The following is a 142,807-nucleotide window of genomic DNA, read 5'->3' as shown; positions in this document are numbered from 1 at the left end:
GGCCAAAGAAGCTGTGACTAAACCTTTGGCACATGGGGGAACTTCAGAGACGTTCACTGTTGTCGGAGAAAGGGGGCAATTTGAAAGGCTGTTAAGAACCAGAAGTGCATTGGAGGCATCTGGTAGTTCAAATCTCTATGGCTTTTCATGGGTGAGTCCTGTTGGAGGAGGTGGGGGGCTGGATAGAGATGAGAATAGAGTTCTGCTAGCTGGAATAGTGCAGTACCCATGTGCAAGGTCCAGTCCATGTCCTCCTTTTGGTTCCCCCATTTATTTGGAGTGGTAGTGTGTCAGAACACCCCCCCCTACCAAAACCTCTGCTGTGACATTCCCCTTATGGCTTTGCCCCTTCTGATCAAGATTTGCCTTGATAAACAAAATAAGTCAGTCAGAGAAAGACAGGTACTATACAATTTCACTCATTTGTGGAAATTATGATATAAAACATATGAGGAAAGAGAAGGAAAAACAGGCAAACTAAGAAACAAACTCTTAGAGAACAACCTGTTGGTAATCAGAGAGGAGGTGTTGCGGGGGATGGTTTCAACAGGTAATGGGGATTGAGTCGTATTCTTGCAATGAGTTCCAGGGGTTGCATGGAAGTACTGAATCGAGATTATACACCTGAAATGAACAGAACAGTGTGTGTGAGTTAATTGTACTATAAATTAAAACTTCAGGAAAGTTTCCTTGGAGGAATTTCAAATCAACAGTCAAGTTCTTTGTATTTAGTGGTTTTGTGTTTCAGTGCCAGCAAAGCCTTTTCTGGTTGGCATATCCCATGTTGGTTGAACGTGTATGACAGTTGTAAACTACTCAAGTGAGCCTTGAGGAACAGAGAGGGTTAAAAGAGAGAAAGCCAGGTGCTTTCTGTCCAGTGCCGTTTCCTCCTGCATCTCTTCCTTTCTGTTTCCTTGTAGCGTCCACACAGAAGTCTGCCAACACTGCTTATCTTAGAACTGGCAGATATGGCCTGCAATGACCCAAGGCCCTAACCCTATCCCTAGTTCGGGTTTTTAGGCTTCCATTCTGAGGGGCCTGGTCCCCAAGCCCCCCGGATTAAGGACCCCAGAGTGACACCCCAGGAATTTGCACTCCACACAGATGGAAACCTTGCCATTTGGAGCTGCACCGAACCCTCAGAGCGGGAGAAACCTGCATGTCCCCTAAAGCCACCCCTACCATCAGCGGCCCCCCAGCAACAAACTCTGATTCTTCAGGGTCACCAGACGAATGTCCTAAATTCAACCCCAAGGGGAGCCCGCCTCAGCGCTGTCAAATCGGGCCTGCCATGTCCCTAGGCCCTGAACCTAGCCCTAGGTGAGGTGTACAGGCTTCCATGCCCAGAGGCCTGTCCCCCAAGCCCACTGATGGGCACCTCTGAGACTCATGGTGGCATAGATTAAGGATGCCTCAGTGACACCCCAGGACTGCACCCGCCACACAGGAGGAAACCGTGCCCTTTGGAGTCCTGCCGAATCCTCAGAGTGGAAGAAACATTCATGCCCCTCTGAGGACACCCCCAGCATCTGTTGCCTCCCTGGACACAAACTTTGAGTCTGACATGCTGCCTAATGCCCACTCTGACATCAGCCCACTGGGGAGCCCGCCTCAGCACAGGCAGATCGAGACTGCCTTGCCCCTAGGCCCTTACTGTAACTCTAGTTTCTGTTTTCAGGCTTCTATCCCCAGAAGCCTGGCCCCCAAACTCCCCAGATTCCTGCAACAACCCAGGAATCCGACTGACATGTGGGGGGATAGCATGCTGTTTTGGAGCTCTGCAGTTCCCTCAGAGAGGGAGAAAACTGCATGCCCTTCTAAAGCCACCCCCACCATCAGCGGTTCCCCTGGCCAGAAACCATGATTCTGCCACACTGTCGGATGCATTCCCTCAACTCAACCCCAAGGGGAGGCTGCATCATTGGACACAGATCAGGCCTGCCATGCCCCAAGGCCATAACTCTAACCCTAAGTTGTGTTTTCAGGTTTCCTTCCCTGGGGGGTCTGTCCCCCAAGCACTCTAGATTGGGAAACCTGGAGCCACACCATTGGAGTTCCCCTGCCACGCAGCAAGAAACCAGTCCATTTGGAGCTGTGCAGAATCCTCAGAGCTGGAGAAACCTGCATGCCCCCATGAGGATTCCCCCATGTTCTGCAGGCCCCGGCTACAAACCTGGAGCCTGATGCACCACCTGACCGCCATCCTCAACTCAGCTCCTGGGAGAACCTACCTCTGGACTAGCAGTTCGGGCCTGCCACACCCCTAGCTCAGCTCTCCTCAGGGACCCCTGTCAGCTCTAGGCAGACCTGGAAGTCCCCTGCCTGCGCCAAAGCTCTGAGATCCCCCTGTCTTCTCAATTTACACTGGCCCAAGGCTTTCATGAGAAAGGGAGAAGGCTACCTCCTGAATTTTTAACACCTCCTTTCCTCTGCTGCCACATTTCTCTCCACTAACCTTTGTACTTGGGAAAACTGGAAGGAATATATCAGTGGAACATGGACATGCTCTGAGATCTGAATCTGTCACTGCAGCTTTCTGAGGACTCCTTATGCAATCAGAAATTAGTGTATCCTACCACAGTGTATTTGAAAATGATCATCTACAGAATAGGAGAGCGAGAATGGCTCCATTTTTGCCTCCTCTTCATGAAGCAGAACATGGTCTTTTCTTCATTGACTTCAATTCCAATTCGTTTCCGTGCAGTGTTCATTCCTTTGCTTTGAGGTAGGATTTCGTGCTTCCTCACCTGCATAGAACACCCAGTGCTCATCAAAACAAGTACCTTCCCTAATAGCCATCACCCTTTAACCCTTCCCCCCACACCCCTGCCCTCTAGCAACCCTCGGTTTGTGCTCTATGGTTGAGTCTGTTTCCTCATTGGCCTATCTTCCTCCCCTCACTATGTTCATCTGTTTTCTTTGTGAAATTCCATAGAAGTCAAATCATAGGCTATTGGTCTTTTCTTGCTGATTTTGCTTAGCTAAATCCACTCTAGATCCAACCACATACTTGCAAATGGTAAGATTTCATTCTTTTTGAACCTGGCTCCCAGTCCATTATATATATATATATATATATATCACTCATCAGTGAATGGACATTGGGACTCCCTCTTTCGTTTCGCTATGGTTGATAATGCTGCTGTAAATATCATGGTGCTTGTACCCCATTGAATGTGCATTTTTGCGCCCTTTAGGGAAATACCTAGGAGGGCAATGGCTGGATCCTAGGGTTGTTCAGTTCTTAGCTTTTAGAGGAACCATGATACTCTTTTCAAGAGTGGCTGCAACAACCCGCATGCCCACTGACAGTGCAGGATGGTTCTGCTTTAAGCAGAACATTTCCCACCAGCAATTTCCTAAGAGAGAAAAGGAAAACCTGTGGGATAATATGACGCACCCAGTGTTAGGCAAGCAGCCACAGAAACTCACCCCAGGGTTCCTGATGCCAAGCCCCATGAAGCCATCAGAATGCCTCTATCCAGGGGAATTCCCAAATCTCCTCTTGTGACTTTACCACCCATGAAACTGCAGAGATAATACAGCATGTCCAACTATCTAGATAGTCCAGCAAGTGAAACTAGAAAGTCAAGCTTCCCTTTTAAATCGTCCAAGGCTCCTTGGAATCCTTTTGAATTTTCCCTCTGCCCTCATTGGAACTCTTCCGATAAAAAAGATGAATCCAAGGAGATACATCACCCTGGACAAAGGAGAAGCCATCATCCATCTAACCACAAACAGCCACCTAACTCTAGATGCTGGCCATTCTACCACAGCCTAGGACCACTGGAATAAACACTGTTAGATGAAGGAAAACATTCTATGTTCCAAACACACACCCAGTCAATCTCATCTTCCCTTTTGAAACCAGGAGATTGCCTAGGAAAGAGATGTTCCAAATAGCTTTGTAAGCCAGAAATAAACAGAGAAAAGGAGATTCCTTACTAGATGCTCCCTGCAGGGAAACTCAGGAACTCTGGCACCCACTCTACATTACTGACAGCTGCTTCAGTGTGACTTTGTGACTCCACTGGAGACAAGAGAAAACCCAGGACATTTGGGGTGAAAGAGAAGTTTTATCTCCCATCCAGGCATGGATGTGACATTATGCCCCACGGGCCTGCTGTTTTCTCTGAACGTTGATGTCCTGGGACAAGCTGCATGACTGAGTCAGATGCTGATTCCCAAACTTCAGGTCTCCTGGAGCCAGAGTGAAGAAGGGTTGTCAGGTGGGGATAAGCAGACATCTCCCACCTAAAGCCTGCACACCTGCTCCGATTCCTGGGAGAAGGAGAGACACATGCTTGTTTCTTAAGTGGTCATTAACTTCCTCCTAAAGCTGACCAATGTCCTTGTCTTTTCAGAGAAGCAAATATAATCTTCCAAACAAGCAATCGACTCCTCGGTTCCAAATGCACCATGAGTCGGGTTTGGTTTCTGCCCCGGCTCCAGACCCCCACTGGGAAGACCCTCCTGAACCATCCTGACAACACATTAACAGCATACCTGGGGCAACGGGGCACAATGCTGAGTGTAGGCCCAGCTCCAGGGGTTGTTACCACCTCTCTTGAGCCTGGGGAAACAGTCTTCAGTTCACCACTCCCTCCTGTAAAAACAAGCTGCAGCACCTCACCACTGCCCTCAGAGCCAGCAGGCTGCACGGACTCCTCTTCTGATGTGCTTCCCACTGCAGCTCTCCACTGCCTCCAGCGGTGGCAAGCAGCATTGACATGCCTTCCACGGTTTCTTGCACCACAGCTCACCACTCCCTCCAGGGGCATGAATCGGCACTGCTGGGCCTTCCACAGACTAACACCTCCACATGTCTGAATCCACACTGGTATTGTCCCTCCAGATTGTGGACCTGTGGGCCACACCCCGGGAATCCGCCTGCCACCCAGGAGGAAATTGTGCCATTCGAAGCTGCACAGAACTTTAAAAATGGAACAAACCCACATGCCTCCCTGAGGACACCCCCAACCTTGACAGCCCCCCTGGTCACAAACTCACAGCCTGACTTGCTTCCTGACCCCCGTGCTTGACTCAGCCCCCTGGGTTCCTGCTTCAGCGCCAGGAGATCGAGCCTGGATACCCCTAAGCACTAACCCAAACCCTTGGTTGTGTTTTCATGCTTCTTTGCCCAGAGACCTGGCCAACAAGCCCTCCAGATTAGGAACACCTGAGCTGCACCTTAAGGACTCTGCCTGCCATCCGGGAGGAAACCGTTCCATTCAGAGCTGCCCAGGACCCTCAGACCGGGAGAAACCCATATCCATTCCTGAGGCCACCCTCACCACAGACGGCCCACATAACAACAAAACCCAGAGCCTGACGTGTCACTTGGCCCCATTCTTGACTCAGCCCCCTGGAGATCCTGCCTCAGCACCGGAAGATTGGGTCTGCCATGCCCCTAGGCCCTAACCCTAACCCTTCGTTGGCTTTTCAGGCCATACCCCAGGACTCTGGCTACCACCCAGGAGGGAACCATGCTGATTGGAGCTGCACAAAACCCTAAGAGCAGGAGAAAACTGCATGCCCCCCTAAAGCTACCCCAACCATCAGTGGCCCCCGGCCATAAAGTCCTATTCTGCCGTGGTGCTGGACAAATGCTCTCAAATCGGTCCTGAGGAGAGCCCACCTCAGGGCCAGCAGATCAGGCCTGTAATGCCCCTAGGCCCTAACCCTAACCCTAATTTGGGTTTTCAGGCTTCCATTCTGAAGGACCTGGCTCCCAAGCTACACTCCAGCACTCTGCCAGCCATGTGGTTGGAAAACCTTGCCATTTGATGCTCCACCAAATGCTCAGATGGGGAGAAAACTGTCAGCGGCCCCCCTGGCAGTAAAGCCAGATTCTGCCACACAACTGGACACATGTCCTCAACTCAGCCCTGACAGGAGCCTGCCTCAGTGCCAGCAGATCAGTCGTTCCATGTCCCTAGGCCTTAAACCTAACCCTAGGTAGTTTGTACAGGCTTCCATGCCCAGACAGCTGGCTCCCAAGCCCGCCAAATTGGGGACACCTGAGACTCTCACCAGTACCACACAGAAGAAGGGAAATAATTAAGATCAGAGCAGAGATCAATGAATTAGAAACTAGAGCTACAATAGAATACATCAATGAAACTAGAAGCTGGTTCTTTGAAAGAATCAATAAAATTGATAAACCACTGGCCACAGTAATCCAAAAGAAAAGAGAGAGGACCCAAATTAATAAAATTATGAACAAAAAGGAGAGATCATGACTAACAGGAAGGAAATAGAAACAATCATCAGAAATTATTATCAACAGTTACATGCCAATAAGTTAAGCAACCTAGAAGAAATGGATGCATTCCTGGAAACCTATATCTTTCCAAATTGAAACAGAAAGAAATTGGCAACCTGACTACACCAATGTCTAGCAACGAGATTGAAGCACTGATCAAAAACCTCCCAAAAAACAAGAGCCCAGGACCTGATGGATTCCCTGGGGAATTCTACCAAACATTCAAAAAAGAAATAACACCTATTCTCCTGAAGCTGTTTCAAAAGATAGAAATGGAAGGAAAACTTCCAGACTCTTTCTATGAAGCCAGAATTACCCTGATTCCCAAATCAGGCAAAGACCCCATCAAAAAGGAGAATCTCAGACCAATATCCCTGATGAATATGGATGTCAAGATCCTCAACAAGATCCTAGCTAATAGGATCCAACAGTACGTTAAAAAGATTATCCACCATTATGAGGTGGGATTTATCCCTGGAATGCAAGTGTGGTTCAACATTCGCAAATCAATCAATGTGATGGAACAAATCAGTAAGAGAAGAGAGAAGAACCACATGGTCCTCTCAATCGATGCAGAAAAACCATTCGACAGGATACAGCATCCTTTCCTGATTAAAACACTTCAGAGTATAGGGACAGAAGGAACGTTCCTCAACTTCATAAAATGTATCTATGAAAAAGCCACAGTGAATATCATTCTCATAGGGAAAAGCTGACAGCATTCCCTTTGAGATCAGGAACATGACAAGGATGCCCACTCTCACCACTCTTGTTCAACATAGTACTAGAATTCCTAGCAACAGCAATCAGACAACAACAACAACAAAATATAAAAGTATTCAGATTGACAAAGAAGAAGTCAATATCTCTCTTTGCAGATGATATGATACTTTATATGGAAAACCCAGAAGACTCCACCCCTCAAGCAACTAGAACTCATACAGCAATTCAGTAATGTGGCAGGATATAAAATCAATGTACAGAAATCAGTTGCTTTCTTATACACCAACAATGAAAATATAGAAAGGGAAATTAGAGAATTGATTCCATTTACTGTGGCACCAAGAACCATAAGATACATTGAAATAAACCTAACCAAAGAGGTAAAGGATTTGTATTCAAGAACTACAGAACACTCCTGAAAGAAATTGAAGAAACAAAAATATGGAAAAGCATTCCATCTCATGGATCAGAAGGATAAACATTGTTAAAATGTCTATACTGCCCAGAGCAATCTACACTTTCAATGCCATCCCAATCAAAATTCCACTGGCATTTTTCAAAGTGCTAGAACAAACAATTCTAAAATTTGTATGGAACCAGAAAAGACCCCAAATTACTAAGGAAATGTTAAAAAAGAAAAACAAGCTGGGGCATCACATTGCCTGATTTCAAGCTTTACTACAAAGCTGTGATTATCAAGACAGCATGGTACTGGCACAAAAACAGACACATAGACCAGTGGAACAGAGTAGAGAGCCCAGATATGGACCTGCAACTCTATGTTCAAATTATCTTCAACAAAGAAGGAAAAAATATACAGTGGAAAAAGTCTCTTCAATTAATGGTGCTGGGAAAAGTAGACAGTTATGTATAGAAGAATGAAACTTGACCATTCTTACACCATACACAAAGATAAACTCGAAATGGAAAAAAGACCTCCATGTGAGGCAAGAATCAAAATCGTAGAGGAGAACATAGGCAGTGACCTCTTTGACATCAGACACAGCAAGTTCTTTCAAGATATGTCTCCAAAGAAAAAAGGGAAAAAAGGCGAACATGAACTTTTGGGGCTTCATCAAGATCAAAAGCTTCTGCACAGCAAAGGAAACAGTCCACAAAACAAAAAGGCAACCCATGGAATGGGAGAAGATATTTGCAAATGACACTACAGACAAAGGGCTGATATCCAGGATCTATAAAGAACTCCTCAAACTCAACACACACAAAACAGATAATCATGTCAAAAAAATGGGCAGAAGGCATGAACAGACACTTCTCCAAAGAAGACATACAAATGGCTAACAGACACATGAAAAAATGTTCATAATCACTAACCATCAAGGAAATTCAAATAAAAAACACATTGAGATACCACCTTACACCAGTTAGAATGGCCAAAATTAATAAGATAGGGAGAAACAAGTGTTGGAGAGGATGTGGAGAAATGGGAACCCTCTTACACTTTTGGTGGGAATGCAAGTTGATGCAGCTGCTTTAGAAAACAGTGTGGAGATTCCTCAAAAAATTAAAAATAGAACTTCCCTATGACCCTGCAATTGCACTATTGGGTATTTACCCCAAATATACAGATGTAGTGAAAAGAAAGGCCATCTATACCCTAATGTTCATAGCAGCAATAGCCACTATCACAAAACTGTGGAAAGAGCCAATATGCCTTTCAACAGATGAAGGAATAAAGAAGATAGGGTCCATATATACAGTGGAATATCATGCTTCCATCAGAAAGGATGAATACCCAACTTTTGTATCAACATGGATGGGACTAGAAGAGATTATGCTGAGTGAAATAAGTCAAGTAGAGAAAGTCAATTATCATATGGTTTCACAACTTATGGAGCATAAGGAATAACATGAAGGACATTAGGAGAAGGAAAGGAAAATTGAAGTGGGGGAAATCGGAGGAGGAGACAAAGCATGAGAGACTGGACTCTGAGAAACAAACTGAGGGTTTTGGAAGGGAGCGGGTAGGGGAATGGCTGAGCCAGGTGGTAGGTATTAAGGAGGACACACGTAGCATGGAGCACTGGGTTTGGTGTATAAACAATGAATCTTGGAACACTGACAAAATAAAATTAAATTTTAAAATAAGATGAATGCTCTGAATATATCTCTGAAAAAAGATAATGCCAGCATTTTTCACTGGGCAGGAACAAATAATCCTAAAATTTGTATTCAAACAGAAAAGACCTAGAATGCCCAAAAGAGTGTTGAGAAAGAAAACCAAAGCTGGAGGCATCACAATTCCAGACATCAAGCTATATTACAAATCTATAATTATCAAGACACTAAAGTACTGGTACAAAAAAAGACACATAGATCAATGGAACAGAATAAAATTCCAGAAATGGACCCTTGACTCAACAGTCAACTAATCTCTGAAGGGATATCCAATGGGAAAAAGACAGTCTCTTCAACAAATGGTGTTGGGAGAATTGGACAGTCACATGCAGAAACATGAAATTGGATGCCAAGAAAGGGGAATCCTCTTCACTGTTGGTGGGAATGAAAACTGGTGCAGCCACTCCAAGAAAAGGTATGGAGGTTTCTCAAAAATTTAAAAATAGAATTACACTACAACCCAACAGTTGCCCTACTAGGTAGTTATCCAATGAATACAAACATACTGAATTGATGGGGCACATGCACCCCAATGTTTATAGCAGCAATGTTCACAACAGTCAGTAAATGGAAAGATCCCCAATGTCCATCAATAGATGAATGGATAAAGGTGTGTTATATAAAAACAATGGAATATTACTCAAGCATAAAAAAAATGTAATCTTGCCATTTGCAATGATGTGAGGAACTAGAGGATATTATGGTAAGCAAAACAAGTCAGAGAAAGACAAATGCCATATAATCTTACTCATATGTGGAATTTAAGAAACAAAAAAGATGAACATAGGGAAAGAGAAGGACAAATAAAATATAATAAAATAAGATAAAAATAGGGAGGCAATCCATAACAGACTCTGAACTCTAGGAAACAAACTGAGGGTTGCCGGAAGAGACGTTGGTGGGGAATGAGGTAATTAGGTGATGGGCATTAAGGAGGGTACTTGAGGTAATGAGTACTGGGTGTTATATGCAACTGATGAATCACTAAAATCTACCCTTGAAACTAATAATACACTATATGTTAACTAACTTGAATTGAAAATTAAAAATTTAAATAATAGGGGCACCTGGGTGGCTCAGTGGGTTAAGCCGCTGCCTTCGGCTCAGGTCATGATCCCAGGGTCCTGGGATCCAGTCCCGCGTCAGGTTCGCTGCTCAGCAGGAAGCCTGCTTCCCTTCCTCTCTCTCTGCCTGCCTCTCTGCCTACTTGTGATCTCTCTCTGTCAAATAAGTAAATGAAATCTTTTAAAAAAATTTTTAAATAATAATAATTCCTATCTGAACATTCTGGAAGTATTGTCTGCTGTGATTTTCTTATGTGCTTTTTATTTTGACAGTTTTGGCCTTTGTATACACTACAAAACACAAAGGAATCTATGAAAAATATGAAAGCATCTTTGATATGCTTCAGAATTCAAGCAAGGCAAGTCTATTTCTCATTTTTAAGTTTTTATTTATTCAGGGACTGATTTCTCTTTGATCATGCTAATTTCTCCAAGATCTTGATTTGATTGGCTGGATTCAATTCTCTACTTTCTAGCCTTAAGATTCTAAACCAGAGCAAGACCTAATCACTGAAAACGTAACTTCATTACCTGACATAAATATTTTGTTCAAAATCCCTATCCCTCAGTTTCCTCCACAGAAATCAACTTAATCCACATGAATCTCCCTTTCAATCTACTTAATGGGGGGCTCTGCACACCACAGTAAGGATTTGTACTTCAAAGCGATCAAAAAGACATTCAAATGTTAAATGTTCTATGAAGTAATGTTCATCAGAGGACATTCTTTGTCATGTAACAGTTCCGCAAATGTAGATCCACTCCTTGTTTGGTAGCTAGGAGTCAGGATAATTGGGTGAGGCAAATGACGTGCATTGATGGTTGGCGCCACCCTGGTTTGCAGGAAAGCCTGACTCCATTATTTTGTCCATTTGCTGTCTTTGGGGTCCGAGCAATTGCTTGCACTACTAGTGCTGTTATTAATCCTGTGAGGACCTAGTGGAGGCTGCTAAGGGCCCTTCTGGTGCTTCAAGGGTCCAGGCTGCTGTGAGGAGGCATGGGCACATCACTTGAGGCCTCCACAGCTGCAGCACCACTGGGTTGCCATGGCTGACCATGAGGCTGCCTCTGCAGGGGTCAGGATCAGTTCCTGCTGGCCTCCATGCCTGAACCACACACTAGCCTGGTCACTTCAATGCCAGACCACCCTGCCCCCATGCTCATCCTAACACCTGCCTGCCCTGTCCCCACAGTTACTTCCACGCTGGACAGCCCCAACCCCACCATCACCTCCACACCTGAGTCCCCAACAGACATGACCTCCTGCTCCAACCACCTTGTCCCACCAATGCCCCTGAGCCAAGGAGTCAGACTCTGGGACCAACCCCTTTGTAGTGCTCACCTGTTGCATTTTGTACTGTGGCCTCAAGTTCAATTAATTTGTATTTTTAATTAATTCATTTATTTATTTATTTGTCAGAGAGAGCGCACAAGCAGGCAGAGTGGCGGGCAGAGGTGGTGAGAGAAGCAAGCTCCCTGCTGAGCAAGGAGCCTGATGTGGGACTTGATCCAAGGACCCTGGGATCATGACCTGAGCCAAAGGCAGTGGCTTAACTGACTGAGCCACACAGGCATCCCTCAATTTGTATTTTTTCTTGTAACGGGAACCCTGTAAAAGTGGGTTATCTCTCTGTATTGAAAGACTTGTCTGCCTGCTTTTGCCATATTGATACCAATGTGGAACTTCCTTATTTCTTCAGCCTGCGGTTTCCAGAGACTGCAGTGTACACACAGCATTTACACACACTGTGGCAGGTAATGGGTGGCTGCAATTCTAGCCACACACTTCCACAACTGAACCCATGTTGAAACACACACATTTTCTTGTGGTTTATCTCTGCTGCCTCAGACCCTGTTTCGCTGGGATTGTCATTCTCAAGGGCCCCAGCTTTTTGACAGATCTCAGCTCAAATTTTTCCCCTTATATTGCCCAAGGTTGTATCATTTAATAGCCTTTAAAACGTCAACATTTGTGTCACTGAGATCGGCAAAGTCCAGCTTCAGCTTCATACTTTCTTTATCAGTGCCTTCCTTGGTTTGCCCCTGGAATTTGTATTCCTATTTTTCCAAGATCAACTATGCAATGAAAAGGATATTTCTAACTTGAAGGCAGTATTTATATATATATTTTTTTTAAGTGGAATAGTGTTTCCTCATATATGAACTTCTAAATTATCCTCTGTAGTGAAATTTATTGTTGCTATGGTTTCTGGTGTGGATGTCAGGATTACTAAGGCCCTCTATACACCACATTTTTTTAAAGTTACTAATTTTATTAAATCTTCAAATTTAAGTTAAAAAATTTTAAATTCTATTTAAATTTTATTTATTTCTAGTTAACCTTAGGGTGTATATAATATATATATATATATATATATATATATATATATATATATTATATATACTACACACCCTTTATGTGTAAGTTTGTCTATGAATGGAGCAGAGCATCACCAGTGTCTTCCCGAGGCGGGGGCATCAACATTTTGAGTAACTTGGCACTTTGTCCAGGAGGAGGCACACATCTACCGCCAGTGGGTCCTGACAATCCTGTGCTGCACTCGTCAGCCAGCAGGGGGCACACAAACCTACCATTTCTGAGCTGCAGGAGCTCCTGTGCCTTTACCTCAGCTTCCTTTCCTCTGGACAGTGACTTCAGAGGCAGAGTCCTGGTTTGGAGAGGATGTGGGCAGATTCTGAGGCGAATGCTCCTGTCCTCACTCCAGCTGCTGAGGAGGGGTCTCCTGAGGAAGGGTCTCCAGGAAGATTTCCCAGAGTAGCCAGCACAGAACCTTCCTACCTGGTTCATTCCCACGTGGTTTGTTCTCGACGTTTTCAGATTGTACATGGACAAAACTTATTTTACAACAGGATCTGTTTGCTGGGCTAAGTCATGCTGTGGTGTTTGTTGTGGACTCAAAGTTAATTTGTGAGAGAAATTCCTACACAGATTCAGAGCGAGGGAAACATGTATATAATAACCACAAAAGGACTGTACAACTGTCAGGAGCATCCAGTGCAGTGAGATGGGCATACAGAAGGAGCCTGGACAAGACATACAGAATTCTCAGGTGAAAGGGAAAAAGGTGACAATGGTGCACTTATTTCCATTTATTTTAATAGTTCAATTTTCATGTAATATGGAAGTATGTTTAAATATTGAAAAGGTAAAGAGGTGTATAAAAGTGCACTATTTTAAAATTTAATATTTTTAGTTTGTCAAAATTGGAATTTATTATCATTCTACTTTTCTGGCTATAAATTAGGCAAATGCCTGTGTACCTAAAAAATATACTTTTATGCTTGTTTTCAAGTGAGAATATTGTCTTATATGACATTTTCTCATAACACAGTGACATTGTTCAATGTTTTTAAATATTAGTTAATTAGAACATCCTTTGTGGGACTCTAATGTGACAAATATTGTTGAAAATGATATGAAGTCCAGCCAACACCACATTTTGTATAATATTATAATTTTAAAAATCTTGGATCAGTTTTACAAGATCCAATGATGCAATGGTGATTTTCAAAATACCCACCATTGCATCTTGCTAAAGACCATTTAAGATGAAACATTTTAAAACTTAAATTTCAGAATAATAAAGAACAAAGAAAATGGCTGCTTTTTAAAATCTGATGTATTCACTGCAAACAAATTATCTCCTATTACAAATGCAAAATCTGAAGGAAGTTTAATATTGTATCTCTATTCAAAAACTGAATTAAGGATATCTATAATCTTATTTTTTTAAGATTATTTATTTATTTATTTGACAGGCAGACATTACAAGCAGGCATAGAGGCAGGCAGAGAGGGAGAGGGAAGCAGGCTCTCTGCTGAGCAGAGAGCCCGATGCGGGGATCGATCCCAGGACTCTGGGATCATGACCTGAGCCGAAGGCAGAGGTTTTAACCCACTGAGCCACCCAGGTGCCCCTATAATCTTATTTTTGATATAAGCCATTTTCCCATAAAAATTGATTATTTTATCCATAGCTTCTCCATTATCCATTGTTTTAAATTTCCTGTTTATTTTCTAAATCAGGAAGCATATTTATATGACTCATGAAAGGATTATGTTTTTCTCAAAAATTTCAAAGATAGTTTTTCTCTTTGGCTGTAAGCAAGATTTGACTTCTCTTTGGCTGTAAGCAAGGTTTGAGGTCTTGCATATCATGAAGATGTTTCTTTGGAAAGCTTTCTTAACCATTTCCACTTGACCCTGTATCATTCCATTATGAAAATGAAAAAAAAGAAGGTACATCAAGATGCTTCTGATTTCAGCATAGTATATTTCATAATTTGACTTTATATTACATACTCTAATAATAAATATCATTTTATATCATTATATACAAATTACATATCTATAACACATTATTACTATTTGCTAATTGGCATTATTTTGTATGGAGTGGAGGCTGATTCCATTTGATCTTGTTGCACACTTGGAAATCCTATGTGTGTTTAAAGCACCTTTTAACATAGACATGAACATATTCCATCTACTCATCGAATTCTTAAAACATCTTATCTGTTGTACAATATTTAAAGGATATCATACTTTATATCACAAGGGTAGAAATTTTGTCAAGATTATGAGCTGAACAAGGCACAGATTTGGCACAATCATGTTCAGTGGAGGACTAATTGCTTCTCCCTCCTTGTACATCTACCATAGTCACTCCTGTATAATTACTGTGACCAACAGCATTTTTATGTCAACATTATCTTTTTATCATTTACTAATATTTACCTAAGATACAGGATATTTTTTTCATTTCAGTACAATCAGTAAATTTTGTAGTGGTGATTATGTTTTTTTAATTAATTTATTTTTTTAATAAACATATAATGTATTTTTATCCCCAGGGGTACAAGTCTATGAATCGCCAGGTTTACACATTTCACAGCACTCATCATAGCACGTACCATCCCCAATGTCCATATCCCCACCACCCTCTCCCGTGCCCCCTCCCCCCCCAGCAACCCTCAGTCTGTTTTTTGAGATTGAGTCTTTTATGGTTTGTCTCCCTCCCAATCCCATCTTCTTTCTTTTTTTCTTTTCCTACCCCCAACCCCCCCACATTGCATCTCCACTTCCTCATATCAGGGAGATCATATGATAGTTGTCTTTCTCCGATTGGCTTATTTTGCTAAGTATAATACCCTCTAGTTCCATCCACGTCGTCGCAAATGGCAAGATTTCATTTCTTTTGATGGCTGCATAGTATTCCATTGTCCTTCTTTATCCATTCATCTGTTGATGGACATCTAGGTTCTTTCCATAGTTTGGCTATTGTGGACATTGATGCTATAAACATTCGGGTGCACGTGCCCCTTCAGAGCACCACATTTGTTTATTTAGGATATATACCCAGTAGTGCAATCACTGGGTCATAGGGTAGCTCTATTTTCAGTTTTTTGAGGAACCTCCACACTGTTTTCCACAGTGGTTGCACCAGCTTGCATTCCCACCAACAGTGTAGGAGGGTTCCCCTCTCTCCGCATCCTCGCCAGCATCTGTCATTTCTTGACTTGTTAATTTTAGCCATCCTGACTGGTGTGAGGTGGTATCTCATTGTGGTTTTGATTTGTATTTCCCTGATGCCAAGTGATGTGGAGCATTTTTTTCATGTGTCTGTTGGCCATCTGGATGTCTTCTTTGCAGAAATGTCTGTTCGTGTCCTCTGCCCATTTCTTGATTGGATTGTTTGTTCTTTGGGTGTTGAGTTTGCTAAGCTCTTTATAGATTTTGGATACTAGCCCTTTATCTGTTATGTCATTTGCAAATATCTTCTCCCATTCTGTCTGTTGTCTTTTGGTTTTGTTAACTGTTTCCTTTGCTGTGCAAAAGCTTTTGATCTTGATGAAATCCCAATAGCTCATTTTTGCCCTTGCTTCCATTGTCTTTGGCAATGTTCCTAGGAAGAAGTTGCTGCAGTTGAGGTCAAAGATGTTGCTGCCTGTGTTCTCCTCAAGGATTTTGATGGATTCCTTTCTCACATTGAGGTCCTTCATCCATTTTGAGTCTATTTTTGTGTGTGGTGTAAGGAAATGATCCAATTTCATTTTTCTGCATGTGACTGTCCAATTTTCCCAACACCATTTGTTGAAGAGGCTGTCTTTTTCCATTGGACATTCCTTCCTGCTTTGTCAAAGATTAGTTGACCATAGAGTTGAGGGTCTATTTCTGTTCCATTCTGTTCCATTGATCTATGTGTCTGTTTTTGTGCCAGTACCATACTGTCTTGATGATGACAGCTTTGTAATAGAGCTTGAAGTCTGGAATTGTAAGGCCACCAACTTTGGCTTTCTTTTTCAATATTCCTTTGGCTATTCCAGGTCTTTTCTGGTTCCAATGATTATGTTTTTAACATGAAAGTATTTGGTATCTGGTATCTTTGCTCATGATGAGCTACTTCTCTTGTTTCTTGGTAAGAAATAGTATTTGATTTTCATATATCAGGTGTATCTCAGCTTTGTACAGTATTCTTTGATCATTCTGTATATGCCTTGAATTGTATTAAGTTGATAAATACAGATCACTTTTTATCTTTACCTCTATCTAACACCATGGAAGTTTTACTAATTTGGGAGGCATTCCAGGATTTGAGCTTGAAGTAATTCTGTTTCCCTTTTTAAAGGGTAACTTATTTCTAGCATGAAATAAAACAACAACATAAAAATATTGGCAAGATAGAGGTTCCTGGGTACCTCAGGGGATTAAACAAGTGACTCTTGATTACAGCTCAGATCATGATCTCAGGTTGGTGAGATTGAGCCTGGCATTGGGCTCTGTGCTTGGCATGTGTCTACTTAAGATTCTCTGTCCCTCTTCTCCGTCCCTCCCATACTCATTCTATTTATCAAAAATAATTTTTAATAAAAATATTGGCACGAGAGTAGGTCATTTCTGGCTCTCTGATTTTTTCAATTTCTGCCATGACCCAGGATACTCTGAAAAGTTTTTAAATTCTTTTGATTAGAAAACAACAACATGGTGGGAATCAAGTTGGTGCAGCTGCTTTGGAAAACAGTGTGGAGATTCCTCAAAATATTAAAAATAGAGCATCCCTAAGACCTGCAATTGCACTACTGGGTATTTACCCCAAAGATACAGACATAATGAAAAGGAGGGACATCTGTACCCCAATGTTCATAGCAGCAGTGGCCACGATTGCCAAACTGTGGAAAGAGCCAAGATGCCCTTCAGCAGGAGGATAAATGGATGAATGGATAAAGAAGGTATGGTCCATATAGTCTATGGAGTATTATGCCTCCATCAGAAAGGATGAATAAACAAACTTTTGTATCAACATGGATGGGACTAAAGGAGATTATGCTGAGTGAAATTAAGTCAAGCAGAAAGAGTCAATTATCATATGGTTTCACTTACTTGTGGAGCATAAGGAATAACATGGAGGACACTGCAAGAAGGAGAGAAGGGAGTTGGGGGAAATTAGAGGGAGAGATGAACCATGAGAAACTGTGGACTCTGAGAAACAAAACTGAGGGTTTTGGAGGGTGGGAGGTTGGGGGAGCCTGCTGGTGGGTATTATGGAGGGCACGTGTTGCATGGAGCACTGGGGGTGGTGCATAAACAATGAATCTTGGAACACTGAAGAAACAAAATAAGAAAACAACAACATGAAATATTTAATCTTTATGGTCACAAATTCTATTCTCATTCTTTTTTTTTTTTTTTTTTTTTTTTTTGGTCAGAGAGAGAGAGAGAAGGAGAACACAAGCAGGCAGAGCGGCAGGAAGAGAGAGAAGCAGGCTTCCCACTGAGCAAGGAGCCCGATGCGGGACTCTATCCCAGGACCCTGGGATCATGACCTGAGCCGAGGGCAGTGGCTTAACCAACTGAGCCACCCAGGCTCCCTATTCTCATTATTCTAATCTAAGTATGTGAATTGTAAATATTTGATTTTTCCTATCAGTGCAAAAATGTACACATGGAAACAAAGCAAAAACAAGAACTCTATACTAAATGAACAATGGACAATGAGTCATCACTCAAATTGCTTTTTTATAATTGGCCTTTTGAATATATTCAGTCATGAAGTGAAAAACACAGCTGTCTGAAATCTGAGCTATATATATCATGAGAGGCTTTTTAGAGAATGAACCCAGGACTCAGCCATACCCATAAAACAAGAGTAAGGGGGGAAAAAACTTCTCAAATATCATGACATGTAATAAATAACTATGTATATGTATTATTAATTTAACATAAAGTATATGAAATAGGTATTATTATAAATTATGTATTATCCTGGGTTACTTACTTCTTTGTGGTATATTTTTTTAAAAAGCAATAAAATTAGGGAACAAGGGAGGCAGAGTCAAGATGGTGGAGGTGTAGCAGGCTGAGATGACCTCAGGTGGCAGGAGTTCAGCTAGATAGTTATCAGACCATTCCAAACACCTACAAATCCAACGGAGATTGAAGAGAAGAAGAGCAGCAATTCTAGAAATAGAAAATTGACCACTTTCTGAAAGGTAGGACATACGGAGAAGTGAATCCAAAGCCATAGGAAGATAAACCATGGAGGGGAGGGGCCAGCTCCTGGCAAGCGATGGACCAATGGAACACAAAATTCAAACTTTTAAAAGTCTGCTCCACTGAGGGTCATCGCTCCAGAGGATATGCAGGGGTGGAGCCCTCATGGGGACAGTGTACTCTCAGGTCCTGCAGGGTCACAGAAGGATTGGGGGTGTCTGAGTGTAGCAGAGCTTGCAGATAGCAGAGCAGGGGAGCCAGCTACAGAGAGAGAGAGAAGGAGTGAGATCTCAGCTTTAGGTTACCTTAAACTATGACCCATGGCACAGTCAAACCATTGCTCTTTGATCAGGGACCCTGAAAGTGACAGATCTGGAGAGACCAACCTTCATCCACTGAAAGAGCAGTATGGCAGGAATCTGCTGGGTTTGAAGACTCCAAACATGGCTGTGTGCCAGAGACAGAAACACTCAGTCACAGGCCAGGTAGGTGCAGAGTGTGGCCAGAGATCAGGGAGATGGGAATGATTGAGTGCATTTCTCTGAGGGTGCACTGAGAAGTGAGGCCTCGAGCTCTCAGCTACTCAGGGCTGGAGATTGGGAGGCCCCCATTTTCATTCCGATCTTCCAGAGCTCTACAGAAAGTGTTCAGGGAACAAAAAGTCCTGAGAGCGACCCCAAGCAGATTACCTAGCCCAACCCCTGGCAAGGGCAGTGCAATTCCACCTGGGACAAACGTTTGAGAATCACTATAACAGGCACCTCCCCCAGAAAATCAGCAAGAACATTCAGCCAAGACCAAGCTCACGGATCAAGGAGAACAGCGGAATTCCAGAGGAGGGGAAAGCAAAGCATGGAATTCATGGCTTTCTCCACATGATTCTTTAGTCTTGCAAAGTTAATTAAATTTTTTAATTTTATTTTTTCTTATTCTAATTTTTTAACTTTTCCTCTTTCCTCTTTTAACATTTTTAAAATAGTTTATCTTAACAATATGTTTCTTTTAAAAAACTCTTTAAACCTTCATTCTTATAGTCATATTTCATACTTCGTTGTATCTAATTTTATTTTTTGTATACATATAGGGGTTTTTCCCTCTAAAAAATATTGGGATACAATTTCTTCTAATAGATCAAAATATACCCTAAATCCAGTAAAGGGTTTTGTTCTAGTCTCCAGCCTGAGCAAATTCTCTCCACTTTCTTTTTCCAACAACTTATCTCATCAATTCCTTTTTTAGAATTTTCTTGATTTTCATCTTTACATTCATATGCCACCCTTTCATTGTGTTTACCCTTATTTTTGTATATATATAAGTTTTTCTTTCTTTAAAATTTTGGGAGGTAGTTTCTTCTAAGAGACCAAAATACACCTAAAATCAAGTGGGTGTAGAACAGAGCCATATATATATTTGTGTGTATATATATATATTTTTTCATTAGCATACATTTTTCTGGGGTCTTTGCCACCCTTTTAGTATTTTATTCGCACATTCATATATTCTTATCTGGATAAAATGACAAGGCAGAAAAACTCACCACACACACACACAAAAAAAAAAAACAAGAGGCAGGACCGAAGACTAGGGACCTAATCAATACAGACTTTGGTAATGTGTCAGATCTAGGGTTCAGAATGGCGATTCTCAAGGTGCTAGCTGGGCTCAAAAAAGGCATGGAAGATATTAGAGAAACCCTGTCTGGAGAAATAAAAGCCCTTTCTGCAGAAATAAAAGAACTAAAAACTAACCAAGCTGAAATAAAAATAGCTATTAATGAGATGCAATAAAAAATGGAGGCTCTTACTGCTAGGATAAATGAGGCAGAAGAGAGAATCAGTGATATAGAAGATGAAATGACAGAGAATAAAGAAGCTGAGCAAAAGAGAGACAAAAACTACTGGACCATGAGGGCAGAATTCGAGAGATAAGTGATGCCATAGATGAATCAATATTAGAATAATTGGGATTACAGAAGAAGAAGAAAGAGGGGGGGAAGAAGGTATATTGGAGCAAATTATTGTAAGGAATTTCCCTAATATGGCAAAGGGAACAAGCATCAAATTCCAGGAGATACAGAGAAACTCCCTCAAAATCAGTAAGAATAGGTCCACACCCTGTCATCTAATAGTAAAACTGACAAGTCTTAGTGACAGAGAAAATCCTGAAAGCAGCCCGGGACAGGAAGTCTGTAACATACAATGGTAAAAATATTATATTGGCAGCAAACTTATCCACAGAGACCGGGCAGGCCAGAAAGGATGGACATGATATATTCAGGGCAATAAATGAGAAAAACATGCAGCCAAGAATACTACATCCAGCTAGGCTGTCATTGAATATAAAAGGAGACAGACGCCTGGGTGGCTTGGTGGGTTAAGCCTCTGCCTTCAGCTCAGGTCATGATATCAGGGTCCTGGGATCGAGACCCCCATCAGGCTCTCTGCTCATCAGGGAGCCTGTTTCCCCCTCTCTCTCTGCCGATATCTCTGCCTACTTGTGATCTCTCTTTCTGTGTCAAATAATAATTTTAAAAATCTTAAAAAAAAAAATAGAAGGAGAGATAAAAAGCTTCCAGGACAAACAAAAACTAAAAGAATTTGTAAACACCAAAGCAGCCCTAAAGGAAATATTGAACAGGGTCCTCTAAGCAGAGAGAGAGCCCAAAGGTAGTAGACCAGAAAGGAACAGAGACAATATACAGTAACAATCACCTTACAGGCAATACAATGGCACTAAATTCATATCTTTCAATAGTTATCCTGAATGAAAATGGGCTAAATGCCCCAATCAAAAGACACAGGGTATGAGAATGGATAAAAAACCAAAACCCATCAATATGTTGTCTACAAGAAACTCATTTTGGACCCAAAGTCACCTCCAGATTTAAAGTTAGGGGGTGGAAAACAATTTACCATGATAATGGACATCAAAAGAAAGCTGGGGTGGCAATCCTTATATCAGATAAATTAGATTTTCAGCCAAAGACTATAATAAGACATGAGGAAAGACACTATGATACTCAAAGGGTCTGTCCAACAAGAAATCTAACAATTTTAAATATCTATACCCCTAACATAGGAGCAGCCAACTATATAAACCAACTAATAACAAAATCAAAGAAACACATCAACAATAATACAATAATAGTAGGGATTTTTAACACCCCCCTCACTGAAATGGAAAGATCATCCAAGCAAAAGATCAACAAGGAAATCAAGGCTTTAAATGACACATTGGACCATGATGGACATCACTGATATATTCAGAACATTCCATGCCAAAGCAACAGAATACACATTCTTCTCTAGTGCACATGGAACATTCTCCAGAATAGATCACATCCTGGGTCCCAAATCACGTTTCAACTGGCACCAAAATGTTGGGATCATTCCCTGCATATTTTCAGACCACAATGCTCTGAAGCTAGAACTCAATCACAAGAGGAAATTTGGAAAGAACCCAAATACATGGAGACTAAACAGCATCCTTCTGAAAAATGAATGGGTCAACCAGAAAATTAAAGAATAATTGAAAAAATTCATGGAATCAAATGATAATGAAAGCACAATGGTTCAAAATCTGTGGGACACAGCAAAGACAGTCCTGAGAGGAAAATATATAGCAATACAAGCCTTTTTCAAGAAACAAGAAAGGTCTCAAATACACAACCTAACCCTACACCTAAAGGAGCTGGAGAAAGAATAACAAAGAAAGCCTAAACCCAACAGGGGAAGAGAAATAATAAATATCAGAGCTGAAATCAATGAAATAAAAACCAAAAGAACAGTAGAACAAATCAATGAAACTAGGAGCTGGTTCTTTTAAAAAATTAATAAGATTGAAAAAATCCCTGGGCAGACCTGTCAAAAAGAAAAGAGAAAGGATCCAAGTAAATAAAATCATGAATGAAAGAGGAGAGATCACAACCAACACCAAAGAAATACAAACAATTATAAGAACATATTATGAGCAACTCTACGCCAGCAAATTGAACAATCTGGATGAAATGGATGCATTCCTAGAGACATATAAACTACCACAATGGAACCAGGAAGAAATAGAAAACCTGAACAGACCCATAACCAGTAAGTAGATTGAAGCAGTCATCAAAAATATCCCAACAAACAAAGCCCAGTGCCAGACGGCTTCTCAGGGGAATTCTACCAAACATTTAAAGAAAAATTAATTCCTATTCTCTTGAAACTGTTCCAAAAAATAGAAATGGAAGTAAAACTTCCAAAATCATTTTATGAGGCCAGCATCACCTTGATCCCAAAACCAGACAAGGATCCCATCAAAAAAGAGAACTACAGACCAATATCCTTGATGAACACAGATGCAAAAATTCTCACCAAAATACTAGTCACTAAGATCCAACAGTATATTAAAAGGATTGTTCACCACGACCAAGTGGGATTTATTCCTGGCCTGAAGGGTTGGTTCAACATCCACAAATCAATCAATGTGATACAATACATTAATAAAAGAAAGAACAAGAACCATATGATACTCTCAATAGATGCTGAAAAAGCATTTGACAAAGTGCAGCATCCCTTCCTGATTAAAACTCTTCAAAGTGTAGGGATAGAGGGCACATACCTCAATATTATCAAAGCCATCTATGAAAAACCCACCGCAAATATCATTCTCAATGGAGAAAAACTGAGAGCTTTTCCACTAAGGTCAGGAACACGGCAAGGATGTCCATTATCATCACTGCTATTCAACATAGTACTAGAAGTCCTAGCCTCAGGAATCAGACAACAAAAAGAAGTTAAAGGCATCCAAATCGGCAAAGAAGAAGTCAAACTCTCACTCTTTGCTCAGAAAACTACAAAGTACTCATGAAAGAAATGGAGGAAGACACAAAGAAATGGAAAAATGTTCCATGTTCCAGGATTGGAAGAACAAATATTTTGAAAATGTCCATGCTACCTAAAGCAATCCACACATTTAACGCAATCCCAATCAAAATCCCATCCATTTTTTTTTCAAAGAAATGGAACAAATAATCCTAAAATCTGTATGGAACCAGAAAAGACCCTGAATAGCCAGAGGGATGTTGAAAAAAAGCCAAAGTTGGTGGCATCACAATTCCAGACCTCAAGCTCTATTACAAAGCTGTCATCATCAAGACGGTATGGTACTGGCACAAAAAAAACAGACAAATAGATCAATGGATCAGAAGAGAGAGCCCAGAAATAGACCCTCAACTCTATGGTCAACTAATCTTCGACAAAGCAGGAAAGAATGTCCAATGGAAAAAGACAGCCTCTTCAACAAATGGTGTTGGGAAAATTGGACAGCCACATGCAGAAAAATGAAACTGGACCATTTCCTTATACCACACACAAAAATAGACTCAAAATGGATGAAAGACCTCAACGTGAGAAAGGAATCCATCAAAATCCTTAGGAAAACACAGGCAGCAACTTCTTCGACCTCAGCCAAAGCAACTTCTTCCTAGAAACATCACCAAAGGCAAGGGAAGCAAGGGCAAAAATGAACTATTGGGACTTCATCAAGATCAAAACCTTTTGCACAGCAAAGGAGACAGTCAACAGAACCAAAAAACAACTGACAGAATATGAGAAGATATTTGCAAACGACATGTCAGATAAAGGGCTAGTATCCAAAATCTAAAAGAACTTATCAAACTCAACACCCAAAGAACAAACAATCCAATCAAGAAATGGGCAGAGGACATGAACAGACATTTCTGCAAAGAAGACATCCAGATGGGGGCGCCTGGGTTGCTCAGTGGGTTAAAGCCTCTGCCTTTGGCTCAGATCATGATTCCAAAGTCCTGGGATGGAGCCCTACATTGGGCTCTCTGCTCGGCAGGGAGCCTGCTTCCTCCTCTCTCTCTCTCTGCCTGCCTCTCTGCCTACTTGTGATTTCTGTCTGTCAAATAAATAAATAAAGGGAACCAGGTGGTGGGTATTAGAGAGGGCACGGACTGCATGGAGCACTGGGTGTGGTACAAAAACAATGAATACTGTTATGCTGAAGATAAAAAAAAAAAAAGATTAAAAAAAAGAAGAAGACATCCAGATGGCCAACAGACACATGAAAAAGTGTTCCACATCACTCGGTATCAGGGAAATACAAATCAAAACCACAATGAGATACCACCTCACACCAGTCAGAATGGCTAAAATTAATGAATCATGAAAATGACAGTTACTGGTGAGGATTTGAAGAAAGGTGAACCCTCCTACACTATTGGTGGGAATGCAAGCTGGTGCAGCCACTCTGGAAAACAGCATGGTGGTTCCTCAAAAAGTTGAAAATAGAGCTACCCTACAACGCAGCAATTGCACTACTGGGTATTTACCATAAAGATACAAATGTAGTGATCCGAAGGGTCACGTGCACCTGAATGTTTATAGCAGAATGTCCTCAATAGCCGAACCATGGAAAGAAGCGAGATGTCCATCAACAGATGAATGGATAAAGAAGAAGTGGCATATATATATATACAATGCAGCCATCAAAAGAAATGAAGTCTTGCCACTTGCAACAACATGGATGGAACTAGAGGGTATTATGCTGAGGGAAATAAGTCAATCAGAAAAAGACAATTATCATATGATCTCCCTGATGTGAGGAATTTGACAGGCAAAGTGGGGGGTTTGGGGGGTAGGGAAGGAAAAAAAATGAAACAAGATGGGATCGGGAGGGAGACAAACCATAAGAGACTCTTAATCTTACAAAACAAACTGAGAGTTACCAGGGGTTGGGGGGTCAGGAGAGGGTGGTTGGGTTATGGACATTGGGGTGGATATGTGTTATGGTGAGTGTTGTGAAGTGTGTAAGCCTGACGATTCACAGACCTGTACCCCTGTGGCTAATAATACATTATATGTTAATAATTTTTTTAAAAAAACCTAGGGAAAAAGGAAGAGTAATAGTTATTAAAAATAGATCAATTTATGAGCCAAAAAAACAGACTCTTAACTATAAGAAAGAACAAGCAGATGATTACCAGTGGGGAAGTAAGGGGGGGCTTGAAATAGATGAAGGGGATTAAGAGCACACTTATCTTGATGAGCACTGAGTATTGCATAGAATTGTTGAAGCACTATATTCTACACCTGAAACTAATATAATGCTGTACGATAACTACACTAAAATTAAAGGAAAAAAGCAAATATGGGTCAATTTAACTTGTGGAGCACAAGGAATAACATGGAGGACATTAGGAGAAGGAAAGGAAAAGTGATTTGGGGGAAATTGGAAGGGGAGACGAACCATGAGAGACTGTGACTCTGAGAAACAAACTGAGAGTTTTGGGGGGGGGGTTAGGTAAGCCTGGTGATGGGTATTGAGGGTGCGTATTGCATGGAGTACTGGGTGTGATGCATAAACAATGAACCTTGGAACACTGAAAAAATAAAACTAAAAAAAAAAAAAAAGACATCCATTAAAAAAGCAACAAAAAAAAACACAAAAAATTTTAAAAATAAAAAACATATGTTAGAAACAATATGAACGTGTGGTTTTTAGTTTAGTTTTCTCCTCTAAGATTCCATCCCTAGTATATCATTACATTTCATGATCATGCCTCTTTTGGACACTCTTGATATTTAGAATTTTTGAGATGTCCTTTGTTTATGATGACCTTTTTAGAATGTTCTCCAAATGATATTTACCTGATGTTTTGCTTCCAGTTAGCCTGGAATTTTGTGTTTTTAAAGAGAAAGACAACAGAGGACAAATGTTGTTTACACCACTGCATTTTAAAGCCACCTGCTCTGAAGACAACTTATTAGGGTTAATGTTAATCTTGGTCACATGGCTGAGGTAGGGCTTTTCCGTTTTCCCCACTGGAAAGTACTCTTTTCCCCTAGTCCATTCTTTTTTTTTTTTTAAGATTTTATTTATTTATTTGACAGAGAGAGATCACAAGTAGACGGAGAAGCAGGCAGAGAGAGAGAGAGAGGGAAGCAGGCTCCCTGCTGAGCAGAGAGCCTGATGCGGGACTCGATCCCAGGACTCTGAGATCATGACCTGAGCCAAAGGCAGTGGCTTAACCCACTGAGCCACCCAGGTGCCCCCCTAGTCCATTCTTTATATAATGTTTGTAAGGATGTCACTTAGTGCACTCCATAGTAAAGGAGAGGAATGTGTTGCTGTACCTCCCTAAGAGTTAAATATCTATATCAATTATTTGGCTTTATGCCTGAGAGATTTCTACTCTCCCATATTTATGTATCTATTTTTCAGAAAAACAGCTCTAAAATGACTGGCTTGTTTATTACAGTCAGGATTGTTGAGTGGTTGAAGTTGATTAAGTAGAGAGTCCTGGGGACATAAACAGACTTGTCAGTCATTGCAAGGACTTTGGCTTTTCCTCTGGGGGAAATGAAGAGACACTGGAGGATTGTAGGAAGAGGGTCATCCTCTGACTTACTCTGACTGCTGTGCTACAAGTCACCTGAAGTAGCAAGGACAGAAGCAGGAGGTAACTTTATTGAGAGATAATTGGCATATAACATCGTGTAGGTGTAAGGTGTCTAATGTGATGATTGGATACATGTATATGCTATGATATAATTACTATAGTAAGGTTAGTTAACACCTCTGCCACTTCACATAATACCTTTTATTGAGATGAAAACACTTCAGACGTACTTAGTAAATTTCAAGTATGTAATACGGTATTACTAATTAGTCACCATGCTATATGTTAAATTCCCTGAAACTTGGGACACCTGGGTGGCTCAGTGGGGTACAGCCTCTCTGCCTTCGGCTCAGGTTATGACCCCAGGGTCCTGGGATTGAGCCCACATCGGGCTCTCTGCTCAGCAGGGAGCCTGCTTCCCTTCCTCTCTCTCTGCCTGCCTCTCTGCCTACTTGGGATCTCTTTCAAATAAATAAATAAAATCTTTTTAAAAATTCCCTGAAACTTATCCATCTTATAACTGGAAGTTTGAATCCTTTGGTCAACATCTCCCCTTTGCTCCCACCACCAGGTCCCTGGCAGCCACCATTCTGCTCTTTGTTACCATGAGAATGCCTCTTTTATTTTTTACAATATTTATTGAAGTATAACTAACATACACTGTTTTATTAGTTTCAGTTGTACATAATAATGATTCAACAATTATATACATTGCTCATTGTTTATCATGATAAGTGTAGTCTGAATCCCCCTTCATCTATTTCCTCCATCCCCCCTTCTCCTTTGGCATCCATCAGTTTGTTCTCTGTGTTTAAGAGTCTGGTTCTTTTTTTCTTTTTCTTTTTATTTGTTTTGTTTCTTAAAACTCACATATGAGTGAAATCAAATGGTATTTTTCTTTCTCTTTCTGACTTATTTCATTTGTCATTAGACACTCTAGTCCCTCTATATTGTTATATATGGCAAGATGTCATTCTTTTTTGTGACTAATATTCCATTGTTTATTTACACCACTTCTTTATCCATACATATATGGATGGACTCTGTTGTTTCCATATCTTGGCTATTGCAAATAGTGGTGAAATAAACATGGAGGAGCATATATTATTTTAAATTATTTTTTCATAGTCTTTGGTTAAATGCGCAGTAGTGGAAATCCTGGATTATATGGTGATTCTATTTTAAATATTTTGAGGAACCTCTGTACTGTTTTCCACAGTGGCTGCACCAGTTTTCAACAAGAGTTGCTTTTTCTCCACACAGCTGCTGACACTTTTATTTCTTGTCTTTCTGATTGTAGTCATTCTGACAAGTGGAAGGTGATCCCTCACTATGGTTTGGATTTACATTTCCATAGTGATTAGTGATGTTAAGCATCTTTATGTGTCTGTTGGCCATATATGTGTCCTCTTTGGAATAATATCTATTCAGGTCCTCCGTCCATTGTTTTCATTGGATTATTTGGCTTTTTTTGGTGTATAGTCATATAAGTTCTTTATATATTTTGTTTAGTTTTGTTTTTATAGAACTTGTATAATTTTACATAAATTTTCACACAGTTCACTCTTATATTATTTTTAAAGTTTGGAATTCTATTCTTTTCTCTCCCCACACTCCACAAATGGTGGTTTGGTTTCTTGCAGAGGGATTATAAATAGAGGCTGGGTCTTATACTTCATAGTATTGAAGTTCAAATGTCTTGTAGATGCAATTCAGCAATAGAGCATATTGTAAAAATTGCAGGCTTCAAGCCAGATTTCTTGGGTTTCAATCCTTTCTCCTCCACTTATTATTTAATTCTGTAAACTTGAGCCAATACATCAACTCTTTATATCTCAATTTCTACATCAATAGAATGGATTATGATAGAAATACCTCATTGAGTTGTTGTAAGGAGTAAATGATGAATGTAAAACACTTAGAATAGTGCCCATCTCATAGTTAACACTCAATAAATGTTATACATACTCATAGCAATGCCACTTTTTAAGCTACAGGGTTATGTGCTTTAAAAAATGAGGAATTTTATTTTTCCTAATCACAGTGTGGATTTGTATTGATTTCACTGGTACTTTTTTAAAAATGTATTTTCTTATGTTCTTTAGTTCAAGGCTCCCAAAGCCAGTACCCAAATGACTGCACATAAAATTACATAGGGAAGGTATAAAAAAACATAAGATCTCTGGATTTCAGCACAAGTATGCTAGGGCTTAAGGCAAGAATCTGTGTCCTTGTCACTCAGACAGGTACTAAGGCCATAGGCCTAGACCAAAGTCAAGGCCAGAATAAAAGGCCTTGGGGGGGGGGGGGACAATATGGCAGGGAAGTAGGAGGAGGCGCCTTTTCAACCTGTACCCTGAAGTGAGCTGATTACCTACCAAAGAACTCCGATCACCCATGAAATCAGCCTGAGATCAGAATTACACACATCTGGATCTCTACAGGGGCAGAAGATGCCAGTGGGCAGGTAAAGCGGAGTGGGAAAGGCGGACTGATATCAGAAGATAAACAAAAGGGGGAGGGAGCCACCAGAGGTGACCGGTTGGAAAGTAATACCCCTAATACGAGCGAGAGTGCCCTGTGTCTGGGGACCAGCATTAGCTTGGAGACTGGTTGAAAACACTCCAAAAGAGCAAAGGATCACGGGGGGGGGGGGGGGGGGAGGCGGAATCAGGGCGGCTAGGGACAGGGGCTTAAGTCCCCGGTCCCAGGACAGCCTCCCCTGGCGCTGAGCCAGAGAGAGTGCGGTGGAGAAACCAGGTCTTGGTCCCTGAGCCACCAGCGCGCTCGAGATTTCGTGGGTTCTGGCCCCTGTGAGGGGATGGGAGCCACGCCAGACAGCAGAACGTGCGAGCCCTGCTAAGAGCATGAGATGCGCGCGCCCCTCATCCTCCCCTGAGAGAGGTACAAAGGCCCAGCCAGCGCTCTTTGACACGCGCCATTGTTTCAGAGCCTAAGACGCGTGCCCCAGACTCTCCCCTGAGAGAGGTGCGCGAAGGTCCAGTCTGGTGCTTTAGGACCTGCGCCCCGTTCTCAGAGCCTGAGACCCACGCGCGACCCACAGCCTCCCCTGAAAGAGGTGCGCGCAAGCCGGGCGGGCGCTCTTAGACCCAGAAAGACCAGGCACTCCCAGCCCGGGCCAGCGGGAAAATCCCAGTGTGGGATCGCTGCTTGGAACATCTCTGGTGGTCTGGAGCTGCCCAAACAGCTACCGCTGCTTTGGTTTTGGGTACAAGCAGAAGATCCTGCGTCCCCAGGGACCGTGACTAGGAACCTGCTCTGCCAGCCGCCAAGGGGGGATTTATATGGGCTCTGCAACACCCACAGAAGAACAGACTGAGGCTTCTCTCTGAGTGGGAGGTCAGGGTGCAGTTTGCTTTCCTCTAAACCTACAAAAACCATCAAAAGCAGTCAAGGCGAGAGGAAAAAAAAAAAAAGTGAACAAACATAAAAACCTCCAGAGAACAAAAGCCTGAAAAAACCGGTTTCCTCAGAGCCCACCCCCTTGAGGGGGACCAGAGGACTTAACTCAGGGAACATCATTGACTTGAAAACCCACGTGGCAGGCCCCTCCCCCAGAAAACCAACAGAAAAAAAAAAAAAAAAGACTACAAGAGAACCACCACCACTACTTCAGACAACTTTTATTTTTAATTTGTTCCCACTATTCTGGCTCATTTTTTTATATAGATAATTTTGTAACCTATTTACCATCACAGCAAGCTGTCCAATACATCAAATTCCATAATAACCTTCTAACCTGAACTTTTTGATACATACACCTGTGTTTTTCTTTTGCATTTCTATTTTTTGAATTTTTTTAATTTTTAGTTTAGTTTAGTCTAGTTTATTCCTTTTTTATTTTTATTTTCTAATATTCATATAGAGTTAAACTTCAAAGTAATCCCCTTTCCCCAATCAATACTACCCCTATAGGTAAACCAATTTTTAGTCCCCCTTTAGCCTAGGAAAGTTGAGTCCTTTAACAAAGATATCAAGATACATCCAGGAAGAACCAAAACAACCTTCCTCGCCCACACTGAGAATTTATAACCACTCTCCCATCTTTTTCTTCCGCCAGTGTTTCTGTGTTTTTGTGTTTGTCCTGATAACATATAAATCTTACACTTGGGGTTCTTTTCGACAAGGTTCTTCCTTTATTTGCATATATATTTTTTTTTCTCTTGTTATATACTTTATCAGTCTTTTTGTTTGTCTGTTTTTGTTTGTATACCTCATAAATCTTACCTTGGGGTCCATTTGGGCTGAACTTTCTCTTTCATCTTCCCTTTCTTTCCTGTCTCTCTCTCTCTCTTTCTTTTTCTTTTCTTTTTTCTCTCATTTGGGTGAGGAATCCTGATTGCTCAGAAGTGTTCCAGGGTGCACCCAGACTGAACCATGGTCGATACAACCAGCTACATCTGTTCAGTCATCTCTCACCAAAATGACTAGGAAGAGGAATTCCCAACAGAAGAAAAATACAGAGGAGGGACCTTCTGCAGCAGAGCTAATGGCTATCAACATAGACAATATGTCAGAAAGAGAATTCAGGCTAACAATTATCCAGGCAATAGCTAGGTTGGAGAAAGCCATGGATGACCAACCAGAATTGATTAGGGCCAAGCTGAAAGCAACCAGACAGGATGTTCACAATGTTAGGGCAGAGCTAAAAGCTACCAGGGCTGAGGTTCACAATGCTCTCAATGAGTTACAATCTAATCTAAATTCTCTCAAAGCTAGGGTAACTGAGACAGAAGATAGAATTAGTGATCTGGAGGACAAACAGATAGAGAGAAAGGATCAAGAAGAAGCCTGGAACAAACAGCTTAGAAACCATGAAAACAGAATCAGGGGAATAAATGACTCCATGAAACATTCCAATGTCAGAATTATTGGAATCCCTGAAGGGGAGGAGAAAGAAAGAAGCCTAGAAGATATACTGGAATAAGTTCTTCATGAAAATTTTCCCAATCTCACGAATGGAACCAGCGTTCATGTACTAGAGGCAGAACGGTCTCCACCCAAGATTATAGATTCCAGAAAAACATCAAGGCACCTGATAGTCAAATTGAGGAATCAGAATTGTAGGTATAATCTCTTGAAAGCCACTAAGACAAAGAGGCTCCTTACTTACAGAGGAAAGACCATCAGAATAATGTCAGACCTGTCCACAGAGACCTGGCAAGCCAGAAAGGGCTGGCAAGATATATTCAGGCACTAAATGAGAAGAATATGTAGCCAAGAATACTTAATCCAGCAAGACTGACATTCAAAATGGATGGAGAGATAAAGAGTTTCCAAGACCGGCAAGGCTTAAAAGACTATGCAACCACCAAGCCAACACTGCAGGAAATATTAAGGGGGGGTTCTATAAAAGAGGAAAAATCCTAAGAATAGCATTGAACATAAATATAGAGACAATCTACAGAAAGAAAGACTTAAAAGGTAACGGGATGTCAATAAAACGTATCTATCAATAATCACTCTCAATGTGAATGGCCTAAATGTGCCCATAAAACGACACAGGGTTGCAGATTGGATAAAACGACAGGACCCATCCATATGTTGTCTACAAGAGACCCATTTTGAACCTAAAGATACACCCAGACTGAAAGCGAAGGGATGGAGAAGCATCTTTCATGCCAATGGACCTCAAAAGAAGCCTGGGGTAGCGATTCTCATATCAGATAAATTAAATTTTAAACTAAAGACTGTAGTCAGAGATACAGAAGGACACTACATCATTCTTAAAGGGACTATCCACCAAGATGATCTAACAATTGTAAATATCTATGCCCCCAATATGGGAGCAGCCAATTACATAAGAAAACTGTTAATCAAGATAAAGAGTCATATTGATATGAATACATTAATAGTAGGAGACCTTAACACGCCTCTCTCAGAAATAGATCATCAAAGCAGAAAATCAATAAAGAAACAAGAGCATTGAATGACCCTTTGGACCAGATGGACCTCATAGATATATACAGAATATCCCACCCTAAAACAACAGAATACTCATTCTTCTCAAGTGCACATGGAACCTTCTCCAGAATAGACCACATACTGGGTCACAAATCAGGACTCAACCGATACCAAAAGACTGAGATTATTCCCTGCATATTCTCAGATCACAATGCTTTGAAACTGGAGCTCAATCACAAGGAAAAGTTCGGAAGGAACTCAAACACCTGGAAGATGAAGACCACCTTGCTTAAGAATGCTTGGATCAACCAGGAGATCAAAGAAGAACTGAAACAATTCATGCAAACCAATGAGAATGAAGACACTTCAATCCAAAACCTATGGGATATAGCAAAGGCAGTCCTAAGGGGGAAATACATAGCCATCCAAGCCTCCCTCAAAAACATTGAAAAATCCAGAACACACCAGCTGTCTCTACACCTTAAAGAACTGGAGAATCAACAACAAATCAAACCAACTCCACACATTAGAAGGAAAATAATCAAGATTAGAGCTGAGATCAATGAGGTAGAAACCAGAGATACAGTAGAACGTATCAATGAAATTAGAAGCTGGTTTTTTGAAAGAATCAATAAGATCAATAAACCATTGGCCAAACTAATCTAAAAGAAAAGAGAGAAAGCCCAAATTAATAAAATTATGAATGAAAAGGAAGAGATCACAACTAACACCAAGGAAGTAGAAACAATCATCAGAAGTTATTATCAACAGTTATATGCCAAAAGCTAAGCAACCTAGATGAAATGGATGCATTTCTGGAAAACTATAAACTATAAACTCCCAAAATTGAACCAGGAAGAAATTGACAACCTGAATAGACCGATATCTAGTAACGAGATTGAAGCAATGATCAAAAACCTCCCAAAAAACAAGAGCCCAGGACCTGACGGATTCCTAGGGGAATCTACCAAACTTTCAAAGAAGAAATAACACCTATCCTCCTGAAGCTGTTTCAAAAAATTGAAGCAGAAGGAAAACTTCCAGACTCTTTCTATGAAGCCAGCATTACCCTCATCCCCAAACCAGGCAAAGACCCTACCAAAAAGGAGAATTTCAGACCAATATCACTGATGAATATGGATGCTAAGATTCTCAACAAGATCCTAGCAAACAGGATCCAACAGCACATTAAAAAGATTATCCACCATGACCAGGTGGGATTTATTCCTGGGCTACAAGGATAGTTCAACATTCACAAATCAAAGTGATAGAACAAATCAATAAAAGAATAGAGAAGAACCACATGGTCCTCTCAATTGATGCAGAAAAAGCCTTTGACAAAATCCAGCATCCGTTCCTGATTAAAATGCTTCAAAGTATAGGGATAAAGGGAACATTCCTGAACTTCACCAAATCTGTCTATGAAAAACCCACAGAAAATATCATCCTCAATAGGAAAAAGCTTGCAGCCTTCCCATTGAGATCAGGAACACGACAAGGATCCCACTCTCACCACTCTTGTTCAACATAGTATTAGTCCTAGCAACAGCAATCAGACAACAAAGAGAAATAAAAGGTATCCAAATTAGCAATGAAGAAATCAAACTCTCTCTCTTCGCAGATGACATGATTCTTTATATGGAAAACCCAAAAGACTCCACCCCCAAACTACTAGAACTCATACAGCAATTCAGTAATGTGGCAGGATACAAAGCCAATGTACAGAAATCAGTGGCTTTCCTTTACCCTAACAATGAAAATACAGAAAGGGAAATTAGAGAATCGATTCCATTTACTATAGCACCAAGAACCATAAGATACCTGGGAATCAACCTAACCAAAGAGGTAAAGGAACTGTACTCAAGGAACTACAGAACACTTCTGAAAGAAACTGAAGAAGACACAAAAAGATGGAAGACCATTCATGCTCTTGGATCGGAGGAATAAACATTGTTAAACTGTCTATACTGCCTAGAGCAATCTATACTTTTAATGCCATTCCTATCAAAATTCCATCGATATTTTTCAACGAGCTGGAGCAAATAATCCTAAAATTTGTATAGAATCAGAAGAGACCCTGAATCACTAAGGAAATGTTGAAAAACAAAAATAAAACTGGGGGCATCACGTTACCTGATTTCAAGCTTTACTACAAAGCTGTGATCACCAAGACAGCATGGTACTGGCATAAAAACAGACACATAGACCAGTGGAACAGAATAGAGAGCCCAGATATGGACCCTCAACTCTATGGTCAGTTAATCTTCGACAAAACAGGAAAAAATATACAGTGGAAAAAAGACAGTCTCTTCAATAAATGGTGCTGGGAAAACTGGACAGCTATATGTAGAAGAATGAAACTCGACCATTCTCTTACACCGTACACAAAGATAAACTCAAAGTGGATAAAAGACCTCAACGTGAGACAGGAATCCATCAGAATCCTAGAGGAGAACAAAGGAGTAATCTCTTCGATATCAGCCACAGCAACTTCTTTCAAGATATGTCTTCAAAGGCAAAGGAAACAAAAGCCTAAAATAAACTTTTGGGACTTCATCAAAATCAAAAGCTTCTGCACAGTAAAGGAAACAGTCCACAAAACAAAGAGGCAACCCACGGAATGGGAGAAGATATTTGCAAATGACAGTACAGACAAAAGATTGATATCCAGGATCTATAAAGAACTCCTCAAACTTGGGGTGCCTGGGTGGCTCAGTGGGTTAAGCCTCTGCCTTCGGCTCAGGTCATGATCTCAGGGTCATGGGATCGAGCCCCGCATCAGGCTCTCTGCTCAGCGGAGAGCCTGCTTCCCCCTCTCTGCCTGCCTCTCTGCCTACTTGGGATCTTTCTCTCCACTAAATAAATAAATAAAAATCTTTAAAAAAAAAAAAAAAAGAACTCCTCAAACTCAACATACACAAAACAGATAATCATATCAAAAAATGGGCAGAAGATATGAACAGACACTTCTCCAATGAAGACATACAAATAGCTATCAGACACATGAAAAAATGTTCATCATCACTAGCCATCAGGGAGATTCAAATTAAAACCACATTGAGATATCACCTTACACCAGTTAGAATGGCCAAAATTAGCAAGACAGGAAACAACATGTGTTGGAGGGGATGTGGAGAAAGGGGAACCCTCTTACACTGTTGGTGGGAATGCAAGTTGTTGAGCCTCTTTGGAGAACAGTGTGGAGATTCCTCAAGAAATTAAAAATAGAACTTCCCTATGACCCTGCAATTGCACTACTGGGTATTTACCCCAAAGATACAGATGTAGTGAAAAGAAGGGCCATCTGTACCCCAATGTTTATAGAAGCAATGGCCACGGTTGCCAAACTGTGGAAAGAACCAAGATGCCCTTCAACGGACGAATGGATAAGGAAGATGTGGTCCATATACACTATGGAATGTTATGCCTCCATCAGAAAGGATGAATACCCAACTTTTGTAGCAACATGGACGGGACTGGAAGAGATTATGCTGAGTGAAATAAGTCAAGCAGAGAGAGTCAATTATCATATGGTTTCACTTATTTGTGGAGCATAACAAATAGCATGGAGGACATGGGGAGTTAGGAGAAGGGAGTTGGGGGAAATTGGAAGGGGAGGTGAACAATGAGAGACTATGGACTCTGAAAAACAATCTGAAGGGTTTGAAGAGGTGGGGGGGTGGGAGGTTGGGGGAACCAGGTTGTGGGTATTAGAGAGGGCACGGACTGCATGGAGTACTGGGTGTGGTACAAAAACAATGAATACTGTTATGCTGAAAATAAATTTAAAAAATGATTAAATAAAAAAATAAATAAAAGGCCTTGATGTTAAGGATTGTTCTTAAGTCTTCGTGTTACAATAGAAGCCCTATTTAAGGTAATCTAACAGTTTGGCACATTGACTATTCAGTCCTTGATGATTTTAAGTTGAATTTTTGAACTACATGCCTGTAGCTTTGAGCCGTCCAATACAGGAGCCACTAGCCACTTGTGGCTATTTAAATTTAAATTAATTTCTTAAAATTTAAAATATAATAAAATTTAAATAAAATAATATAAAATATATCAGTTTAGTTCCTTAGTTGTGCTAGCCACATCTCAAATGTTCAATAGGCACATGCGGCAAGTGGCTACCATAATGGGGAGTGTAAATATAGAACACTTTCATTATTGCAAAAAGTCCTGTTGGATGGCACTGGGCCTAGAGTGGAGATCAGCAAACCACAGTTGTGGGTCATATCTGTCCTACCACCTGTTTTTGTAAACAAAATTTTACTGGAGCACAGCCACACCTATTCATTTACTTATTGTCCGTGACTACTTTTGGTCAAGAATGCACAGTTGAGAATTTGGGACAGACAGTAAAACCTGCAAAGTTGAAAATATCTGTTATCTGGCCCTTTTTGGGAAAAGCTTGCTGATCCCAAATCTAAAGGGAAACATGAGTTAGAGGAAAGAAGGAGGACTTTTGAGTTAGAGGACTATAGGTTCTGATTATCTTGCTGCTTTCTGGCCATGTAACATTTAGCAAGTTTCTCCAACTGTGTAAAATTTCAGGTGTGTCAGAATTATTATACATATTACATGTGATGACACATGTTAAAGCACCTAGTATAATGGCTGACACATAGTAAGTGCTCAGAAAATATTAGTGCCTCTTGCCCTCATTTAGTTCAACTCCTGCATTTCACAGCTGTATTCATTGATATTTGGAGAGGTAATTTATATTAAGTTTTCACAATTAATCCTGAGGGTTTCACCAAAAACTGAAATTTATGACATCGAACTTTTATTCATTTTTTTCTAATTTTTTAAAAATTAGCTGCTTTCTTTTTTTTGAGATTTTTTAAGATCATTTTTTAAAAGATTTATTTATTTATTTGACATACAGAGATCACAAGTAGGCAGAGAGGCAGGCAGAGAGGGGGGAACACTCTTGCACTGTTGGTGGGAATGTAAATTGGAGCATCCACTCTGGAAAAGATTATGAAGTTTCCTCAAAAACTTAGAAATAAAACTACTCTACAATCAAGAATTGTACTACTAGGTATTTATCCAAAGGATACAAAAATACATATTCAGGATGCAGGGTCCCTGCTGAGCAGAGAGCCCAATGTGGGGCTCAATCCCAGGGACCTGGGATCATGACCTGAGCTGAAGGCAGAGGCTTAACCCACTGAGCCACCCAGGCACCCATCTCTCTAAATTTTTACTTAAATTCTAATTAGTTAACCTATTGTATAATATTTAATGAATATGATTTAATGATTTATGAATTAATGATTATAATTTAATATTTAAATTTAATGAATTTAATGGTTCATCACTTCATACAACACATGGTACTCATCATAAAAAGTAACCTCCTTAATACACATCACCCCTCTAACCCATACCCCATCTATCTCCCTCCATCAACCCTCAGATTGTTCTCTACCCTAAGAGTCTCGTATGGTTCGTTTCCCTCTCTCTTAAGAAACAAACAAACAAACAAAAAAACTACCAATTTCTTCATCTCTTTTGTCTCATAAATTCCACATGAGTGAAATCAAACAGAAATTGTCTTTCTCTGACTAATTTATTTCACTTAGCACAGTACATTCTAGTTCTATCTATGTCATTGCATATGGCAAGATGTCATTTTTTGATGGCTAAATAATATTCACATATATATCCTATATCTTCTTTATCCATTCATCCATCAGTAAACATGTGGGGTCTTTCCATAGTTTGGCTATTTTTGATAATACTTCTATAAATATTGGGGTGCATGTACATCTTTGAATATGTATTTTTGTATCCTTTGGATAAATGCCTAGTAGTACAATACTGGATTGTAGGGTAGTTTTATTTCTAAGTTTTTTTGTTTGTTTGTTTGTTTTAGATTTTATTTATTTTATTTGACAGGCAGAGATTACAAGTAGGCAAAGAGGCAGGCAGAGAGAGAGAGGAGGAAGCAGGCTCCCTGCTGAGCAGAGAGCCAGATGCAGGGCTCCATCCCAGGACTCTGGGATCATGACCTGAGCCAAAGGCAGAGGCTTTAACCCACTGAGCCATCCAGGTGCCCCTATTTCTAAGTTTTTGACGAAACTTCATAATCTTTTCCAGAGTGGATTCTCCGATTTACATTCCCACCAACAGTGCAAGATTGTTCCCCCTTCTCCACATCCTCGCCAACATCTATTGTTTCCTGAGTTGTTAATTTTAGCCATTCTGACAGGTGTGAGGTGGTATCTCATCATCGTTTTGATTTCTGTTTCCCTGATGATGAGTGGTGTTGAGCATATTTTCATCTATCTCTTAGCTATATAGATGTCATCTTTGGAAAAGTGTATATTCATGACTTCTGCCCATTTTTTAAATTTAAATTCAATCAGCCAAGATATAGTACATCATCAGTGTTTGATATAATGTTCAATGATTTATTAGTTGAATATAACACCCAGCGTTCATCATGTCACATGCCCTTTTTAATTCCCATAATACAATTACCCAACCCGCTTACTACCCTCCCTTTTTGCAACCCTCAGTTAGTTTCCAGGATTCAAGAGTCTCATATGGTTTTTCTCCCTCTCTGATTTCTTCCCATTCAGTTTTCCCTCCCTTCCCCTATTGTCCTCTGCACTATTCCTTATTTTTCACATATGAGTGAAAACATGGTAATTGTCATTCTCTTATTGACTTATTTCACCTAGCATAATACCCTCCAGTTCCAACCATGTCAATGTAAATAGTAGATATTCATCCCTTCTGATGGCTGAGTCATATTCCATTGTATATAAGTGCCACATCTTCTTTATCCATTCATCTATTGGAGGACATTTTGGCTCCTTCCACAGTTTGGCTATTATGGACATTGCTGCTATGAACATTGGAGTGCAGGGGCCTCTTCTTTTCACTACATTTCTATCTTTGGGATAAATACCTATTAGTACAATTGCTGGGTCATAAGGTACCTCTATTTTTAACGTCCTGAGGAACCTCCATACTGTTTTCCAGAGTGGCTGTACCACCTTGCATTCCCACAGTGTAAGAGGGTTCCCCTTTCTCCATATCCTTGCCAACACACTTGTTTCCTGTCTTGTTAATTTTTGCCATTCTGACTGGAGTAAAGTGATATCTCATTGTGGTTTTGATTTGTATTTCCCTGATGGCAAGTGATGTAAGCAACTTTCATGTATCAATTGGCCATTTGTATGTCTTCTTTGGAGAAGTGTCTGTTCATGTCTTCTGCTTTTTCATTTCCAGAGCCCCTTTCAGAGAGGGATGTCTCTCTCCCTAGAGCAGATTTCCAAGGGTTCTGATTTTGTGCTCCCAAAATTTGTCACTTTCCAGGAGCCAGCTTAGGAAGCTCCCTCCCCCCTCTGTTTATTTTCTGATATCTTCCTGCAGATTCATGACTCCACCCTTTGTACCTTACAAAAAGCAGTTGCTTTTCTGCTTGTAGAGATGCAGATATATATTCTTACATCTCAGGTTGATTTTATGGATGTTTGATAGCTATCCAGCTAAATTCGGGGGACCAGTTGAAATGGGGTGCCCTACTCTTCCACCATCTTGCATCCCTCCTCCTCCTACATTATACTTAAGTTGTGATAAGTGATTATAAGTGACTTTAAGTGATTCTAGAACAATCTCAGCTTCAACATTCACTGCACCTGTGAACTTGAGCTTGCAGCTTGGCCTCCCTGAGCCTGTTTTCTCATTAGAAAAGTGTGAACTCCACCTACCTCTCATGGTCTCTTGAGCACTCAGTGTCATATTATTATCATCATTGTTGTAGCCCTCAACCCATTCCAACCCCATCACTGAACAGAGACCTGTCCTCTGGGCCCCCATCTGGACCAGCTGTCAACACAGAGAGATAGGGTGTCTAGGCTAGGGTGTCTGGTTGACCAGCACATTTTTATCTCATCCCCAGTGGAATCTTCATCACAGGCTGTAACTACGTTCATGTCAAAGCCTTCATTTCCCCCAAGGAATGCTTCAGGCCATTCCCTACATCATCCACTCAGAACCCTGTTCCATCACACCTCTCCTCTTTCCAGACTTGCACCATTCATGCTACCTTGATGAGCAGTTTCCTACTCTGTGGGTTGTCTTCAGTGCACAGTTTTTTTTTAAAGATTATTTATTTGTTTATTTGACAGAGAGAAAGAGAGAGAGAGAGAGAGGGATCACAAGTAGGCAGAGAGGTAGGCAGAGAGAGAGGGGGAAGCAGGCTCCCCACTGAGCAGAGAGCCCAATGTGGGGCTCAATCCCAGGATCCTGGGACCATGACCCCAGCCAAAGGCAGAGGATCAACCCACTGAGCCACCCAGGTGCTCATAGTGCACAGCTTTTTAAATTTTTGAAAACTCTTCCTGAATAAAAGGAAAGAGGATTAGTGTAAGAATAATGTGGAAGTGTTGACTGAAAGTCCCTTTTATGTGAGAGCCCAAAAGTATCAAACTGCCTGGATGAGGGTTTCTTCTGGGTTCCTTTGAGCACTAAGGTCTTTGTAGGACATGGAAGGGAACTCTCATGTGGGCTATCCAGTGCCCCCCTTCCCATATTAATTGACAGCTCTGTTTTGGTCAATTTTGGTTTCAATGGGGACAGAGTGTAGTTGCCATAGAGGAAACATGTGCAAGTATTTAATTAAGCTCAGTCCAGTATGGGACATTTAAGAAAACTTATTTCTAAAGTAGGAGGCATGATGGCTATTCCACGTAGAAGCTGAGAGACCTGCCCACCAGCCGAGGTCCTGTTTTGGGGTCTTACTGCCTCCCAGGAGCACAAAGCTGACTGAGGAGGAAAATGACAGGCCTATGGGAGATCTCTCAAACATCCTGGTTCTTCTATGGAGAAAGGCATACTCATTTGGAAGCTTTCTCCTGTGTCTTCTTCAGGTGGTGAATTGAGGCACTCTGCAGAGAGGATGGCATGCAGTGAGGATTAGTTCCACAGGATTTGGCAGGCCTGGGGAGGGAAGAGAATGAGGTGTCAGGTGAGTAGTGGGAGCCCTATTTTATTTGAGAGCTTCAGTCCTCCTCAGGTCAAATCTCCCCTCTTGGATGAAACAGATGTCCAGGGACCTACAGAAGAGCATGTGTAAGACCCAAAGAGTAACAGTACTGGGGAGAGGGAGAGTTTTACCTCACTCCAAGGAAGAAGCCTGGTAGGAACTGAGCATCCCAACACTGGGCCATGCAAGTAAAGGTCAACATGCCCCTGGAAGGAAGAGCCTAAAGACTGCACAGTTCCTAGGGCTTAGACCAGGGTCTTCAACCCTGAGAACTGATAAAGGGGAGAGCAGTTCTTGAGGCTCAGGATGACAACTCATCTAGACCTCTCATAGCATACCTTGGCCACATTTATCCAGTGCTCCACCACCATGGCCTTGTCCTAGGCTGTCATGCTTGGGTTGCCAAGGCAAGTGGTGATGACACAATTGGCCACTGCTGAACTGGGAGATGGTGACACAGTCAGACTGAACTGGGTGATGGTGGCCAGGTGCTCACTGCCAGCTTATTCTACTTGGACCTGATGGAACCCAGTCACTGATGGGACAATGTCTTCTTGAACAGCTCCTAAAGAACAGGGGGAGGTTCACTCACCCAGCCATTTCACTAGCAAGACTAAGGTCCTAGACAGGGATCCCAGGTCAGAGTTGGAGTTCAGGAAGCTAAGAATGTAGCCTGAGCCTGGTTGGAGTCTCCGGATTTCATTCCATTCTTTTTCACTGAGGGAACCCAGTACAGGATGACCCAGAAGTGAATACTGGGACCCAGAAGTGAATACTGGCAGGGAAGGAAGGAGGGCATTTGCACCCTGATCATCCTCACTAACTCCAAGCTCCAGGTGGCAGTTCCAGGTGGCTCCTCACAAAGGGCATCTTCCCCTCCAAGTGTTCATCCCTCTGGTCCTACTCCCCTTTCAGATGCACATTCTCCCATGGTAGCTACAACCACAGTTTTGTCTGTCTGCTCTGTACTTAAGTACACATCAGATGCCTAATAAGTGCTTAGGTGCACACAGTGACCTGTACTCCCCCACCCAAAGGACCAGGGCCCACCCATTTTTCTATCTGTTCTGGCTCGTTTAATCTACACACTAACTCTGCATCAGTTCCTATCAGTGTCTATCTCTACAGTCCACAGCTGGAGAATGAAAACTTGAGTTTAAGGAACTTGATGGGCCGACTTGATGGTTGGTAAGTAATAGAGCTGAGATTTGGACCCAGACCCTAGGAGTCCACATCAGGGAAAGGCAAGTCTAGTGCAGCTGGTAGCAGAAGAAAAGCCTGCCCTGGCCCCACCCTGAGAGCCCAGCTGCTCACCACATCTATGTATGTCAGTTGCTCTGCCACCAGCTTGGGAGGGAAGTCCATAAGGACGGACTTCTCCTCATTCAACTGGTTCTTTGGGGTTACACACCAGTGGCAGGAAGCCTCTGGGGCTGGAGTTGGATCTGTCTGTATTTTTAGAGCTGTAGTTAAAATGCCAGTAAAGCTGATGGTTGAACTGACTGAAGCTCAGGACCTGGCACACATGCAGAAGATGATGTTAGCATTTGTTCTGGTTATGGAACAGCTAATGGAGGTGATGCTGGCTCTAACACTTGAGCTGATGGTTGAAACAGAGCTGGGGTTTTCTCTAGCTCCATAGGGTGCCCTTATTTTGGCTCTACAGCTGGAAGGAGCCCTGGAACTGGCACTGGATAGAGAGAAATGTTCATACACATGACTGACTTTCCATGTGCCTTTCCAAAAGTAGGATAAATGTCATGGCCCTTAAAGGAATGCCCAGCCTATTAACCCCATCCTAGATAGTCTTCCCAGTTTGCAATCCCCCTTACCCTCTGACTCTGTCTCAGTAGGTTCCAGAGGTATCAGAATAAGGGGGGCATGTCTCTTCAAGTACCCGTCATGCAACTCCACATGCACATAGCCCCCCTTTATAAACAGGCACAGTGCAGGGACTGCCAGGTATCCTGCAATTTCTGGTCAGGCCAGGTACCCAAAATGGGAGGAAGGCTGCTGGGAAGAGTCATATGTAGATCAGAGTCAGGTCTGGCCTTTCATTCCACATGGTACTTCCACAGCACCATTCTTTCTGTGTGGATCCCAGAGGATGGTCCCAGCCCACTTCCAAGCCCACTATAGCTGTCCTTGCAGTGAAAGGCTTGGTCATCCAGAAAACCTGTATGAGTCTGCTTTTTCCAGTTAAACTCTTCTCTCCATGGCATGGGCCTAGCTTACTCTATCCTCCATGGAGACCAGTACCAGAACTTAGGTTTGATGCAGATTTCTAAGCTGTCTGTTCACCACACCTTCTGTTCTTAGCCCATTGTGGTAGTCAACAGAGATGGATATGGAGAGGGGCAGAGAAAGATGGGACAATCAAAAGGATGGGTGTTTTAGACACCAACTCAGCCCACACTGTGTTCCACTTCCCAGAGGGCTTGGGATCTCAACCATATCTCTCTTTGACTCATTTCCTTCTTCACAGGAAGCCCCCAAATTAAGTGATCCCATGGAAATCAAGAGGTCTGTGAGATCCATGGTTCTGAAAGTCCCTCCTGCCAAACCCTTGTAGTCTTCCCCCCTGCTCTGTAGAAGTAGCAGGCCCTCCTTCTAGACCAAAAGACCAATCACATTTTTCTTGATCACATATTCTATCATAATGATCCAAATATGGGTGGGCCCACTCATACCTAGAGCAGACCATGAAGATGTCACATCTAATGAACTATGGACACGGATGTTTATAATGTGTAGAGTGACTGTTTGACACTCTGACTAGAATTTGAAACCCAGGCATTGTATCTACTTTATTCATTTAATTATCTTAGTGACTAGTACCCATTACTAGGTACTTGATATATACTATTGAATGAATGATCCCAACCAGTACTTTCCAAATACTGAGTGGACCTTGGGCTGCTCTGCCTGCCCCCAGTGACCCCTAATCTGGTCACATAAAGAAAAAGTACCGGGACCAGCTAAATGGAATCTCAGAAATCCTTTCCAGACAGGTAAACTAGCTGCTTTCCATGCACTTTTGTATGAGCCACAGGCCCATGAGAGTTGAGGTTGAGAGCTTCTTCACTAGAGAAGAGAACTATCAAATATGAAGATGCCCAGCATGTCCAGCAGCCCTTATGACAGAGCCAGGCTCCATGTAAATCCTTACCACATTTTCCCCCATGATTTCCTACAGGTTCATCCTCTCAGCACCCCATTTTTCAGAACAGGAAAGTAAGTGAAGCTCAGAGAGTACAGGGACATTCCCAAGACACAACTCGTAGGCAGAAGCCTCACCTCTGTGCTGTGCATGGTGTAGGCACTCCCCCAATTAATCTGCTGGGCTGTGGTAAACACCTTGTATATGCAGGAAATGGTTATGACTTTTAAGATATTTCTATCCTGGAAGGGTGGTACCAGGGACTTATGAAATTGTCCATTGTGCTTTCCTTGAGCATTAGCATATTGCAGGCCTCACGCAAGGACAGGGTTGATTCCTTTTCACACCAAGTAAGGAGGGGCAATGTAGCAAGTGTCAACATGATGAACTACCAAAAAGTTCAGAGTCTGGTGCTCAGACCAGAGACTCCAATCAGTTCAGGAACTCATGCAAGAGAAGAGATTTGAGTGCCCACACAGAAAAAGGTTCTAGGCTTAAAAGTATGACTGGTTTTAGGGGTGAAATGATAAACCATTGGTAACTTCAAAGCATTATGTTAGCTGCACAACAGTATCATTTCTCTCTATTAATAGCCTTTATTAAGAGCATCCTGGGAGATAGAAGACAAGATGGCAAAGGAATAATGGACCTTGTTTAAACTGTTCTCCTGAATTACGATGGATATTTATCAAACCATTTTGAACACCCATGAAATCAATATATATGAGAATATATATCTGGATCTCTACAAGAGAAAAGTGACTGCTTTTTACAAGGTAAGAAGAGTGGAGTCATGAATCTGCAGGGAGGTATCAGAAGATAAACAGAAGGAGGGGGAGGAGCTGCCATAAACTGGCTCCTGGAAAGTGATATAACATGGGAGCCCAAAATTGGAACCCTTAGGAATCTGCTCTAGGAAGAGACCCAAATTAATATAATCATGAATGAAAGGGAAGAGATCATGACTAACACCAAGGAAATAGAAACAATTATTAGAAATTGTTACTAGCAGCTATATGCCAACAAATTAAGCAAACTAGAAGAAATGGACACATTCCTGGAAACTTAAAAATTACCAAGACGGAAACAGGAAGAAATAGAAAATCTGAACAGACCAATAACCAGGAAGGAAATTGAAGGAGTAATCAAAAACCAAATGATTTACGATCTGAGAATTTTGAAGGGGTGGGGGGTGGGAGGTTGGGGGCACCAGGTGGTGGGTATTGTAGAGGGCACGGATTGCATGGAGCACTGGGTGTGGTGCAAAAATAATGAATATTGTTATGCTGGAAAAATAAAAAAATTAAAAAAAAAACCAAATGATTTCCTTCAGATGTAGAAATTAAGAAATGAAAGAGATGAACACTGGGGAAGGGAAGGAAAAATAAAATAAACAGAGAGGGAGAGAAATCATTAGAGACTTTTTTCATCATAATTTTATTTTATTTTTTAATATCAGAAATTTTTTAGTTAAATTCAATTTAGTTAGCATATAGTGTATATTAGTTCCAGTGATAGAATTTAGTGATTTCTCAGTTGCATATAACACCCAGTGCTCATTACATCAAGTGCCCTCCTTAATGCCCATCACCCAGTTACCCCATTCCCCAGCCACCTCCCCTCCAGCAACCCTCAATTTGTTTTCTAGAGTTAAGAGTCTCTTATAACCTGCTTTCCTCTTTGTTTTCATCTTATTTTAATTTTTCTTCCTTTCCCTTATGCTCATCTCTTTTGTTTCTTAAATTCCACATGAGTGAAATCATATGGTATTTGTCTTTCTCTGAATGACTTATTTCACTTAACATAATACCCTCGGTTCCATCTATGTCATCACCAATAGCAAAATTTCACTCTTTTTATTGCCCGAGTAATATCCCATTATATATATATAATACATCTGTATCCATTCATCAGTCAATGGACATTGGGTCTCTTTCCATAATTTGACTACTGTTGATAGTGCTGCTATAAACATTGGGGTGCATGTGCCTCTTCAAATGAGTGTTTTTGTATTCTTTGGAGAAATACCTCTTGGTGCAATTGCTGGGTCATAGAGTAGCTCTATTTTTAACTTTTGAGGAACATCCATACTATTTTCCAGAGTGGCTGCATCAGTTTGCATTCCCACCAACCGTGTAAGAGAGTTCCCATTTCTCTGCATTCTTGACAACAACTATTGTTTCCTGAGTTGTTAATTTTAGCCATTCTGACTGGTGTGAAGTGGTATCTCATTGTGGTTTTGATTTGTATTTCCTTGATGCTGAGTGATGTGGAGCACTTTTTCATGTGTCTGTTGGCTATTTGGATGTCTTCTTTGCAGAAATGTCTGTTCATGTCTTCTGCCCATTTCTTGATTGGATTATTTGTTCTTTGGGTATTGAGTTTGATAACTTCTTTATAGATTTTGGATACTAGCCTTTTATCTAATATGTCATTTGCAAATATCTTCTCCTATTCTGTCAGTTGTCTTTTGGTTCTGTTGACTGTTTCCTTTGCTGTGCAAAAGCCTTTTTATCTCGATGGAATTCTAATAGCTCATTTTTGGTTTTGTTTCTATTGCCTCTGGAAATGTGCCTGGCAAGAAGTTGCTGCGGCCAGTCACAGAGGTTGCTGCCTGCATTTTTCTCTAGGATTTTGATGGATTCCTGTCTCACATTTAGGTCTTTCTTCCATTTTGTGTTTATTTTTTTTATATTTTTTTTATTTCAATCATTTTTTAAATTTATTTTCAGCATAACAGTATTCATTGTTTTTGTACCACACCCAGTACTCCATGCAGTCCGTGCCCTCTCTAATACCCACAACCTGGTTCCCCCAACCTCCCACCCCCCCACCTCTTCAAACCCTTCAGATTGTTTTTCAGAGTCCATAATCTCTCATTGTTCACCTCCCCTTCCAATTTCCCCCAACTCCCTTCTCCTAACTCCCCATGTCCTCCATGCTATTTGTTATGCTCCACAAATAAGTGAAACCATATGATAATTGACTCTCTCTGCTTGACTTATTTCACTCAGCATAATCTCTTCCAGTCCCGTCCATGTTGCTACAAAAGTTGGGTATTCATCCTTTCTGATGGAGGCATAACATTCCATAGTGTATATGGACCACATCTTCCTTATCCATTCGTCCGTTGAAGGGCATCTTGGTTCTTTCCACAGTTTGGCAACCGTGGCCATTGCTTCTATAAACATTGGGGTACAGATGGCCCTTCTTTTCACTACATCTGTATCTTTGGGGTAAATACCCAGTAGTGCAATTGCAGGGTCATAGGGAAGTTCTATTTTTAATTTCTTGAGGAATCTCCACACTGTTCTCCAAAGAGGCTCAACAACTTGCATTCCCACCAACAGTGTAAGAGGGTTCCCCTTTCTCCACATCCCCTCCAACACATTTTGTGTTTATTTTTGTGTGTGGTGTAAGAAAGTGGTCCAGTTTGATTCTTCTGCGTGTGGCTGTCCAATTTTCCCAACACCATTTGTTGAAGAGCTTTATATATTTTAGATGTTAACCCCTTGTCAGATATTATTTGCAAATATTTGCTTCTATTGTAGATTTCCTTTTCATTGTGTTGATAGTTTCATTTACTGGGCAGAAGCTTTTTAGTTTCAGGTAGTCCCATTTGTTTACTTTTGCTTTTGTTGCCTTTGCTTTTGATATTAAATTCAAAAATCATTGCCAAGGCTGATGTCAAAGAATTTAATGCCTATATTTTCTTCTAGGAGTTTTATGGTTTCCGATCTTATATTCATGTCTTTAATCCACTTTGAGTTGATTTTTGTGTGTGGTGGAATGTAATGGTCCTTTTTCATTCTTTTATATATGATTGCCCAGTTTTTCAAACACCATTTATTGAAGACACTCTCCTTTCACCATTGTATTATCTTAGCTCTTTTGTGGTAAATTAATTGACCATACATGCACTGGTTTATTTCTAGGCTATAGTTATTTTTAATACTATTTTCCTTTTAACTTTTACATTACAGTTAGGTAGTTAACACACCATTATAATTAGAGTTACAATTTTCTATTTCTGGCTATCTATTTTTCGTCTTTACCAGAATGTTACTTTCACATGTTTTTAATGTCTCTAATTAGCTTTTTTTTTTTTTTTTCATTTCAGCTTGAAGAATTCTTTTTAGCATCTTTCAAGGCAGATCTGGTTGGTGGTGAAGTCCTCTAACATTTGTTTGTCTGGAAAAACCTTTATTAGATATATCTGAAACATGACTTTGCCATATAATATATTCTTGACTAGCATTTTTTATCCACTAACACTCTGAATATGTCATTCTACTATCTCCTGCTGAGAAATCATTGATAGCCTAATGGAGGTTCCTTTGTAGGTTGCTTTCTTTGTTCCTGGATGCCTTTAATATTCTTTATCATTGATTTTTTAAGTTCCATTTTAATGTGTCTTGGAAAAGGCCTTTTGGCACTGAGATAATAGGTGTTCTATTAGCTTCATGGACTTGTATGTCCAAGTTTTTGCCCATGCTTTGGAAGTTTTCAGCTTTTATTTCTTTAAATAAACTCCCTTCTACTTCTGGCATATTAATTATTCTTATATTTGCCTTTTTAAAAAAAGATTTTATTTATTTATTTGACAGACACGAGTAGGCAGAGAGGCAGGCAGAGAGAGAGGAGGAAGTAGGCTCCCTGCTGAGCAGAGAGCCCGATGTGGGGCTTGATCCCAGGACCCTGGGATCATGACCTAAGCCGAAGGCAGAGGCTTTAACCCACTGAGCCACCCAGGTGCCCCTATATTTGCCTTTCTGATGGAATCAGAGAACTATCATAGGGTTTCTTCACTTTTTAAAAATATTAGTTCCCTATAGTGTTCTAACTGAATTATTTCTATATTCCTATCATCCAAGTCACTTCTTTTTTCCACCTCGGCTGTCCTGTTACTGCTGCTCTCTTCTGCATTTTTACATTTTATTCATTGAATTTCTCAGCTCTAGAAATTTGTGTGGTTTCTTTTTATAATTCCAGTTTCCTTGGTAAAGAACTCCTTATGTTCATTGATTTTATTCTTTATGTTCATTGAATTGTCTTTCTTAGTGTTCTTGTAGTTCACTGAATTTCTTCCTAACAGCTATTTTGAATTCTTTATCAGCTAGATTGCAATATACCATGTCTTTACATTTAACCATTGGAGAATTATCATTTTCTTTTGGTGATAGTATATTTCCTTTATTTTTCATAGTGTTTATAGGAATGGACTTCGGCTTTCACGTTTGAAGTAGCAGACACTTCCTTATTGGGCTTTTATGTCTTCTTTGGTTCTTACAATTCAACAGGCTATTAGAAACCATTCTTCTGTATTCCAGAAGGTGGTGTTATAGCTCAAGTTTATTATTTCTCCCTTGGCCACATTTCTTGGCCTATTATCTGAACAATCTCTGTGTCTTCTGGAGTTCACTCTGGCAGACCTACTTACAAGCACACAAGGAGCTGAAAGCAGAGTATGGGGAGGTGTGGGTTTAGCACATATTGCTTTTGGAGTACCCACGGCTGGTGGAGGTATCCTTGAGCGGGGTACTACCAAAGGTTTGAGTGGACTTCTCACTGAAGTCCTGAAGTAGATAGCAGGAAATGTTCTTTTAATGCCCTTTGCTATATTTATCTGCTTTATTCCCTTTTTCCTCCTTTTCTAGACATAGTGGTCCTCAAAAATCCTCAGAAATCCAGGGGCTGCTGGAGAGAAATGGATTTCTCCAACACAATTATGATAGCCAATCATAATTGGCTTTCACTTTCACTTTCTATCTATTCGGTGAGATCAGTCACCACTTTCCACTTCTGCTGCCAGAGAAGTGGCTGTTGCTGTTGCCAAAAGCCCACCCCTGTAGTGTTGCCCTGGGAAAGGTGCCTCCTTGGTGAGTTCTTCTCTCATCTGTGTCCAAACTTGTCTTTATCCTGCTCCAATGACATGATGGAATTCCCCTTTAGGCAGACTGAACTTCCATAAATTTTCTCTTGTTTGTGGTTATTTCCCAGTTTTGCAATCTCCAGTTTTGCAATTCCCTCCCCCCAGTTGTAGTGAATGGGGGTGGAGTGGGTTTGCTGACCCCTTTGAATCTGCAGCCTTTACTGAGGTTCTCTTTCTTTATTTTCAGATAGAGAGGTGAACTAGAAACCTCTTGGATTTGATGTAATGCACAGTGGCACATTTGTTCAGTTATGGATATCTAATTGGTTATTTTTAAGGGGGGGAAGAAAAGAGGAATACCTTACACTGCCATAATGATGACTTCACTCCTACAAGTCTGTTCACACTATTTCTAACACTAATCCATTACCACATGGGTAATTCTTAACTTTCCCCCTTGGCTATCTCTCAATTCCCACTCTAACATTGAGTAACCAAACTCCAACCATCTATTTACATGTTTGTTTAATTCCAATGTGCATGTATAACAGTATCAGAATTACTAATATGCATTTCTGTAGAAAATAATTTTGTCAACTCTCTTATATGCAGTTACTTCTGCCATAGTCTTTTAGACTCCATCATTTCCAAAGTCACTTAGGTTGACACATTTTATTCCCCATCCCCTTCAATGAGACTGTCTTACACATTTGTAATACATTTGGATTCTCTTGTCAAGTTCTGACTTCTTTCCTGAAATTCTTTAGACTCATCTAAATAATGTTTCTTTTAATTTACATACATTACAATACATTCTTTGTGTCATAAAGTTCTACAGATTTTGAAAAATGCATAATGCTATGTATCCACCCTAACAGTATCATATATAATAGTTCCACCACCCAAAGAAATACTCTATGCTTCATATAGTTAACCTTCTCTGCCTCCTGCTTCATTCCTAACAACCACTATTCTTTTTTACTGTCTTTATAGTTTTACCTTTGCCAGAATGTCACATAATTAGAAACATGTATTATGTAGCTTTTTTCATATTGGTCTCTTTCACTTAGCAATATATTTAAGGTTCTGTTGTGTATTTTTAAGACTTAACAGCTCATTTCTTTTCATCACCAAATTATATTCCATTGTATAGATAGATGTTAATAAGTTTCTCTATCCAATCACCAATTGAAGTATATCTTGATTGCTTCCAGTTTTTGGTGATTATAAATGATGCTCTTGTTCCTATTGAGTGTTTTTACTCTTTGGTCTTCTCAAATGACAGAGCAAGGAAATCTAGGTTTCTAAACAACACATGTATACATGCATATCTACAGGTATTTCTTTTTTTTAATAAACATATAATGTATTATTAGCCCCAGGGATACAGGTCTGTGAATAGCCAGGTTTACACACTTCACAACACTCACCATAGCACATACCCTCCCCAATGTCCATAACCGCACCACCCTCTCCCAACCCCACTACCCTTGCAACCTTCAGTTTGTTTTGTGAGATTAAGAGTCTCTTATGGTTTGTCTCCCTCCCAGTCCCATCTTCTTTCATTTATTCTTTTCCTACCCCCCAAAACCCCCACGTTGCATCTCCACTTCCTCATATCAAAGAGATCATATGATAGTTGTCTTTCTCCAATTGACTTATTTTGCTAAGCATAATGTCCTCTAGTTCCATCCATGTCGTCGCAAATGGCAAGATTTCATTTCTTTTGATGGCTGCATAGTATTCCGTTGTATATCTATACCACTTCTTCTTTATCCATTCATCTGTTGATGGACATCTAGGTTCTTTCCATAGTTTAGCTATTGTGGACATTGCTGCTATAAACATTCGGGTGCATGTGCCCCTTCGGAGCACCACGCTTGTTTCTTTAGGATATATACCCAGTAGTGCAATCGCTGGGTCATAGGGTAGTTCTATTTTCAGTATTTTGAGGAACCTCCACACTGTTTTCCACAGTGGTTGCACCAGCTTGCATTCCCACCAACAGTGTAGGAGGGTTCCCCTCTCTCTGCATCCTCGCCAGCATCTGTCATTCCTTGACTTGTTAATTTTAGCCATTCTAACTGGTGTGAGGTGGTATCTCATTGTGGTTTTGATTTGTATTTCCCTGATGCTGAGTATGTGGAACACTTTTTCATATGTCTGTTTGCCATCTGGATGTCTTCTTTGCAGAAATGCCTGTTCATGTCCTCTGTCCATTTCTTGATTGGATTATTTGTTCTTTGGGTGTTGAGCTTGATAAGCTATTTATAGATTTTGGACACTACCCCTTTATCTGATATGTCATTTGCAAATATCTTCTCCCATTCTGTCAGTTGTCTTTTGGTTCTGATGACTGTTTCCTTTGCTGTGCAAAAGATTTTGATCTTGATGAAGTCCCAATAGTTTATTTTTGCCCTTGCTTCCCTTTCCTTTGGCAATGTTCCTAGGAAAAATTTGCTGCAGCTGAGGTCAAAGATGTTGCTGCCTGTGTTCTCCTCAAGGATTTTGATGGATTCCTGTCTCACTTTGAGGTTCTTCATCCATCTTGAGTCTATTTTCGTGTGTGGTGTAAGGAAATGGTCCAGTTTCATTTTTCTGCATGTGGCTGTCCAATTTTCCCAACACCATTTGTTGAAGAGGCTGTCTTTTTTCCATTGGACATTCTTTTCTGCTTTGTTGAAGATTAGTTGACCATAGAGTTAAGGGTCTATTTCTGGGCTCTCTCTTCTGATCCATTGATCTATGTGTCTGTTTTTGTACCAGTACCATACCATCTTGATGATGACAGCTTTGTAATAGAGCTTGAAGTCTGGAATTGTGATGCCACCAACTTTGGCTTTCTTTTTCAATATTCCTCTGGCTATTTGAGGTCTTTTTTGGTTCCATATAAATTTTAGGATTATTTGTTCCATTTCTTTGAAAAAAATGGATGGGATTTTGATTGGGATTGCATTAAATGTGTGGATTGCTTTAGGTAGCATGGACATTTTCAAAATATTTGTTCTTCCAATCCTGGAACATGGAACATTTTTCCATTTCTTTGTGTCTTCCTCCATTTCTTTCATGAGTACTTTGTAGTTTTCTGAGTATAGATTCCTTGTCTCTTTGGTTAGTTTTATTCCTAGGTATCTTATGGTTTGGGGTACAATTGTAAATGGGTTTGACTCCTTAATTTCTCTTTCTTCTGTCTTGTTGTTGGTGTATAGAAATGCAACTGATTTCTGTGCATTGATTTTATATTCAGACACTTTACTGAATTCCTGTACAAGTTCTAGCAGATTTGGAGTGGAGTCTTTTGGGTTTTCCACTTATAGTATCATATCATCTGCAAAGAGTGAGAGTTTGACTTCTTCTTTGCCGATTTGGATGCCTTTAACTTCTTTTTGTTGTCTGATTCCTGAGGCTAGGACTTCTAGTACTATGTTGAATAGCAGTGATGATAATGGACATCCTTGCCGTGTTCCTGATCTTAGTGGAAAAGCTCTCAGTTTTTCTCCATTGAGAATGATATTTGCAGTGGGTTTTTCATAGATGGCTTTGATAATATTGAGGTATGTGCCCTCTATCCCTACACTTTGAAGAGTTTTAATCAGGAAGGGATGCTGCACTTTGTCAAATGCTTTTTCAGCATCTATTGAGAGTATCATATGGTTCTTGTTCTTTCTTTTATTAATGTATTGTATCACATTGATTTGTGGATGTTGAACCAACCCTTCAGGCCAGGAATAAATCCCACTTGGTCGTGGTGAACAATCCTTTTAATATACTGTTGGATCTTAGTGACTAGTATTTTGGTGAGAATTTTTGCATCTGTGTTCATCAAGGATATTGGTCTGTAGTTCTCTTTTTTGGTGGGATCCTTGTCTGGTTTTGGGATCAAGGTGATGCTGGCCTCATAAAATGAGTTTGGAAGTTTTACTTCCATTTCTATTTTTTGTGCCATGGATCATGATAAGGTAACCCTGAGTTGAGAGCTCACTCCTTGGCTCCATCTCTGTAGCCAGCTTCCCCACTCTAATACCTGTGAGCTCTGCAACACTCAGACAGCCCCGATCCTTCTGTGATCCCACAGGACCTGAGGCCATGCTGTCCCCATGTGAGCTTCACCCTGGCTTAGCCTCTGGAGCGATGTCCCTCAGTGGCGCAGACTTTTAAAAGTTCTGATTTTGTGCTCCATTGCTCTGCTGCTTTCTGGTAGCCGGCCCCTCCCACCACGGTCTATCTTCCCGTCACTTTGGATTCACTTCTCAGCAGGTCCTACCTTTCAGAAAGTGGTTGATTTTCTGTTTCTAGAATTGCTGCTCTTCTTCTCTTTGATCTACTGTTAGATTTGTAGGTGTTCAGAATGGTTGGATAAGCTATCTAGGTGATCCCCTGGTATCTGATGTCATCACAGCCTCCTACTTCTCTGCCATCTTGACTCCTCCCCTCTACAAGTATTTCTATATGTATCCATTTTTATGCAATAGCTGAGAATTTCTTTTGCTCTGCATCTCCACCAGCATTTGGTGTTCTCACTGTTTTGGATTCTAACCACTCATAAAGATGTAGAGTGGTATAATGTTGTTTTAATTCATACTTCTCTGATGATAAATGATGTGGAACATTTTTTTAAAAATTTTTAAAAATATTTTATTTATTTATTTGGCAGACAGAGATCACAATTAGGCAGAGAGGCAGGCAGAGAGAGGAGGAAGCAGGCTCCCTGCCAAGCAGAGAGCCAGATGCGGGACTCAATCCCAGGACCTGAGATAATGACCTGAGCCGAAGGCAGAGGCCTAACCCACTGAGCCACCCAGGCGCCCCCATTTTTTTTTTTAATTTAAACTCGCATGAGCCAATATATAGTAAGACATAGAACAAAATTTTTTGGAATCTTTAAAAACAATTTCATTTAATATAACTGTTGTATTTAGATTTAAATCTATCATGTTGTGCTTTCTAATTATCCTTTTCCCCCTTTTTAAATTTTTTTTAAAGATTTTATTTATTTATTTGACAGACAGAGATCACAAGTAGGTAGAGAGGCAGGCAGAGAGAGAGAGAGAGGAAAGCAGGCTCCCCACTGAGCAGAGAGCCCGATGTGGTACTCGATCCCAGGACCCTAAGATCATGACCTGAGCCGAAGGCAGCGGCTTAACCCACTGAGCCACCCAGGCGCCCCCCTTTTTAAATTTTTAATCAATGGATTTTTATTACATTTTTGGTCTTCATCTAATTTGGAAATTATGATTTTTGATTTTTTTCTTCAGTTGTTACCCTTGACATTTAAAAATGTTTTTAATTTCTTTTCAGTGCTCCAGAATTCATTGTTTATGCACCACACCCAGTGTTCCATGCAATACGTGCCCTCCATAATACCCACCACCAGGCTCACCCAACCTCCCACCCCTGCCTTCCCTCCAAAACCCTCAGTTTGTTTCTCAGAGTCCATAGTCTCTCATGGTTTGTCTCCTCCTCTAATTTCCCCCAACTCACTCCTCCTTTCCATCTCCCCATGTCCTCCGTGTTATTCCTTAGATGTGGAGCATTTTTATATGTTTATTTGCCATCTATATATCTTCTTCGTTAAGTCTCTATTCCTCTCTCTGCCCGTTTTTAAAATTCAAGTTGTTTTCTTGTTGAATTCTAAGAATTATTCATGTATTTTGGATACAAGTCATTTATCAGATATGTTTTACAAATATTTTCTCTCATTAATTATAATGAAATCCAACTTCTTATATTTTTCCTTCACAGATTATGCTTTTGGTGTTATATCTAGAAATTCATCACCAAACCTGAGATCACCTAGATTTTCTCCTATATTTGCTCATAAAGTTTTATAGTTTTGTGCTTTACATTTAGATACATGATACATTTTGAATTAATTTTTTAAAAGATTTTACTTATCTATTTGACAGACAGAGATCACAAGTAGGCAGAGGCAGGCAGAGAGAAGGGGGAAACCAGGCTCCCCGCTGAGCAGAGAGCCACATCCTGGGCTTGATCCCGGGACCCTGGGTCATGACCTGAGCTGAAGGCAGAGGCTTTAAGCCACTGAGCCACCCAGGCACCCCTGAATTAATTTTTTTTAAGTATCAGATCTTCAAGAGAACGTGAAAACAAGCCATAGACTCAGAGAAAGTATATGCATGAGCTTTGCTTGAATTGTTCATGCAAACCGTTCACACAAACTGTTCACTAAATATTAAAGGTTTAATATTTTAGGTTTAGGTTTAATATTCAGTGAAGGGTTAGGTTTAATATTCAGTGAACAGTTTGTGTGGAAGTAAGTGTCATGGGGAGGGTCAGGGTCATGGTCAGATTCAGGGTCATAGTTTCACAGTGAGTTGTATAAGGGTTAGGGTTAGAGTTAGCATGATTCAGGGAAGTAATGGTCAGGGTGAGAATGAGTCTTGTATCTGTTTCAAGGTCACAGTGATGATCAGAGTCAAGAAGAGTATGAACATGAGGTTTCAGTCACATTCAGGGGATGCCTGGGACAAGTATCAGGGTCTTGATGAGGATCAGTATCTGACTAATGTTAGGATAAAAGTAAGGGTAAGGGCTGCTGTTGAGTTTAGGGAGGGTGAATCTGAGTGTCAGGGTCAGAGTAAGCATTAAGTAAAGGTCAAGATAAATATGAGATTCATCTTTAGAGTGAGGTTTGTGTCAGAGTTAGAGTGATGGTCACAGTCAGGATCAGGTTGATTGTCAGCATCATAGGAAAAGTATGTAGTATCAGTTTAGTGTCACATTGAGGGTAAGAATCCAAGTCAGTGTTTGTGTGAGAATCAGGGCCAGAGTCATGTTAAACATCAGGAACACAGTCATAGTCAGTATTGGGTGTAGGTCAGGGTCATATTCTGTGTAAACTTAAAGGTCAGAGTCAGGATAGGAGTTAAAGTGAGAGTCATTTGACATAATTAGGTCTGCATCATGTTTGGTGTCTGGGTCAAGGTCAGTCAAAAGCTATCCTAGTAAACAGAAAAATTAAAGGGACCCCTTGAAAAACTTTTTCTTTTTACTCCTTTTCCTGCTTCTAATTCTTGCTAGGAACTAACCCCATCTTACACATGCCTTATAGAACAGATATTATATGTAGTCCTTGTAAAGGTCAAGTACTTAATGATTTCTTTGGAATCTTCCAGCATAATAGATAACATCTAAGGCATGACTGGATGCGGTCATCATGAATGTTTTCCAAGAGCACTGACCTATCAAGACCCCTGGCTCCAGGACATAAATGACTTATGGGGAACACCTAAACACTGACCTTTTTCCCTAGATTACTAAAAATATATATGCACCAAACCACCATCCTCATTAAAATCTCCAGACCCCAAGCAAAGATAAGACTTACTCTTCTTTCATTTCTAAGTCTTCTGGACATATCTGTCCATATCTACACTTCCTATATACCTTTAATAAACTCTGCTTTCACTTCTTTTCAGTTTACATTTGATTTCTATCCTGTACAATGCCAATGACCCTTTTGGCTGGTCCTAATGGCTCCCACTCTGAGTCCTCAGATGCAGCCAGCCTGCATCACTAGGGTCAGTTTCAGCATGAGGGTAACCAAGTCAAATTTAGGGTCAGGGTGAGTGTGAAGATGAGGGTTAAGGTGAGGGTCAATGTATAATTCAAGGTCAGGATAGTTGTCAAGTTCAGGGTCAGCCTCAGAGTGAGGGTCATATCAAGGATTAGGTAAGGTTGAAGGCAGGTTGAGGACTAGAGTCAGGGTAAGTGTGAGAGTATCAGGCTTATGGTAAAAGTAAAAACTAATTTACGAAGACATGGAGGGAACTACAGGGTATTATGCTAAGTGAAATAAGTCAATCAGAGAAAGACAATTATCATATGATCTCAGTGATATGAAGAATTTGAGAAACAAGACAGGATCATAGGGAAAGGGAGGGGAAAATGAAACAAGATGAAACCAGAGAGGGAGACAAACCATAAGAGACTCTTAATCTGGGGAAACAAACTGAGGGTTGTTGGAGGGGAGGGGGGTGGGAGGGATGGGGTGGCTGCATGATGGACATTGGAGGGTATATTTACTATGGGGAGTGATTTGAATTGTGTAAAACTGAGGAATCACAGACCTGTACCCCTGAAACAATTAATATGTTATATGTTAAAATAAAAATAAAAATGTAAGCCTGCCTTGGGATGCCTGGGTGGTTCAGTCAGTTAAGTGGTTTTCTTGGGCTTGGATCATGATCCCAGGGTCCTGGGATCAAGAGCCACATTGGGATCCCTACTCAGTGGGGAGACTGCTTCTCCCTCTGCCTGCTGCACCCACTGCTGTCCCTCTCTCTATATATCTGGCAAATAAATAAAATCTTAAAAAAAAAAGATATTTTGTGACTAGCAGCTCCCAAGAGGAAGGAGCATGGAATGTCACATAGAGCAACATGGGGAAGCACTGGGGTTAGTCAGGAAACAGAGTGAAGGCAAATCATAGCTTTATTATGGTTTTCATGGAAAGGGATGGGTCAGAAAGGGTAAGCAAGCTAAGCATTGGCTAGTTTGAAATATTTCAGTGGGTTCTGAGGCATAAGGGCTGTCTCAGGTTATCTGATACCTGGCCCTGGGGTGATTAAGGCAGAGGAATACCCGCCAAGAATCTAAGATCCCTTAGAAAACTCGGTGAAGAGCTTTACTACAAAGCTGTGATCACCAAGACAGCATGGTACTGGCGTAAAAACAGACACATAAACCAATGGAACAGAGTAGAAAGCCAGATATGGCCAAATAATCTTCGACAAAGCAGGAAAAAATATCCAGTGGAAAAAAGACAGTCTCTTCAATAAATGGTGCTGAAAAAATTGGACAGCTATGTGTAGAAGAATGAAACTCAACCATTCTCTTACACCACACACAAAGATAAACTCGAAATGGATAAAAGACCTCAACGTGAGGCAGGAATCCATCAGAATCCTAGAGGAGAACATAGGCAGTAACCTCTTTAACATCAGCCACAGCAACTCCTTTAAGATATGTCTCCAAAGGCAAAGGAAACAAAAACAAAAATGAATTTTTGGGACTTCATCAAGATCAAAAGCTTCTGCACAGCAAAGGAAACAGTCAACAAAACAAAGAGACAACCCATGGAATGGGAGAAGATATTCGTAAATGACAATACTGACAAAGGGTTGATATCCAGGGTCTATAAAGAACTCCTCAAACTCAACACATACAAAACAGATAATCATGGGGTGCCTGGGTGGCTCTGTGGGTTAAGCCTCTGCCTTTGGCTCAGGTCATGATCTCAGGGTCCTGGGATCGAGTCCCACATCAGGCTCTCTGCTCCACAGGGAGCCTGCTTCCTCCTCTCTCTCTCTCTCTCTCTCTGCCTGCCTCTCTGCCTACTTGTGAGCTCTGTCAAATAAATAAATAAAATCTTTAAAAAAAACACAGATAATCATGTCAAAAAATGGGCAGAAGACATAAACAGACACTTCTCCAATGAAGATATACAAATGACTAACAGACAAGTGAAAAATTGTTCATCATCACTAGCTATCAGGGAGATTCAAATCAAAAACCACATCAAGATACCACCTGACACCAGTTAGAATAGCCAAAATTAACAAGACAGTAAACAACGTGTGTTGGAGAGGATGTGGAGAAAGGGGAAACCCTCTTACATTGTTGGTAGGAATGCAAGTTGGTGTAGCCACTTTGGAAACAGTGTGGCAATTCCTTAAGAAATTAAAAATAGAACTTCCCTATGACCCTGCAATTGCACTACTGGGTATTTACCCCAAAGATACAGATGTAGTGAAAAGAAGGACCATCTGTACCCCAATGTTCGTAGCAGCAATGGCCACAGTCGCCAAACTGTGGAAAGAATCAAGATGCCCTTCAACAGACGAATGGATAAGGAAGATGTTGTCCATATACACTATGGAGTATTAAGCCTCCATCAGAAAGGATGAATACCCAACTTTTGTATCAACATGGGTGGGACTGGAAGGGATTATGCTGAGTGAAATAAGTCAAGCAGAGAAAGTCCATTATCATATGGTTTCACTTATTTTTGGAGCATAAGAAATAACACGGAAGGACATGGGGAGATGGAGAGGAGAAGACAGTTGGGAGAAATTGGAGGGGGAGACAAACCAAGAGAGACTATGGACTCTGAAAAATAATCTGAGGATTTTGGAGGGGCTGGTGGTGGGAGGTTGGGTGAGCCTGGTGGTGGGTACTATGGAGGGCATGTACTGCATGGAGCAGTGGGTGTGGTGCATAAACAATGAATTCCGGAACACTGAAAATAAATTTAAAAAATAAATAAAAACTTAAAAAAAAAAAAGAAAAGAAACCGGGTGAAGGAGGTAGTTGGGAGGTATGGACTTTGGATTGGTAAATTTGCATAAGAAAGGCATGCTACAAGGGAAGTCATTTGCTATCTATAGGAGTTAGCTAGCCCAGGAAAGGACAGTCTCTCTCAGGTCTGCAAAACTCTAATTCAAAGTATCATAAAGTACAGAAAATTGTAAAACATGATTAATACAAAGTGTTAGGGATGGCAAGAATTAGGTTCAGGGCCAGGTTCTTATGGTAATATTCAGATTGAAGGTCATGGTGAGAGTAAAGGTCAGAGTACGTGTAGCACCAGGGCAAAAGTCAGGTTCAGAATAAGGTTCAAATAATCAGGGTCAGCATAGGTAAGGATAGAAGCCACATGTAAGTCAGGTTCAGGGTAGGATTCAGAGTCAGAGTCAAAGTCCCAGCCAGGGTAAAGGTCATGGTGAGTATAAAATTGGGAGTAAAGGTCAGGGTTAAAATCAAGGTGAGGGTAGATCAAGGACAAGTTAAGTAGGAAGAGGATAATCAGACTCAGAGATCAGAGTAAGAGTCAGGGTCAGGGTGATGCTCAAGGTCCTGGTCTGGTGAAAGTCACCTTGAAGTTTAAAGGTGAAAACAAGAATCAGATAGTACTTAGGTGAGGACCAAGTTTACGATCCAGCATGATTGTTATGGTCAGAATCAAGGTGGAGTGATAATAAAGGTCAGGGTGATAGTCATTGTCAGGGTCAGTGTGAGGTACAGTTTTAAGATCAGGGTGAAGATGAAAATTAGAATCAATGTCAGGATGAGCTTCAGGATCAGAATCAGGGTGATGGTCACAATAAAGGTCAGCATTTCATAATGGTAAGGGTATGGAAGAGTATAGGGGACAGAGTGAGTGTCAAGTAAAGTTCAGGGTAAGGAGGAGGGTCAGAAGCAGGATCAGGGTCCGATTTTGATATATTGTCATTGTAAGGGTCAATGTGAGAGTCAGTGTCAGTGTCATGGTCAATGTGAGGGATTCCTATATAAGTATGGATGAGAATGTGAGTTGGTAGCAGAGTGAGCACTGGGGTCCAATCATGGTGAGTATCAGTGTCAGAGATATGGTCATTGTCAGAGTCAGTGGATTCTGGGTGAAATTAGTGTCAGAATTGAATTAGGGGAAGTGTCAGGTCAAGGTCAGATTCATGATAAGGGTCAGAATCGTGTCAGGGTGAGAGTGAGGGTGAAGGTTGGGTTTAAAGTATGAATAAAATGAAGCTAAAATTCATAGTTAGGATCAGAGTCAGGGTAATGGTCAACATGAATTGCCATATCTTGGTGAGGATGAGGTTAATGATCAGGGTCAGAGTTATATTCATGGACATAGTGAAAATCAGGGTCATTTGTGTGTCAAGGTGAGGTTTTAGTTAAGTTAACAGATTATGTGAAGTTCAGAGTGTAAGATAAAGGTAAGTATGAGGGTGATGATCACATTAGAGTCAGGTTCAGGAACATGGTAAGGTTTATAAACAGTTATTTCTAGAGTAAGGATCAAGGTATGATTCAGAGTATGATGTCAGGTTCACTGTCAGGAGGAAGGTCAGAATCAGGTAAGTTTAAGGGTGAAGATCAGTGTCAAGCTCAGGGTGAAGGCCAAAACAAATTGCTGGATCATGTTCAAAGTAAGGGTCATGCTCAAGGTCAGGTTGAGAGTCACTGTGAGGATCCGAATGGTAGTTGGTGTCAGAGTGAAGATGAGAAGTCAGGAATATGAGGCAAATATTCAGAGTCATGCTCAGGATGAGAGTCAGGGTCAGTTTCAGCATAAGAATCAGGGTGCAGTGCCAGCCAGGTCTGGGTGAGGAAGGATGAATGTCAGGATCAGTCTGATGGTCTGGTTCAGGTCCAGCATGAGTTTCAGATTCAAGACTCTTTCATGGACATCATGAAGGTATGTGTAAGGGTCATAATAGAGTCAGGGTGAGATCAGGATCAGGGAGGTCATGGTCAAGTCAGGGTAAGTGGAGTATGAACATCAGAGTCAGGGTCAAGTAAGGGTCAAGTGAGGTTAGATTCAGGGACAGGGTAGAGAGTCAAATTGAATGCTAGCGTAGAGATAGCTTCAAAATCAGAATACAGATGAAATTGAAAGTAAAGGTGAAAGTGAGGGTCAGGGTAAACATGACCCAGAGCTTCTAAATGAGAATTAGGATCAGAGTCAGAGTGAGTGTCATGATCAGACATAATGTAAGAGTGAGCATCAGAGTAAGGTTTGGGTGTAGAATAGAGGTAGTGTCAGAATGAGAGTCAGAGTCAAGGTGACAGTGAGTATATACCTCAGGGTTAGAATCATGGTCATGATCAATATCTAGATCAAACTGAGGGTCATGGTGATGAAAAATGTGATGGTCAAGATGAGTATGAGCATCCAATAAGGGTAAGAGAGACCTAGAGGTTCAGTGTCAGTGTGAAATTCAGGGACATGGTGAAGGCTACAGTAGGATCAGCATCAGAGTATGATAAGGATCATAAGAGAGTCACAAGCCCAGTCAACATTAGGTTGAATATCAAGTCAATGTTATAGAGGTGCCTGGGTGGCTCAGTCGTTAGGCACCTGCTCGGGTTAAGCATTCGGCTTGAGTTGTGATCCCGGGGTCCTGGGATTGAGCCCTGCATCAGGCTCCCTACTCAGCTGGAAGCGTGCTTCACCCTCTCCCACTTCCCCTGCTTGTGTTCCCTCTTTCACTGTGTCTCTGTCAAATAAATAAATAAAAATAAAAACTTCAAGTCAATATTATAGTCACAGTGAGTTTGAGGAAGCAGTTCAGGGTCAAGGTGAGGATCAGAGTCATGTAGTGTATGAAGTGAGGGTCAGAATCTAAGTCACACACAGGGTCAGGCATGAGTCAAAGTAAGGTTTAGGGTCATGTGATTATGTGTGTCAGAGTAAAAGTCTACTTCAGAGTTAGTGCCTGGTCAGAATACCAATCTAGAGTCAGAGTAATCAGAATCAGGGTCAATATTAGTTTCTGGTCAAAGACTAAACTCAGTTTCAATTTTGAGGGATGGGGAGTATAGAGTCATTGTTGGGATCTCATCAGGGTCAAAGTCAGTTGAAAGTCATGGGCATGGAGAGTGGGAAGATGAGGTTCAAGGACAGAGTGAAGGTTAGATTCAGAGTTCAATTCAGGGTCAGGATCAAGATGGTCAGGTTGAGTACTAGTTTCAGAGTAATGATCAGCCTGGGGGTCAGTGTTAGGGGGAGCGTGAAGGTCTCAGTGTAAATTTGAATATCAGTATTGGCTTAGATTTAGGTTGAAGGTGGAATAAAAGTCAAGTATATGGTGAAATTGAAGAAAATGGATCAGGTGTACAGTGAAGTTGAAGATGAGGGACTGAGACAGCTAAGCCTGAGGGTCAAAGTCAGTGTTTGGGTGAGGGTCAGTTTAAACATGATTCTTGGTGATAGGATCAGAGAGAAGATGAATGTCATGGTCAGGATTAATGAGTATAGGGATATAGTGGGGTTGAGTCTATTTCATATTCATAGTCAGGGTCTTGGTGAGAGGCAGGTTCAAGTAAGGGAAAGGATCAGGTCAAGGGACAGGGTCAGTGTCTGGGTGAAAGTCAACATCAGGAAAGTTTGATAGTTAAGGTCAGTGTCACGGTCTTGGTGGTAATAGTGTCAGGATCAGCTTCAGGATCAAAATCAGCACATCAGTGTCAGATTGATGATCAGGGTCAGGTGAAGGTCAAGTTAGTGTTGAGTTCAGAATCAAAGTCGGCCTGAATGCCAGAGCCTTAGTAAGGGTCTGTGAAGGTCATGGTCATGGTCACAGGGTCAGCAACATATTGAGAGTTTAGAGTCATGTCATGGTTAGGGTAAGGTCATCATGAAGTTCAATTTCAGGGTACGTATTGCAGGGTAAGGATAAAAACAAGATCCAAGTTGAGAGTCAGGATCAGAATCAGGGTGAAAATTAGGGTCAGGTAATTTCAGGGCTTGTTTAGGCATCAGGATCAATGTGAGGGCAGGGTCCTGGGATCAAGAACAACATCCAACTCTCTGCTATATGGGGAGCCTGCTTCTCCCTCTCCCTCTGCCTGCTCTGCCTCCTTGTGCATGCTTTCTGTCTCTCAAATAAATAAAGTCCTGGGGCGCCTGGGTGGCTCAGTGGGTTAAAGCCTCTGCCTTTGGCTCAGGTCATGGTCCCAGGGTCCTGGGATTGATCCCCACATCGGGCTCTCTGCTCAGCAGGGAGCCTGCTTCCTCCTCTCTCTCTGCCTGTTTCTCTGCCTACTTGTGATCTCTATCTGTCAAATAAATAAATAAAATCTTTTAAAAATAAATAAATAAATAAATAAATAAATAAATAAATAAATAAGGTCCAGAAAAAAAAGAAAAAATTAAATGAGAGAGGTTAGCATGAGGATCAGGGATATTTGGGAGAGTAAGGGTGTCTTTCATGGTCAGGACCAAGGTCAAGTACAACTGGGAATCAGGGTCAGGGTGAGGTTAAGTGTGAAGTTAAAGTTCAAAGCCATCCCCCGGGGTCAGGTGATATTAAAGGTGGGGTTAAATTTCAGGCAGCCCCAGGATCAAGGTCAATGTTAGGGTTAGGATAAAAGCAGGGTTATTGCCGTAATAGTTCACTCTTTTGTTTATAATCTTACTTCCACCATTAATTCATGTAATGCTGTCAAAGCAAAAGAAACATTATTTTTCTTGTTAATTTTGTTTCATTTTTCTGCAGGAATAGTAATGGATTTGGGATACTCATTGGCCCAGTAATCTTAATTGTATTATTATGCACCATCAGATCCTGATGATTCACAGCTCTGAAAAGTCATTCCAAATTTTATGCCTTAAATTTACAACCAGATGCTAAGGTGATAGGAATGTAAGAACATGCAATGCAGTTTTAACAGGTTTCTGTCCTTAAAAAAATAAAAAAAGGATTTGCAACTTCTAAATTTCAAGCTTATGGAATGACTGGAATAGAACTTAAAGGTTGAATTACCCATTCCACCACAGCATACCTGATAATTGACCATCATCCTTTGAGCATTTGAGAAATGGCTAGCTAGCAACCCCCGCAGTTAGAGAGTTTATTTATGGAAAATTTATCATCATTAATTGAGCCAAAATGGCTTCTGGCCATTATTTTCATCTTCATACAGCAACAGAGTAAATCTAATACTTTTTTCATATGGCTCCTCAGTATCTCTCCTCCACTGATGCACAGTAGTGCAGGTCTTTCTGCAAAGGTGATGATGGTATTACCACTGTCCCAACCCCAACTGATCAGGCCCTGGATCCCATTAACAGGCTGAAATTTCCTGAGTGGGAAGGCCCTGGCCTCCACCTGGACCACCAACCTCACCTCAGAGGTGCTCACCACCTGATTCCCAGGACGCCTTCAACTTCTTGATGGGTCCTGACATCCTTACACCCTAAGTTTGGAAGGATGGCTGTGGGTACTGGGCTTGTTCCCTTTGGACCCTGTGATGTTGGAAGGACAATGTTAGGGTTCAAAGCTGACAGCAGAGAAAGAATTCTTGAGACAACTTTGGTGCAAAAAAGGTGATTTTATTAAAGCACAGGGACAGGACCCGTGGTCAGAAAGAACTGCAATGGGGTCAGAAGTGGCCCATTATATGCTTTTAAGTTGGGAGGGGTTTGGGGATAGCACAAGTCTATAAGGAATTTTGGAAGCAAGGTTTCCAGGACCTTGAAGGAGCTAGCTAATGTTGGGGGAAAGTCATTTATTACCAGCTAATAAAACCTCAGTCATGACACCCTTCAGATGCATATTGGTGGGCCATATGCTTGGAGGAAGACTGCCAACATGTATCTTCAGGGATTTAGAGAGAAATTTCTAAAGGAATTTTATATGTTAATGTAGACTTATAGGATGGGGGAAGGAGGGGATAGGGCTAGAATTGCCTTTTGCCCTTCTCAAAGTGTCAACATCGAGGCAGTTGAATGCCTAGGGGAATGCCACTCTCTCTGTTTTAAGGACTTGTCAATGGGCTGTAGGTAGTAAGGAAATATCATAATTTTTCTTCTGCCTTTGTTTCCCACATCACCTGAACTAGACTAATGAGGCCCCCAAACCAAATCCAAAGTCGGAGGTAAGAGTGCACAGATCTGAAGGGAAGACTTGCTAGAGATTGGAATGAGAAAACAACCCCTCTCACCACCAAATCTTTCTGGCTGAAGAGAAAACAGGAAATGACAGGGAATGCTCCTTGCTCTCCTCCTGCCAGCCCAGCAGCACAGGCTTTGGCCAGCCTCTGATTTGTGTGCCCAACCCCCTAGACTGGCTCTTCCTGCCTCTTCCCACCTCTATCCCTCCTCCCCTGCTCACTGGTGCTGGGCACCTCTGTGGCTCTTCACAATGAAGAGGTTTACAGGGTTTAGAGGCAAGAGAAAAGAAGTCTAAGCCAGGGAACAATGCGAAATGGTTGGGGCCTCAGAGGCAGGAAGGAATCTCTGCTTCTCAAACCTGAGAGCTGAGGCTGAGGATTATAGAGCCAAAGGTTTTCCTACCTGAAAAATAAGGGATGTATTGAATGGTTCCCAAGATCCTTTCCAACTCTAAATCACAACATGCTGCAGGGAGGTATTCTGTAATATTAGAGCCCTGAGTTCCTAGAACTTTGTTCAAGCTGGGGCTAAGGGCAAGGAATTGGAAAATTGAGGTCAGTGGCCTCCTGATTCCACCTAGCATAGGGTGAACAAGACTAGAAGTCTTCAACAACTTTCTTCTAGACAAGAATTCCACATGGCCACAATTTCTAGAAAGCTTTTTTATTTCCTTTCCTTCTTTTTTTTTTTTTTAATGACTCCTCCCTGCAGCACTTTCTCTTTAGTCCCTGCCTGTCTGGCCTCTCCTTTAGACTATTTTAATACTGCCCAGTGGCTACTTAAGGCTGCTAACCTCTGCTCTAAAAAAATTAAACACCCGAGAGTATATCTAGGAAGCAGAGCTAAAGGAAAAGGAACCAGCTGCCTCCACAAGTCAGGAACCAACAACTGAAAAAGAACAGAAGAGCCAGGAAGACCAGCAAACCAATTTGGTCTTTATTGAGGTGTCAGGGTAGAATAACACCATGAAGGAGCAGAGCCCGAGCACTTGAAGAACACAGAGGCAGGATTTAAGGGTTTCTTAGAGATGCAGGCCTGGGTATTCGGGCTAGGAGAAAGGCAGTGAGTGATTTAGGTGCTCAAAAGGACTTCAAGAATGCCCTATACTTGGTCAGAAAAGGGGCAGACAGAGTTCTTAGCTCTTGCTCAAGTTCCTGTAGAGCCCTCTCCTGCTCTTGCTGCTCCCCTACCATCTGCTTCCTGTAATAGTTGATGTAGAAGTTCACCCAGTCATCCACCATAGTCACCATGGCTTCTTCAGGTATAGGAGGATTAGGGAAGACCTGCAGAGTGAGGGGAAAGCAAGGGAGAATGTAGTCACCAGTGTGATTCAGAAATAACTCACAAACTCCAACATCCTCCTTTCTCTGATTTCCATCAACTGCACCATTGCTCTCCCAGCTCTAAATTATTCTCCCTTCTCTCCCCTCACCCATCTGCCAAGAGTCTCTGCCTGTCCTTTGAGACAGTGCCTGGGCTTACCTGCTGATTCAGCAGAACATTAAATTCCTTCATTCCTGTAGAAATGAGATCCTTATTGGCCTGAAGAAGAGCCATCTGCCTAAGTTAGAGAAAGATAGAATTTAAGTATCCTTTTTCCTCATTGTTGGGTATTTCCCCCCAATTCCCTCATTCCCCTTAAAGATCTCTGGTGCCTTGCAGGACCACCTCTCCAACACCTTTCAAATCATGCCCTGCTCTGAGATCACATTTCTCCCAGGCTGGCTCACCTGCAGGTCCACCAGTGCTATGTATGTCTCACCCACACTTTCCAGAGTATGTAGGCATACTGAACTAAATAAATGTAGGCAAGGAGTCAAGTATCTGCCTAAGAGGGAAACGCCCTGCATCTAGGTCCTGAAGGAGGGTGATAAGTCAACCAGGGGATGAGACGGAGGGAGACGTTTCCCTGAAGTTAAAAGATAGAAAGGCCAAGAAAGACAGATAAGTGGGGAGACCCAGAAAACCAAACCCAGGACAGATCCTTGCCATCTACCCCACATCGCAGTACCCACGCTCCAAAACTAAAATTCAGGCCAACAAAACTAATATTAACTGACTCCCTGTTACATGGCAGACACTTCTTTTCATTTTAACTCCAGTATACTTAACATTCAGTGTTATATTAGTTTCAGGTGTACAATGTAGGGATTCCACAATCCCATATGTCACCCTGTGCTCATCATGCCAAGTGCATAATCCCCATCACCTGTTTCACCCATCCCCCTACCCACTTTCCCTCTGGTAACCATCAGTTTGTTCTCAATAGTCAAGAGTCTGTTTGTTGGCTGGCCTCTCTCCCTCTCTTCTCTGTCTCTGTCTCTCTTTCCCATGCTTATTTGTTTTCTTTCCTAAATTCCTCATATGAGTGAGAGCATATAGTATCTTTCTCTGACTGACTTATTTGCTTCATTCCACTTATATTCTCTAGCTCCATCCATGTCGCAAATGGCAAGATTTCATTCTCTTTTATGGCTGAATAATATTCCATTATATAAATATAAATATAAATATATACTTCCATGGCAATTATTCTCCAATTCATAGATGATATATTATAGCAGCTACATTAATCATGTGTGTCAGGCACTGTTTCAAGTATGTATTAAGGTATTTATCCTTATAAAAAAATTCTATTGGGCAGAGACTAATTGAAGCCACATTTTGTGACTGAGACACTTGTAGGATGTGGAAAACTGGACTCTACCAGACTGTGCCCCATAAGAAAGGAGACACATTTGGGACGCCTAGATGGTTTAGTTGGTTGAGTGTCCAGCTCTTGGCTTCAGGTCATGTTCTCAGGGTTGTGAGATGAGTCCCCCATTGGGCTTCATACTCAGCAGGAAATCTGCTTAAGATTCTCTCCTTCTGAGTTGAGGGAAATTGGAGGGAGAGATGAACCATGAGAGACTATGGACTCTGAAAAACAATCTGAGGGTTTTGAAGGGGCAGGGGGTGGGAAGTTGGGCCAGCCTGGTGGTGGGTATTGTGGAGGGCATGTATTGCACGGAGCCCTGGGTGTGGTGCATAAACAATGAATTCTAGTACACTGAAAAGTAATTTTAAAAATTTAAAAATTTTTAAAACTGCATGGAGCACTGGGTGTGGTGCAACAACAATGAATACTGTTATGCTGAAAATAAATTTTAAAAAATGTTTAAACAAAAAAAAAGAAAAAAAAAAGATTCTCTCCCTCTGCCCCTCCCCCCACTCTCACTCACTCTTTCTCTCTCTAAAATAAATAAATAAACAAATTTTTTTAAAAAAGAATAGAAACACATTTTTCTTGTTCTCTACCATATCATCAGGTATTTAAATAAGCAGAAATACTTTTTTCTTTTTAAATATTTTCCTAATATCCATTTTTAGTAGATGTTTTTCAAATTTTGAAATCACTAAATGCTAATTGAAGTAAGTGTTTTGAAACAATTGTTTCAAAACAATACAAAAATGTACACTGAAAAAGTTGGTCATTTTTGTTTCCTCCTCCAACAAAGTAGCCAGTATTAAAGATATATTTATTTCCTGCCACATCTTTCTCCATTGAAAAACCAACATTCATAGGTACCTACATACTTATACAGGCTTTGTTGATTTTCTTTTTTGTTTATAACATGTTCTTAACATACAACAAAATTGATTTCCCTTTGTGTACATTCCTGAATTTTATTACATAGATTCATATAACCACTACCACAATTATGACATAGAATATTTCTATCACCCCTAAAACTCCTCTATGCTACCCCTTGTAATGACCCCCACTCCCATACCTAAACCTTGCCAACCACTGGTCTCTTCCCTATCACAACAATTTAGTGTTTTTGAGGATGTCCTATAATGGAATTATACAGTATATAAATTTGAGAGTGGTTTCTTTCACTGAGAATAATGCCCTTAAAGTTCATGCAAGTTGTTGCAAGTAGCAGTAAGTTGTTCTTTTTCATTGCTGAGTATACATCACATGCATACACTATAGTTTGTTTATTCACCCCCGAAGGACATCTGGATTATTTGCAGTTTGGGGCAAGCATGAATAGAGCTTCTATAAATATTTGTGTACAGACTTTTGCATGAATATGTTTTCATTTATCGAAGGTAGAAAATATTTGTTACCACTAGGAGAAAAAATTGTAATACAACCTAACAAGGAACATATATACAGAATTTATGACAAACCCTTATAGATAATAAGACAATCTAGTCTTCTAAATTGCTGAAAGACTAATATAGACATTTCAAAAAGAAGATATACAAATAGCCAATAAGCATATGCAAAGACATTCAACATTATTACTTTTCAGGGAAATACAGATTAGAGCTACAGGGTGATACCACTACATGGCCACTACAATGACTAAAATTCTAAAAAGACAGATTAAATGTTGATGAGTATATGGGATGAATAGAATTATGATACAGTGCTAGTGAGACTATAAAAGTGGGACTTCCAACCACTTTGGAAAACAACCTGGCAATTTTTTAATAAAGTTCAAAATACACTTACCACATGACCCATCAATTTCGCTCTTAGGTAGAGTCCTTGAGAAATAAACATGCATGTCTACAAAAATACTTGCATGCAAATACAAATGTTCACATTATTATTCATAATAATTAAAAAATGGGAAAAACCCAAATGTCCAATAACCACTGAATAGATATACAGATTGTGGTATATTCACTCAATTATATACTACTCAGCAGTAAAAAGGAACAGTCTAATGGTATTCATGACAACATGGATGAATCTCAGAATAATTAGGATGAGCGAAAGAAGACTGACATACAATTAAGAGGAAGAAACAGGGAAATAAAAAAGACATGAAGTAGTGAGGTAGGGGGACTGAAACAGGTGAAGGGAATTAAGAATACATTTATCCTGATGAGCACTGAGTAATATGCGGAATTATTGAGTCATTATTTTGTACAGCTGAAACTTAATATAACATAGTATGTTAACTACACCAAAATTGAATTTTTTTAAAAAAGAAGCCAGACATGAAATATTATATACAATATAATTCTATATCTATGAAATTCTTGAATAGGCAAAAATAATCTATAGTGACAGCAGATCCAAACATGAGTGGAGATTAAAATGCAAAGCTGCCCAAGGGAAATTTTTTGGACAACAGAAATAGATATATCCTGATTATGACAAGCAGTTTCATGCACTGTTAGCAGGAGTGTAAATTGGTAAAGTTTTTTAGAAGGATAATTTGGCAGTACTTGTTCAAATTAAAATATATATATATATATGCTTCAACCCAATGATTCTGCTTTGAACTCTAAAGAATTATTCATACTCAATGCACAGAAAGGCCTGTACAAGGAATTTGCCATAATAATAATGAAAAGGTAGAAAAACTCAAACACTCATTAATATGGGAAGTCATTAAAGAAATAATGGCACATTCATACTGTGGCATGACATGCAGTTATTAAAATAAATGAGGTAGATATTTATGTAGTGATATGAAAAGATACTGAAGATACTGTTAAAAAGGGATGCCTGAGTGGCTCAGTTAAGCACCTGCCTTTGACTCAGTTCATGATCCCAGTGTCCTGGGATCAAGCCCCACATTGGGCTCCTTGCTCAGTAGCAAACCTTTTTCTCCCTCTGCCTGCTGCTCCCCCTGCTTATGCGCTCTCTCTCACTCTCTCTCTCTCTCTGACAAATACATTTTAAAAAATCTTTAAGATAATGTTAACTGAACCATAGTTCGAGCAGACTATCCTGTAGGAGTAGGGATTAAACATAAAACACACACTCTCTCTCTCTCTCTCTCTTTCTCTGGGTATCTGTGTGTCTAGAATAGTAAACAGTGTTCACTTCTGGGGACTGACTTATATTTGTTGGGAAATGGAAAAAGGAATAAATGTCAAGGGAGAACTTGATCTTATCTATCTATATTATTGATTGAATTATTTCACAGAAAGAATGCACCCTTCTATTATTTTTATAATTCTTGCAAAGAATACAAAATTTGAAAGGTAGAAAGAAGATAGTGTTGTCCTAAAATCATTAGCCACAAATTTGAATCCTGCCTCAGTGCCTAGAAGAACTAGGCCTAGCATCTGTTCACTAAATATTTGTTGAATGAATAAATAAATGAATGCTTCTGCCACTTTTCAGCTCTGTGACCTTGGTGAAGTCACTTCACATACATAAGTTTCAGTTTCCTTGTTTGCAAAGAAGGGAAAAAATAATAACTATTTACAAGGGCTATTGAGAAAATAAATTCATTCATTCCACAAATTGATATTTGGAACCTACCTTGCACCAGGAACTGGAACAGGGCACTAGGAATATATTCAGTGCCAAAGACAAAATTCCTGTCTTCCCAGAGTTTATGTTCTAGTGCGAGGAATAAGAGGATGAATGGTAAGGGCAACATCTGAGAGATAGGGCAAGATCCAATCTACAGAGCTTTCTGGGCCATGACAAGAAGTTTGTGTTTCATTTCCAAGTGTGAGGAAAAACCTCCTTCCACAAAAGTAATAGGTAACCACTGAAGTTTAAACAGAGGATCTTTAACTTCATGGAGAGTGGACTGTAAGGGGACAGGAGTGGAAGTGTGGGGATCAATGAGGGTAAAGTCAAGGAGACAAGCAGCTTGGAATATTCTGTCCAGTGTTTGGTATACTGTGGAATGCAGACTACCAAGAGGTTTCACGGGGATAGGAAAAGGGGAACCATCACACATCTCTTTGTCAAGCCATTGATCTGCACACTTCTGAAAGAAGTGCATGACGAGTCCTTGTCCTCACTTATAGTTCAGTTGGAAAGACAGGACATAGGTACCGAATAAAAGCAAATATAAACTGGATCCAGAAAGCATATGCTAAGGGCTAAATAAGTGCTACAGTGAACAAGAGCTGCTATGGTCTCTGAGCAGGAGAAACCAATGTGGATAATTAGTGGTGGGCAGTAAAGCTGAGAGGTTCAGAATTAGTGTGATAATATATACCAATTTGCCCAGAACAGCTCCAGACTGTTTCCCCAATGTAATAGTTAAAAGTGCCTCCTCTAGAGAACACAGGTAGCCACAGCAACTTCTTCCTAGAAACATCACTAAAGGCAAGGGAAGCAAGGGCAAAACTGAACTTGGGACTTCATCAAGATCAAAAGCTTTTGCACAGCAAAGGAAACAGTCAACAAAACCAAAAGACAACTGACAGAATGGGAGAAGATATTCGCAAATGACATATCAGAGAAAGGGCTAGTATCCAAAACCTATAAAGAACTTCTCAAACTCAACACCAAAGAATAAATAATCCACTCAAGAAATGGGCAGAGGATGTGAACAGACATTTCTGCAAAGCAGACATCCAGATGGCCAACAGACACATGAAAAAGTGCTCCACATCACTTGGCATCAGGGAAATACAAATCAAGACCACAATGATACCACCGCACACCAGTCAGAATGGCTGAAATTAACAGTCAGGAAATAACAGATGTTGGCGAGGATGCAGAGAAAGGGGAACCCTCCTACACTGCTGGCAGGAATGCAAGCTGGTGCAGCCACTCTGGAAAACAGCATGAAGGTTCCTCAAAAAGTTAAAAATAGAGCTACCCTATGACCCAGTAATCACACTCCTGGGTATTTACCTTAAAGATACAAATGTAGTGATCCAAGGGGCACGTGCACCTGAATGTTTACAGCAGAATGTCTGCAATAGCCAAACTAGGGAAAGAACTGAAATGTCCATCAACAGATGAATGGATAAAGAAGTGGTACATACATACAATGGAATACTACGCAGCCATCAAAAGAAATGAAATCTTGCCATTTGCAACAACGTGGATGGAACTAGAGGGTATTATGCTGAGGGAAATAAGTCAATCAGAGAAAGACAACTATCATATGATCTCTCTGATATGAGGAATTTGAGAGGTGGGGCAGGAGGTTGTGAGGGGTAGGGAAGGAAGAAATGAAACAAGATGGGATTGGGAGGGAGACAAACCATAACAGACTCTCAATCTCACAAAACAAACTGAGGGTTGCTGGGGGGTGGAGGGGTAGAGATAGGGTGGCTGGGTTATGGACACTGGGGAGGGTACGTGCTATGGTGAGTGCTGTGAAATGTGTAAGCCTGATGATTCACAGACCTGTACCCCTGGAGCAAATAATACATTACATGTTAATAAAAATAATTTTTTAAAAAGTGCCTCCTCTAATGAGATGCTCACAAATTCTGATCTAGATAATAACTTATATGGTGATGCTAGTCATGAGGGCCATTTGCCTCATATGGAGCAAAAAATCCCATATTTGAATACTTGACATTAACTCCAAATAATGGTCAACACTTAAAAGCATGCCCTGGTGCCAAACATAATTTAAAAGCTTTACACATGTGACTCATTTAACCCTCAATCCAAACCTACTGTTGTAGGTCTAGTATTATTGCCATTTTATATGTGAAGAAATAAGAACAGAAAGATAGGAAACTTGCCCAAGATCTCACAGATACTAAGTGAAAGAACGTGGGTTCAAACTAAGGACCTCTGATGGAATTCATTTGTACAGGTTGGCTTCAGAGTTCAATGCATTCAGAGACTAACATTTAAAATATTACACATTTGTTAGTATGAAGTTTCCTCAAAAAGTTCTAAATAGAACTACCCTATGATCCAGCAATTGCACCACTAGGTATTTACCCAAAGAATACAAAAATACTAATTAAAAGGATACATGCACCCCAATATTTAAAGCAGCATTATCTCCAATAGCCAAAAACTATGGAAACAGTCCAAGTGTTTATTGACTGATGAATGGATAAAGAAGATGCAATATATACATACATATTTATTAATTTTTATATATTATACATAAAACACACAGTAGAATATTACTCAGCCATTAAAAAGAATGAAATCTTGCCATCTGCAACTACATGGATGAAGCTAGAGTATTAGGCTAAGGAAATAAATCAGTCAGAGAAAAACAAACGCCTGGAACTTCAGAAACAAAACAAATGAGCATAGGAGAAAAATAGGATATAGAGAGGCAAACCAAGAAACAGACTCTGAACTATAGAGAACAAACTGATTGTTACCAGAGGAGAGGTGGGTAGGGGGATGGTGACGTAGGTGATGGGGATTAAGCAGTGCCCTTGTTGTGATGGGCACTGGGTGTTGTATGGAAGTGTTGAATCACTGAATTGTATACCTGAAACTAACATTACACTTTATGTTAACTAACTGAAATTTAAATAAAAACATAAATAAATAAATAAATAAATAAATAAAGTATTACACATTTGTAACCCTTCAATTTTTCACTCTAACACAAAACTCAAAACTTAAAAAAATAATAATGAAGTGACCCAGGTCTATCTTAGCATCAGAGAGATTCTGTGTAGGTCTCAGATAAGGTGAGGCGGGGTAGAAGGGTGTTCCAGGCTGAGGTCTAGGAGAAGGTGATAGTTTGAGAGAATCAGAAGTTTAAACCAGGGAGTCAGACTGTGGGAGTCCAAGAAAGCCAGGCTAAGAAACCAGGATGTTTTATTTTCGGATAAAATAAAGGGCGCTTTGGTCAATTTCTACTTTGGAATCAGTACATTACCCTAGATGGAAAGAGAAAGGGAGAGAGGGAAAGAGAAAAAGGGATGAGTTAGGGGGACAAAGCGGGGATATAAATTGGGAGAGAGAGAAACAATCTCTTTAGACTCTTACCCCAGTTTCATGGACCCTTTCCACCAATAAACACACAAGAACTTCTTGCCTATTTCTTATTTTCTGAGACTATTAACCGCAATCCCTTGATTTTCTCATTCCTCAGATGTCCTAAGGATCCTTTCAGAAATAATAGTCTTCCAGGAAAAACAAGATGAAAACAGAGAGGGAGGCAAACCATAAGAGACTCTTAGCTCTAGAAACAAACTGAGGGTTGCTGGAGGGGTGGTGGTGACCGGACAGGGTAACTGGGTGATGGGCATTAATCAAGATAGAATGAGCACTGGGTGTTATATGCAACTGATGAATCACTAAATTCTACCTCTGAAACTAATACAGTGCATGTTAACTAAATAGAATTTAAAATTTTTTAAAAAGAAAGAAAAGAAATCCCACTCTTGCAGTCTTGGGTAAGGCCCAGGACCTCAGGGATCATTTAGTCCACCTTCTCACCATGCATTCGTTGGTTTGTTTATTCATTCATTGTATCTTTTAAACACCTAGTATGTGTTAGGTGCTGGGGATAAAATAAGGAGTAATATATAGTCCCTGCTCTCAAAATAAAGGCGGCATCTAAGGCCCCGGGAAGGACATTGACTTGCCCAAAATTTAAAAATCCTGTCGTGGTACTGGGTCTCAAACACAACGGTTCCCCTCTTCCTTCTGCCCCTAGATGAAAGTTGCAGATTCCAGGAATGCAGGGATCTCCAGGACTGGGCAGCTAAAGGGCTCCCATTGCTCCCGAGGTCCAGCAACAAACGCTACAGAGAACAAAAGCAGAGAGCAGCCCTGGCGTGTCCACAGCGGGGCCAAGAAGCCCCAGGAGGAATTGTGGCACCCTGGGCTGGACAAAGGGGGACGCAGAGGCCGGCGGCATCCTCGCGAAGAAAGATTGCACCTCTACAGCCGCCGTAGCCACGCCGGAAATGTAGTTCTGCCACGTTTCGCGTCCAGAGGCCCTGAAGGAAGAGTTCTGAAATGGCGAACGGCGCGAATCTAGAGTCCCAGCTGTGCTCGGAACAGTTCGGTTCCGGGACGGCCCGGGGCTGCCTCGCCGCCGCCGACGGGCGCTTGCAGTGGGAGGCTTGGGGGTGGCGCTGGTGGGGGTTCTCTGGGCCCTTCACAGCAAAACCCCAAGGACGGGATGGCGGCGGAGCGGGTACACCCGGGACTGCTTCACCATCTCTCTCCGGTCTCATGGCCGTGTTCCTGCCGCAGGGCTTCCCCGATAGCGTCAGCCCGGACTATCTGCCCTACCAGCTATGGGATTCCGTTCAGGTCAGCCTGGCCGACTGGGGTAGGGGGCAGCAGAGAGCCACGGGTGAGGGAGACAGTGCGGGCCACCTCGCTCCATTGAGAGCTTGGAGACTGAGGCTCAGAGCGGGACTGCGACATGTTTCAGGTCACACATCTGTGAGAGCTGGTAATAAAACTTAGACCTCCGTGCCCCTGCGCACGGTCCTCACCCCGCCTTTTTTCTTCTCCAGGCCTTTGCTTCCAGCCTCTCAGGCTCCCTGGCCACCCATGCAGTCTTGCTGGGCATAGGGGTGGGAAACGCAAAAGCTTCTGTTTCAGCTGCCACTGCCACCTGGTTGGTGAAAGGTGAGCTGGGCCCCTGGAACCTCACCTGTCGCTGCTGTCAGCCCATCTCACTGGCCTCTTTTTCCTCCAAATGGGAAGTCCAACCCCTTCTGTCCCCTGTCCCAGTGTTCTGGCCTGTAGTTCTGGGCTGTGGTGTGTCTATGTATGGACTCTTTCCTGATTGGATCTAGGAGCCAACTCTAGTCCCTAAACAGTATTTTATTGGTTTTATTCAACGATTAATTAGTTGCCAGAATATCCTCATCCTGAGCGCCAGCCTTGCAGCCGCCATCTGTTCCTCATACTGTTCAGGGTCTCTAAATCATCAGGAGCTCAAATCCCTAAGTTAATCATCCCCTCTCCTTTACCCCTAGGCTTTTTGTGGAGCATTACATAAGAATGCAGTTATTGAATAAAAGGACCAGCTGCTTGAAATGTGGGAAATTGCTCAGTTCTAGAAAAAAACAGTTTTGTAGTTAGTGCTGAGTAGGAAGGAGGAGGTTCTGGGAAAGACAAAAGGCGTTTTAGAACCTCTGGGATACTGGATGATGCTGTAAATAGTAACTATAGTAACCTCTGGTGCATGTGTACAACTTCTTGAAAAACTGCTAATGAAAAATAGAACATACAGTGTGGTACCAGGCCACTTAAAGAGTGAGGTAGAGAAGAAAAGGGAAACTGCCACGGGTTCCACATCAGGAGGATGTATGGCTCTCTCCACTGTCCTTTGTCTTTCGTTACTTTTCCTGGTGGGAACTTAAATCAGACCCACAGAGAAGGCTCTTTCTGCTTCTAGCATGAGTCTGGCCACATCTCTGATGAGTCTCCATGGATCTTTTGGAAGATCTGGAGGTTCCTGCTTACATCCTTATTAAGACTGAGCAAGCTGGCCCAATGTGAGTCACCTCTTGAAAGTAGCCTTTCTCTGTGGCTTGTTGTCCTAGCTGTCTCTTCTTTTAATAATAATAGTTCATACAAACTGTTTATTATCTACCAGTCTTTAAATATGCTGGCTTCACAGTAGCTCTGAGATAGGTATTGTCATTATACCCATTCTACGGGTAAGGAAATTGAGGCACGAAAAAGTAATTTGACCAGGATCAGAGCCAGTAAATTGTAGGGCATGGATTTGAACCCAGGAGTTTAGTTCCAGATTCATTTTCATAGCACCAAACTGTGCTTAATTTGAACCTTTCGATCTCCTGTTGGCTGAGTGTTTGGAATGCAGGAGGACCATGGATTAGTAATTGATGTTTTCCATGTCATTTCTAAGCACCCTAGTCTTATCACAGACATGTTGCCCATATGTATGTTCAAGTTATGAAAAAAAAAATAAGATTACTTTAAGGTAGGAAAAAGTAACTACTTTTTAAAGCCTATTGTTGATATTACAAGAAGCCTTAACTAGAAAAGAATTTACAAACTCATTTCCATCAGACCTGGGAAATTTGTATGCAGAGCTTTATATAAAAAACTCCCTTGGAATTTTTTGAAGTCATTTTCAATTACAGGTCTCTTAGTGGAACGTGGTATTAATTGTCATAACTAATAATAATAATACTAGCAGCTAATATTTTGACAGCCTACCACTGTATGCCAGGAATCTTGTACACTTACGTGTAATATGTAACTTAATCTCTACAGCAGCCATATTAGGTAGATACCATTTTTAATACCTTTTTCAGAGAGGTTTCATACCTTGCCTAAGTTTATGTAGGGCCAGAATTTGGACCCAGACCGACTGACTCCTGTGTCCCACTCTTCATTACTACATTCTTGCCAGTGGGATTTAGAGTGGAGCCTAGACAGTTTGTGGACAGCTGATTCCTTACTACTGCTCAAAAGTTTCTAGATCATATAGCTCAGCTAGTTGTAAGTGAGGCAAAGAAGAGCAAGTGGGAATTAAATTTCCTAGTCTAGTGGCCAGTGTTGACTTTCAGACACAGGGAGGCTATGTGTCATTGTTGCATCCTAGTGCCAACTTCCAGATTCTGACAAGGACTACGGGCTGCTGATGAAAGATAGAATAGGTCCCCTTTCTACCCAGTGGCCCTTGTATGCAAAACATACACTGTATTGGATATGAGTGTGCAGTCAGAGGGAAGAAAAATAAGAGTCTGGCCCAGTGAACTGTCAGTAAGTAAAAGTAATCTTGGCATGTCCAGAGTTACTAAGTTGAGCCAATACAAGAATCTTAAGTGAAACAAATTTTTTGTGGAGAATAAAATATAGTTGAAAGAAAGAGGGTCAAGTGGGTGATGGAGGAAGCCTATAAAGCCACCTGGTAGGTGTTACTTCCAGGGACATACAAGGGACAGAAATAGAGAAACAGAGCAGGCCAGGTTGAGAAATGTGTTGTACTTATGCCTCTGAGGTAGCCACTGCTCAACCCCAGACAGTTATGGTGGTAAGGGAAGACGGGCTTGGTGTTGCCATGTCTTCAGGTACTTGCAGAAGAGCTGGACATCCAGATTTTCTCACAGAATATCCTATTTTTGTTGACCAATTTCTCTGAGCTTGTTACTTCATCTGTGAAAGGGAGGATCTCTTAGAAGTTCATAGGATTGTGGTGAAGATTGAAAGGAGTAAAGATTTCAGGTGTCCGGCAGCGTGTTTACTGGTGTGCCTCAGGCCCAGAGTTGCATAAACTGTCTAGATAGAAGGCCTTACTGCCCAAGGGTAGAGGTTGGGGCAAGGGGTAAGAAATGCTCTTTCCAGTGGAGAATGGGGAAGGTCAGCCTGTCACCACCTTTATATGCATAGGATACTCCCAAGCCTCCCTACAACCTAGTTTCCCTTCTTGGATTCCCTTAAGGGTGTATGCCCTCAAGTTCAAACAAGTTAGGAGTCCTCTGCCCACTGTATCTTTCCTTTCTAGTGTCTACTGTATGAGGCTTTCTGAGTTAGTTGTTTGGTCCTAAAACAGTCCTTGGTGATCCCCCTGCTGAACTTAATGCTACTTTCAATATAAGGGGTTTTAATCATGGGGTGGCAAAACTTCTGTAAAGGACCAGATGGTAAATATTTTATGCTTTGCAAGCTGTATTGTTTCAGTCGCAGCAACTGATTCTGCCATTGTCTCACAAAAACAGCCGTAGGCAGTCTGTAAATGAATGAGCACAGCTATGTTCCAATAAAACTTTATTTATAAAACAGGGCGTGGAAGACTGTAGACAACAGTTAACTGATCCTTGGTCTAAATCAGTGTTTCTCGTACTGACTGCTGTTTATTTTTACACTGTATTTTGAGTCTGGAATCATGGCTTTCTGGGTCACAGTATCCCCTTACCTCCTATAATGCCTGGCACAAAGTAAGCAGCCAGTAAGCATGTGTTGTGCAAATGAAGGTCTAGCTGATTCCTGGAGACTTCTCTGACTAGTCTGAGAAGGCCTCTCCCGCTGCCTCACACCCCCAGCTGTCTGTCATCAAACTGTAATTCAAATCCTTTTTTTCTTTTTATTTTTTTTTTAAAGATTTTATTTATTTATTTGAGAGAGAGACAGTGAGAGAGAGCATGAGCGAGGAGAAGGTCAGAGAGAGAAGCGGACTCCCCGCGGAGCCGGGAGCCCGATGCGGGACTCGATCCCGGGACTCCAGGATCATGACCTGAGCCGAAGGCAGTCGTCCAACCAACTGAGCCACCCAGGCGTCCTCAAATCCTTTTTTTCTAACTGATACTCTAATGACCACATGTGAACCTGTTGCCCAACCTAAGAGCTAGAATATCAACAATAACCTCTGAACTTTCCACACAGGATTTCCTGCTTTTCCTTTCTTTTTTTTTTTTTTAATTGTTTTGCCGTTTGGATATATATACCTAAACACTGTATTGTTTAGTTTTAGAGCTTTATGAAAGGTATATACCTTATTAAAGGTATCTAGTCTTCATGGCTTGCTTTTTCATGCAGTATTATAATAGTAGGATTCATCCATTTTGATATGAGTAGTTGTACATTAGATTTTTGCTGCTGTCTAATATGCCACTAAGAGACTATAACAGAATCTATCTATGCATTCTCCTGTTGATGAGCATTTGCATTATTCCCAGTCTTTGACTGTTTGTGAACGATGCTGCAAAGTATTTCTGGTCCATGTCTCTTGGTGTGCATGGGCACATAGTTCTCTTGGGTACATAATGAGGACCTGCTAAGTCTAGACACTTCTGACCCCATCCTACAGCTCTGTCTATCCAATATTTATGGTGCCAAACTGAGTTCCTAAGAGCGGTGACGCAAGGTGAATCAGCCATTTCAGTGCCAGGGTCTGCCAGGCCCAACAGCCCCCAAGGCTCTTCCTTGTTCCTTACCAGTGCCTCTCTTCCCACAGATTCATCTGGCATGCTGGGCCGCATCCTCTTTGCCTGGTGGAAGGGGTGAGTTTATCTTCTTGGTCTGGCCACTCTCCCCAGACGGGGGTCACATTTATCTCATCCTAGTTTGTACTTTCAGCTCCTCCTCTATCCTACCAGTCTCCAGGGGAGGGGAGATTTAGCAGTTACTTCATCAGAGCTAAGGAGTCCTTAGTAAGTACCCAGTCCAGGTGGCTCACCCCAGCAATGAAGCCACAGAACCATTGCTATGATCACATCTGCCTTCAGAGCATTAATTTGCTGCCCACCATGGAAAAAATCAGCCAAAGGGCTCTAAGTATCCTCTCTTTGCTTGTTGAAAAAGAAGGCTGGACAGGAAAATGCTTAATTCAAAAGGAATGCTTTTACTCCAGAAGCTAATGGGGACTAGACGGGCAGGTCATCAGGATCCCTGTCTCACATAGAATGAGCGTTACCATCTATCTAGAAGGAATTAAGGATCTTGTGCTGCCTTCTTCCTCCTCATGTCAGTATTGAGGAGTAATTTAGTATCTCCAGTTAATTGTAGGCAGATACTACCTACAAGGTGTTCAGTGAGATAGTTTATGCAAAGTGCATAGCATGTTGTGGCTCATTATAAGCATAATAATAACAGTTATTAACACTAATAAGTGTTAGCTGTTGCTAACAGCTTTGTGCCTTATAGGCTGTCTGCTTATCACTCTAATCCTTAGAACAACTTTGTGTAGAGAAGGATTGAATGTGTACATTTTAGCAGACCTAAAAGGAATCACTTCCAAGTTGCACAGCTTATAACTAATAGTATCAGGCTACTTTATTGGGCAGAGCCCTAGACCAAGCCCACGTGTTCTGGTCCTGCTTTTGCCATTTGTTCCCTCAAGAGTTTCTACTGTGTGTCCCATACCCAACCTTGGAATCCTCCTTTTCCCTCCAGGAGGTTTCAAAGTAAGGGACAGGGAATGCTGTAAATTCTGCACTTGGTCTGGGGCTACAGCATCCCCTGCTACCAGACTGTTGGAAAAGAGGTCCCCAGGTGTTTGTGCATGGGCCAGGGAGTCCCTCTGCCTGGCAGAAGAGGCATCCATCCTCTTGGTGATAGAATTATCCTCGGCCTGGATGTCAGAGCCTGCCTCTTGCCCCTGGCCATTATATTTTTTTTCTTGGCCCCCGCTTTCCATATGATCTGAGGGAAGTTATGTGTCCTCTCTGGGCTACTGGTCTGTAACTTGTGGGGGTTACACTAAATGTAGTTGCTTACCAGTCCAAAATATGTGGACTTCTTGCTGGGTACTCTTGATCAAGTGGGAGGAAGGGGTGGGGAGATGGCAGAGAAACCCAGGGATGGCTTCTCCCAGAGGAGGCCAGAGGGTGGGGAGCAGCCACAAGACAATTAGTTCTTTTCCCTCATGCATCATGGGTTAGTAAAGGGGAAACATTAAGTGACCTCTGAAGGTTCTCTCGCAGCTAATGGTATTTCAGGCAGCAGTGACAGGGTGTTGGGACAGATGTCTTCATGGAGTATGGATTTTGCCGAGCCCTTCAGACCTTAACCTCAGCCTAAGGATGGCCTGCATTGCCCACGGGTTGTGTTTTCTCCTTAAATTCAAATTGCAAACCAACCTCTCTTCCCCAACAGGACTAAACTGGACTGCAATGCCAAGCAGTGGAGGTAAGGAGGGGCTGAAGACAGGGGAGGAAAGCTATTATGGAGATCTCTTAACTTCTGATCTCTAACCTCTGATCCCTCCCCCGCCAGGCTTTTTGCTGATATCCTCAACGATGTAGCCATGTTCCTCGAGATTATAGCTCCCATATATCCAATCTTCTTCACCATGATCGTCTGTACCAGCAACCTGGCCAAGGTATCCACCTCTCGGGCCCCCCTATACCTGCCTTGCTGGTGCTGTATCTGAGCTTACTTGAGACCAGCCTGGGCCCTGTGTTCAAAGCACTTGTAGAAAAGTGAAAAACTTCAGAGTTTTCTGCTCATACTCAACCTTATTTTCTGATTCTCCTCCAGCCACATAGTTCCTCACATATAAGACAATGTTTGAAACCACAAGATTAGTGAGGAACTCTGAGCTGAAAGATAGAAAGGGTGCTCCAGTGTCAACATCTTGGGACCAGCTCTCTGGCTATCTTTCATTTTCTGGGTAAAATATTTGAGTGCCTACTGCATGTTGGGCATAAAAGATAGGCCCTCCCATTTTTTTCTTGGAAGAAAGCCACACATAATTAAACAAAAGTTTATAACATTGTAGCTACAGGTATTCCAGAAGTGTAGGGGCCTACGAGAGGGTTGAGCAGGGATCCCGGCTGAGTCAAGAGATGGGCCTCTTCCCTAGGCCTGGGTCCTGAAGAATGAGTTTAAGGTGAAGGGTGGATGTTTTTAAGCAGAAAGAAGAGTTGTGGGTCGAGGTCCAGGGGCAGGACAGCATGAAGTGGTTGTAAGGCTGGAGGGTCACATGGGGTAAATGTGAGCTCTTCCTCTCTGCCAGGCTGCTCACCCTCACAGTTCCTTCAGGTTGGCCACATCCAGGTGAGGAAACTGAGGCATAGTTCAGTAAAGAGCTTAATCTGTCTTCACCACAGTGTTAAGTACCTGGCACAGAGCAGTGACTCAAGAAGACATGTAAGATCCATCTAAAAAGCCCATCTGTCTGTTCAGAATTACTTCAGGGCAGTGCTTCTCCACAGGGCACTAGTGACATTTCAGAGACAGCAGTTCTTTGTGGTGGATTACATGTAGCCCAGTGCCCTGAGCACCCCCTCCAACTCCGAGGCAGGAAACACCAGAGAAAACTAGTGCTGTAGCTGTAGACCCATGATTGGGACCTCTGCCATCTGTTTCAAATTATGCACTATACTCTGCCTTTGGCGCATCGGTCTCTTCATCTGTTATATAAAGGAGTAGAATAGGGCCATGAACTTCCCCTGACCACCTCTCACCCTCTCTAGAGTTCTGGTCTCAGTGACTAATACCTCCATACCCCAGGTACACCAGTCAGAAGCCTGGCTGTCATCCAGGCCTTCTCCTTCCCGCCCACTGTTACCTTCAGCTGAACTTCCATCTGGTGGTTCCTTGTTGCTGAAAAAACCTTGGTTGCTTCCTAGGTAGTCTCCTTGCTTCCATTCTCACCTCTCTTCATTACTTCTCAGAGCAGCCCGTGATCCTACATCAGGTCATCTCCCTGCCCTCATTGCTCCTAGGATAAAGACCTTAACAAGATCTGCAGGATTCCACATGATCTGGTCAATCCAGCCTCATTTCGTACCGCATTCCTCTTACCTTTGAACAAATTATTTCCTCTGCCTGCCTGACTACTTGTTTATTTATTGTCTTTTGATTTATAGACTTCATGAGGGCAAGGGTTCTATCTGAATTATATCACAGCACTAAATCTGTCTCAGGCATCGAAAAGAGATTTGATAAGTGCGAAATGGATGTCAGTGATCAGTGACCCTCATTGATGAGTTCTACCATCCTAGATCTCAGGGATTGAGGAGGTCTGGGTTCCATGGGATGTCAAGGCCATCACTGTGGGTTTTGAAGTGGCCTGGAAGACTTGACTAGGCCTCCACTGGAACAGAAGGAGGGTGGAGTAGGTTACAGGCAGAGAGGAAGCATAAAGTTGGAAACCAGGCTGGACCTGGGAGCTTAGCAAAGAGGCAGGTATAGTCAAAGTAGAAGTTTTGGACTAAGAACAGTCTTTGGGCCTCTACTCTGGGGAAAGAAATGGAGTTCCTTGGGACTAGGCCACAGGGAGGTATGACAGGCAGAATTTTAGTTTTCTCCAGGACTAAGAGGGGATGTGGACCTAGTGGAAGTGTGGGGATGAGAACAAGATACCAAGGACAGCATTCAGGGTTTTGCTGTTTGGTCACCTGATGCCTGGTTTTCTCAAACAGCCACAGAAGTGCCTTTGTTGCCACAGCATGTGGCCTTTCTGACTTTCCTTCTCCCTTTCCCCACCTAGTGCATTGTGAGCGTGGCTGGTGGGGCCACTCGGGCTGCCCTGACCATGCACCAGGCCAGAAGAAACAACATGGCTGATGTGTCAGCCAAGGATAGCAGCCAGGTGAGCAGCTGGAATTGGGGTTGGAGGGAGTTGGAGCAGGGAGGCAGGCCAGGCCATGATTTGGGAGTATGGAGAGAAGCACCTGAGTGCTCCTAAGGGTAGGGGTGGGAGATACACACATGGGACGAAATGTCATGCTCCCAACTCTGACTAACTTAGGCAGTCAGATTGAGGGCATGAGTACTAGTGGCAAAAAGTCCAAGCTGATCATCTCAGCTCCTTCCCAATGCCTGTGTGGGCAAGAGTGGGCCCTCGCCCTGGCCTTCACCCTCTCTGGGCCATAGCCCTAGACTCTGAGGTAGATGTCTGACCACATGAGACCCCATATGTCAAAGCACTTGGGGGGTCAAAAAGTGCTCAGCATGTGAGGGGGGGCTGGGGTCATTGACCAGAGGTATCCACATGACAGTTTCGTAGGCCTTTCTGACCCAGCCCGTCACCTGACCAGGGCATCCTGGAGTAAAGGTGGGGACCGTTAAGGCTGAACTCTACAGGTATGGGATCCTCCCAGGCTCCTGTGCCAGCTGCTTATGTGTATTGCATTGTTTAACTCACACCAGCCCCAGGAGGCAGATACTGTTATTATTCCTGTTTTACAGAAGAGGAAAATGAGGACTGGTTAGTCAGAAGTGTCACAGAGCTTTGACACTGAAGCAATTTAGAAACCTCTGTTCTGTCCAGTCCTACACTCTGTCCTTCTCTTAAATTGTTTTGCTCAGTTTCTAAATAAAAGTTGTTTTAAATTTAAAATTAACTCCTTTGAACAATATTAGGTGTTAAGCTGTAAACACAAGCTAATACTTATTAAGCGCTAACTGTGTGCCAAGTATTTCATTTATATGAACTCATTAATACAGGAGGGACTCATTGTTGCCATTCTACAAAGGAGGAAATAAGTCAGAAAGACGTTCAGTCCTCTTGAATACCTTTGTGCACGTCCCTTCTCTCAGGAAATGGTTGGATAAATTCTTCCCCATTATCTCTTCCATAGATTGTCAGGAAGGGAGAAATAAGTACAACCCAGGACTTGAATTTTAGGATCTCCCAGCTATATGCCTGCTCTCTCTCACCTCTTCTCTTTCCAAACCCCAACCCTCCTCATACCCCCAGGCTATATTTTCCAAGCCCAGGGGCTCCCTCAGCTTGCAGAAGCAGGAACACATCACAGGGGCAACACAGGAGATGTGCTCAGTCCTACAGCAGGCCCCTGATTTCTGCGGATGTTGCTTTATTGCCACTTGATGTGGCTGCTGGAAATGAGTCTTTCCACCTGAGGGAGAGGTGGTCTTCCTGCTCTTGTGCAACCAAGACCTCTAATCTATTTACCATCACAACCACAGCTTTTATTTCCACAGCCTACCCCTTTGCCAGGACAGCTGGGTAGGAAGAGCTCTCTCAGCCTCAGACCTGCTTTATGCCAGAACCAGCTCTCCCTTCGACTCCAGGAGTCAGGAGCCACCAATCCAGACTCTTCCTCCCTTATGATGAGTTGAGGACAGGTGGCCTGGTGTCTGTTCCCCTTGGGTGAGCTCAGTCAGGCCATCTCGGGACATTAGAGGGTTCTGATAACTGATTCTCAAGGGAAGAGGTTTGGATCTTGTGCCTTTCTTCCTGAGTGGTTCCCTTAAACCCTTTGCAAATGTTTTTGTATACCTAGGGGCTGAGGGGGATCAGTCTTTTTAAACCACTAAATTTAAGAACTTCCTCATTCCAAGGACATTCACTTGCTGAGTATAGAGGTACTCAGAGGACTCTTGCAAAACAAAGAAGACATGTTCCAAGGGCATTGTATCCACCTAGACACAGAAGCAGCTGGTATCTTAAATGACCACTCACTCATTAAAAACTGACTAGGCATCCTCATCAGTGTAGGGAGCCCTGGGAGGAACTGCAGCAGGGAAGAAGGTAATGAAAGGTACTCAAGGATATTTAGCCTGGCCTGGAAAGAAGCTCTCCAACTCCCAGCCCTTCTGCCATTTTCTAGGAGACACTGGTAAACCTGGCAGGGCTCCTGGTCAGCCTCTTGATGCTTCCCCTGGTGTCAGCTGGCCCTGGGTAAGCCGGGATCAAGGGCAGGGAGGAGGTTCCCCGCTGGGCCTCCACCCCTGTTGACCACCCTACTCTCCCACCCAGCTTCAGCCTCGGTTGGTTCTTCTTCCTCACCGCCCTTCACATCTACGCCAACTACCGGGCAGTCCGAGCCCTTGTCCTAGAGACCTTGAATGAAGGCCGGCTCCGGCTGGTCCTGAAGCACTTCCTTCAGAGGGGAGAGGTACTTGGGCCTACCTCAGCTAATCAGATGGAGCCACTGTGGACAGGTGACGCAACCTCTTGGTCTTAAGTGCTGTGTCTCCCAGTCTCTCCCTGTCTGGGCATCCTGACTCCAGCTTCCCACAGGTTTTTGGCCATCTCTGTCTCTATCCCTGGGGGTCCCCCTACACTGCTTGATCTCCAGGTAGGTGGCCCAGTGTCTCCCATCCACCCCTGCTGCCACCCCCACTCCCCGCACATGCTCTTTATTCCAGTTACACACTGGCCTCCCCTGACCGGGCCTCACCTCTCTATTCTAGGTCCCTTATTGCCACTAATCAGACTTGGGGGCAGCAGGGGTGTGACACTGAGTAGATATAAGGGATACATTTGTTAGACATAGGGAAAAAAAGGAAGGATGGATGTCGCATGCATGGGTAATGGCTGAGAGAGATGAAGAAGTGGTAAGAGACAGATGAAGTAAGGACAGTTCAGCTGACTGGATGGTTACTCCTATTTTTGCTTTCTCCTCCCCCACTCCACTCTCTTCTTTCCTTCAGTGTCTTTGAGCTACAACAGCTGGTTGAGGGACACCAAGAACCCTACCTCCTTCACTGGGACAAGTCACAAAGTAAGTGTGCTGTGCTCTTCCAGCCCTAGACTCACCCTTCTGGGGTCTCATTCCATCAGCTCCAAAGCCTCAAGCCCTGGACAATTTAGAGGCTGCCTGGTGTCTTGGAGGGAGCTCTAGACTAAGACTTGGTACATTCAAATTATAGCTGCATGCCCCAAAGAAATTCACTTTGTCGCTGGGTAAAATGAGGCTAACAATGCCTGCCTTATTGTCTGCATGTTTTTATGAGAATCAGATAAGGCGATTTTGTAAAGCACTTTATATATTGCAAAGTACTCAAATAAGATTATGACCTTTGCTTATCCCTGGAGAACTTTTCTCTCCCATCCTGAGTTACCTGTTGAGGAAACAAATGCTGAAGTTTACTGGTCTGCTGGTTGTTGTGTGTGTTGTGTGCTAAAAGGTGCTTATTCTCACTAGACGTGCAAAATAAACCCACCTCAGTGGCCTCCTCTAAAGCTGTATTTGGAAATTGGGCATTTTGGTTTGGCCAGAACATTGGGACAACAGGAGATGAAGATGGAAGGGAAAGGGTGAAAGATAGCCTCCATCTATGCCAGGCCAACACCTCAAGACAGGGATGAAGCAGGATGGTAGGTTTGAGAGTGTTTGGGGAGGTGGCCCTTCCCTAATACCAGTCTGTCCCTGGGTTTCTCCAGGCCGGGTGCAAGTTGTTCTGAGCCAGATGGCAGGCCCTGAAACCATCCTGAGGGCTGCCATACACGGACTGGTGCTTGAAGCCCTGCAGGGAGAGGGGCCCCTCCCAAGAGAACTGACAGAACTGAGGAACCAAGTACGGGCAGGTAAGCACCTCGCGGTCTAGACTGCTGACAACTCAGAGAAGAAGGACTGTGTTCCACTTGGGGACCTGACAGCTTCTCGTTCTGCACCCTCCTCCAGGTCATGAGAAGGAGAGCTGGGTCATTGTCAGAGAGACACACCAAGTGTTGGACAAGCTATTCCCAAAGTTCTTGAAAGGTAACATCCTTAAGCTCCATGGCTCTTTGGCCTCTGAGGCCTTCTCCCCCAGAGACCCTGCCTAACCTGTTTCCTTGTCTGCAGTATGGGGAGGTTAGGGATACTGAGGCTGTGTCAGTATTGACAATCTCTATAATTCCAGTTGGCATTGAAGAACTGGGGGCGTGGGGTGGGGAGGTTTGCTCACAAATGACTGATGATGATCTTACATTTAGCACCTACTCCATTCCAGCTCTTTCCCATGTGCTAAGTCAGTGAATTCTCGCTACAGCCAGATGAAGTTTTAGCCTCATTTCGTGCCAGAAATGGCCCAGCAGAGGCAAGTGGAGCCTGGGCAGTACACACAGCATGCACCTGGCCTGTGCTGCTCCTTACCACTCTCCCCCGACTCCCTAGAGTCTTCTCCCCAGCAGTCCCAGTGGCACCCTGATTATGACCTCTCCCCAGGATTGCAGGATGCAGGCTGGAAGACTGAGAAGCACCAGCTAGAGGTGGATGAGTGGAGGGCCACCTGGCTACTCTCTCCGGAAAAGAAGATCTTGTGAGCAGCCCAGATAGAGACCTAGGTCCCAGGATAGGAGCCTAGAGCAAGCACACTTTGGCCATAGCAGGATGTGGGAACAGCAGCTTTATTTTTGCTTAGGGGAACTGCTGTGGCAGTTTGGCCAAGGTCTCATGGGCTGTAACTGCCAGTCAGACGGATGGGGGCCCCAGACAGAGACAAGGTGGAGAGAAGGGGAACCAGGGCCTACCCCCTCCCACCAGAGCCTACCCTCTCCCGCTTCTGCCCTACTCCCTTCTCACCACTGCAAGGCGCCTCACCCCCATTCATTGTGAGGCTGTGCTCTGCCCTGGCTGTAGCTCATGGTGTCCAGCAGAGTTGGCCTCAGGCATAAAAGCCCCAGAAGAACGTGGCCACGGCCATCATGAGCAGGGCATTGAAGTTGACCACACGGGCCCAGCCCGAGTCCTCGCTGATGTCCTCCAACCGCCTGGCTGCTGCAGCCGCCGCCTCCTGGGTAGGGGCTGGGGGACTACCCGCCCCACCCCCACTCATTCCACAGAACCAGAGCAGGCACCTGCGGAACAGGCCTGGTGCTGGGGACTGGGCCTCTAGGAAGAATGGACACGGGACAGTTAGTTTGAAGGAACCTGGCTCCCCTAGTCCCTGGCCCCACCTCCTGGAGGAGTGCCTTACCCTCCATCTCCACAGCATGCTCCGGACACCCATTCTGTGTAGGGGGTGAGGTTGGACCTTCCAGCTCATCAGCATCCAGGTCCTCTCGCTCCTCCTTGCTGTGCCGCAGACTGAAAACCAGGCGGTGGAGCTGGGGAAGGGAGCAGGGACCAAGTGAGAGTGCTGGTCCTCCCCCGGCCCCCGCCCCAGACCCTGAAGTCTCTTGTCTACCTGGACACCTAAGACACCTTAGCTCCCTCTGTCCATCCTGTACACATGTTCAGACTCAGTTCAGCAAACCCAGCCTGCCATGGCTGCCCTTTGCCCTCAGACTAAAGCTGAGCTCTTCAGCTATGTGTTAAAAGCTCTTGGCCCTGATTACCCTTTGCTTCATTGCCCCCGTCCCTGTCTACACTCAAATTGTAGTCCTTTATAGACTCTAGTCTTCTAGTCCTGCTAACAGTGTTCCTTCCTGTGGGTATTTGTGCATGTAGTTTCCTCCTGCTGCCTTTCCCCCACTTCACCTGTGCAGCCCTGCCCATCCTCCTGCGCAGCTCATCTGTCCTGGCCCCCAGTCAGCCCTGCCCTGGGGCTCCTGCCCTGCAGCAGCACAAGACCAAACCCTCTTGTGGGCCTTCAGGATAGTGTTCTGTCCCTCTTAGCCACTAATCAGATCTGTGGTTTGAGTCCTGGGGGCCACTGCAAGGACTTTGGGAGGTCATCACCTCCCCCACAGTCTTAAAGCCCACCCAGAACACCTCAAATAAATGTCATTTAAGTAAAATGTTGTGCTTGCTTTGCAAATGCATCTCCCAACTGGATTCCCAGTCTACCCTCATGGATCCTCAGTGTAGAAATCCAGGTCCTCCTCACTGGGCATTCCTGGAAGTGTATTGGCAGACTAGCGGGTAGAGAGGGCTGCACTGACTCACATGGTGCATATTTGGTGCCCTTCCAGAGGCCAGCACTTACGTGCTTGCGTGGGATGGGTGCTGTGCACAGTGAGACTACAATGGTGAGGAGGCCAGAGCAGATGAAGAGCACGATGGCAAAGTAGAGGTAGTGCATGCCGCAGAGGAGCGCCGGGCACGCTGAGGGCTGCACACAGCTGCCCGAGCCAAAGGAGAACTCAGGAATAAGTCGTGCCAGACCCATAAGCAGGCCCCCAATTAGTCCCCAGAAGGCACCCTGCCAGGGGAAAGAATGTCAGCCTCTTCTGTCCAGGTTCTGCCCCCAAGTTCACCACCTACACACAGACTCACCTTCTCATTGACACGGGGCACAAAGAGCGCCAGCACAAAGACGGCAGACACAGGTGGCGCCAGGTAGCTGGAGACTGCCTGAATGTAGTCAAAGAGCTGCCCGCCCTGCGCTGCCTGCACCACGGGTAGCCAGGCCACGGATACCGCCACGATGAACACCACCCAGAGCCTGCAGTGGGTGGCCGTCGGGAGATTTCACAGGATTCCCCAGTTCCCCGTAATCCTGTGAGGGTTCCCTGCCCCCACCCCATGGCTGTTTGGTGGGGCAGGATCTTGGGGGGAACCCAGGCCGCACCGTCCTACTAGCAGCAGCTCGCGATCGCCTGCATGGGGCCGCAGGCGCGTGTAGATGTCCATGGTGAAAAGCGTGCTGCTGCTGTTAAAGATGGAAGCCAGCGAGGACATGAGCGCGGCCAGCATGACCGCCAGCATGAGTCCGCGCAGACCTGCAGGCCGATGGGAGCTGTGAGTCCCCAGCCATCCCCGGGAGGGTGCAGACTTGGCACGGGGTGACTCCTCCCAGTCGCAGTCTCTGCAGCTGGCCAGCTCTTACCATTGGGCATGAGCTTCACAACAAGCCGCGGGTAGGCGATGTTGGAGCAGCCCACCTCGGTACCACACACGCGTTTACACACTTCAGGCACCACGCACGCCACCTCGTCTGCAGGAAAGAGGGCACAGTGTGGCTAGGATGGGACCTGGTCTGGGAACTCAGATCCCTAAAGTGGGGAAAGGAAATCCTAGTGGAAGAGAGATAGGACCTCTGGTGGGAGGTGGGCCTGGGTTGATGGGATTTCCAAATCAAAGGACAGTAATGGAAATGGGAAATAGGCACCTGTTACCGTACAAAGGGGGCTGGATGGGGCACAGGACTCTTGGTGGGGGCAGGGTTGCAGACATTACCTGGATAAAGAATGCGGCTGATCATGCCTGGCATGACCATGAGGAACATGGGCATCAGCTTCAAGTAGCCGCACAGTATGCAGCCCGCCTTGATGTGGGTCAGACTCTTCCCGGCCAGACAGCGCTGCACGATGACCTGCGGCAAGGGCTGTTCAACTACCTGCATCCAATCCTGCATACCTCGCCCTCTCAGGCCTTGTCTCTACTCGCTGCTCTAATTCAGGCCTGCCTCTGGCTCAGTGGTGCTGGCAATTCACCTTCACTCAGAACCAGAGTCTTTGGATTCCACTGGGTCTGGTTTAGCCCCATCCCGGCCAGGTTCCTGACCACTCAACCGGGTCTTTGAGCACCCCCAGATGGGTTCCGGTTCCACCCATCTCAGCTCTGCCCACAGTGGTTTCTGGTTCTTCCCCCAGCTTCCCTGCCGGCCCAAGCCCTGACCCCGCACCTGGTCGCTGCACCAGTACCAGCCTGAGACGATGGTAAGACCCAGGAGCAGTGCTGGCCATGGCAGGTCCCCCGTCACAGGGTCCCGGAGCAGGTGGTAGGAGTCAGGCCGGGGTTGATAGCAGGAACTTGAGATGTTGCCCACCGCCGGATCCTCAGAAACCGTCAGCGACGTCATTGCTCCCAAGTATTTGTCGAAAAGCCCCGAATACCCGCCCACCTCGTGGAAGGCTGTGAGGGCAAGGCTGTCAGGGGACCCAGCGCGTGTGCCAAGGCCCTCCCTAGGACCCATATGCTGGAGACGTGCAATGTCTCTGCTCCCAGGTTGAGAGCTCTGTGACTTGCAACCTCTGTGCCCTTCCCCCACTGGCTGAGCTCCGTACCGTAACCCATGAGGATGAGGGCCCCCCCAAGAATGATGAAGGTCTGCACGGTATCCGTGTACATCAGTGCCGCCAGCCCTCCTGCAACGGGCCTGAGTCAGTGGAGACAGCCCAAATAGGATGCCCCGAGCACATATGGTGTCTTTCTGTGGATTTGAAAGATGTGCTCCTTCCTGAAGAGCAAATTTCAAAGAAATGGCCCATTCTCCAGGCTCATGTACCCGGGCATCAGGAGGCAGGAATTAGTGAGCAGAATGTGCTTGCTTCAGTGATGCTCCCAGCATATCTTCAAGCCCACTCCATCCCTAAGCCCCTGCCACAGCCACCTGTCACAGTGTAGATCATGGTGATGCCCAGAAGAGCGATGACTGAGGCATAGATGTTCCAGCCCAGAGCCTGTTGAATGAATACTGCCCCGGAGAACATGTCCACCTTGGGAGAAGGAGTGATAGCACAGGTCAGGACCCAGGGACCCAGGCAGGGACCCAGGTCTACCTCATGCCCAGACCACGACCCTATGTGGCCACGTTTCAAAGGTTCTCTTATTTTCCGATGGTCTGCCCTTCCCAGGTCCCACCCACTGTGGCCACGGCCCCCAAACCTATTTCTTCCAGACCGTGCTTCAGTCTTGGTTCTTACAAGGGATTTCTCCTTTGTCCCGCCCCCTCCAGGGCTTTCTAGAGACCCCCACTCGGTGGTCCCTCCCTTCCAGGGCCCTGCCCCGCCCTCCATGAATGCGCACCGAAATCTTGGTGAAGATGTACAGAAAAAGCGAGAGCATTGACAGGTAGAGGCGGATACGATGGCCTCCAAAGCGCTTGCGCAGGTACTGCGGCATGGTAATGACGCCCGCGGTCAGGTACACTGGTGCGAAGACCCAGCCCAGTAACAGCACCACGAACAGCGCCTGCGGGCACAGCTGACAGCTGAGGATGACTGAGAGCCTGCCATGAGTTCACCCTCACCCCTGAAGGGTGTAAGACACCTCTTTCCAAACGTGTTATACCAAGGACAGGTTTCACTGGGGACCCAAGGGTATACCCAGGGTATTAAGGGACAGAGTCTTGACACCTCCATGGGCCCTTAACTAGATTCCTCCTAGTCCTCCCAGGCCATGACCCCAGGTCAGTCCCTCCCAAGGTGGTCCCTATTCCTTCACCTGCCAGCATTTGAATCCAACCACAGACCCCTCAGCCTGACCACAGCCTCTGCCAGGAAGGGCTGCCTCCACCCAACCAAACCTTCTGTCCCTCAAGACTCAGCGCAGAGACCTCCTCCTCCAGGAAGTCCTGATCTCCCCAACCCTCAAAGACAAGCCTCAGTCCCAGAGCTTTATCTCCTTCCCACTTCTGCAAGGGACTTTAATTTGGCCCAAAGATCCTCACAGCTTCAGAGAGAATTAGAACAGGCACTTCACTATCTTTGAGGCTGTTCACCCCACTTCAGAAAGGAGAAAATCAAGGCCACAGAGAGTAGTGGCTGGTCCCAGCTTACACAAGTCAGGAGCAGACCCTGAAAGTCGTCACCTCCAACACCCCCACCCTGCCTGCAAGCTGGACGTGTGACCCTCGCTTGAAGCCCAACCACACCCCACCACTGGAAAGTCCCACCTCCAGCCTTACATCCCCCCTGCTTGGAGCCTCCCCAGGTCTGACAGTTCCAGGAGTTCTCACAGGGGTTATTGGCAAAAAGGGGGTCTCACATTCCACTCAAATCCAGCCACAGCCAAACCGCTTGCAGCACCAGTGCCTGCGAGGCCCACAAAGTGGCCACTGCCGATGTTGCTGGCAAAGAGCGAGGCCCCGACCTAGGTGGCCAGAGATGGGGGTGAGCTAGGCTGCTTCTCTAGGCCTCCTCCCACTCCACAGCACAGCCTCTCTCACCGGCCACCACACCATGCTTCGTCCTGCCAGGAAGTAGCCACCAATGGTGCCTCTGTTGGTTCTGCACATGGACTGAGAGACAAGAGTTGGGGAGGAGATGTGGGTTCGGAGCACATCTTCGGACCTCCTTAGCCTTCTCAACACATTCCTCAGCCTTGTTTCAGGCTGAAGATTAACCAGCCCTGGGCTCTCTTGATGATTCCCACCCAACCCCCTCCCCCAACCTCCTCAGAGGCACCTAGAGCAACCCAGGCCCTAACCTAGTGCCCAACTACACAAGCTTGAGTGTGGCTGAATGCCGCCTGACTCTTCCTGGGGCCTCGGATATGGATGGGCTTCTGGTCAGATACTGTGTGGATAGGGGAACAGAGACCTCATTTAGAATGCTGTCCCTGATGGAGATCCACTGATCCCTTCAGCTAACCCTATTCTAAGGTGGGAAGACAAGGAATGAGTATTGGCTGGGCCTTCCTGAGGCTATCAAAAGATTTGCTTGCCTCCCAGCCCCAGGTTTCTTCCTCAAAGATCCAGGCCTCCCACCCCTGCTGAACACGGGGTCTCCCTGAGTCTTTCATTCCAGACCCCAGAAGCCTGACCGCCAGCGGCACCCCAGCTTCTCACCCACAAGCCGACACCAATGACCAGCAGGAAATAAGCAGCAATGACCAGGATGTCAGCAGAGTTGTTAATTAAGACCCTCTGGTTTCCCAGTCCTGGTACGGAGCCTGCCTCTGTGTGTTCCTCCATTCTGCCTATGATCTGTCTCTCAAGGGACCAGCCAGTGGATTTCCTCACAGGAGGGATTAATGGTTACCTCAAGGTCAGTGAGCCGACAAGTCCCCTAGCTCTTGTTCCCCCTCCCCAGCTTTGTTTAGCTGAATCAGGTCTCATCAAGGCCGAAAACTGGTCCTGTGGAACAGCTTTCAAGTTCAGGAGCATTCCTTCCTGGGCCTTAGCCCCCACACTGTCCCCAGTGACCCAGGCTCAAAATTACTCCTTTCATCCATGCTTACCCTTCAACCTTGACCTAGGGAGCGTGGCTGAGTCAGTCTCCTTGTATTTACTAATCCAGAGGGATCATTTTCAAATGGAACTCTGACAGTGTCACTCCCCTGCTCAGAAACCTTTCCTAGCCCCGCATCATACTAAAGGAAGTAGGAGCTTTTCAGCCTCATGTTCAAGGCCTGCCATCCCCTGACTCCTGCACACTCTTCTTCCTTGCTCCTCCACACCAAACCTGGGGTGATATCACATTTCCCTCCAACTCCCTTGCCCTGCCCAGGCCCTATATTTTCACACACCCAAACTTTTGCCTTAGCTGTGCATTCTGCTTAGAGTGCCTCCCTGCCTCCCAAATGGCCCACTCCTACCTCACAGAAGGTAACCTTCAGTACCCAGCCCAGGTCGGCTCTTCAAGAAAGGCTTCTCTGACTTTTCTGATACAGTTATGAGCACATTGTGTTGTCCTCCTCTGGGTCCAGGTCTGCCTTCCCAACAGACTAGGGATTACCCACAAGCAGGAAATGACCTGACTTATCCCTGGAGTCCCATTGCTCAGCACAGGGCTGAATGGAAGACGGGAGAGTATTGATAAATATCAGTACCTCTGTCTTTCTAGAAGAATTGACCAGACTTGGATGTCTGATTATGACAAGTTAGGTTCATGCCTGAGATGAAGAACAGAAAACAATATTTAGGGGAATATATTTAAGGAATGCCTTAGTTGGGTCCTTTCAAAGCAGATCCAAAAGATGAGAACTGGGTGCAAGGACTTTCCTGAGGAGGAAGTGAGGGAAAGTGAGACAAAGAAAGAAGAAAAGCCAATAAAGGGGCATTTTGATTAAAAGTTGCCACTGTGAATGAACAATCTCAGTGGGGATTCTTTGAGACACTTGGAGAATGTACCTCAGAATTGACCCCCTCAGAGCCAGGAAGCAGGAGTATTTATTCACCAATTCCTGTCTCTGAGGTTACAGACCCTCCCCCTCCCACTTCAGGTGTGCTGGGTGCAGGAGCACACTTGTTTCCCCAGAGAGCACCCTCAGACAGAACCTCAGGGAGCAGCTGAGGAGACTCAGCTGGGGAGACTGGGTGTCTGGGAACTGTCTGCTTGACTTCCCCGACGGGCTCAGTGGATATGGGCAGCACATCAACAGCTTCTGCTTCAGGGGATGATAAATTTGAAGTGCCTGAGAGAAATCCAGGTCCAAGTGTCAGAGGACACATTGGGGTTATAAGCACTTAAAATCAATATGCCCTCTTTGTGGCCTGCAAAACCCTTTGTGATGTAGCACCTATTTCCTCTTTTTTTTTTTTTTTTTTTAGATTTTTATTTATTTGACAGACAGATCACAAGCAGGCAGAGAGGCAGGCAGAGAGAGAGAGAGGAGGAGGCAGGCTCCCTGCTGAGCAGAGAGCCCGACGTGAGGCTCGATCCCAGGACCCCGGGACCATGACCTGAGCCGAAGGCAGAGGCTTTAACCACTGAGCCACCCAGGCGCCCACCTATTTCCTCTTTGACCTCATCTCCTACTACTCTCCCCCTTATTCGCCCTAATCCAGGCCTACCGGCCTTCTTTCCTTTCGTTCAATATGCCCAGCCCCTTGCTACATTCTGGCCTTTGCACTTGCTGTTTTCTCTGCCCGGAATGCTCTGCTTATGCTGTTTGCCTGGCTGTTTTCTTTCCTCAACCTTCCAAGTCTCAACTTAGATGTTACATATTCACAGAGACTATCTGGTTAAAAGTAATCCCTTCCTCCCTTTCTCTAACTTAGTTCTCTATTTTTCCCCCTTCTCACTCTCCTTCCTTTCCTTTCTTCCTCATTCCTTCCTTCTATTAATAAACATTCACTGAGCACCTACAGCTGGCCAGATAGCATTCTAGACACTGGAGAGACAATGGTCAGCAAAACAAACATGTAATCTGACAGACAAACTCTCAGGAGCTTGCATTCCAGTTTCAGAAACAGACATAAATAAGCAACAGATAAGCACCTATTTGCAATAGTAGTAAGTGCTATGAAGGACTAGGGAAGTGCTATGGATGGAAACAAGGAGAAAGAGTGAGCTTTATTTAGGCCATCGGGAAAGTCTCCATTAGTTCATCACATGTGATGTCATCAGTGTACTTGTCATTTGTCTCCTCTACTAGACTTCAGCTCCACGAGGTCAAGAAATATGTCTGCTTGGTTCCCTGTGGTCTCCCAAGCACCTGATAGAGAGCCTGGCATAGTACATACTCAATAAATACTTGGTGAAATGAATGAATCGAGACTAGATGGCCAGTTGGGGCATCCTCAAGACAGGAAGGTGGTTACAAACCAGGAAACAAATTTCTCCAGGGAGAATATGTGGGAGGAGAGAAGGAAGCCTGGGAAGACCTAGGGAGAGGAGCTTCAAAGAGGAAAGAATCTGGGTGGGGGGGTCAGGCCAAGATGAGGACAGAGAACACCTCACATTTGTCTTACTCACACATGCTCTCCTTGGCTAGCTATTCCTCCTCAAGTAGGAAGGGTCTCTGAGAATCCATCATTTCCAGCTTCAAAATCTCCTGCACTTTGGACTCAAGAATCCCAGCCCTCTCCTTAGGGTACTGCAGGGTCCAAAGTGAAGGTTCAGAGGCTCAAAAAGGCTCTGGGTCCTGAGTTCAGATGGAGCCTAAACTCCACATCTAAAAATCCCTGGCCCAGCCATTTCTGCTGGGGCTTAGCTCAGGTGTTCCCTCCTCCAGGAAGACTTACTGGACTCCCAGTCTGAGTTAAAAGCCTCCTTCTGGCTCATACAGCCCCTAGTGTTGACTTTGGTCACGACTCTGACCACCCCAAGTGTCATCCTCTGCTTAGGGGAGAGGCTATGAGTTAGTACAAGTAAGAGCGAAGCTGTGCCTTAGTGCCCAGATACAGAGAGTGGCCATAAATTGGCACTTCTGCATGGAGCCCCATTTCGGAGGGTCTTTTCAGGAGGGGAGGAAAATCTGAAAATTAGACAAGGTGACAAGGGTGGGAGGGAGTGGGAGATGGGGGTTGGAGACAGATTAAGGTTTATTTCAAGGATACAGGTTGCTGAAGAAGTGGGGAATGAGGGTGGGAAGTTTCCGTGGGGCCCAGTTTGACCTCCTGTTCTGGCTCCCTACTTTCTGTACAATCCAGTGCAGGCTCATTTGATGTGTGAGGGACAGCTTGCAAAGGCTGAGGCTACAGGTCCCCCTGAGGCCACAGGGCAGGGACCTAGAACCAGCTGCAGCCAGAGCCAGCAGGAGAGAGGCAAGGCATCACCGCCCAAGGCTTTCCCGAGCACAGAGACACCGCACCAGCATCATGTGGCATGTGTTTTTATGTAGGTAGAAAAAAAAAGTGCACAGAACAGTGAGGGTGCGGGGAGCAGGTATGTCCTGGTCTGTCCTCTCATTAGTGGGACTTGCAAGGGTCTGCCTCCAGTCAGGGGGCTCCCTCAAGGACGGGGATAAAGTGAAGACCTCAGGTAGGTTGCTTTACAGTGCAGGACCCATGTACGTGGTCTTGAAATTGGCGGGCCCTTTTCTGAATTTGACCATAGAGAACTGAAGAGTATAGAATAGAGTACCTCAGGGGCGGGTCTCTCCAGTGGGTGGGGCTTCCCAGGGTGGGCTGGGGAGAGACCCCAGGCTCAAAGAGCTTGGCCGAGGCCGTGGGGTCTTTTGGGGGAAGGGTGGGGTCATAGGCCCGCAGGCGGTTAGCCGAAGAGCTTGACGAAGCAGGGTTGGCAGTACGGCTTGCCGGCGCGCTCCTGGAAGGAGCCCTTGGTGAGTGGGCGCAGGCAGAAGGTGCAGGTGAAGTGGTCTGGGTGGAAGCGACGGCCCAGGGCTGACACGCAACGGCCGGTCACGGGGAGGCCACACGTGGCGCACAACGAACCACGCCGCGCGTGGAAATGGTTCTCGCACAGCGGGCGGCCCTCGTGCTCGAAAAAGCTACCTCCGGAGAAGGGTGCGAAGCATTCCTGGGGGAGGGCGGTAGCGATAGGCTAGGTCAGCCGCCAACACCCAGACCAAATAATTAGCTTTAGGAGCTTAATAACCCAACGTGGGAACCCCACTGCCCACAACCCCACCCGCGACGTGAGGCACCTTGCCTTGAATACCTGAATCAATCGCCCCGCCCCAGGCTCCAAGCTGGGCTCCCTTTGGTCCAGCTCCCCTCCTCTCCCCATCCCCCCCAACCTCGCGCAGCAGCGCACCCTGCAGACGAAGCAGTCCGGGTGCCATAGTGCGCTGAGCGCGGAGATGTAGTTATCCAGAATGGGGCCTTGACAGCCCTGGCAGCGCGGGGCGAACAGCTGCAGGAAGTCCCGGCGGCAGTAGGGGCGGCCCTCTCGCTCATGGAAACCTAGGGGCGGAAACCGAGCAGAAAGAAAAAAAACTGCGGGCTGCCCCCAAGATTTGAGAGATCTGAGACTGTGGGGCCAGATTAGGGGCAGTCAGAATGAGCAGTAGAGAAGGAGGGATCCGATCTAGGGTGGAGGCCGAATGGGAGGGGACAGAATGGGCACGCGCGGGGGCGAGAGGGTGGGGCCAGAAGTCTTGGAACGTTGTAGTAGGCTGGACCAAAGTGGGCGAGGCGGGATATTGAGCAGACGGGTATCTTTCGAGACTGGAGCCAAGCTCTCACCCTCATCTCCGAAGGGCTCCCCACAACTGACGCAGCAGAAATGCTCCGGGTGCCAGTGGGTACCCAAGGCAGTAACCATCTTCTGTGGAGAATGAACGGGGACACTCAGTGTGGCCCTCCATCCCTTCTACCCTCCCTCTCCCCTCATGATACTTATGTAAACGGGTTTAAGTAGGCGTTTGAGGTGCTGGAGACCCAAGAAGGACCTTGGAAGTCAGAGAGAGTGGGCGGAGTCCAAAGGGCCTTGGGTGAGGCGAAGGGGCAGGGCATGGGTGGGGGTGCTCTGGGAAAGGCGGGGCTCACGTGTCTGATGGGTTGATTGCAGAGGCCACATCGTGGGGAAAAGCGCTCAAAGTAGCATTCAGGGCAGAAGGGGGCTCCGTCCTTTTCAAAGAAGCTGCTGCCTCCCAGGGCCATGGAACAGCCACCGCAAATGAAGTGCTCAGGGTGCCAAGCCCGGCCCAGCGCAGTCACCACCTGGATTTGGGGGGAAGGCCTGGGTCAGAGTAGCCCTCGGGTTGCTATGTGCCCAGTGAGCCATGGTTGACATGGCACATTTCAAGTTTTCCTTTTTCTTTTTCTCTTTTTACAATTTGACTCCCTTAGCTCATTTCTCCCCTCCCTCCCTGAGAGGTCAGGCTCAAGAACCTAATGTTCGAGTCAGTCTGTAAGTGACAGAGATTCAACCCAGGGCTTCCAGCAGCACAGTGCCTAGGGCCCTCAATAATTTTAGGAGCCCATGAAAATGCTGCAATTACTTTTAAAGTCAGAAGACAAAAATGAGCTAGAAGAAAATGATTTGATGTGTAATATTAATATATTCATCTTTACACCAACACAGTCATAAAGCACAATTAAAAAAAATTTTTTTTAATGGAGGAAGGGGCCCATGAAGATGAATGTGCCTAGGGCCCACAAGGGTCATAATGCCACCCTGCTTTGCTAAGATTGGAAGTTTTGGAATGGAAGCAGGGCACCAGATATAGCAGGAGGATCTAGGTCAACCACTGGGCACAGTTGTCATCAATAACATCTACTCAGTCCATAAGCCAAGAATAAGAGCTCACAAACCAGATGCTAGTGGAGGAGAAACTGTCCTTGTTGGTGCCCGAGAGATGATGGGTGGCACCAGTAAGACTTTTGTGAAGACTGAGATGGAGGTTTATAAAGGAGCTAATACAGTGCCCACACACAGTAGAACCACAATAAATGGTAACTGAGTCGGAATTCTCACCCTGCCACCTACATGCTGTGTGACTCAGAGCTTTAGTCTCCTCATCTATAAAATATGAACAACGGTAATACCCAGATAATACCCAGGTAATACTTCCCAGAGTCATTTATTAAAAGGGAACAGCACAAAGTCTGGCTCTCCATAAGGATAGGTCCATGGGTCTCTACCCTCCTACTCACAGGGCCCCACTTACTTGCCCAGCAATAGGTTTATTGCAGGAGCCACAGAGACCCTTGGTCTGGGTAGGAACACCACGGCGGCTGAGATCAGACTGCAGCAGCCCCAGCATGGTGTCTAGGCTGCCCTTGCTGGCCGGCCCTGGTGAGGATGGGGAGTCCTCATTCACAGAGCTTGGCACTGGTGGCTGGGTTGACCCAGATGCTGGAAGCTGCAGCAAAGAGGACACGAGAGTTGAGTCAGCAAAGCAGCAGATGTGGAAGGTCCTAAAAGGGGTTGGGAAGCCACAAATCCACAATGGGCCACACCCCACCTGATTCACATGGTTTTGGACACGGAAATCAGACAGCGAAGCCATCAGTCTATCCAACTCCAGGGTGGCGGAGGTTGCTGAAGGCTTTGGGAGAACAGGAGATGGGCTGGGAGGGCTGTGAAGAACACAGTCTGTATCAGCTCAGAGTCCCCCAGAGTAATGAATGCTACCCTCCAGTAACTCAGGTATCCATCACATCTCTCCCAGCTCTGCCAGCTGTGTCAAACTCACAGGCTGGGCCTTTTCTTGTCCTCACATTGGTCCTCCTTCTGTTCCCCTGCAGTCTCCTTGCTTGATGGGAACTGAGACATTATTTCATCTGCAGAGAGGAAAGAAGGGCACTGGACATGGAACTATACTCTACCCCCTCCCAGTTGAGACTCGTGTCCCTTTAGCTGCTACCCTGTGAAGAGTATACCCCCAATCTCTGCCCTTTCCTCATCCCATCAAGGCCTATCTCTGTAACCTGGTACCTGTGATGTTGAACTGGGTAGCATTAAGTTCCTGAAGCAACCGGTCTAGCTCACAGAGCCCTGTGCCCAAGACACCGCTGGAAGAGGAGAATGGAGGGGCCGTAGGGGCCGCAGGCTTTGGGGACCGAGGCTTGCAAACCGTACTGCAAAACAGGGTGGGAGTCTGTGTTCAGGGGTGGAGAATCCAAGCCTCCTTACCCGAGTCTCAGTTGGATTCTCCATCTTCCCAGTTCCCAGGCCCCTCACCTGTATAGATGGTCCTTGTCCCCAGAGGCTCCGGAAGACTCCCCAGACCCTGTCTACAGAGAGGACACATGTGTGGGATGATAGGCCTGTACTTTGCCCCACTCAAGCCAAAATCCCTCTAGCCTTAGCCAAGCTTGGTCCTAGTGTTACCCCAATCCTTAGTATTTGATCTCACCTGTGGTTGGTGGCCATAGGGCAGGGGAGCTGTGAGAGGCTCTGGGGACCGCTCTTTTGGAACCCCTGACCTTGGCATGTGTGAGGTGGTGGTCTCCAGGTCAGACAGCAGGGCATCTGCAGGGAACAGGCCGCCAGGGTGAGCAGTTGAGAGGTTAAGGTTAGAACAGAGACAGGGCCTTAAGAGATTAGAGGGTAAGGGTTCCAAGTAGGCTGTAGTTAAGGAGGGCAGAAGCCAGTATTAAGAGCAGAAGTCAGAAATCAGATGAAAAAACACAGGCCAGACCAAGGCAGAGAAGTAGAAGGGCAGCAAGGAATATTTATGGCCAAAACATTCCAAATGGCTCATCTTGGGAGTCCTACACAAAAGCTGCCTGATTCTTTTATTCTCTGCATCTTCCCTGATGCAGTCAAAATTGACTCGTTACTCAAGCCAAATCTGGCTTCACCCCAAATTGCTCAACTGGCTGTATGCCTGGCACCCAACTTTCTGATTGGATGCTCTTTCTGCCCACTAATTCCAGCCCTGTCCTGCACCTAAACAGGCCCGCCCAGCCCTGGCCCGCATCCAGGCACTGGCTCCCACCCTATTCTCCTCATTGGCAGGTCTGCTGGGACCTGCTTTCTGATTGGCGTATTTTCCACAGTGCCGGTTACCCCTGCTGAGCAGCACCCCCTATCGCAGGGTGCCTGAACCCCTTCTCTAGCCTGGAGAGCACAGCCTTCCATCCGTTTTCAACGGACCAGAAGGAGGAGATGCCTGGGTCCTCCTTCCTCCCCCAAGACACCCCCACCCCCAACTCTCTTTCCCAGATCTAGATCCTTTATACCCTTTCCTTCCCAGAACCTAGAACTCCCTGCTCCTTTACTTAACTCTGAGTACCACAGTGGAACCCTTAACCTCTCCCTGGCATCTTGGCCCTCATCCATTTTCTTTCTGTCCCCCAAAGACCCGACCCCTACCATATTTAGGGGTGCATAATTCTTTTCTTCCCCAAACCCTGAGATGGACCTGTTTTCTTCTCCAGAATGTGATGTCATATTCTCCCTTCCTGTCTACTTTCCCAGTGCCCGGACCCCAGACCCCTTTAACCCCTCCTTTCCCAGCGCCCCTTAGTCCAGGTGCCCACTGGTGGGCGCTGCACCTCCCTGCCCCATTCGTTGGCAGCTAGTGATGGAGGAGCTGAGCGAGGGAAGAAGGGAGGGAGCGGCCAGTCCAGGAAAAGGCAGGAAGGGAGAGGCAGGAAGGGGGACGTGGAGTCGGAAAGGAGGCGCAGGCAGAGACCAGAATCAAGAAGACAGGAGGCGGGGATGGGAAGATGCGGGGAGTGCGAGGGGTTTCCAGCATGGGGAAGCGGGTCCGGATGGCGGTGAGGAGCTGGGGACAAGGGGATCCGAGCCCCACTCACCCAGGTCCTCCATGGCGGGGCGCGGGCGCACCGCGCGGGGCGAGCAGGGCGGGGGCTGTGTCCGGTGGGGGCGGGGGGCGGGGGGGACGTCCGGGAGTTGGAGGCCCGGCCGTGACCATGTAAGGAAGCCGGGACCCGCTGGGATGGGGCTTGGGGGGGGCGGGGGTGCAAAGAACGGGAGAACTCGGGATGGGGGCGTGTAAGGGAGGGAGGTCCACGGCCCACCCAGGCCCAGCCCGCTTGTCTGCCGCGGAGGCAGCCACACCCCAGGCTTGGCCTCAGCTGCCGGGAGCTGGGGCGGCCAGAGCCGAAGTCAGAGAAGTGGCTCTCCTAGACCAAGCTCGGAATCCTCTGTTCAGTGAGACTCTTAGACACAAACTGAGGACCCCAAGCAAACGCGTCCCAAAGCTAGCAACCTGAGTCCTATATAGAGTCCTGTCCACTCAGGCCATTCTTGAGAGACTTGCTCCAGACAGAATTTGTGGGTTGAGGACAGGAGTGATGGTTCTAAGGTTCAGGCAACAGGTTCAGAGACCTTCCGTTAGAGACCCTAACAGTGACATGAACAGAGATCCCAAAGGGCACATATACCAGAAACAAATCATTCAGAAATAGAGACAGATAGATACAAGGAACCGTCCCACCCTCTAAGCCAGGACCTTCTCTTTTAGACTTGGAAACAGACATATAGACATGGGTAAACTGAACTCAGGCCCAACCCCATGAAGACTCAGGGAAACATGCCCAGGCAGCCAGACCACAGCTAGCCTTCAAGACAAAGCCCTTCCTTCCCCGACACTGAGGTAACCCAGACCTGTTCCAAAAGAGCCCTTTCCCGAGATACTGGTGAACACAGACACTCAAGACACAGACTCCAGTCACAAAGGAAATTTCCCTGGCCTGGGACCCTGAGAAGTCAAAGTGGAAATGAACACTTAGAGATGTATGGACAGACACAATAATGTTGCAGCCACTGGACTGTGGCCCTCAGGCCAGCAGCAGATTAAACCGACCTGGGAAGCTTCTTAAAAATACTGATGCCCTTGGGGCGCCTGGGTGGCTCAGTGGGTTAAGCCGCTGCCTCTCAGGGTCCTGGGATCAAGTCCCGCATCGGGCTCTCTGCTCAGCAGGGAGCCTGCTTCCCTTCCTCTCTCTCTGCCTGCCTCTCTGCCTACTTGTGATCTCTGTCAAAAAAAAAAAAAAAAATACTGATGCCCAGGGCATCCTCCCCTCAATCCAATTCATCGAGGAAGTGCCTAGACATCAACATTTTTTAAAAAGCTCTCTGGGTGATTCTGATGCACAGCCTGAGGACAGAGAGCTGGACACAGAAGCACAGAGACAGCAAGAGTCAACCTTAGCTCCCCAGAAGCTAACAGGCAGCCCAGTTCAGGCACACTCCTCAGTCAGGCTGCCACCGGAGTGGTTAGTGATCTGGAAACCAGGTGATAGATAGACCCTACCCTGAGAGACCAAAGCACAGCATAAACCCTTCCCTTGCCTGAATGCACCCAGGGCTCTGGCTCTCTCTGAGTGAAATTAAGACAGGACCTGCCTTAGGGACTCCAGGAATACAGCAGGTCTTCCCTTAGGTCAATAGCAGAAGGCTACTTGGCCCAAGAGATGAAAACAGACCCAGACTCTGAAGGCTCAAGATGGGTGAAAGACACTCAGTTAACAGTAATGCCAAGGCCTTGGACATACATTCCCACACTTACTGCATTCCCTCAGCCCAGCCCCTTCATCCCTGACGAGTCTGTGTGTCTAGGTGGGTATTTGAGCAATGAAGTTGCGTGAGCAGGAAGCAGGCCTCCCCCCACATACTCTATTCTATCCCAGGACTCTGGGAACTTACTTATTAAACTCCTACATGCCAGGGGTGGCCTGTATTGAGATACAGCAACCTGAACAAGATCCTGGTGGATTGGGGGGGGGCGGGTAGGGGGAGTCCCACAGGAAAGTAAGCAGAGACACCACACAATATGAGTATCCAACTCCAAAGTTTTTAATCTCAACTCTGGAGGGCTGGGCCAGGCCAGGTGCCTGAGGCCCTGGGCTGTTCTCCTTCTGTGGGCTTCATACTCCAACTGTGGCCTTGGCTTCTCACTCCTGCGTCTTCAGACCGCTCTCCTGGGGTATAGTTCCATTCTCTCATCAATCCTTGATGGTAACTTCTGCTCGGCCTCCTCTCATGCTGCTCTGAAGAAGTCCTCCTCCACAGCCAACTCATCCTTGGATCCCCTCCCAGGGGACATCAACAGTCTAAGCTGGAACCCTTGCCCCCCATTTCAACCCCCATCACCACAGCCAGTAAAGCCTCAGTCAGGGGCCCTGCCTCCTCTCCTGCTGCCTCCACAAGCCCCACTAAGGCCAAGGCCCGCTTCCGCGGGCACTGCCCTGGCCCCAGGGTCCAGCGGGCACAATGGGCAACCAACCGGGGCCGGCCCAAGCGGAATACCTCACCCACGGACTCTGGGCCACCATGGGGTCCAAGGTGGATATGGCCCACAGCCTCTTCCAGCTCCTCCTCCAGCCCAGGCAACAAGAAACGGCCAGCAGCTTCCAGTGCCTCCTCAGCCTCTGAGCCCAGCAGGGGCTGGCCTGGTGGGGGAATTGGCCCTAGGGCAGCCCCACAGCCCCGGCAACCATGCAAGTGATGCAGGATAGGCCAGGCTGCACTAGGTGACAGGCCTCGAAGTGGCACCAGGTCCATCTGGGCTTCGGCAAAGCTGCCAGCTAGCAGAGCCCGGAAGAAAGGTGAGGCAGTAGCTGAGGCAGCTCGCTGGGCAGGGAGTCGTAGGCCTGAGTCCAGTAGGAAGTGCAGGTCAGGGGCTAGGATGGGGGCTGGGCCCAGAAGAGGTTCATAGAGGCAAGGGGATGGGGAATCTAGGTCCAGGGGGATTGGAGATGGAAGGGCTGGAGTCACAGTGGGAGACACCAGGCCTTGGAGGCAGGAAAGGGAGTCTGCAGCAAAGAAGAGGAACAGTGGATGTGGAGCTGGCCGAGTTAGTGCTGAGAGGAGGAGCCGGAGGCCACCCTGGTCCAAAAGTAGCCGGCGCCACAGAGAGGGTTTCCTTTGGGAAGAAAAGTGAAAAAGGGTGACACTGCAGAATAGTAACTTTGCTCCCCTGACTCCTATGAGACACCCACATCCTCCTCACCGACAGATGAAGGGCAGGGTCAGTGCACAGGCCACACGATCCTCAGGGCTTCCAGAGAGCAGCAGGTGAGTGAGGGCACCCACTCCAAAGGGTGATTCAGCCTGCACAGTCAAGTTCTGCAGCAACATCTCACCTGTGGAGATGAACAGAGCAGATCAGCTTGAGAGTTGATGTCCCAACTCTGGCAAAAACCTTAGGGAGCGGAAGAGGGGATGACTGCAGGCCCTGGAGGGAAAGGGTCCAGATGCTAGGAAATAGAGGTCAAGGACAAGAACAAAGTGTGATGGTCAGGAAGTGCAGTCGGAACACCGGATAGGGCATTCCTTTGCAGTGCTGGGAGTAGTGGGAGGCCTGGGAGGACATGGGGCCTCAGCTGTGGGTTTTCAAATCAGTTTGCCCAGTGGGAAGGCAATCAGGACAATGCAGAACCAAGAGAAGATTAGGTAAAGAAATACAGACAAGCACAATTCTAAATTGTTGGGGCTACACCTGGTGTTGGGGTATCTGGGCCCCAAGACTTGGGCAGAGGATGGGGCAGAACTTTGCATCCTGGAAGTCCCTCTCCTCCTCCCATGTGGTGACTGAAGTTGATGGTAGGCTGGAGAAGGCAGTGAGAGCCATGAGTAGCAAGGTGAGGTTCTCAGTCCAGAACTAGAGGGGGATGGGACCTCTTATGGGAGACACACCTAGCTCCCGGTGCTGGCGTCGAGCCGGCCGGGCACGCAGTGTGGGCCAGTCATCTGGGGCAACGCCTAACACAAGCCAGGCACGCAGCAGTGCAGCACCATAGCTGCGCACGAAGGCCTCGAGACAGGCAGGGTTGCAGGTAAGGCGCGCCAGGATGCGCAGTGCACGTGGGCTCGGTGGGCCTGGCGAGCCTGTCACATAGGCCAGCAGGCCACACAGGGCTGGGCCGGTCACCAATGCCCCACTTGGGTCGGGAGCCTGGGAGAATCGCGACAGTAGCAGCAGCGCTGGCCCCTCACGGCCCCAAGGCTCCTCAGAGGTGGCTGCAGGGCTCCGCCCTGGTGTGCGTGGCATGCGAGGTGTCCGCAGTGAGGTTGGACCCAGGGTGGGGCTGGTTGGCTCAGCTGGCTCTGGGGGTGGTGGAGGCGGGGGACATCGCTCAGGGGACCAGTCAGGAGAGATGTCTCCCGGGCCTGCGGCATAGCCCTCAGAGATCAGCCACGACCTGCAGAGGGAGAAAGGAGAGACTGAACCCAGAGCCAAGGTAATGGAGCAGGGACAAAAGAGCTGTCACGCAAAACCAGGTGCCTGCAGCCAGGAAGAAGAAGTGGGGCCAAGGGGAGATAGGAAAGAAAGAAATGGGGGCAAAAAACCACCCAACTCATTTAGCAATTACTGATGCCTATGTGCCAATTATGTGCCAAGCCCAGTATTAGGTACTGGGCACAAACAATGAACAAAACTAAAGTCCCCATCCTCCTAGAATTTATATTCTAGCGAGGGGCAAATAGAAAACAAAATAAAAAAGGCCCAGTGAACCTGTCTGGGTCCCAAAGTTCAGAAGTGCTGGGGTAGAGCCAAGGCCAAAGGTAGACCGGGTGGTCTTATCCAGGGAGAATGAGTCAATAAGAGTCCTACTGAGACAGAGTGAGGGATGAGGGTAGTGAAGAGAGCCAGAGCCCTCCATCCTCAGCAATCAGGTGGAGACTCGCCTTAGGCTTCGGAAGCTTCCAGCCTCTGCCCGCTCAGGGGTCCGCTCCTCAGGGAAGTCCCAAGAAGCAGCTTCTCTTCCCTCTTCTTCCTCATCACCAGCATCGCCACACAGCTGCCCAGCCAAGAGCGGTACAAGTCCCAGAGCTTGTAGCCTGCCCAGGGCTCCAGTATCATACAGGAAGCCCACAAGGGCAGCCACGACACGAGGGTGCCAGTCACTGGCACGAGGGTCCCGCAGCAGACCCATCAATAGCTCCAAACCACCTGCATCCCGCAGCCGGGCCCGGTTGATGGCCTCCCGGCACAGCAGGCACACAGCCCGCACCAGGGGCTGCTGGGAGGCTGGGCCAGCTCCATTAGGCCCCCTGCGCCGCCGGAGCTCACCCAGTAGTACCTCCACACCACCAGCATTGCCCAGTGCAGGCCGTACAAGGCCTTGGGCACACAGGTTGGCAAGGATCAGGATAGTTGCCTCTCGTACTGCCTTTTTTGGGTGGGAGGCCAAACTGACCAGTGGTCCTAGCCCCCCACCCAGACTTAGCTGCTCAGCACAGGCCCGGGAGCAACCTCGACTCAGCTCCAAGAGTGCACGGACTAAGGCCAAGGTCAGCGCAGGGTCTGGGGCAGCGGCCAGAAGCTCAGCCAGAGGGCGTACTGCTCCCTGCTGTGCCAGGGCCAGGCGGTGCTGGGGTGAGTCCGCCAGGTTGCGGAGGGCACGCACCACACTCTGCAGGCATTGTGAGTCCTGGCAGGCTGTCAGGCTCTCAACGAGCAGAGGAACAGCACCTGGAGAGGGAAGAGGATGACAGAGTAAGCAAGTAACCAAGCCCCTCTGCCACCCCAAGCGCTAGCTAACGCCACACTCATAGCCTTCTCACCAGCAGAATGGATGTCCCCACAGCTCTCAGGTTCCATGGCTAAGTTCCCCAGAGCCCGGGCTGTTCGGTTCTGGATGCTGTCTGTCTTCACACATTGAAGAATAGTCACTGCAAGAGAATTTGGCCTCTTGAGGGTCCTACCTCTTCTTGTCTCTCTCATTAATGACCTCAAGAATGTGACCTGAGATGGTCAGGGAGGGCCTCTGGAAGAAGCTAATACTTAATAGGTCTGAAAGGTTAAATGGGTCGATACTTGTTAGGAAGACGGTGGATGGGGATGTTACAGGGCATTTCAGATTTGGAAGCAGCCTTTGCAAAGGCCCACAATTGAGATCCATTGTGCTGGGCCTCAAATACCAGGCCAAGGGATCAGGCAGGACTTGAATATGAGGGCACTGGGAACCACACAGGATTTTAAGAATAGTAGTGCTGTGATGCAATCTGGTAACCAGATTGAGGAGAACAGATTATAGAGAAAGAATAAGGCAAGGGAAGCAGCAAGGAGGCTGTCCCAATTGTTAAGGTGAGAAAGGAGAGTGGCCTAAACCAAGTCAGCTACCAGCACAGCCCATAACATGGGCACCAGTCCCTGAGCACATGATGGGAGAAGGATGAATGCAGATGGACTCAGGAGATATTTAAAATGTTGAACAGCGACTGATGATGACATGCTAATAACAAAACCAGTAATTTATTGAGGACTTATTAATGTGCCAGGCCTCTTGTTATGGCCCAAATGCACTTTAGGCCAGTATAAAATATGTTAAAGTTTCATTTTATCAAAAAAATTAAGATTTCGTCAGCAGAGTGTAAACTGTGTTCCCAACATTGCCACTAGGAGGCGCCAACTTACCTGGTAAATAGAAAAGCCTTTTTTTTTTTTTTTTTTTTTTTTAAGATTTTATTTGAGAGAGAGAGAGATAGGGTGAGCACAAGCAGGGGAAGCAGCAGACAGAGGGAGTAGCAGACACCCTGCTGAGCGGAAAGCCCATGCGGGACTCGACCCCAGGACTCGGATCATGACCTGAGCGGAAGGCGGGCCGACTGAACCACCCAGGGGCCCCGCTTGTTATCTTTCGATAGGATTTGTTCTTATTGTACTAGTTTTTAATAACTCAAAGTACCCAGTCTATTCTTAGAATGCCTGCATTGTCTATTTCATTTTCTCCCTACTTCAATTTTGTGAGGTAGCTATTATTCCATTTTACAATGAATTCTTTCTCACTGCAGAGAAACATGACACTTTCCGGCCCAAGTTCGTGAAATGGTAGCCCTCTACAGGGCCACCTATTAGGCATTAAGTGTCTGCTATAAACCTCATAAATCACCTAGAAGTCTCCACATAACCCTCTGGTCTCCACTGGCCCAGATTCGAGGAAGCAATCAATACCCAGGTCATGGCTGTAATTATCTGATCTGGTCAGGTTCAGGTGTAATCTATAAAGAAGGCTTGAGGGTTTGAGAGGTACGGGTGTTGCCCGGTCAGAAAGTACATTCTTTCCAGCTACAACACAAAGAACTCAAAACTCCGCCCAGTCCCAGAGAAAGAAGTTGCAACGCGTGGAATCCTTCTAGGAAATGAGGGCGGAGCACTTACCCAAAGGGAGAATGCCTCCGAGTCTGCGCACTTCAGCCCGGCACGCCCCTTCCGTACAGCAGTTGGCTAGGATGCTGAGCGCCAAGTCCAGAGTCTTGCGCAGGCGCGCTGGTGGCGAGGGTGCCGACGACGCCGCAGCGGAGGGGGCAGGGCCCGGCGAGGGGGCGGAGCCAGCAGAAGTCGCTGACTCGACGGACGAGGGGGCGGAGCCAGGGCCAGCCTGGGACGGGGCGGGACCCGCTGCAGCCGCTCGCCGTAGCAGAGCGAGAAGGGGGCGGAGCCCGCCGCGCGCCCGGAAGCGCTCGATTCCCCCTGCAGCCTTGACGTGGCGCGTGCGGAGGGCTAAGAGCGCACGGCCCAAGGGTGTCTCGTTGGTAGCTGTGTCCTTTCCCCCACCTAGACCCTCCCCGGCCGCCGCCGTGAGCTGCGCGAGGCAGAACGAGAGCGAGTCCGTGAGGGTCGGTTTCGCAGCCGCCATCTTGGCTCAAGCCTAAGGCTCCGCCCCCCTCCTCACCGCTCCTCCAAAGGAGCGGAACTGGAGGAGAGGGGCGTGGCCAGGCACCTCCTCTCTGACGCTTTTTAAGTAGCGCCACCGCAGTTATTTTGCAAGTTGGAAGTTGTAGTTCTCGATCCCGGTACTCTAGACAGTCGCGGAAGGCAAGTAGAGAGTAGTGGTTATCTAATCGCTGAATGAACCCAAGAGGCGCATGTGGTGCACGCTGAGATATGTGGTCGGCGCCTTGCTTAGCACGCCTGCTTTAGAACAGAGGAGAAATTCAGGGGGCTTGCAGTGGGCTGGTTCCTTTGGAGAACCCGGACATCCGACATGGAGACTCAGTACCTTGCTGCTCCAGGTGGCATGGCTACTCCAACCACCCCCCACCACCACCACCACCCGGCGTGTTCACAACAGCGACCGCCTTTTCCTTCCAGCTCGCTTCCCTGCCCCACAGTGATGGCCCGGCCACCGAAATCCGCACTGACGGGCTCAGACTCGGAAGCCAGGCCCAAAGTATGAGGCTCCTGATAGCGGCGGCAGATGGGAAGCTCTTGCTCAGTTAGGTGAATGAGAGGGTTAAACCTACCGAGACCGGTCGCTGCCACTTCCTAGAGCGGCACAGGCTAATGGGCATTTCCGGTTCCGGTGCTGGACCCGGTCCCCACCCCACCCCACCTCAGGTGGAGAATGTCTCCCGGTGACCCTCAACTTTTGAACTGAGTGGCTGGTTTCTAGGAAACAGATCTTTCTTTTTCTTTTTTCTTTTTTTTTTTTATCTGTTTTTGTTTTTTTTTTTTATTTGACAGAGAGATCACAAGCAGGCAGAGAGGCAGGCAGAGAGAGAGGAGGAAGCAGGCTCCCCGAGAGAGCAGAGAGCCCGATGCGGGGCTCGATCCCAGGACTCCGAGATCATGACCTGAGCCGAAGGCAGCGGCTTAACGCACTGAGCCACCCAGGCGCCCCGAAACAGATCTTTCTTCACTGCGCTGTAGTACACGTCGCCAGAAGTGGGCAAGGGAGAGCCCAGAGGGTGCGGAGTTATAGGGGAATTGGACATCAGTATCCTGGGGAGCCCAGAGCCCCGCGCCCTCGTTAGCGGAGTTCCACAAGAGCGCTCCCCGTCCCCCCACCGTATGCATGCGACAGCCAACCTCCTGGGAAATACAGCTGATCCGGAAATACCGATGTAGGTCAGGCTCTGGCCCAGGGAGGAAGCCTTTAATAGGACCAACTCTCTTGCATTCCCCAAAGCCTTGGAGTGCTGGGAAGTGGACTGACCGTAGCCTACTTCCCTGACCTCTTTCACCACAAAAGTGATGTGGGAAACAAGCGGAAGAGAAATTGTTAAACTTTCTTAATACCTACAGCCCACTGACAAGTCCTTGAAAGAGGCAAAGTGACATTCCTCTAGGGACTCAACTGCCTCAGTGTTAATACTTTGCTAAGGGCAAAAGACAATCCTAGCTCCACCACCCCCCACCCCCTTGCCTAGGATCCTGTAAATCTATTTTAACATAAAAATTCCTTTAGCTGTGTCCCCTGGGATACATGTTAGCAATCATCCCCCAAGCATATGACCCACTGATACACATCTGAAGGGCCTCATGTCTAAGTTTCTACTAAACAGTAATGATCTTTCCTAGTAATAGCTAGCCCCCTCAGGATCCTGGAATCCTTGTTTCCAAAATACCTGGGAGGCTTACACTAGCCCTAACCCTCTCCCAACTTGAAAGTATATAATGGGCCACTCCTCATGACCCCATGGCAGCTCTTTCTGCTCACAGGTCATGTCCCTGTGCTTTAAATAAAACTACCTTTTTGCACCAGACATGTTTCAAGAATTCTTTCTTGGCCATCAGCTTTGAACCCTAACCTTCTCTCCTACACATCAAAAGCAGCCACGTAGGTAAGAATCCCTACAGTTGTTTGGAGTGTGACAAAAGTTTCCAACATGGCTCAGATCTAGTTAAGCGCTACCAGGTACACACTGGTCAGAGACTATACCTCTGCCCTGAGTCTGGCCATTGCTTCAGCCTCAGCTCCAACCCTGTGCAACACCGTGGTTTCCCACTCAGGCCTCCAGCCCTGCAAGTTCCATAAGCTCCTGGAGTACAGGGAGGCTTTTGGCTGCAGCTTCAACCTGGGTAAATACCAACAAAGCACATCAGTGAATAGCCCCATATCTGCTGAGTGTGATAAGACTTTCAGCATTAGGTCCATTCTAATCCAGCTCCAGCTCACACACAGGGGCAAGAAGCCCTACTGCTATGGGGACTGCAGTAAGAGCTTCAGTCTTAGCTCTAATTTTTTGTAGGTCCAGCACTCACACAGGGATGTGCAGCCCTTACTGCTGTGCCTGGTGTGGTGCCAGCTTTGGGCACAGCTTTTATATGCTCAAGTACCAGCATTCACACACTGGGGAGACTCCTTGTAATTGCAGTGAATGTGGCAAGAAGTTCACCAATAGCTCATACTGCCTATGGCACCAGCATACTCATAAATGACTAAGCATTGTCGTGGCTTTGGTGAGCACACCCAAATCATTGAGCACCAGTGCATCCACTTGGGTGAACAACCCTATGCCTGCTCAGAATGTGGCAGGCTTCTACCACAGCTCCATGCTCCTTAAACACCAGAGCTCGCACACAGGACAGGCCAGATGCCCTAAAAATGCTCCAGTAGCAGCAAGAGTTTTGTAGACAGTTCAGATCTGCTTCAGCACCAACATACTCACACAAGCCATAAGCCTTACACTTGCAGTGAGTGTGGCAAGAGCTTCACCCGGAGTTCCCACCGGCTCATCCACCAGCTGGCCCACAGTGATGAGAAGCCCTATGTTTGTCTGCAATGTGGCATTTACCAGCAGCTCCAACCTGGGCCAGCACCAATAGATGCAGCAGGGCAGCTGCCCCTGCCAATATCCCTGACTTCAGTTTCAACCCAAACTTCAGTTCTAACTTTGGTCCAGTCCTCAAGGAGCCTGAGCATCTCTAAGTAAATCTTTTTCCTGCTCCTCTAGGGCTGTTGATTCATGAACTGAATCAGGGAAAGCCAGGCTGGAAGAATTAGAACAGTAGAGCCTTCAAAGAGCCTTCCCCCAAAAGAAGGCTTAACCCTGTTTTTTGAGGCCCCAGAGACAGAACCCCAGCTGGAGGGAGGGTTTTGCATGGTAGGAGATATCCTTTACTGGCCCAGCTGCTTCCAGATGTAGGAGACCTTTGGCAGCTGCTAACCAGATCCCTTTACGGGCCTAAGGAATGATGGGATTAATCATTCCAAGAGTAACAACTGCCTCCTCCCAGAGGGGTGGAACCATATGTCAGGCACTCCTGTGAGGAACACAGTTTGTGGGGGGTACCTAACCTCCATAGGGGATCAAAAGGAAGGCTGGGTTCTGGCAGAAGGACCAGAGAATTTGTACCTGGGAATGCTATGTGAACTCTGGGGTATGTGACCCTGTGAAAGGACAGTCTTTATGGAGTAAAGCTAGGGCTGGTGGGCCCAGAGCCAAAGAAAAGGACCAGGAGACCTGTCTGTTGTGACATTTCTAGGCAGTAACAAAAGGCCCAAGGTTTGCCATCTGCCCCTTTCCCTACTCTAATCCTTTCTGTGTGGGGCTGCAGATCCTTTGTCAGATCCCTCCACAGAGAAAAGGTGGTAAAGTTTCACTTGTGCATCTCATAAAGTTCACATTGAGAACTGACTGTGGCTCTTTTGCCTGGGCATTGGAGAGAGCTTCCTAAATAAATGCACTTTTATTGGTAAAACTTATAGAAGCCAGAGGGAGGCTTCCCAAAGCACTACATAATCTATTCCCAGAGCAGAGTCCAAGATGTGAGGGACTTCTTTTTCCTTCCCATAACTGCCTGTGTTCCTGGGAGAAGCCCAGACTTGTCTTTATGAGGTTGGAGGAGGCTTAATGCCCACCCTTGCGTAAGCATTGCCCATGCATGTAGCACACTATCCCCAAATTTTGCCTCCTTTTATCAGGTTTGCTGTACCTAGAATTGTACTTAGGTATAATAGGAGTAAAGGAAAGGAATATGGAGCAACCCCTCTCTCAGCTTCTAACAGAATGTCCAGGTCTATCTCTTCCTAGCTATGTGAGCTTGGACAGGTCTACCTCTTCTGATCTTCAGTTTCTTCATGTATAATACAGGAATGATGATGGCTACCTCACAACATTGTGTTGAGGATCCCATGGGATCATGTTCATGATGTACCTGGGTCAAAGGGGTGACTCTAAACCCCAGCTCTCCTATATCCTTCAAGTCTGGAGCATTTTCGCTAGTACTATCAGTCAAGGAAAGCACCATGCCAGCTTGTGTGCTAGCTCCTCCATAAAGTTACAGAAATGAGCAAGCAGCCCTTGTCCTGGGGTAGCTTGGTGTCATGAAGGAGATGGACTCAGAACCATTAACAACACGGAATGGACAATCCTGGCAGTGAAGAAAGGACTTCACCAGGACCAAGTCTGAGAGGCTTCACTGAGGTAACATCTGATTAACACTACCTGTCTCCTCAAGCTGGGAGCAACATGGGGATGGGCATGGGGACTTCCCTTGATGAAGGGAAGGATTCTTGCTATGTTTCCCATCAATGGCACTTCAAAGAGCACAAGCTAGGGTCTGAGTTGAAGGCCTGAGTCCCCAGCACATGCATAATTGGCACTCACTAAATAGTTGTTATGATAGGGTCCTGTTTATACTGCTATTGGGTCTTTCCTTCTTCAAAGCTCTATTACATGTGCTACAAAATCTGTAATTGCATATGAATATTAGGTATATGGTAAAGTTAGGCCTGGGAGATTTGTTTGCAAATCTTTGGAAGCTAATTTCTCACATTAAGGCAAGTATTGCTGGGCTCCATCTCCTCTCAAATTGCTATGTGCTAGTAAATCTCTTATCTCCTCCTTTAGGTAATGTTTAATTTTTTTTTTTTTTAGTGTGTGTATTGCTTTTATAATCCTAAAAAGATTAAAGTTGGGGTGTCTGGGTGGTACAGTCAGTTAAGTGTACAACTCTTGGTTTTGACTCAGGTCTGATCTCTGGGTTGTGAGATGGAGACCCACATTGGGCTCTGCACTCAGCAGGGAGTCTGATTGAGTTTCTCTTTCACTTTCCCACTGCCCCTCCCCAGCCCCTCTAAAATAAATAAATCTTTTAAAAAACATTAAATTCATATGATGACTGTTATCCATTTATCCCTCATCTACGGAGAAATTAAAATACATCAGTGTTTATTTTAAATGGTTTTTACTACAAGAAGAATAATTAGTTATTTATTTTTTAAAAGATTTTATTTATTCATTTGGCAGACAGAGATCACAAGTAGGCAGAGAGGCAGGCAGAGAGACGAGGGAAGCAGGCTCCCTGCTGAGCAGAGAGCCTGATGTGGGACTTGATCCCAGGACCCTGGGACTATGACCCGAGCCGAAGGCAGAGGCTTTAACCCACTGAGCCACCCAGGCACCCCAAGAATAATTGTTTAAATAAACACACACACACAGTAAAATTCAAAACACACAGTGAAATTTGCTGAATCTGGCCTAAGCACTGTGTGTGTGTGTGTGTGTGTGTATGTGTGTGTGTGTGTGTGTGCGCGCGCGCGCCTACATGCATATTTACACAATGGAGCCAACATTTAAATCAGGAGATTTCACATCCCAATCTAGATTTCTAGTTTGGTGTTTCGGGGAGGAGAGTGGGGAGGAGGACCAGAAAATAACTCACTCCAGGTGCAGGGTTGAAGTTCCCAGGGCTATGAACTTCAGGTGAATCCTTGGGCAGGGGTAAAGACTAGGCGATCATTCAGAAGCAAGTTAGGGTGTGGTTAGCCAGATCTAAAACATACAAAGAGGGGGGCTCAGGGATTTTCCTGATCCCAGCTAATCATGGAGGGTGGGAGAGGGAGAAGGGGCAAAGAAGTCCAGGAATAAGACAGCCTCCTCTAATGTAGTAGGACACTCCCCTCTCCACCTTACCTTCTGTCTGATTTTAATCTTAGTGGTATGAAGATTTCTGGGAATGTCTGAGGTAGGATCCTAGGTTAAGGGCTAGAACTCATGGCTTAAGAATCTCTGATTTCTGGGAAATACCCATGGAGCCTGCCTCCCCCCACATGCTGTTCCAAGTCCTGAACATACTGCATCTCTCCTCCTGCTTTAGCCCTTGTGCTGCAGTTGCTCAGAGTTGGAAGGGAGGTGAGGAGTGACAGAGCCTCCATTTGGGCCATGACTGTGAAGAACTTGAGGATGGAGAAGCTTCATGAAAGAGAAGTAGCCCTCACTCCTGTTATCATCTCTGAGCAAAGTTCTGACCCAGAGGGCTCCCTGTTTCTCCCTAGGGTTAGCTGGAAGATGCCAGGATTGGAATTCCAGCACCCATAGCTCAGGATACCTGCCACCAAAGAATCCCACATTTCTCTCCTGGACCCCACGGGTCCCACCAACACAACTCATCTACCTCTCTCCACCAGTGTAAGCTCTCTGAGCTAACCACAGACCCTAAGTTCCTAGAGGTTCCCTAACTGATAAAGAGAATGTCCTGCCATGTATGATACGTTCTTGTGCTGGAGTGCAAAAGTCTCCTGCACTGGGGACTGGGCACAGGCTTGCAGACCAGTGGTGGTGGGTAAAGGACTTTAGGGGAGCCCCCAAATTGAAACCTGGAGTTGAGGGGGTGTGCGTACAAACTGGGGGTGGCTGGTGGTTTTAGAAGCATAAAGACTAGAGACTTAGCTGAACCTGGAAGCAAGGACTGGGAGTACTGCTGTGGGGCACACATTGTAGGACGCTGAGGTTTTGAGCAGGACAGACAAAACAGAGGCAGTGTGGCCTACAGGGCTCACTGAAAAACAGACTGTGATCTCTCTGTTCTGAGATAGAAGTTTGGTTATAGTCACCCCTGCTCTGACTCTTGGAAGATACATGGAAAGCTCCAGGGAGAGACTCCAGAGAACAAAAGCCCCAAAAAACCAGGTTTCACTGAGTCCATCCCCCTCCCACAGGGGGCAGAGCAACTCTGCCCAAACAGGGTTACCTGGGTACCAGCACAGCAGGCTCCTCCCCCAGAAGACAGACTGAAAGATCGAGAGGCTGAGAACCCTAAGGTCACTATAAAACGGGTGCATCTTGCTTCAGTTGTGGTCAATAATCTGGATTCTGTACATTCCCTCAACCACTCCTCAACAGAATGACTAAGAGGAGGAACTCCCAACACAGGAAAAATTCAGACTGTGACCCCTGCCACAGAAATAATGGATATGGATACAAGCAAGATGTTGGATATAGATTTCAGGGTAACAGTTATGCAGACAATAGCAAGGTTGGAGAAAACCATTAATGGCAATATAGATTCTAAAGGCAGAAGTGAGAGCTGATCTGGCAGAACTTAAAAATACTATCAATGAGATCCAATCTAATCTAAATACTCTAACAGCTAGGGTAAATGAGGCAGAATAAAGAATTAGTCACCTAGAAGACAAACTGATAGAAAAGAAGAATCAGGAGAAGGCTTGCAACAAGTAGCTTAGAATCTATGAAAACAGAATTAGAGAAATAAATGATGCCACAAAACATTCCGATGTGGGAATTATCCCTAATTATCCCTAAGGGGGTGGACGGAGAGAGAGGAGTAGAAGATATGTTTGACCAAATCCTAGCTGAGAACTTCCCTGGGAAATGAAATGAGCATTTGCGTCCTAGAGGCAGAGAGAACACTTCCCAAGATCAAGGAGAGCAGACCAATGCCCAGGCATGTTATAGTGAAATTCACAAATCTTAAACCAGGGAAACCATCTTAAGGGCAGTTAGGGGGAAGAGAATCCTTATGTACAGAGGGAAGAACATCAGAATAACATCAGATCTGTCCACAGAAACCTGGCAAGCCAGAAAGAGCTGGCAAGACATATTCAAGGTGCTAAATAAGATGAACATGCAGCCAAGAATACTTCACCTGGCAAGGCTGTCATTTAGAATGGATGGAGACATAAAGAGCTTCCAAGACCAGCAAAAACTGAAAGAATATGTGACCACTTGCTCGCCCTGCAAGAAATATTAGGGGAGTTCTAAAAAAGGGGAAAGACGCCAAGAGTGATACAGATCAGAAATTTACAGAGACAGGCTATACAAGCAAGGGCCTCACAGGCAACATGATGACAATAAAATCATATCTATCAATAAGCATTCTCAACATGAATGGCCTAAATGCTCCCATGAAATGGCACAGGGTTGCAGATTGGATGAAAAGACAGGACCCATCCATATGCTGTCTACAAGAGACTCGTTTTTGAACCTAAAGATACATCCAGACTGAAAGTGAAGGGACGGAGAGCCATCTCTCATGCCAACCGACTTCTAAAGAAAGCTGAGTAGTAATTCTCATATCAGACAAACTAGATTTTAAGCTAAAGACTGTAGTCAGAGATACAGAAGGACATTATGTCATTCTAAATGGTATATCCAACAAGAAGACCTAACAATTGTAAATATCTATGCCTCCAACATGGGAGCAGCCAACTACAAGCCAACTGTTAACCAAAATAAGGAGACATATTGATAATAATAGTATGTTAATTGTAGGAGACCTTAATACTCCACTCTCAGCAACAGATAGATCTTCTAAGCAGAAAATCAATAAAGAAACAAGAGCTTGAATGACACACTGGAGCAGATGGACCTCATAGATATATACAGAACATTCCACCCTAAAGTAACAGAATACTCATTCTTCTTGAATGCATGTGGAACGTTCTCCAGAATAGACACATGCTGGATCACAAATCAGGGCTCAACTGATACTAAAAGATTGAGATTATCCCTTGCATATTCTCAGACCACAATGCTTTCAAACTGAAACTCAATCACAAGAAAAAGTTTGGAAGAAATTCAAACACTTGGAAGCTAAAGACCATCCTGCTCAAGAATGTTTGGGTCAACCAGGAAATCAAAGAAGAACTTAAACCATCATGGAAACCAATGAGAAAGAAAACACATTGGTCCAAAAATTATGGGATGCTCCAAAGGTGGTCCTAAGGGGGAGATACATAGCCATCCAAGCCTCACTCAAAAAAATGGAAAAATCCCAAATACACAAACTCTCTTTGCACCTTAAAGAACTGTGGAATAACAACAAATTAAACCTAACCCATGCACAAGAAGGGAAATAACTAAGATTAGAATAGAGATCAATGAAGTAGAAACCAGAAATATAGTAGAACACATCAATGAAACTAGAAGTTGGTTCTTTGAAAGAATTAATAAGATCAATAAACCACTGGCCAGACTTATTCAAAAGAAAATAGAAAGGATCCAAATTAATAAAATCATGAATGAAAGGGGAGAGATCATGACTAACACCAAGGGAATAGAAACAATCACCAGAAATTATTATCAACAGCCATATGCTGATAAGTTAAGCATCCTAGAGGAAATGGATGCATCCCTGGAAACCTATAAACTTCCCAGACTGAAACAGGAAGAAATTGACAACTTGAATAGACCAATATCTGGTAACGAGATTGAAGCAGTGATCAAAAACCTCCCCAAAAAGAAGAGTCCAGGACCTGACAGATTCCCTGGAGAATTCTACAAAACATTCAAAGAAGAAGAAGTAATATCTATACTCCTGACACTGTTTCAAAAAATAGAAACTGAAGGAAAACTTCCGAATTTTTTCTGAGGCCAGCATCATCCTGATCCCAAAAGCAGGCAAGGACCCAATCAAAAAGGGAATTACAGACCAATATCCCTGATGAATATGGTTGCTAAAATTCTCAACAGGATCCTAGCTAATAGGATCCAAGAGTACATCAAAAGGGTTATATACCAAGACCAGGTGGGATTTATCCCTGGGTTGCAAGGGTGGTTCAACATTCACAAATCAATCAATGTGATAGAACAAATCAGTGAAAGAAGAGACAAGCACCACGTGGTCCTCTCAATTGATGCAGAAAAAAACATTTGACAAAATACAGCATGCATTCCTGATTGAAACTCTTTAGATATAGGGATAGAGGCAATATATCTCAACATCATAAAAGCCATCTATGAAAAACCCACAGCAAATATCGTTCTCAATGGGGAAAAACTGACAGCTTTTCCCTGAAGGTCAGGAACATGACAGGAATGCCCATCTCACCATTATTGTTAAACATAGTACTAGAAGTCCTAGCCTCAGCAATCAAACAACAAAAAGAAATAAAATGCATTCAAAGTGGCAAAGAAGAAGTCACACTCTCTCTCTTTGCAGATGACATGATACTTTATGTAGAAAACCCAAAAGACTCCACCCCCAAATTGCTAGAATTCATACAGCAATTCAGCAACGTGGCAGGATACAAAATCAGTGCACAGATATCAGTTGCATTTCTATACACTAACAGAGTGACTGAAGAAACAGCAATTAAGGAATCGATCCCATTTACAATTTTCACAGAGCTGGATCAAACAATCTTAATTGGAACCAGAAAAAAAGCCTGAATCACCAAGGAAATGTTGACAAAGAAAACCAAAGCTAGGTCATCATGTTGTCTGACTTCAAGATATATTACAAAGCTGTAATAATCAAGACAACATGGTGTTCACACAAAACCAGACACATAGATCAATCGAACAGGATAGAGTGCCCAGAAGTGGATCTTCAACTCTATGGTCAACTTATATTCACAAAGCAGGAAAGAGTCTCCAATGGAAATAAGACAGTCTTTTCAACAAATGGTGCTGGGAAAACTGGATAGCCACATGTAGAAGAATGAAACTCGACTATTCTCTTACACCATCCACAAAGATAAACTCTAAATGGATGAAAGACCTCAGTGTGAGACAGGAATCCATCAAAATCCTAGAGAAGAACATAGGCAGAACATACTGCCTATGTTGTGGTCGGCATCGGCCACAACAACTTCTTTCAAGACACATCTCCAAAGGAAAGGGAAACAAAAGTGAAAATGAACTTTTGGGACTTCATCAAGAGAAAAAGCTTCTGCAAAGCAAAGGAAACCATCAACAAAACAAAGAGGCAACCTACATAATGAAAGACAATATTTGCAAATGACACTACAGACAAAGGGCTGTATCCAAGATCTATAAAGAACTTCTCAAACTCAACACCCAAAAAACCCATTATCAAGTCAAAAAAATGGGCAGAAGACATGAGCAGACACTTCTCCAAAGAAGACATACAAATGGCGAACAGACACATGAAAAAATGTTTAACATCACTAGCCATCAAAAAAATTCAAATCAGAACCATCTCAGGTGAATGAGATGTCACTTCACATCAGTCAGAATGCCTAAAATAAATAAGACAGGAAACATCAAGTAATGGCAAGGATGTGGAGAAAGAGGAACCCTCTTACACTGTTGGTGGGAATGCAAGCTGGTACAGTAACTATGGAAAACAGTAGGGAGGTTTCTCAAGATGTTAAGAATAGAACTACCCTACTACCCAGCAATTGCACTACTAGGGATTTACCCCAAAGATACAGACATAGTGAAAAGAAGGGGCATATGCACCCCAATATTCAGAGCAGCAATGTCCACAATAGTCAAACTGTGGAAGGAGCTGAGATGCCCTTCAACAGATGAATGGATAAAGAAGTTGTGGTCCATATATACAATAGAATGTTACTCAGCCATCAGGAAAGATGAATACCTACCATTTGCATCAACATGGATGGAACTGGAAGGGATTATGCTATGTGAAGTAAGTCAAACAGAGAAAGACAATTATCATATGATTTCACTCATATGTGGAACATAAGTAATAGCACAGAGGACCATAGGGGGAGGGAGGGAAAACTGAAGAAGGAAAAATCAGAGATGGAGAGAAACCATGAGAGACTATGGACTCCAGGAAACGAACTGAGGGTTTCAGAAGAGCGGGGAATGGGGTAGCCGGGTGATGAGTATTGAGGAGGGCACATGTTGTGATGAGCACTGGGTGTTGTACACAACTAATGAATCACTGAACACTACATCAAGGACTAATGGTGAACTATACAGTGACTAACTGAATATAATTTTTAAAATGTGTTCCCTTAAGAGAAAAAAACAAAAATAAATAGAAAGTGTACTAAGCTGAAAAAAAAAATTATTACCCCAAAAGTAGCCCTCTATACAGATACTTTAGTTACAAAGTCACAATCACCTGTTTTTGTCTGCTCAGACTGCTCAGGCTCCTCTACATGTACAGATCAAATATCTAACAAATATGATAGACTGGGTGGTCCAGACAACAGAAATTTATTTTATCAGAGTTCTGGAGACTGAAAATTTCAAGATCAAGATGGGTTTCTGGTGAGAGCTCTCTTTCTGGCTAGCAGATAATTGCATTCTTGCTCTGTCTTCATAAGGAAGGAGGGAGAGAAGAAGTAGAAGAAGAAAGAGAAGAAGGGGAAGGGAAAGGAGGAGAAGGAGAAGGAGAAGAAGTGGAGGATGAAGGGGGGAGTAGGAGGAGGGAAGGAGGTAGAGGAGGGGGAAGCGGAGGAGAGAGGGAAAGGGGAAAGATGGAGAAATGGAGAGAGAGAGGGAAGGAGGGGGAGGAGAAGGAGAGATGAGAAAAAGGGAGAGAGAGATAGAAAGAGAGAGGTAGTGGGAGGGAGAGAGGGGGAGAGAGAGAGATGAAGAGAAAGTGAGCTCTAGTGTCTTTCTCTTTATATAAGGGCACCACCTGTCAGATGAAGGTCTCACCCTTATGACATTACTTAGCCTTTATCACCCCCTTGCCAGCCCCATCTCCAAATATAGTTACATTAGGAATTAAAGTTTCAACATATGAATGGGGGGGATGAACTTTTAGTCCATAATACCTCCTATCATGCCAGCCCTAGGCAACCACAAATATATTTCCTATCTCTATAGGTAACCTATTCTGGACATTTCATATAAATGGACTCATATAATGTATGGGCCTTTATAATTGGCTTCTGTCACTTACCATAATGGTTTCAAGATTCATCCATGTCATAGTATGTATCAGCACTTTATTACTTCTTATTGGAAGTTTTTTTATTTCATTGTATGGATATACCACATTTCCTTTATCCATTCATCAATTTCTGGACATTTGGGTTGTTTCTACTTTGGGACTATTATAAATAATGCTTCTAGGACCACCATGTACAAGACCTGAGGGAATATGCTTTTACTTTTCTTGGGTGTATATTTAGGAATGGAATTGCTGGATCATATCACTCTATAGTCAACCGTTTGAAGAACTGCCAAACTGTTTTCTAAGGCAGATGTATCATTTTACATTCCCACCAGCCTTGTATGGTTTACAATCTTTCCATACCCTTGCAATAATTGTTAATTATTTGTATTTTTTATTATGGTGTTCCTAAATGGTATAAAGTGGTACCTCATTGTGGTTTTGATTTGCATTTTCCTCATGGCTACCGATGTTGAGCATCTTTTCATGAGCTTATTGGCCAGTTGTATATCATCTTGGAAGAACTATCTATCCAGGTCATTTGCCCACTTCTAATTTGGGTTATTTGTCTTTTTATTTTTAAGTTACCACAGTTATTTATATATTCTAGGTGCAAGTCCCTTATCAGATATTTGGCAAAATATTTCTCCCATTCTGTGGATTGTTATTCACTTTCGCTGTGATGTCCCTTGAAACACAAAAGGTGTTAATTTTGGTGGCATGAAGCTTATATTTTTTTCTTTTGCTGCTTCTGCTTTGGTGTCATATATAGGAAAATATTGCCTAATCCAGAGTCATGAAGACTCTAAGAGTTTTACAGTTTTAGCTTTTACATCTAACTCTATGATCCACTCTGAGTTAATTTTTGTATGTGCTTGTGAAGTAGGGCTTCAAAATCATTCTCTTGCATGTACAGATCAAATATCTATATAATGTATATATTATTATATTATATATATGTGTATCTATATATAGAGATACATAATATATAATGTATCATAGTCTTGTGACTATATGTATAGTCACATATATGTGACTATACATATAGTGTATATTATGTATCATAGTCTTGTGTTGGAGGGCCTGTAAATGTGGAATTAAATTAAGAATATGCAGTTTATGATTATGCTGGCACAAGCCACCCACACAGAATCAGTAGATAGTTCTCTCAGCATCCAAGCTCCCACTTCAGAGAACTGAAAACTCCTGGGGTCATTTTTTTTAAAAATATGGAATGCTTCACGAATTTGCGTGTCATCCTTGCACAGGGGCCATGCTAATCTTCTCTGTGTTGTTCCAATTTTTAGTATATGTGCTGCCGAAGCCAGCACTCCTGGGGTCATTTTGATTGAAGTTTCAGTACACCCATGAAAAGAAAGTAAAGCCACAAGATTTATTACTAACAAATTATTATTTATTACTTACAAATCCCAGATGTGGAGGGGCAATCAACTGGGGGAAGGGCAGCCTTCTGTCCTGGGTCATGACTACAGTTGCTTAGGTAGGTAGCACCTATCTAAGCAACCACCTATGTGGTTGGACAGAGGTCACTAACTTTTTAAGGGCTCAACTCCAAGTAGCTATTTTAAAAGGTGCCCTGGGAAAAACAAAATGGGAACTTGGGGTAGGAATGCTAAGTTCAGCTCTGAATCTAAACTCCAGACTCTGAATGTGAAGAGGGTTGTCATACAATAAAATGCCTAGGCAGCGACTCAAAATAGCTGTTTTCTCATTATGCACTTCTGACCTACCAAGCAGCAGGCAAAGCTGACTGTAGAGTCCACAGAGAGTCCTCAAAGAACATGGGTGCTGGTAGTTAGAAATCAGGTGTGTATAGAAGTTGGGAAGGGTGAGAGATTTCAAGAAGGGGACCAATAACCTTGGCTAGCCCACTCAGCTTGATTATGCCATTTTCCAATTTTAGACCTTTTCTGAAGCTCCATCTGAAACCCCTTTCCCATCTCAGCTCACAAGTTCTCCTGACAAGTAAACAACTCCCAGAATCTATTTCCTTAAGGAGGTTTTCTTAAATCTGTCAGATAATACCTTCACCCAGGCTATCCTAGGTTTGTTGATGCAAAACTTAACAACACTTATGCCTTCTATATAATGATGAAGCTGCTTTAGGATCTTGGGTGGATACCAACTCCCATAGAGGGAAATGCACAGCACAATAAGGGAGCTGAGGATGCAAGATAGTTGTCTATTAAAAGATTCCCCCCCACCACCACCACCCCTATTCCCACTGCAAGGTTTATACACACCCTCTCAGCTCCGAACATTTCCCTCCAGGCCTGCTTCTTCTCCACTTTCTCAACAAGCAGGTAGTGTAGCTGATACCCCTTAGTTTCTCTGTTGTTATTATCTGATGGTAGCAATTTCCTTAGAAATGTGGACCTTCTGGGGCTCATGGGTGGCTCAGTTGGTTGAGCATCTAACTTTTGGCTTTGACTCAGGTCATGGTGTCAGAGTCATGAGACCAAGCTTAGGTGCCAGCTTCTACACTCAGCAGACAGTCTGCTTAGGATTCTCTCTCCCTTTGCCCCTCCCCCAAGTCATGCTGTCCTCTCTCTCTCTCTCTCTCTCTCAAATAAATAAATAAATAAATAAACAAATCAATAAATATTTTTTAAAAAAGAAATGTGGACCTTCTGATAAGAGCAAATAGCTGATAACAGATTACTGTTTTATTAATTAACTTACTGGGTAAGCCTTCAAGGTGTTTGCACTCTGAAAATGTTAACTTAGTGTAAACTTTGCCAAAGGGGGAACTGATTCTTGAGCATCCCCAGGATTTGGTGCAATTAAGAGACAGTCAGGAGACAGCTCTGAACAGGAGGACTGTGAAACCTAGAGAGACCATCAATTTCAGTCCTTGCCCTGGCCTTTAACTAAATTTCCCCTGTCCACTAATGTGTTATCAATCCAAGAAAATTAGGCAGGGAGAGTGGTCATTATAATACAAAGTGTGGACACAGTAAAGAAAGCATTGATGGTAGAGGAAGGAATTGCACCAAGATCCCACATGTTAGATTTAGACAGTCAGGCAGTTTCTATAACCATGTAAAGTAGTTGGACTGGAATTTCAGGATCACGTGGTTGGGAGATAAGAGGTTTAGAAACTCCCTTCTTCCCCACCTGGAGGATTCTGGAGACTTGGCAGGACCTTATTTGGAATCAGCTCTCAGGTATTTCCAGTCTTAAAGACTTAAGAACACTTACTTGCTCTTCCTGTTTAGTGTAGTAAAATCCCACTGCTCTGAGATTTTTATTGTCACCAAGCTTCTGACCCAGGCTTTCAAGCAACAACCTCAGGGCCATCCTAATTCTTCTGCTTATTGTTTGACCAAGGGTTTGCTACAGCACTACACTAGGTCATCAATTTTGCAAATATTTATTAAGCACCTCCCACGTGACAGGCACTGTTCTAGATACTTTCCTATCTTTCCAAGCATTTAAAAAATGTTCTACATGCAGGAAAGTACATAAAATCTATGTGCTCATTTTTTTAAAAAGATTGTATTTATTTATTTGACAGAGACAGACATCATAAGTAGGCAGAGAGGGGGAAGCAGGCTCCCTGCTGAGCAGAGAGCCTGATGCGGGGCTCGATCCCAGGACCCTGAGACCACCACCTGAGCAGAAGGCAGAGGCTTAACCCTCTGAGCCACTGGCTGCCCCTATGTACTCATTTTTGAAAGTTTGTTTGTTATTCATTCTCTGCACCTAACGTGGGGTTCAAACTCATGACCACAAGATCTAGAGTCCTATGCTTTTCAGACTGAGCCAGGCAGGTGCTCCATCTATGAGCGTATTTCAAAGAATAGTTAAAAGGCACTATCCCTGTAACCACTACCCAGGGCCAGAAATGTTGTGCTCCAGAGCACCACTTCACACCTTCTTCCTCTCTTCTAGGGCTATAAGCGCTATTCTGACATTCTATATATGTAGAATGAAATTATCATACATATGAAATCTTTATATATTTATATATTATTTATATATATGAAATTTATATATACTTATAAACTTATAAATATATAATATATGTAAATGGATTTCTAAACAATATACTGTGATTCTGCCTGATTTTGAGCCTATGGAAATGGAATTGGACTGTATGTCTTGTTTCTTCTGAGCTACAGTGTTTGCAAGGTCATCCATTTTTGTTGTTCTACAGTATTCCATTGTTTGAAATACCATTAATATATATATGCATTTGACTGCTGATGACCATTGATTTCAGTTTTTGGCTATTAGGAACAATGCTTCTGGGATCACTCTGTAGTCATATACAGGTATGTGAGCTTCTAGTGAACTTTCTTTTGTTCTACCCTGTGAGAATCACTGCTGTTCAGCACTACCAGCACTCTCCTTAATAATGCGGTTGGACTCTAATTCTGCAAGGGGCAACCGTGAGGGAAGAGGAGGGGCATGACGGGCCCAAGGTCACTCAGGCAGCCAGTGGCAGAATTCAGACCATAATCAGGGTCTTTTCCAGATGTAGTCCACTTCCGTGTCTCCCCAAACTGAGGAAATTTGGCAGAGATGGTATCAGCGTAAGATGAGTGAGGCACTACGTTCCAGTGCAAAATGTAAAGGCACACGAAGATACTTGGTAATCAAGATTAACACTTGACTTTTTTTAGATTGGCCAACTACAGCCTGTGCAGCCAACTGTTTTTATAAATAAAATTTGTTTGTTTGTTTGTTTTTGAGATATTGCATTCAAATGTTTATCTTGATTACAAAATTTTGGGCGCCCCCTTAAATTCTGTGCCAAAAGCTAGCGCCCCACTTTCCTCACCCTAATCTCAGCCCTGCGACCCAGGCAAGACCTTCTTGCCCTCTTCGACCTCGCCATCCTATACCTTCTCCAAAGCTTTCCAGCCGGGTCGTCGCCACTGCTTTCTGTCCCTAGGGGGCGCGGTCGTCCTGTCTCCAGCATGTCGTTCTCTCTCAATTGCCAGGCGCGGCACGGGTCGGGGCGACCCAGGGAGGGGCACGCTCGGGTTCGGGGCCGGCGCGTGCGCGCGACTCGCAGCCCCCGGCTCGGGTGCACGGGTGATCCGCAAGCGCAGCAACCAGGCCTTGCGGGGTAAGCGGGGTTCTGAAGCCTCTCGCTTGAGGACAGTTCGCCCCGAGCCATTTCCTCTCACGCTGTAGTTGGGGACTGGAATGGCGGTTCCTACGGGGCTCTGTGGCGTGCTCACTGCCCAGACCGTTCCGCCCCATTCTTGGGAACGCCAGGGGACGTGCGGGGCAGTTTTTTGGGAAGTGAGAAGCGAGAAGGACGGGCCAGAACGAAATGCCCCTGGCCGAGGCTGGGTAAGGACGCCCGGGACCCTCGGCATCCAGGTCTGGACGGTTGGGGGGATGCCCACGTGAGTGGCTTAGAGGCAGGGTCAATGATCTTCCCGTTTCCGAGGCCCCTTGCCGGCGACTACTTTTACCCGCAGGGCCAGCAGCAGCGGCTGCTGCCTGTGGAAGCCTCAGCGGCCTCTTTGCCGGAGTGGGGCGTCGGCCCTCGCGGAGCACGGTCCCATTGCAATGCCGCCGGAACTGGGGTCTCGTGTCTGGAGAGTGGGGATGACCAGCCCCGCTTGGCTGCAGCCCCAGGTGTCATGCAGGAGACCTGCGGGCACAGGGTAAGAGCTAGCGAATGGCAGGAGTCTAAGCCTGCTGCCTCTTACCTAGAGCAGGGGGCATTTGCGAGCATGCACTTCCGCCAAACCCCTTCCATAGGTTGTTCCATGGACCCCCGCAAACACGTCAGTATTATCAGGTTTGGAAGGGGCAGCACAAGCATCTCCACTGACCTTTTCAGCTTTGTGCTCTCCATTCTCTTCCTGGAGTGTGCTCATTCCTTCCACACTTGCTGCACCACAGCCCCCTCTTGGCCTTAGAATCCAGACCTCCTACTATTCCCAAGGTCTCCACTGAATTCTACCTTTAACTGCCCCCTCACCTATGTGAAAACCTGCGCACAGGTGTAAGCACCCAGGCCCTCAGGTTCAGCTTTCTCAGAACTTTACACTACACCACTGTGACTAAAAGTCTGTATATCCCCACCCTGCATATCCACACTCATTTAGCCTAAGGCAGGTAAGGCTAAATTTTATAATCATGTGGCATGGAGTCTAGCTATTGAGGGCTCCACACACCTAAGTTTAGGGCCTTGACCTTACTTAATCAATACCCTGGACCCATGCCTGAAAAGGAAGGGCTATAGTGAAAGAAAGGTAATCTGTAGAGATATCCCAGGATAAACTGAGATATCCCTTTAGTTCAAAGGCTCTCAGCTGTAGCTGTATACTATGTTATTACACCTGAGTGCAGCCTGAGCAAAAGAATTTTTAAAAACTGGTTAATTTTAATGTACAGCCAGGGTAGAGAGCCACTGCTTTAACCCTGAGGGCAGGTGGGTGGGGCCTGTGATGGCCAGAAGCACTGGGCCAAGCACCCCTAGCTGGGAGCAGTGTCAACCCTTTATCCTAGGATGCTGCACAAATTAACATTTTCCATGTGTTCCCTGCAGAAACTGGAAGCACTGCCCTATATTAAGAAACATGCCTGGGGTCCAGAGTCTATCATGGTCCATCTCCCTCTCTGATTTCTCCCCCTTTAGAATTTCCCTCCCTTCCCCTGTGGTCCTCCTTGCTATTGCTTCTATTCCATATATGAGTGAAACCATATGATAATTGTCTTTCTCTGCTTGGCTTACTTCACTTAGCATAATCTACTCCAGTTCCATCCATGTCGTTGCAAATGGTGGGTATGCATCCTTTCTAATGGCTGAGTAATATTCCATTGTATATATGGATATCTTTATCCATTTACTTTTTGAGGGGTAACTGGGTGATGGGTACTAAGGAGGGCACATGTTGTGATGAGCACTGGGTGTTATCCACAGCTAATGAATCCTTGAACACCCCATCAAAAACTAATGATGTACTATATAGTGACTAACTGAACATAATAAAAAAGAAGAAGAAGAAACATGCCTGACAGCTTTGTGTAAGGTAATTGGAAGTAAGGTAAAACAAGCCAAAAAGGCAAACTAGGACACATTCAATAATCTCCAGATTTGGTAAAGAAAGCCTGGGCTAGATTAGTGACAAGGAATGTAGGAAAAGATAGTTGGGACAGTTACAGAAAGAATGACGGACTATGGTGGCTACCAAGATGGAAGTTTTTGGCAGGCTGTATAGCTCTTATAACTGTTATAAGGACTGACTGCACTAACATATCCTAGTTGACCCCCAGAAGAGAGTCACCAGAACCGCTGTAGTCTTTCTAGAACTCCCGAGACCGTGAATAAGCTGGGGTCATTGTGGCTGGCCCAATGTCAGGCTCTAACAAATTGAACTGTATCCATTCATGGTTAGAAGAGCTTCTGCTTTATGGTGGCCAGAGGCCCTTTCTGATATGGGGCAACAGCTATACTCCTGGGGATGATTCCTCATAAGAAATTCAATAGGGAAAAAACAAGCTCAGTGCATGGCAGGAAAATGCTTATTATAGCATTATTATAACAATGATATATTCCAATAATAAAGGGAATTAATAAAATAAACTCATTTAACTTAAATAGCTAGCATTAAGGGGCACCTGGGTGGCTCAGTCGGTTAAGCCTCCAGCTCTTGATTTCATCTCAAGTCATAATCTCAGGTTCATGAGATGAAGCCCTGGGTCAGGCTCCATGCTCAGTGGGAAGTCAGCTTGAGGATTTTGCTCCCTCCCTCTACCCCTCCCCCACCCTAGTGCTCTCTCTCCCTCTCTCTCAAATACATAAATCTAAAAATAAATAAATAGATAGCATTAAAATATCATTATGAAAATGTGAATGAACCCAAAAACATTCATAAAGTATAAAGAGAATTTTCTCTTTGGGAGGCAGAATTAGATTCCTCTTTTGCTTGGAGTAGCTTCCTCTTCCTCAGTAACTAAACTATGATTATAGAGTAAATATGCATGGACAAAGAAACTTTCTAACATGAACATATTTTTCTTAGAGAGGGTCAGAATTATGGAGAAAGGGGAATTTCTTTTTCAAAATTGTCCCAGTGAGAGACATTGTAGCATACAAATTAGGAGAAAACTCTCTCAAGCCAGATCATTTGGGTCCTAGTCTCCAGCTTACCAAATGGATGGCTTTTGACAAGATTAACACTTTTCAGTGGCTTGGTTTCTTCATCTGTAAAATGGGTTAATAGTCCCCATGTTAGAGAGTTATTGGGAGGTTTAATCTATTTGTGGAAACTCTTAGAACAGCCCCTACATATAATAAGTATTCTATAAGTGCTAGCTATTTATTCTTTTATTAATTTTTATTATTATGTTTAATAATAATGTTTAATTATATTAATTTATTATTATTATGTTATGTTAGTCATCATTAGTTTTTGATGTAGTGTTCCATGACACATTATTTGCATAGATCACCCAGGGCTCCATGCAATCCGTGCCCTCCTTAATACCCATCACCAGGCTAACCCATTCCCCCCCCTCCCCTCCCCTCTAAAACACTCAGTTTGTTTCCCAGAGTCCATAGTTGCTCAGGGCTCATCTCCCCGTCCAATTTCCCCACCTTCATTTTCCCCTTCCTTCTCCTAATGTCCTCCATGCTATTCCTTATGTTCCACAAATAAGTGAAACCATCTGATCGTCATCTTTCTCTGTTTGACTTATTTCACTTAGCATAATCTCCTCCACTTCCATCCATGTTGATGCAATGTTGGGTATTCATCCTTTCTGATGGAGGCATAATATTCCATTGTATATATGGAGCACATCTTTATCCATTCCTCTGTTGAAGGGCATTTTGGCTCTTTCCACAGTTTGGCTATTGTGTACATTGCTGCATGAACTTTGGGGTGCATATGGCCCTTCTCTTCACTACATCTCTTTCTTTGGGATAAATACCCAGTAGCACAATTGCTGGGTCATAGGGCAGCAATATTTTTAACTTTTTGAGGAACTTCCACACTGTTGTCCAAAGTGGCTGTACCAACTTGCATTCCCACCAACAGTGTAAGAGGATTCCCCTTTATCCACATCCTCTCCAACACTTGTTTCTTGCCTTGTCAATTTTTGCCATTCTACCTGGTGTAAGGTGGTATCTCCATGTGGTTTTGATTTGAATTTCCTGATGCCTAATGATGTTGAACATTTTTTCATGTGTCTGTTAGCCATTTGTATGTCTTCTTTGGAGAAGTGTCTGTTCATTTCCTCTACCTGTTTTGTTTTATTCTTTTCAGCGTAACAGTATTCATTGTTTTTGCACCATACCCAGTTCTCCATGCATTCTGTGCCCTCTCTAATACCCACCACCTGGTTCCCGCAACCTCCCACCCCCTGCCCCTTCAAAATCCTCAGATTGTTTTTCAGAGTCCAGAGTCTCTCATAGCTCACCTCCCCTTCCAATTTCCCTCAACTCCCTTCTCCTCTCCATCTCCCCTTGTCCTCCATGCTATTTGTTATGCTCCACAAATAAGTGAAACCATATGATAATTGACTCTCTCTGCTTGACTTATTTCACTCAGCATAATCTCTTCCAGTCCCGTCCATGTTGCTACAAAAGTTGGGTATTCATCCTTTCTGATGGAGACATAATACTCCATAGTGTATATGGACCACATCTTCCTTATCCATTCGTCCATTGAAAAAATGGGCAGAAGATATGAACAGACACTTCTCCAATGAAGACATACAAATGGCTATCAGACACATGTGAAAATGTTCAACATCACTAGCAGTCAGGGAGATTCAAATTAAAACCACATTGAGATATCACCTTACACCAGTTAGAATGGCCAAAATTAGCAAGACAGTAAACAACGTGTGTTGGAAAGGATGTGGAGAAAGGGGAACCCTCTTCCACTGTTGGTGGGAATGCAAGTTGGTGCAGCCACTTTGGAGAACAGTGTGGAGATTCCTCAAGAAATTAAAAATAGAGCTTCCCTATTACCCTGCCATTGCACTACTGGGTATTTACCCCAAAGATACAGATGTCGTGAAAAGAAGGGCCATCTGTACCCCAATGTTTATAGCAGCAATGGCCACGGTCACCAAACTGTGGAAAGAACCAAGATGCCCTTCCTCTACCTGTTTTTGACTGACTGTTTTTTTTGGGTGTTGAGTTTGAAAGTTCTGTATGGCACCATGGCTACCTGCTGGTACCATGGCTACCAGCCCTTTATCTGTAACATAATTTGTAAATATTTTCTTCCATTGCATGGGTTGCCTCTTTGCTCTGTTGATGGTTTCTTTTGCTGTGCAGAAGCTTTTAATCTTAATGAAGTCCCAAAAGTTCATTTTCACTTTTTTGTTTTCCTTGTCTTTGGAAACTTGTCTTTTTTTTTTTTTTAAAGATTTTATTTATTTATTTGACAGAGAGAAATCACAAGTAAGCAGAGAGGCAGGCAGAGAGAGAGGAGGAAGCAGGCTCCCTGCTGAGCAGAAAGCCCGATGTGGGGCTCAAACCCAGGACCTGGGATCATGACCTGAGCCGAAGGCAGCAGCTTAACCCACTGAGCCACCCAGGCGCCCCTGGAGACTTGTCTTGAAAGATGTTGCTGTAGCCGATGTTGGAGAGGTTACTGCCTATGTTCTCCTCTAGGATTTTGATAGATTCCTGTCTCACACTGAGGTCTTTCATACATTTAGAGTTTATTTTCATAAGTGAAGGGTCAAATTTCATTCTTCTGTACATAGCTGTCCAATTTTCCCAGCACCATTTATAGAAGAGACCGTCTTTTCTCCACTGGATATTTTTCTAATCAAATGGATGATTTTGATTTTTTCTATTCTCTCAAATGTGCTTTGATCTGAATCTTCCTGATGGCTAATGATGATGAACATTTGTTCCTGTTTGTGTTAACCATTTGTATGTCTTCTTTGGAGAAGTGTCAGTGCATGTCTTCTGCCCATTTTGTGACAAGATTATCTTTTTTGAGTGTCGAGTTTAGGGGTTCTTTATAAATCTTGGATATCAGCCCTTTGTCTGTAGTGTCATTTGCGCATATCTTCTCCCATTTCATGGGTTGCCTCTTTGTTTCATTGTTTCCTTTGCTGTGCAGAAGCTTTTGATCTTGATGAAATCCCAAAAGTTCATTTTCATTTTTGTTTCCTTTGCCTTTGGAGACATGTCTTGAAAGAAGTTACTGTGGCTGATGTCGAAGAGGTTACCATCTATGTTCAATTTTCCCAGCACCATTTATTGAAGAGACTGTCTTTTCTCCACTGTATATTTTTCCTGCTTTGTCAAAGAATATTTGAGCATAGAGTTGTGGGTCCATATCTGGGCTCTCTATTCTGTTCCACTGGCCTATGTGTCTGTTTTTGTGCCAGTATCATGCTGTCTTGGTGATCACAGCTTTGTAGTATAGCTTGAAATCAGGCAACGTGATGCAGCAGCTTGTTTTTCTTTTTAAACATTTCCTTGGTGATTCGGGTTTTTTTCTGGTTCCATACAAATTTTAGGATTATTTGTTCCAGCACTTTGAAAAATGCAGGTGGAATTTTGATGGGGATGGCATTGAAAATATAGATTGCTCTAGGCAGTATAGACTTTTTTTTTTAAAGAATTTTTATTTATTTATTTGACAGAGAGAGAGAGAGAGAGAGAGAGATCACAAGTAGGCAGAGAGGCAGGCAGAGAGAGAGGGGGAAGCAGGCTCCCTGCTGAGTGGAGAGCCTGTTGGGGGACTCCATCCCAGGATCCCGAGATCATGACCTGAGCTGAGGGCTGAGGCTTAACCCATTGAGGCACCCAGGCTCCCCAGTACAGACATTTTAACAATGTTTATTCTTCCAATCCATGAACATGGAATGCTTTTCCATCTTTTTATGTCTTCTTCAATTTCTTTCATGAGTTTTCTGTAGTTACTTGAATACAGATCTTTTACCTCTTTGGTTAGGTTTATTCCCAGGTATCTTATGGTTCTTGGTGCTATAGTAAGTGGAATCGATTCTCTAACTTCTCTTTCTGTATTTTCATTGTTAGTGTATAAGAAAGCAACTTTGCCTAGTTTGCGGATTAGAGTAATGCTGGCTTCATAGAAAGAGTCTGGAAGTTTTCCTTCCATTTCCATCTTTTGAAACAGCTTCAGGAGAATAAGTGTTATTTCTTCTTTGAATGTTTGTTAGAATTCCCCAAGGAATCCATCAGGTCCTGCGCTCTTGTTTTTTGGGAGGTTTTTGATGACTGCTTCAATCTTGTTACTAGATATTGGTCTATTTAGGTTGTCAATTTCTTCCTGTTTCAGTCTTGGACATATATAGGTTTCCAGGAATGTATCCATTTCTTCTAGATTGCTTAATTTATTGGCATATAACTGCTGATAATAATACCTGATGATTGTTTCTATATCCTTGGTGTTAGTCGTGATCTCTCCCCTTTCATTCATAATTGTATTAATTTGGGTCCTTTTTCTTTTCTTTTGGAATAGTTTGGCCAGTGGTCTATCGATCTTATTGATTCTTTCAAAGAACCAGCTTCTAGTTTTGTTGACATGTTCTACTGTTTCTGCTCTAGTTTCTAACTCATTGATCTCTGCTCTAATATTAATTATTTCCCTTCACTTAATTTGTTGTTGATTTTCCAGTCTTTAAGGTATAAAGAGATTTTGTGTATTTGGGATTTTTCAGTTTTTTGAGTGAGACTTGGATGGCTATGTATGTCCCCCTTAGGACTGCCTTTGCCATATCCCATAGGTTTTGGACTGATGTGTCTTCATTCTCATTGGTTTCCATGAATTATTTAAGTTCTTTGATTTCCTGGTTGATTTAAACATTCTTGAGCAGGTTGGTCTTTATCTTCCAAGTGTTTGAATTCCTTCCAAACTTTTTCTTGTGGTTGAGTTCCAGTTTCAAAGCATTGTGGTCTGAGAATATGCAGGGAATAATCTCAATCTTTTGGTATTGTTTGAGCCCTGATTTGTGACCCAGTATGTGGTCTATTCTGGAGAAAGTTCCACATGCACTTGAGGAGAATGAGTATTCTGTTGTTTTAGGGTGGAATGTTTTGTATATATCTATGAGGTCCATCTGGTCCAATGTGTCATTTAAAGCTCTTGTTTCTTTATTGATCTTCTGCTTGGATGATCTATTACTGAGAGTGGTGAGTGGTGTGTTAAGATTCCCTACAATTAATATATTCATATCAATATGGCTCTTTATTTTGATTAACAATTGGCTTATGTAGTTAGCTGATCCCATATTGGGGGCATAAATATTTGCAACTGTTAGATCTACTTGTTGGATATACCCTTTAAAAATGATGTAGTGTCCTTCTGTATCTCTGACTACAGTCTTTAGCTTAAAATCTAATTTATCTGATATAAGAATTGCTACCCCACCTTTCTTTTGAGGCCTGTTGGAATGACAGATGCTTCTCCATCCCTTTATTGTCAGTCTGGATGTATCTTTAGGTTCCAAATGTGTGTCTTGTAGACAGAATATGGATGGGTCCTCTCGTTTTTTTCCAATCTGCAACCCTGTGCCATTTTATGGGAGCATTTAGGCCATTCATGTTGAAAATGATTATTGAACGATAAGTGTTTTTTGGTTTTTGTTTTTGTTTAAAGATTTTATTTATTTGACAGATGGAGATCACAAGTAGGCAGAGAAACAGGCAGAGAGAGAGGAGGAAACAGGCTCCCTGCTGAGCAGAGAGCCCGATGTGGGGCTCGATCCCAGGACCCTGGGATCATGACCTGAGCCGAAGGCAGAGGCTTTAACCCACTGAGCCACCCAGGCGCCCCTGAACGGTAAGTTTTTATTGATATCATATTTCCTGTGAAGTCCTTGTTTCTATAGATTGTCTCTAAATTTCTGTTCTATGTCACTCTTGGAATCTTTCTTCTTTTTTCTTGTAGTGCTGGCTTGGTGGTCACATAACCTTTTAAACCTTGCTGGTCTTGGAAGTTCTTTATCTCTCCATCCATTTTGAATGTCAGCCTTGCTGCATAAAGTATTCTTGGCTGCAACTTGTTCTCATTTAGTGCCCTGAGTATGTCTTGCTGGCCCTTTCTGGCTTGCCAGGTTTCTGTGGACAGGGCTGATGTTATTCTGGTGGACCTTCCACTGTACATAAGGAATCTCTTCCCCCAGCTGCCCTCAGAAGCTCTAGTCTAAAATTATAATTTGTGAGTTTCACAATAAAGTACCTTGAGTTCTTTCTAGATTTGTTGATCTTGGTGGGTGTCTTTCTGTCTCTAGGACACAAACACTTGTTCTGTTCCCCAGATTGGGAACATTTTCGTGGAGAATTTGTTCAATGCCATCTTCTAGTCTTTTCTCTTTCTCCACCCCCTCAGAGATCCCAGTAGTTCTGACATTGGAACTTTTCATGGCATCATTTATTGCCCTACTTCTGTTTTCGTGGCTTCTTAGCTGTTTGTTCCAGGCATCCTCCTAATACTTTTTCTCTCTCAGTTTGTCTTCTAGATCACTAATTCGATCTTCTGCCTTATTTCCCCTGGCTGTTAGAGTATTTAGATTAGATTGGATCTCATTGATAGCATTTTTGACTTCTGCCAGGTTGGCTCTCACTTCCACCCTTAGAGATTCCATGTTGTCACTAATGGTTTCCTCCAACCTAGCCATCACCTGTATAATTGTTACCCTGAATTCCCTTTCCAACATACTGTTTATGTCCATATCCAATTGTTCTGTGGAAAAGGGCACAGTCTCTGAATTTTTCCTCTGTTGGGTGTTCCTCCTCCTAGTCATTTTGGTGCGAGGTGGTTGAGGGGATGTGTAGCTGAATATGTCAACCATGATTCAGGCAAGGTGCACCCTGGAGATTTTCGGGTTGATCGGAAGTCACTACCAAAAAGAAAAAAGAAAAGAAAAGAGAGAGAGAGAAAGAGGGGAAAAAAGAGAAAACCCAGTCAAAATAAGCCCCAAAAGTAAGATTTATGAGGTATATAAACAAAAATAAACAAATAAAAAAGACTGACAAAAGTAAATGACAAGAAAAAAAAGAAGAACCCAGCCAAAATGAACCCCGAGAATAAGATTTATATAATACAAGAACAAAAACAAATCACAACACTGACAGAAGAAAAAGATGGGAGGGTGGTTATAAATCCTCGATGTGGGTAAGGAAGGTTATTTTGGTTCTTCCTCAGTGTATCTCTGTTAAAGGACTCAACTTTCCAACAATAAAGGCAAATTATAACTGGTTTATATATAGGGATAGTATTGAATAGGGAAAAATGATTACCTTGAAGCTTATATCTATATGTTGAAAAAAGAAAAGAAAAAGGAAAAAGAAACTCAAGTATATGTAT

At 44.2% G+C, this 142,807-nt stretch overlaps 5 protein-coding genes and 1 non-coding gene across 14 annotated transcripts; 1 reads left to right on the top strand and 5 right to left on the bottom strand.

Annotated features, from left to right (window-relative positions):
• Positions 1-68,407: 68,407 nt before the first annotated feature.
• Positions 68,408-77,979, bottom strand: AHSP (alpha hemoglobin stabilizing protein). 6 transcript variants are annotated; one of them, XM_047713113.1, is made up of 4 exons: positions 77,575-77,979; positions 73,774-73,854; positions 68,976-69,054; positions 68,408-68,776 (listed from the first exon to the last, which is right to left on the bottom strand). In XM_047713113.1, the coding sequence occupies exons 3-4, from the start codon at positions 69,048-69,050 to the stop codon at positions 68,573-68,575; spliced, it is 279 nt and encodes a 92-aa protein (XP_047569069.1). In that variant the 5' UTR covers positions 69,051-69,054; positions 73,774-73,854; positions 77,575-77,979; the 3' UTR covers positions 68,408-68,572. The 6 variants fall into 6 exon arrangements, with proteins under 6 accessions (XP_047569069.1, XP_047569067.1, XP_047569071.1 ...); XM_047713111.1 differs by lacking the exons at positions 73,774-73,854; positions 77,575-77,979 and adding an exon at positions 77,182-77,387 and having other exon boundaries at positions 68,408-68,470; positions 68,532-68,776; XM_047713115.1 differs by lacking the exon at positions 77,575-77,979 and adding an exon at positions 77,182-77,385.
• Positions 77,980-78,115: 136 nt separating this feature from the next.
• Positions 78,116-92,995, top strand: RUSF1 (RUS family member 1). Of its 3 annotated transcripts, XM_047713106.1 has the most exons (13): positions 78,116-78,459; positions 78,669-78,783; positions 83,090-83,135; positions 84,730-84,762; positions 84,850-84,955; positions 87,071-87,172; positions 89,157-89,227; positions 89,306-89,490; positions 89,570-89,627; positions 89,983-90,053; positions 90,716-90,859; positions 90,957-91,034; positions 91,482-92,995. In XM_047713106.1, the coding sequence occupies exons 1-13, from the start codon at positions 78,160-78,162 to the stop codon at positions 91,577-91,579; spliced, it is 1,407 nt and encodes a 468-aa protein (XP_047569062.1). In that variant the 5' UTR covers positions 78,116-78,159; the 3' UTR covers positions 91,580-92,995. The 3 variants fall into 3 exon arrangements, with proteins under 3 accessions (XP_047569062.1, XP_047569063.1, XP_047569064.1); XM_047713107.1 differs by lacking the exon at positions 87,071-87,172; XM_047713108.1 differs by lacking the exon at positions 78,669-78,783 and having other exon boundaries at positions 78,296-78,459.
• Positions 91,648-97,859, bottom strand: SLC5A2 (solute carrier family 5 member 2). Of its 2 annotated transcripts, XM_047713104.1 has the most exons (14): positions 97,711-97,857; positions 97,090-97,161; positions 96,909-97,013; positions 95,949-96,113; positions 95,533-95,638; positions 95,207-95,287; positions 94,825-95,054; positions 94,377-94,512; positions 94,027-94,134; positions 93,769-93,919; positions 93,474-93,642; positions 93,184-93,399; positions 92,233-92,362; positions 91,648-92,147 (listed from the first exon to the last, which is right to left on the bottom strand). In XM_047713104.1, the coding sequence occupies exons 1-14, from the start codon at positions 97,834-97,836 to the stop codon at positions 91,921-91,923; spliced, it is 2,022 nt and encodes a 673-aa protein (XP_047569060.1). In that variant the 5' UTR covers positions 97,837-97,857; the 3' UTR covers positions 91,648-91,920. The 2 variants fall into 2 exon arrangements, with proteins under 2 accessions (XP_047569060.1, XP_047569061.1); XM_047713105.1 differs by lacking the exon at positions 91,648-92,147 and having other exon boundaries at positions 92,250-92,362; positions 93,184-93,319; positions 97,711-97,859.
• Positions 97,860-101,404: 3,545 nt separating this feature from the next.
• TGFB1I1 (transforming growth factor beta 1 induced transcript 1) lies at positions 101,405-106,910 on the bottom strand. Its single transcript, XM_047713109.1, has 11 exons — positions 106,762-106,910; positions 105,354-105,469; positions 105,179-105,231; positions 104,933-105,075; positions 104,691-104,778; positions 104,460-104,574; positions 104,163-104,357; positions 103,039-103,212; positions 102,736-102,817; positions 102,305-102,453; positions 101,405-102,067 (listed from the first exon to the last, which is right to left on the bottom strand). Exons 1-11 carry the CDS (start codon positions 106,772-106,774, stop codon positions 101,801-101,803), a joined length of 1,395 nt encoding a protein of 464 aa, XP_047569065.1. The 5' UTR covers positions 106,775-106,910; the 3' UTR covers positions 101,405-101,800.
• Positions 106,911-108,744: 1,834 nt separating this feature from the next.
• ARMC5 (armadillo repeat containing 5) lies at positions 108,745-114,640 on the bottom strand. Its single transcript, XM_047714441.1, has 6 exons — positions 114,078-114,640; positions 112,481-112,588; positions 111,602-112,388; positions 110,609-111,114; positions 109,923-110,055; positions 108,745-109,835 (listed from the first exon to the last, which is right to left on the bottom strand). Exons 1-6 carry the CDS (start codon positions 114,553-114,555, stop codon positions 109,016-109,018), a joined length of 2,832 nt encoding a protein of 943 aa, XP_047570397.1. The 5' UTR covers positions 114,556-114,640; the 3' UTR covers positions 108,745-109,015.
• A 14,091-nt stretch (positions 114,641-128,731) lies between these two features.
• LOC125091209 (U6 spliceosomal RNA) lies at positions 128,732-128,839 on the bottom strand. The gene has a single exon (XR_007124610.1). It is a non-coding gene; the product is annotated as a U6 spliceosomal RNA (small nuclear RNA).
• Positions 128,840-142,807: the final 13,968 nt, after the last annotated feature.

Source organism: Lutra lutra, chromosome 18, assembly GCF_902655055.1.
Source record: "Lutra lutra chromosome 18, mLutLut1.2, whole genome shotgun sequence".
Lineage (NCBI taxonomy): Eukaryota > Metazoa > Chordata > Mammalia > Carnivora > Mustelidae > Lutra > Lutra lutra.
This window is presented reverse-complemented; position numbering and strand designations above follow the sequence as displayed.

Excerpts from the sequence above, each read along its gene's own strand:
- ARMC5 (XM_047714441.1), bottom strand. The coding sequence starts at position 114,555 with ATGGCGGCTGCGAAACCGACCCTCACGGACTCGCTCTCGTTCTGCCTC. Across the intron at positions 112,589-114,077 it reads CGGAGGCATTCTCCCTTTGG|TGACTATTCTTCAATGTGTG; the intron begins GTAAGTGCTCCG and ends ATTCTCTTGCAG. Across the intron at positions 110,056-110,608 it reads ACGCCAGCACCGGGAGCTAG|GTGAGATGTTGCTGCAGAAC; the intron begins GTGTGTCTCCCA and ends TCATCTCCACAG.
- SLC5A2 (XM_047713104.1), bottom strand. The coding sequence starts at position 97,836 with ATGGAGGAACACACAGAGGCAGGCTCCGTACCAGGACTGGGAAACCAG. Across the intron at positions 97,162-97,710 it reads TCATTGGTGTCGGCTTGTGG|TCCATGTGCAGAACCAACAG; the intron begins GTGAGAAGCTGG and ends CTTGTCTCTCAG. Across the intron at positions 94,135-94,376 it reads CAGCCGCATTCTTTATCCAG|ACGAGGTGGCGTGCGTGGTG; the intron begins GTAATGTCTGCA and ends TCTTTCCTGCAG.
- TGFB1I1 (XM_047713109.1), bottom strand. Across the intron at positions 105,232-105,353 it reads CCTATGGCCACCAACCACAG|ACAGGGTCTGGGGAGTCTTC; the intron begins GTGAGATCAAAT and ends TCCTCTCTGTAG. Across the intron at positions 105,076-105,178 it reads GACAAGGACCATCTATACAG|TACGGTTTGCAAGCCTCGGT; the intron begins GTGAGGGGCCTG and ends CCTGTTTTGCAG.
- RUSF1 (XM_047713106.1), top strand. The coding sequence starts at position 78,160 with ATGGCGAACGGCGCGAATCTAGAGTCCCAGCTGTGCTCGGAACAGTTC. Across the intron at positions 87,173-89,156 it reads CAGCCAAGGATAGCAGCCAG|GAGACACTGGTAAACCTGGC; the intron begins GTGAGCAGCTGG and ends GCCATTTTCTAG. Across the intron at positions 89,491-89,569 it reads GATGGAGCCACTGTGGACAG|GTTTTTGGCCATCTCTGTCT; the intron begins GTGACGCAACCT and ends AGCTTCCCACAG.
- AHSP (XM_047713111.1), bottom strand. Across the intron at positions 68,777-68,975 it reads ATGTTCTGCTGAATCAGCAG|GTCTTCCCTAATCCTCCTAT; the intron begins GTAAGCCCAGGC and ends CTCACTCTGCAG.